Below are 141104 nucleotides of genomic sequence, written 5' to 3'. Positions count from 1 at the left end.
TAAGACCCAACAATGCAAAGTATGATTTTTTGCCATTTTCCAAGTGGTCTTAAAATTTTGATCAGGACTGTATATCTCAGGAAAGGGTTTAAAACGTATTTGTAATTCTTGGGGACTCCACTGAACCACTGGAAAAACAGAGAAAGCTTCCCAGGATTGACTGGCCTACAAATATAACTCCAATAGTGCATCAACAACTTATCCTCAAAAGAACCCAAAGCAACATCTAAAGAACCGCAGGCCTCACCTGCCTCAAAGTTCATGATTCAAAAATAAGAAGGAGACTGGGCAAAAATGGCATCCATGGGACGGTTCCAAGGTAAAAAACACTGCTGACCACATCACATTTACCCCAAAACATACTGATAATACCCAAGAGAAACTATTCTAATAACAGATACAGAAAATCTGTATCTGTTATTAATTAATGTTACGCCTCAATAAACATACAGAGAGAAAAGAATAAAAAACAGCGTCACTATCAAAAAATTTCAGGCGATAGCTGGATTTCCTGAAATGTCCGATGTAGCACAAACATTTTATCCCACGTAAACAGGAAATACAAAGCACAAGGGTACATAAATAAAAGAACATTACAGAAACAAACGTTGATATCTCACAGGGGAACAGGGAACAACATAAAACAAGGAAACTGCTTTAGTGTACCTTTTGTATAACTTCCCAGCAGCCCAAAGTCTGTGCCAGTGTCGGTCTCTGGGGAGGCTGTTCCTACAGCATCTCCAGCAGCACTTGATGTGCTAGTAGTGGTAGTGATGGAGGAGCGAAGGCCTCCATATCCGCTAGAAAGGAAATCTTCTTCCCGCTCTGCTTCCCACAGCTCTTTATCTAAAGGACCCACCTGTATAGCAAATATCACATTAGTCCTTGTTTTGTTGCTTTTCCTGAATCTGTAAGTTCAGTTAAATGATTAAGTTTATGGTAACCACCCAGCTTAATAACCAGTCTGAGTTACATTCACACAGATAAATAGGTTAATTTCTCTATCCTCACCTTTAGAACGGGGGATGCGCGATGCTCCTCTGGCCCAGAATCAGGTCCCTCTGCTGGGATGGAGATGCTGGACTGCTCGGAGGAGGAGGGGTTGAAAGATGGACTGTAGCCTGTGTGACACATTGAGACATGTCACAAACATATGTTGTTTCTTTGAGTCCACTGTCTGTAGTGCTGAGGATTTGGCAGCTTATCAAAGACACAAAGTCACAGGAGATACGGAACCAGTTAAAGGAACAAAATTAATTACGCCGGTTGTTAAATGTTTATATATATATATATATAAAAAACACCCAGCACGCCCCTGCGGGCGGTTTATCCTTCAAGCTCGGGTCCTCTACCAGAGGCCTGAGAGCTTGAGGGTCCTGCGCAGTATCTTAACTGTTCCCAGGACTGCGCTCTTCTGGACAGAGATCTCCGATGTTGTTCCCGGGATCTGCTGGAGCCACTCACCTAGCTTGGGAGTCACCGCACCTAGTGCTCCGATTACCTCTCACAGATAGAGATTGACGAGGTACAACACAAATATATATATATATATATATATATGTAAGAACTGTGCAAATTTGACTTTGAATATGAGGAAGAAATTATTAGTCCTCAAATCCTTTGTGAAATACCTGAAGTAAACCTGAAAAAAAAATCTCTTTCAGACCCAGAAAATATGCCCATCTTTTACATACAGGCTATGCCTTTATCTCTTCTTCTCCAGCAGTTGGTTGTATCTTCAGGTGCTTTCCCACATTTCTATATACCCAGACTGAATTTTTACCCTTGGCAAAAATCAATATTTAAGAACCAGTATCATAACTCGCTTCCCACAACAGCTTGAGATGCAGACATAATGTTTGCCCACCAAAGTGGAGCAGCACAGTCTGTAAAAATGTTGATTTAAAATTGTTTTTTCCCAGGCAAACATTTGGTCCCAGACATCTGTGGAATAACAATAAAGTCTCTGAAGATGCAACTTCCTGCTGAATGACAGCGGGCTTTGGTAGAGAACTAAATCCCAAACACAAAGAAGCTGCATGAGGATGTGTTTTTAATAAGGGAAACGATTTTTACTAACCAATCAGAGCATCGAGATCTGGTGTTGTGTGGTTGACCTCAAAGGCATCCAAAACATGTTGATCGTCTCTCGCTCTTCCCTTCTCGTCTTCCTTTTTCCCCTTGCTCTCGTTTTCCTCCCCTGCCTCTTTCTCCCACTCGTCTTCTCCTCCTCTTCTCTCTCGGTCCTCTGGGCCCTCTTCTCCTCTGTCTCTGTCCTCCATATCTGTTCCATAGAACCCAGAAGCTTCCTGGGAAGAATCGCCAGCTCCTGGCCCGCTGAGAAGCTCCGCCTCTGGGTCAGCGAAGTCTGGATTTACAGTGTAGCTTTCTGCATCTTGTGGAACTGCCAGATGAACCATACGCTGAAAGCAGACAAATATTTGGTCAGATATACAGACACGCTGAGAGAAACTAATAAATGATCAGCTGCAGAATAACCACATGAGCAGATGAAATTAGACAAACTAGGCAGAAATATTTCTTAAATGAAAGCAAGGATACAACATTGTTTCAGAGCTTTTCAAAACTATTTATCCTTTCAGCCTCTCTTCCTTGATTCCAAAAAAATCCGGTTTAATAATGATGATAAACTGGCATTAAACAAAAAAATAAATAAATAAAAAAGCTGGGCTCAGAATGATCAAAGGAATGACTCATCATTATTTCATGTTGTTATTTACACGATTTCTGCTCCTACAGAGTGTAATTTAAAGGGCAGCAGCGGTGCCTCCATGTTTTTCATGTTGTAACTATTTGTGCAAGACTTAAAAAACATACTGCAAGTAATGAAAAGATGAGATTTTTTTCACATAAGCAAAGACAAAACGGCCAAACTAAATTGCGTGGCTATTTTCCAGTTCGGCTCTCCATAATTCATCTAAAGGATTTCAGTTAATCTGTTACAAAACACAAAAGCAACGTGCCCTCACCTCCATCTCATCTTCCACATCCAGGTTGTCATCCACAGCTGCATGAGCTCTTGCCACCTGACTCGCAGATGGTGGTGCGCTCAACTGAGATGAGTTAGCTGACTCCATCTTGGTCTGTGAGCGTGACGTTTCATGTATCTCTGGCCAACCCATGTCATGAACCAAATGAGGCTGGGCTCGCACTAACTCCTGGACCAAATGACGTTTGGTTCTCACTAACTCCAGGATGAAACTTGACTTGGCTGGACTTTCATCCCTGAAGAGATGAGCTGCCGGAGCATTGAGGGGAATTACACGGTGGGAAGAACCCAGCCTGAAGGCATCACAGCTGGCCAGAAGAGCTACAGGGAAGAAAGCAAAAAAACACTAGAGCTGATACTAGAATGTACCACTGCAGTTAATCACACTGGAGCGGTAGCATAGCCTGAAACTAACTGCCACTGATTAATAGTATACTGAGAAAATGTGTAAAGAAAACAGAATTTAAGGAAACAAATCAAACATAATCTCTACAAAGGGTGGAAAATGGAAATATGTGAATTAAAGCTTTCCTGATAGACACACACACACAAAGTGTGATTTTCACATGTTTGAAGTTCACATTTCTGGCTCAGATGGAATAAAACTTGTTATGAAGGTTTTGCTGCAATTACAGCTTGTCAGCTGTCGATCCTCTGCTCTGAACATCTGGACATCATCTGCTCTTATACGCTGAATTTAAAAAAACTTACAGTGGCTCACAATGAAAAAATAAAGTAAAAACTATAAAAAAAACAATTAGAATTAAATGAACTGACAGATGAAATCCGTTTAACTAATTCCCGATGCAGAATTGCAGCACTCCTTGTTTTGTTACTCAGCACACTTTGAAGAACAGCAGTCCAGGGGCAGAGCAGAGATAGGAGCACTCTATAGACTCTATTGCACATTAAAGAGATTTAATTTACTGTTAAATACAGAACTCTCAAATCAAAGAAGTGTTATATTCACTGCTGAGCTTGGAACATCAGTGACAGCTCTTTCATTTTGTATTTAAATTTCTCTCAGTATCTTATCGGACTCCCATGACATCTTACTGCACTAATTCCTTCATTTGCTAATTGATTCACTATTCATTTGAGTGTTCACTAATTAATGCAGGGCTTAATTACAGTTTATCACTACCTGCATAATAGAATACTGTACTGTTTATAAATGGTATATAAGCTGTCATGAATGGCTTTGGTAAAGCAGTCAGAAAAAAGGCAATTTGACAGATTGTCCTGTTTACAGTCAGCATGACTATAGAAAATCTTCAGAGGAGAACAAAAAGCATCAACAGTTGTGTTTTCTAACCGTAACCGAGTAGTTCTGATGCCTAAACTGTGCAAGGTAGCTTTCAGTGATGGAAAACAATTTTAAAAAACAACTGAAATGGAAAGAGAATGTGTACATGAACACAGATCAGTACATGAGACCAATCGGATGAACATTGATGTCGAGCAACAAGAGCCATTGTTGTAACTATTTCACATTACTGAACCAGTTAATAAGAACACATTTTAGCTGTTTAGTTTGTGTGTCTTTTTATTACAATACTGTCTTGGTTTCTTGTTTTTAATTCACAGTTGGTCATCTGTAGCTGGCTATTAGTAAGTAATTATAGATAAACTCAAGCTTATAGCTGCAACTGCTAATAAGGAGCTCATAAATTAATTTTAGAATGAAGGCACAGCAGTCTCCCAAATGTGTTACACACCCCTATTGTGCCTTTTCATCATTTAGGGTTGCTAGTATCACCTGCTCATCCGTTTGTTGTTTAATTGCTAACTTCTCCAGCTGTCTTTTTTTAATATAAATTGACCAATTTCTGCATCCATCACTTATGCATCCATCACTAATCCCTAATGGAGGGGGAGCACTCACTGTAACCACCCATATGTAGCCGTCTGAGACCACAGATGGCTGTCTGACCTCAAAGGCTAAGTGAGCAGATTACAATATCATAGACAACATATCTCAAACATGTCTGCAGCATGCTAAGCTCTCTAGCCCAACACCACAACCCCACAGTCCCCCACAGATGGGAGGAGGGAGAGATGAGGGATTCATCACCTAGAGGAGAACAGCCCTGTTTCTGTCGCTTTAATTCCTTATTATTAAAGCAATCCAAGTGACTGAAGAAGTCACTTGGGTGAGTGACAAAACGTAGCGTTCTCCTACTGAAAACGTTATGTCCAGATGAACAAATTCAACCTTTTGGGATTTTTCCTTTGTACTTTCCAAATTCCCAAGTCAACACTGTGGTGAATCCATAAGCATCCATACAGGAAACAGTCCTTATTTTATCCTGAGATAATGTGAGTTGCAGTTTATTTAGTTAAAATTAACGCTCTCCAGGAAAACCTAAGACAATCAGCAGAAAAACAACATATATAAAACTGATACTCCCTGATTCATCGCTGATCAATTAATATTTGGCCATAAAGATATAAAACAGTGCTTCGTGAGTTTAAATTTTGCTATGTTGGTACTGATGCAGCGTTCTTTTCAGTCTTACTGAACAGATGCTGCATTATTATGCCACATACCCAAGAGGAATATACATCGTACAAGTGAGCTAATGCAGCAGAAGTGAAAACCTCAGGCCAGAATGACTGAAGCCTCAAACACTGTCAGTATCAGAGTACGTTCTTTCTACTAAACTCTCCTCTAACAACAACAAAGACTTAATGCTGAAATCATAAACTGTGTATAAGTATGGGTACCATGGTATATCCCCAGGTGGCTACATACAGATCATATAAAAACATGGACGTAATCACCTTGAATTCATCTACTAGGCACAAGCTGAATGCTTTGGTTTTTTGTAACTACACGTTGTGACTGAGAGGACTGAGGGATCACACGCCACGCTTTATTGTCCTTTAATAGTCTAATTGGGACTTCACAAAATGGACATTAATTGGCATTTGAAGTTTAAAGGTATCTTTGGTTTTCAAAAAAAGCACAATTTTACATATTTATACCACTCAAAGCTATCAAAGGCCGCTTTTGATGTAAGGAACCATTATTTATAATTGAACACACTTGATCAAGAGCAGTGTTCCAATCCAGTCTTTAAGTCTGACATCACTAGCCGTGTCTGGGCTCAAACTCCGCTGCAAGTCCATAAATCAAGGCATCACTGAGAGTTGAAAAACTGTCTAAAGTCTTTCATCTGTAATAAAATGATCAGTGTTCTGCTCTACCAGATGTAGCAACTGAGATTAACATCCAGGCATCCATGAAAATGGAATTTATGACATTTAACGGAGTTAGAAGTTAGCAGGGAGTTAGCTCGCTAGCTTCTATCTAAATACAATATAGCATGTCCTGACTGAGGGATTTTGGAAACAAATTCAAACGTACAGCTCTGCTATCACTTCCAACATAAATGAAGACAGAAAACTAAACAGCAGTGACGTTTGTAGGGTTACTGAAGTTTGGCTAGCTGGTATATAACGATGTGCTACGTGACCGCTAGCGACACAGCTACGTGAGCATAATATAAACACGCTAACTTTTTTCCACTCGATAAAAGTTAACGGGAGGATTCTCGTTGGTCAGGAACAAATGTAATAGCATGGCAGGATGCTGTAAACGGACCAAACTTCAGCCAGGAGAACAACTGAGATAATCCATCCATAATACGAGGTTAGTCATTAATACACTGCTGCATGGGCTGGGCTGTATTTACATCTTAAGGTTTTAAAAACTAAACTTTAAAATTATTAGGGGTAATAAAAGCCGAGTGAGGTCAACAGTGATCACTGACTGTTTTTAGGAGCTTTTTGAGATTAAATAGAAGAAAATACAAAACATTAAACATGTTAACAACACAAAAGCCATATTAAACGCAGACTACTTTAGGCCCGGAAGCAGGATTCGTCACGTCATCACTTAAAGACCGAATAGATTTCTATGCAATCTGATGTGTTTTTACAATCAAATGCTAAACCACCAAGTAGAATTAAGGACCTTCAGCACCACCTTCACATTTCCAACCCTGAAACACAAACATTTGATCTGGCCTGTTTTCAAAGTAGCTGTTTGCATGTCGAGAAGCTAAGAGCAAGCTCTAAAGCACCAACTCTTTTCTTTCTAAAAGAATGCTCTGACATCAAGGGCTCCTTGCTCATGAATTATAATGAGCTAAGAGATCAATATTTGATCAGTATTTGGTCTTAGGCCTCAGCTTTTGTTTGCAAGTTTTTCGCTTCACACTGGTACTGCATTAGTAATCCATCTACCCAAAGGTATATACAAAGAGTTCAGTCACTGCTCCATCTATTTATCTGAATCCAAGTCACAAGGGTAGCAGACTAAGGAGAGATGTTTAGACGTCACTGTCTCCAGACACTTCCTCATCTCATCTGGAGGCTGAGAGATGTAATCTTTCTAATGTACCCTGGGTCTTCAGAGGCTCCTACCAGCAGGACATGCCGGAAAAACATCCATCTGACCAGGCAGCATCCTGGTCAGATCCCTGCACCACTTCAGTTGGCTCCTTAAAATGTGGAGCAGTACTCCAATCAGTTCATCCCAAATTACATGCAACACGATCAACTTAAATATTTAGACCACAATTAAAGAAATAGAGCAGTGTTATATGTCTAATTAAAGAATAATAAGAAAAAAATATATAGATTATATTACATGTGATCTCATGCATGTAATATTGATGTGAGAAATTACCAACCATCATTCTTGATTAATGTAGCAAACCTAAAGCTAAGAAACCATCCAGGTATTGCTGTGTGTAGTATGTATATCATGATCGCATGTAGCTTGCATGGTACAATATAACAAATAGATAGGATGTGCAATTATTTGTTTAAATCACTCTAGTGTAATAAGAAATGTTGAGAACTGCATTTGTCTTAACAGCTGCATTGTGAGGATAAGATAGCTGTGAGAGCAAAAATAAAAGTTTCTGATGACTCATCCTGTGAATAAATATATGTCCTGTAACTATGCCCACTGTGATTTGAAGACAACAACTGGGCAGGACTTTGTTATCGTGTGAGTTAAAATGCTGTAGCTGCAGAGTGATGGGATGGCTGTGAGCTGGCAAAAACTGTACTAAAGAAGAATTTACAGCTGTGGCCTAATTTATTTTATACAGGCCGGATCTTGATGCAGTGAACACCAGGTCAAACTAACGTTATGTTCATGCCTATTTAGTTTTTATAATATCAACGTTAGCAATAAACTGAAATTCATTTTCAATTACATGATTGTTTATGTGAGTAAATTTGAACAGTTTTTTACATTTTGGAGAATATAGCCAACTGAGATGCTAATGTACCACATTAATTGTAATAACACAACTCATCAAAGCTTAGCATGCTAGTAAGATATATAACTAAAATTCATTTTTCTAATAATAAAAGAAAAATGCTGTGCTCCATGCCAAAATTTTAGGAACTAATTGTTTTACACTATGGTACTAGGCCTTTAGGTTTCTGGGTTGTTGTTTTTGTTTTTAGCTTTATCTATATTGCCATCTCGGAAGCTAATTCTTAGAGTTATCATTCTATGATACACAAAATCTTTATCTATGTTCCCTTCTTCTCACCATGGATCTAACATGACTGGTTTAATAGCATTTAAGCACCTATAACACCCTATGAAAGCATCTTGTCGTTTTCATTTTAACAGTTTTTAATGAGATCTTATTTAAATCTACAAAAATGTAATTGTATATGCCTAGCAACTACCTAGGACTGACCATAAATCATATCTACTAATATCTAACTTTTGTTTGTGTGATTAAGTATTTTGCCAACAATACAAACAGGCCAAGCAGTACTATAGCTCTGGGAATATGTCACTATGAAAACATTAACTTACTATAAGTCAGTTTTCTTAAGATGCATACTATCTTTAACTAATTAGTGTAATTTGATTCAAAATTTGAATAGAGGTTTAGTATTTCACTCCATTAATCCATGTTTATGGATGTTTGAACAGATATAGGCAAATTTTTTCATATTTACTTTTGTTGTTACGCTTTTTTAAAACTGCTGGATGCCATCAGTTTAAGTTGACATGGCAGATAAAATCTAATAGTGGACATTTTTACTCTACAGTCTACATAATGTCCCGGGGAACTGGCCTTAAGCCATCAACCTCCGTGCTTTAAGCTTTAGATCAGCTTATAAGACCTGTGCCCACCCCACAAATCTTTCCAACCCCAAAGAATTCTTTCTTATTTAACAAACTGCCATATAATACCTGTAGTTTTTTAAGCACGGACACAAAGATGAACCTCCACATTTCACAAAAAAAAGCTGCAATGTGTCTTCTGACAAAAATGAATCCAACAAAAGCAAAAATATTGGAAATTCAAACATGGGCAGGTTTTCTCCTGCAGCTGCCACCACAAAATAACAATTCGGGTTTTTATCGTGACTCTAAATTCACATTTATTCTGTTTCTAAATTGAATTTGATCAAAGTCAATTTTTTGTCAAATGACAAATATGATCATGTTAATAACTGAATCAAACATATCTAGGAGATTTTGGTCTGGTGCTGCTGGTTCTGCCTTCTGTGTGTGTGTGTGTGTGTGTGTGTGTGTGTGTGTGTGTGTGTGTGTGTGTGTGTGTGTGTGTGTGTGTGTGTGTCAAACACTGCAGTGTGTGTCCACTGATTTAAGTGCACTGCGCGCCTCCTACACACTGCCAGCCTGCATCCACTTCGCAGGATTTAACCTGAGCGATACATTAAAGGAGATCTCGCCCAGGCTGCTGGTTACACCCTTATTTCATTTATTATTATTATTATTATTATTATTATTATTTCCTGCAGCACTAAATAAAAAACGCACATTTGGCGCTCAGTAGTGAGTTTCGTCTTCGTCTGTGATGTTTTCAAAGTCTCCCAAGAATTCTGTCAGCCTCATATTTTCATTGAGGGTGTTTGTTGTAGGATATCCATCGTTCTCAAAATGCTGTCGCGGTCCGTGATTATAGCTGCATGAAATAAAAAGATCAGACATTATTAAAGAATGAGACTCACCGGTCAGGGTGATGTGGAGCAGGCCCGGCATGTCTGCTGCAGTGCTCCCCTCCTCCGCTTTGAAAGCACAGATCGCTCTGATACAAGCAGCGGCTGCGCTCTGGATGCGGATGGAGGCTGTCAGAAACACGCCGCGTTCATGGCCGCCTCGTGTCCTGTCTGTGTGCGGCTCACCAGCTGACCGTCTGCGGATCCGTGCAGACAGAACGACAGACAGGCAGATTCTGTGTGTGTCTGTATGATCGCGCTGCGGTCAGTCTAACATCTGATCCGCTGCACCAACGACGTTGAGATTATCCGTCTGGCTGTTTAACTGCTGTTCGAACTTCTGACCGCTAGATGCCGCTACAGCAGACGGAGTGGGTTCTGGTTCAGTGCTGCATTCAGGTGCTGCTCAGAAAGTTATTGCAGCTTATTGCGCGTCAAGTTCAGTTTTTAAAGCACTAAAAGAAAACGAAGTTGTGAAAATAGCAGCGTTTTATGCAACAAAGGCTTTCTTGTACAGTTACCCGTTTCTGTGCCTGTGTCTTTATGAATCATGTTTGTATATACAGTTAGGTCCATAAATATTTCAACATATAAATATTTGTTCTGTACAGAGGTGGGTCGAGTATCCAAAAATTGTACTCAAGTAAGAGTAGCATTACTTGAAAATATTATTACTCAAGTAAAAGCGAAAAGTAGTCGTCAAAAAAGTTACTCAAGTAAGAATAAAAAAGTACTTGGCGAAAAGACTACTCAAGTAGCGAGTAACTGTTTGAAATGTCCGATTTATTTTTTAAATAAATGTTATCAGACAAACAAAAATAAATAAATATACAAATTTTAGTATTTTCAAAAGGAATATATGTAAAAACATCAACAAAATAAGGCACAACAATTCTAATTTCCAGATTTCAGTTTTTCACAACATAAAGCTTTTTTCACCAAAACCTACAGTAAATAATATAAATATATAAACAGTGCAAACAATTTCCAGTGACAAGATATGCTGTAAACTTTATATTCATTTTTGCTCCAAATGGCACAGCAGCGTCAGAGAAAACATTAGAACGAGGCATCTTCAACATATGTACAGTAAAACAAGGCAGCTCAGTTTACCCTAAGTTGTATGGGTGTGCATCTATTTCTGCATATTTAGCAAAAATGTGCCATTTCTTCACTCAGTGAGGTGATGGTTAAGCTTCAGCAGCAGTTTGCTCTCAAGGTTCTTTCTGTGAAGCTGTAACTGTTTAGCAGTGAACAGGAGTCCTGCATGACTGAGAAGTCCTTCACAAGCTCCAGATGCAGGAAGAGCTGTACTGACTTTGATTGACAGTGTGAGGAACGCCATGCAATAGATCAACACCTCCAGTGAATGGACATGAAAGGTACCTCTTCAGCTCCCCTGCTTCTGGTTTTCCTGACCCCATGGATCCATCATCTTCGTCGAATAGGCCGCTGTTTGTGCTGGCCTCATCCAGCTCTGTGTCTAGGTGATGTCTGATGAAGTGGAGACCTGTGGAAAGATGTAACGTTTGCAAAAGAATTAGGTCGGGGCTTATTGTGCTGTATACACTGCCAAGCTGCAGATATTTGTTTGGAGCTAGCCTCCAAAAGCTGGCCATACACTGTGCGATTTTTGGCCCATTTTGAGCCAATTTTTCAGTCGCGCAACCGTTTTGGGGATCAGCCCGTGTTTTGCCTTAATCGTGTGTCGTGCATCGTGTAGTATACATGGGGTAACGAAAAGCAGTTAACACCTCACGACCAGCTCCCAATCATCAATCGTATGGTCGCAAGATAATCAAACCTGTTTGAAATCCTGTCGCCCCTCAACGCAGCCTTTCACACTGCTCACGCACAAACAGAAATGAAAGAGAAAATGTGGAGCAGCACAGCAGTGCAGCGTCTGACCTGGACACAAGAGATGGAGGCACAACTTGTAGGATGAGGCAAGCTCATCCGAGTACGTAAGCATAGAGCTTGCCACCCAGGCAAAAGAAAAATAGAGCTATATCACGTTATAACATGAAAAGTTTATTGTTCTAACAATATACTTGTCTTTAATTTGCTGCAGTTGTTGTCATCAGGCTTGTTTAACTAGAATCATGTACACCGCTTGCAAACTTCTGATGTTACTACTGTAGATTAAAGTCACCCGTCAACAGGCTCTGGGTCTTTTCATCCATACAAGGTAGAATTTGGCAATGCATTTATAACAAGTGTAGAAAATTTGCACCTCTCTCAATCTGCAAGTTCAACTAAAATGTTGAGGCGCTCGTTTCACTCAGTGCATTTTAGATGATTTTAAATTACATGGAGAAAAGTCAGAGCAGAGACAAGTAATTGATGAAATACATTTTTGAAATCAAAACAGAGCTGCAATCCATCATGAAGCAAACAGTGACATCATCAAGCACTAGTTTATTTTAACCAGACTTATGAAGCATGGAGGTTTCAGTTCAAGCTACATTAACTTCCTGATGAGAGCACAAACCTCCGAGAAAGAGCAACAAGGTCTGAAATACAAAGTCAGTGAGTTTGGACAATGTAACAACGCATTCAGATAACGTTACGCAAAACAATAAACGGCGCCACATTAACATGTACATTTATTTACAATCAACCCCCCCTGAAGGCAGATGCAGCGACCCCCAGCACAGAATAAACATGTTCCTTTTCTCTTTTTTTTATTTTTATTATTCATGCAGTTTATTTATTGTTGACGAATTGCTTATCTAAAATAATTTACAGTCACCACCGGTATCAATCCATCAGAAACAGTGTGGTCATCAGCTGCTGCCTTCAGAGTCAAATCTTCCTTATCAGATGATCCTTTTTATAACAGTCCTTCAACAGCGGCTGCTCTTCAGTCACCTCCAATCAGTTCAGAGCCAAAATTAAGAGTCCTGAATCCAGTATGACCAAAACCGAAGTAAGAGCTCATAATGTAGGAGGTGTAAGAAGAGGAGTGAGGTTGGAAGGCTTCTTAAAACTGCTGCAGTATCAGTTTCTTCTTGCCGTCGTGGCTGAACTTGTTGGAGTGGAACAGGTCGCTGTCGTAGAAGGCCGACAGGTTGTGGATGTTTATCTGTCTCGCCTGGAGGGGGAGGAGCAGGAGAGTCAGGCAGGTTCAGGATTGTGTTCATTTTCATTAAATATGTGATCAGTTTAAGACCTCCAGGAACCAACACACTTTTGAATGGGTTCACCAGCTTGCTCACATTTTACTATTTGATTTTTTTGAAGTTCAACTGAGCATTACACACTGGAGGTCTGACTGCTCTGATGAAAGGATTTCCCTACACCTACCCTACTACATCCTATTATAATGACCTTAGTGTGAGTTTCTAAGATAAAAGAGTATTTACGACTAGGAGGACAATAAATTTAAAGTGTGTGTAGTTTCACATCCTGTCCAGTCTAGAGTTATAACGTACTGCCGGTGTGTCTCTCAGTACCTTATCCTGAAGATCTTTTTCTGGGATCTCGATGGTGTCGTTCTGGACTCCGTATCTGTTCCTCTGGTAGGCGACCTGCTCGGCCACCAGCTGTTTGAGGATGAAGAGCAGCAGCTCGTTGTTGTCTCTGCGGAAGGCCAGATAGCGGGCGAACGTCTGAGCAGACAAAAATATTAGATGAGGTCAGTAAACACAATCAGGAAGAATCACATACACTTCATACACGCTCCATAGACACTTCATTTTGTTGATTTTTCATAAATTTATAGGGTTTTAAAAGAGAAAGTGGCTGTTTGCATGTATAGTACATGTATAATAAATACATTTACAAAGTTGGTGAAAACCTGCTGCTAAACATCAATAATCTGTTCTTAGTTTAGCCTTAATACATCTGCCCTTTGGCAACCTGGTACCAATAAACTACCTCAAGTTAGCTAAAAAGCTGCCCCTGCTTTCAGACATTACTGGATTTACTTCAAAGCCTTTTCTGCATGTAAAACTGAATTAAACTACAAGTCTTACTGAATCTAAAAATGTGTCCATCGTTCGCCTTTGAGAAGAAACATTTTAATGTTTGAGGCCAACAGAAAACATCCACAAACCTTCCTCATGCTCCTCATCACGCTGAACTTCTGTGTGTCGATGAAGCTCTCCAGCATGACCCTGATGGCCATGTTGACGTCGTCCTCCAGTACATAGTCCCTCAGGTGCATTTTGGCGTGAGCCTCCGCCATGCGGATCATGGACTCAATGTGACGAACCGTGATGGGGATGCTGCCTGTGGCCTGTGACACCAAACCAGAGTGGGTTATTTCCACAGTCACAGATGAATAGTTTGATGACTCTGAGAAACAAATTTGAGTATAGCACATGTTCTCACACGCTTTTCTTTCTTAGTGGTTTGACGAATTCAGTTACTCTCCCTGGATTTCAAAAACATGTTTATGTGTAAATGAGAGATAAAGTGGGAGGAGTTTTTCAGACTCACCATTGACTCTTTACGGAGGTCACTGTAGATGCGAGCCACCTTGTCCTGGTCCATCTGGTTCAGTTTCGGGTGAACCTTCAGACACAAAAAATACAAACTTTACCTTCAATTTTCTTTAGCTTTAATTTGCTGCAATACACCCACCTACCTACAAATTCTTATAATTTATTTACTGTTTGTTAAAATAAATCTTGTTTGGACAAAACTTGTAACACAAAAAAACAAAAACAACGTATAATGTAAAACAACAGCTACCTCATTTCGCAAGCTTTCAGGCTGATTACATAATTATGATATTCCAGCCAGAGAGAAACAAATAAACCTGAGTGAGGATCTGTGTGGCATGTGTTTGTACCCGCTCTTTAGCATAGATGATGTACTTCCTCAGGAGCTCCTGTGGAATCGGTGGCACGTCGGATGAGTTGGGCAGAACCACCTCCTCCAATGCCACTCCCCCCTCCTTGCTGCTAGGGTGATGCTTGATGTGGGAACCGACCACGAAGCGCGCCAGCATCTCATCCTGAAGAACAGAAGAGCCACAGTGAAATTTACATCAGAGAGGAGGTAATCAGTTATTGCAACAATATTGGGAATAAACAAGCATGTTTTCATGTGTTAGAGCCCAGACGTCAGTTCAGGAGATGAGGAGGAAGAGGTGCATGACAAACATAATAAATCCTCTCAGTTAAATATTTGGAAGTACTAGTCAGTTTCACCAGAGCAGGTGAAGACAGATGATTATCCCAGTTCAGTTGTAGTTTGATCTAAAGAAATACAGTGTCCCACAGCAGCTCAGCATCAGGTGTGTTTGCATCTACCTGGACAGGATCGATGGTGTCTCGAACAACACACAACACGTCAAAACGCGACACGATGGGCTCCGTCAGATCCACGTTCTCAGCAAAAGTCAGGGAGGGGTCATATCTGCCACCTGCCAGGAAACAAGAGATATGATGTTGCTCTTGAAAGGCCTCTCTCACACTTCCTTTGGACTAATTACAAAAGGCCTGTTCTCAGACTTCACTGACTTATATCCAACGCTCACTTTTTAATATATTCATAAAAGCTGCATGCACGTGTCCATTTATTTTATGCATCCTTGTAAAGAGTAGCTCAGATTATAACCAACTGCCAAAAATAGCTTAATCAGCATTTAAAATGAATCCATCTCCAACATACTGAGCTAATAAATATGACTGCTACGTACCGATGGGGTTGGCAGCAGCAATGACTGTGCATCTGGCCTGCAGCGAGGTGACGATGCCAGCTTTGGAGATGGAGATGCTCTGCTGCTCCATGGCCTCGTGGATACTCGTTCTGTCTGCATCGTTCATCTGGGAGGACACAAAGTCAGGTACATGCACATTTTTATTTTTATTTTTATTTTTTAAGAGAAGGAGGGGGTGCCCACCAATCTGGATACGTGGATTCAGCTCACCTTATCAAACTCATCGATCAGACAGACTCCACGGTCGGCCAGCACCAGCGCTCCCGCCTCGAGCGTCCACTCACGGCTCACTGGGTGTCTCTGAACATAAGCGGTCAAACCAACGGCGGAGGCCCCCTGACCTGTGGTGAACACCGCACGGCTCGCGACCTTCTCTACGTACCTGCAGATGGAAACACGTTAGCGCATCTTCTGAAACAATCCTTTTACTCCCCCAACAGATTTCTTCATCAACATTTTACCTCTGTTGCACAGTTGCGGTCAAGAGACACAAAATACAGCCCTGCATATGTAAACTTCAGGCCTTTATTTTTTTCCATCAATTAATTAACTTTAGCCACTGACAACATCGACTGTGTGTTGAAACGTACTTGAGGAACTGGGACTTGGCGGTTCCTGGGTCTCCGCACAGCAGCGCGTTGATGTCCCCACGCACCTTATGCTTCCCACCTGGAAAAGAAAGAATTGAGAAGAAGGGGAGAGTTAAAGGGAGGACAAACTGATCCACTGTTATTCTTTCGAATTCAGAGATGAGAGGCTTTACCTGGATTTTTGGGCTCCCCTCCAAACAGCGACAGGGCGAGCGCTCTCTTGATGTCCTCATGCCCGTAGATAGATGGCGCCATGCTGGCAAAGATCTGCAGACAGTAAAAAGGAGTTACCAAAACATTTGCACTGCAGTGGTTGGACCAGTGCAGATCTGCTATCACAGTCAGTTCATCATGTTTTTAATAATAATAATAATAATAATAATAATAATAATAATAATAGAGCAGTTAGCTGGGGAAACCGGCAACACCAGCCACAGTGGTCACACTCCTAAAAACAATTAACAGATAAGTGTCTGTTTTCTAACCCTAACCCTCTGCTCCCTTTAGGGGTCACCAAAGTGGACCATCTGCGTCAATCTTTTTTTTGCCTAACTGGGATTGATTTTCATTCATGACACTGAGCTGTAAGTTAGCATTGAATCATCTAAAACAAATAGGAAGGACTTATTAAATTCAACAGGATTTTTTAAATCTTTGTTTTGGAAGTGAATGGATGGATGGATGTTTTGTTTTAAAAGTTGGTTTTATTTCTAGACTGTTTTCTAAATATTCTTTGCCGTTTAACATTAGAGACTTGAGCTTTCATAAAAATTTAGATTTTTAGAGATTAATCTAGAGATTTCAATTAATAAATCTAGAGATTTCAAATTTCAAACTTCAAATTACAATCAGAAGATCATTTTAAAAGACGACATCATCCATTTACAATTGAATTTTTACTTTTTGGGTGATCTGTTTTATTTCCTTAGAGCCGAAATAACATCCTTTCTCCATTTTTACTATTTGTATCAGATTACTCACCCTCTCTCCGATACGTTCGTCCTTAGACAGAGCAACAATGGCTTTGATGTCTTCGTCAGTCAGCTCGGCCACGGCGACCCCCTCGTCTCTGCGGGTGATGTGGTTAGCCAGGATCACTGTGGCAAACACCGGGAAACCATTCGCCATGTTCAGAGAGCCATCGTAGTTGTTGTGGTAGATCCCAGTCAGCTCCTGATAAGCAGAAAAACATGCATCACTTTAAAACAACAGATTGTGAATATTCTAAGTCCTTAATATACATTGAAAATTACATGTGTATGAAACTGATTTAGTTTTGCAACACAGCATGAACTCTTTCTCGACCCTAATGTTTCTGCAAATGTGACTAAACGTTTATTTCCATCTAGCCTCAAATGTCTTTAATTTCTACTTTTCTGATCAATTTCAACCCTCCCTGCCTCAAATATGACAATTTTATTTTCTTTACACAGACTCACAATCTCATCTCCAGGCTTGCAGCTATCCACAAGGTCGGCCAGGAGGATGGCATCTTTGGAGCGAGGGAGTCGACCTGCAGCCACCTTACCGGGACTTTCCTGGATGGTGATCCTCTGGTAGTTCTGGTACACCGTCTGCAGGAAGGAGGCAGTAATTTTAAATCCTCAGACTGGGCACAGACCCGGCAGACAAACTACAACTTTCACAACCAACCATCAGCCAGCCCGGCCCTCCCCTCACCTCCTCCATGTTGATCTCAAACGGTCCCTGGGATTGACACTCCGGACAGGAACCCGGCTTCACCTCCTGGTTCTGGGACTGGAAGAAGGGCCCTAGCACGAAGTTACACTTGTTACAGTTGTACTTGACCATGCCGAGCTGAGGCAGGACGCCGGTGCAGCTGCTCACCACGCCGCTGGTCCGGATGAGCTGGTTCAGGTGGAGCTGCCTGAAGAGGACAACAGAAGAAGAAAACAGTTGGTAAAGAGCAGAAAGCTTCACCTAAGTAGCGCCTTCATATATATAGACGGCCCTTTTTGGAAGAGCCACAGATGTGCCTCGCCAAGACTAATGTGGAGGTCTCGCCTTAGTTTCATTACTACTGTGAATTATTCCTTCAAGTTGAAAATACCTGTTGGGTAAAAACTGAAGTGTTACCTGAGTGATCGGATCTCCTCGACCAGAGGCAGGTTGCAGATGCGGACATGGATCTCGTAGGCAATGCGATCATATTTTGGGTACATGGCAAGCACAACTTCTTTAGCAGCTTCATCAAAAATCTGGCAAAGAACAATCAGACACGCACCGGAGAAAATAATTGAAGGACACTCACATTTAACTTTCACAGCATTTAATATCCGCTAAAGTTAAATATAAATGCATGAACAAAAGGCACAGTAAAGGACATTAAGCAAGATGACAAGTTCACTAACCTTCAGCATCTCAGCTGGAGCTTCTGGTAGGAAGTAAGCCAGGACGTGCTCCCTGGCTGCGAGGTCCTCGTAGTTTACTACCAGGCTCTCCTTGTTCTCTGGATTACAGGTTCAGATTGATTCATTCAAACATTGCCAAAAATCAGCCAACAATTGTATTTTTCCACACATTAAAGTTTACTGAAAACTGCACTACCTTTACACATGTCGCTGATCTTCTCCTTGAAGACGTTGCGGCCGTTTTCATCCACGTGTGTGCGCAGGAAGTTCTTGAAGCGGTTGTAGATTTCCAGCCGCGGTGCCGCCATGGACACCCACTCCCTCACTGTGTGGCCCTGCAGAGCATGTGAAAACGTTACAAAGACGTCCCAAACAGCCGGACCTGAAAAACCTCTGTGTGCTAGCTCATCTCCAATGTCATCACAAACCTTCATGTCCTCCAGATTCTCAATGCTCTCAATCATTTCCTCTTCCTCGCCATCGCCTTCTGCTGCCCGCTCAGCCAGCCGTCTTCGCCGAGCAGCCGGGCGCTCGTCATCCTCATCTTCGCTGTCTGGAAGCCAACAAAATGAAAGAATTAATCATAGCCTACCCATCACCACCCTGACAAATATCCACACACTCAAGCCTCACCGTAGAGCAATCCTGGCCTCACGCGCCCCCTGGCTCCCTGTTGCCTGTCCCTCCTCCTCATGGCCTCCTCAGCGGCCGCTCGGGCTCCTGGCGACAGCTCTGACAGCTCCTCATCATCGAGGTCCAAACCCTCTGCCTCGTACTGATCCAGCTCCGGAATGGCACGGTAATCCCTGAACAGAGACAGAGTTGTTATGAAGCCCTAAAAAAAAAACAAAAAAAAAAAACCCCCACAGAGTTCATAGCTTTAAGGCCATTTTAAATCCACGCTCACCTCTCCATTCCATCTCCAATCAGTTCCTCTCCATCTTCTTCCTCCTCCCCAGGCAAGGGTCCATCTCCCAGCAGCCCCTCCGACTCATCCTCGAAGGGCGGCAAGTCTCGTCCGGGGCTGGAGGTCAGGTCTCCCCTCCTGGAGGCTCGGCTGGGGCTGGTGGCCATGTGGTATGACTCTGAGGAATCCTGTCAACAACACGAATTCAGAACAAATAAATTATTCTTATTTTTACTGCCAAAAGTAACCTGACATTGTCTACAGCTTCCACTGTTCACATACAGCATTTAATTTTAGTCTGCGTTTTTATTTTATTTTTCTTCTAGCAGATTCAGGTTTTTTTGCATTTTGTTTTCGGTAGACGGCAGCAGCAAGAAAGACAGTAGGTAGAGATGGTGATGAGGGCAGAACATTTTAATACATTTGGTACATTGTGCCACTGCTGTCAAAGGATTATTGTCTTCAAGTAGTTTTGATGTACATCAATTTGAAAAATTTTTTAAATATTTTTTAACTGGTAACTTTTAGTAGTTAGTTTTATCTAAGAAGGGAAGAAAAACTCATAGGGCTGTGTGACTTCTTAAAGACCATAGATCTTTAAAAGTAGGACTGTAAGACATGTTTATTACACTTAAGAATGTGGCGAGCCAACATTAGAAGCAAAATGTAATTTAATAGCTTAAGTATTACAGGACAGTGTATTTTAATGATCTTTTAATGATTCTTTACTTGATTGAAACCAATCATTTAAAGCTCAACATGGCTTGTAAGTAAACTATAATCAATTATTCCAGATGTAAGGACTCATGCAAGGGGTGTAAAGATTCAAAAAAGTTTTATTATTCCTCGGTTGTTACTTGAGACGGTTTACAGATGCAAAAACAAGCTAACTGACCACATGGCAGGTCTCCTTTTTACAGCGAAGGAACAAAAAACAACAACGGGTTTTGGGTCCAGTCTACGAAGGTGAAAAACGGTTCTTAGCAAAACACGCGCAGTTAAAAACTTCATAACGTATATTTTTAATTCTGATATCTGGCAAAGAATGAAGCTCTACATCAACTCTTGATGACGCTCTCTGTCATTGTTGTGACTCGACGAATGAACAAAGTTTATTTTCCCAGAAAAACTAAAGCTGACTGGTAAAAACTGCTTCGTATAGATTAATGCGCCTCTGCCTACAAGCTGAGCCCTCCCATTAGAGCACTGCGCCTGTTTTTAATGACTTTACTCACCGCCATCGCTGCGTTTCTGTCTTGCTGCTGCTTCAAAAGCTACTTATTCTTCTTCCTACCGTGAGTCGCTTTTCGCGCGAAAGGACCATGTGACACTCAAAGCCCGCGAAAAATCATGAATATTCAAGAGAGACGGCTGAGGTTTTGCTTTCTCATTGGTGTATTTGCCTGAAAGAGGAGGGAACTTAAAGCACGGTGTGTTCGCTTTAAGACAAGGAGCAGAACGACCGCTCGTCCTGTTGTGTGATGACCTTAATAAAAACAACTAGGGTCGAGCCGCAGAATAAAGCGAACGCATCTTTTGTCTGAGCGCGATGGAGGGGCAGGGTTTATTACGTCGTATCGTTTCCCGGGAAATTTTTGGCTGCGTTCAAATCCGCTTTATTTCCTCCCTCGTATCCTCACTACAGTAAAAATAAAGTGGCTTTTGCCCTCCTGTGGATGTTTTTGCACTGCAAAAAATATTCACGTGCGTAAGTAACATCAATTAAATCAACACATAAGGGATCAATAAGATAAAATAATAATAATTTGTATGTATAGATGCGAAGAATGTGAGACAAGAATGAAACACAGAAACAAACAAACTTTAGAAACTTAAATAATAACAAAAACACATGCTTTAGTAAAAGTAATTCTATAATGCCAGAAAAAAAGTTAAACATATTCAAGGAAAACATCTGCAGCCTGAAGTGACTTCGTTTAATTAATTCAATTCATTTAGTGAGGGCAGTTCCTGAAATTTTAGTTGATTCTGCAGCTGATCCCAGGAGCAAGGAGCTGCAAAGCTGAATGCTCATTTGATAAATTGAGTTGATGAATGCAAGCCAGTAAGTAAGAAGGCAGCAAATGTGTGCTGTTTTATGTGAATAGCCTTATAAATAACAACAATTCAGTGGCTAGGGCTATAACATGACAAAGAAGACCGCTCAACCTGAGCATACAGCATACAGTGAATAGTACAAGCCTTTATATTGAATCAGTGCTCCATGATAGACAGAATCTAGCATCAGTAAGGATTCTGACAAAGCATCCATATAAATCACATCATCATAATCAATTACAGACATAAAGTGCCTCAAAGGATCTAAACATATCCCTTTAGTACCAAAACAGGTGTGATAATGGCCTATCTGCAATGGCGTTGGGTTTTTAAATTTAAACAAGTGAATGACTTTACTGTCAAAAAGGGTGGGTTACTAACATGTGCAGACTGAAGAGCTCAGACCAGGCCAACATATCAGCTTGATTTGAATGTTAGTTTGCTCATTCAAAGCTGTGTGCTTTAAGCCATAGAAAGAGACAAGAAGGTGTAGCTGCAGAGATAGACTTTTATTTTGTAGCTATTTCTGATAGACACAGATAGCTACAAAATAAAAGCACAAGATGAGAGAGAAAACGATCATCAACAGTCAGAGGGATCGCCAGAACATTTCAGCTATGAAGCCGTTGTTCTGCACTCACAGGACCTTCAACAGCCCGCTAAGACCAATCCTGAAGAAATCAAAGCCATAACAAAAACACGGCCATGCCGTGTTAGTCACCACTAGGCCTCGTCTGGACCTGCAAACCTGAGGTGTGTTGCTCATGCCTTGGTCTAAGCTTTTCTGAGCCACACTGAAAATGCAGAAAAGGAGGAGGAGGAGGAGGAAATTCAGCCATTCCTACTGGCTGAGAAGTTTTACAGGGTGACTCTGATTGGCTGGAGGAGTGTGAGCAGGGACTCCCTCTCAGTCTTTGTCTGAGATTAAAAACACAAACAGTTCAGTCAGGCCTCACTGATCCAGTTAGTCCCAACAGTGTGCTGTTCTGCAGCAGAGAGCAGCTGTGATTAGGGACAATGCAGCTGTGGTTGGAACAGTCAACACTGCAAGTGCCTGCAAAATTTAGCACAGCAGTGTGAATTCCCCACTTAGCAGACTGTAAAACTGGAAGATTAGAAATTTTGCAGGAAAAAACAAACAAAAAACAACCCAGTTTCCCCCCTTGCGTGTTGTAACAAAATCAAGAGGTGAAGAAACCTGCTCAGTTTATGTTGCAGAGGGTGGAGAAGCAGAGCTGGCAACCACACAGATCAGGAGGGAAGAGTGGGGGGAATACGCTGAATGGAAAAGTAAAAGCAGGAGTTTACAGCTGAAGAGGAGAAAGGTCAGTTTTAATCTTGCTGAGTGTAGAGAAGAGAGAAATGTAAAAGCAGAGGACAAAGAAAGGAGGGCTGATGAAGGTGTGGACGGTTAAATTGCTGTGAGCTGTGGAGGGCCGGCGGAGCAGAGTGGCAGCAGAACCGACTGTGGGCGGAGAGTGAGGAAGTGCGGTCAACGGGAGAGGAATTTAAAGTCTCATTGTTCTGGAAGAGCGGCGGCAGACGGAGTCGAGGAGCCAAGGAGACAGCTCGCCGACGGACGTTGGACTACATGGACGTGAACTCAGCCATGGAGAAGGTAAAAACATCTGCATCAGTACAGATTGTTGCTCACAGATATTTCCAGATGTGGAGGTCAGTGGGTCAGAGGGTCACTTGCTGGTGTGGCACATCACATCAGTGTAAGGTCAGAAGGAACTCTGTGATGTGCCTAAGTGAGCTTTCCTGACATTTAGAGGTTTGAAATCTCTGTCAGCTATGAGTGTGGATGTTTTACATTCAAGCCTCAGAAGAATCTCACATTTCTTCAACATTCATTCATCAGTGTTCAAGATCACGAATTTTTGTCTGAGAGAGGTTTTATTTTATTTAGCTATACAGAAAATCAAGTGTCATCTGAGTTGTATGATGTTCATTTAAAGGTAACCTATCCTGCTTTTCTTTCTTTCCTGTGATTATATGCAGTTGCAGTGGTGTATGCTCACATTAAACACAAAGTTTCACATAATGAGGTCAGTGTGCGTGTGAGTAATTCCTGTGAGCAAAAGCCGAGACTTCAGACTGTTTCATTCTAGACTTGGATCTGTATGACATCAGATAAAGACAGGTGTCCTTAATATGGTCATCTCAGGTATACCTGAGGAGCAACCAATCAGAAGAAAGTTGCTTTAAAATAGGGATGTCAAACATGAGGCCCAGGGGCCAAAATCCAGTCAGGAAACATTCCAATTCAGCACATCTTTGGAAAATATAACAGAGGACATAGACTTAGTCTTTTAACTGTATTTTCATACGTTTTACAGCTTTTCCTGCTGATAAAAACCTCCTCCTCTGCCATTCATACTACACCAAGAGTAATTAAGCAATTGATTTTTAAGACGTTTCTTATAATTACAGGACAGTCTGAGCTACCAGAGCTTTCTCTGTAATTTTACACATTTATTTCTTACAATTTACTGCAATTAAATTCTGGCAGATTTCTTTCATTTAATACAGCAGTGTTTCTTTATCATGCAGAAAAACAGAGAAATGAGTTTGATGGTTTAAAAGGAGATGGACAGGTAATGAATAAGAGAGAATAAGATAGTGTGATATAAATAAGGATTATTCTGAGCTCTGTGTCATGCAAAGTGACTCTTGTAGAAGCTGAAAACATTTTAATAATAGTAATCATAGTAATAATAGTAATTGTGATCATAGTAAGCTGGAAAGCAGCATTAGTGACTCTAACACAACCACACTGCACTCAGTTTTGTAATGCTGAACTCAGTGATGGCACCCTCTAACTTTAAATGAATAATGGGCCACGTACACACTTTGAGCTTACACACACTTAACACACTTTACAGCAATTTGATTTCTGATTTCAGATTACATTATTACATCCGATGTCCTGATCTGACCCAATGAGGAAGAACCTCCAAACAAATAAAAACAGAAGTCCAGCTTGAGTCGAGCTTTCTGCAAGCTTTAGTCACTGTGATCAGTTCTGGTCATGTTTATAAGTGCTGTAGGCTAAAGTCAGTTTGGACACATCTCTCTGCAGTCTGAGTCTAACAGCTGGAGGTTTCTATTTCAGTCAGCGAAGGTAATCCATGACCACGAGGTCCTGATCTGCCTGCTGGGTCTGTGCTGGAGGCACTTTGTTTCCCACAGATCCCTCCTGTAATTCGGCCTCTGGCTGTTTGTCCAGAGGTCACATCAGTCCGAGGATGATAACCTGACAGATCAGCGTCACCTGTTTGTGGCGTGAGCCCTGTCTTTATACCCCCGAGCTGGAAAAACCGCCATCACCAGCATTGAAATAACCTGCAGTGTGCCCCCATACATGCACCCCTCTCGTTATTCTTTTGTTACATGTTGTTAACTCCCCCCCCCCCCAAAAAAGCTTCATATTATGAATATTGAGGTTACAAAGAAAAAGAAAGGTTGCCATAAAATGATCACTTTTGTTGCAGTAAAAGTTTAAAAATAAAAATGATGAATCCACAATCTCATGACTGAAAGCAGGAAATGTTGCAAAACTATAAACTAAATAATACAAATCCCCAAAACACAGTCACCAACAGCAACCGATTTAAATATGTATATTACAGGTAAAAATAAAAGTTCCCTGTGGTCTCCACTATCCTATCCAGCCTTTTCCTCCTTCAGGCCACTGTTTACTCTTAAATAGTAACCGGAGACTGTGACACAGCTGGAAATAGCAGCTCACTCGTGGCATTTTTGTCCAATTTTGTCTTAAATGGAGAGCAGCAGGAAATGCAGAGGATGCCATGTGCCAAAGCTCTGATTCAAAGTCAAGATGCTGCCCCTCTGTGACCTCCAGCCTCTTATCTCACAGCATTTCCTGTAGTTTCCACTTCACATAGCCAACGTGTTTGACATTACTCGTGAAGCTCAGCCAAGTGTACCCACCTACAACATACCCGCCTTATCTGACTCCTAAATATAGAACGGCCACACGTTTTCCTCAGAAAAAGGAAGCTTTCTCCTCAGCTTATAACACTGTTCAGTATTTTTTGTTGTCATGAACAGAGGTAAGAATAAAGCTGCCAAAATATGTAGTCAGTATGACTGGTGTCCAAACTAACTGGAGACAAAGGTTAGTATGCTGCATATATGCATGCTTATATGCATATAAGTAAATGAAGACAATTCATAACATGTTCAATAAGCCGGTAATTTAAGGGTTCATGGTAGCTCAAACAAAACAGTTTTGTCTGGTTGCTACAGCTTCCTCCTGTCATCAGCTGTAATAATTGTGAATGTTAGAAATTGTCTGGGTCTGTGTTAACTCTATAATGGATCAGGACTTTTATTATTAGATTCAAATTTGCACTTTGATCCCTTTGCCCTGCAGCAGAGTGAGGTTTGTTAAAAAATAAACTTATTCTAATTACTGTACTGTTTGTTTTGCCGATAAAGACTGTGCTTGTATGTGTTGTGTGTTGTGTTGAGATAGATTTGTTGGTCTGTCTTGTTCTAAGGCACATGAGATTGTTGAAGTGTGTCGTGGCGCCTGATTTTGTTCCCTGCAGCTTTTGGATTTTTGTTTATTATGTTTATTTTCGTTTATCTCTTCGCTGCTGTTCTATTGAAGTTTTTGATGATTTGACCAGTTGAGTTTGAGATTTCCTGTTTTGATTCTTTTATTATTTCAAGTATAGTGTGAATCTTAGTTCCCGTGATACTGGATCTCACTTGGTGTTGTTTTTATGATGATCTTCGGTTTTGTATTATTATCGAGTTTCTTGGTGTTTTTACATGAAACGTGAGACATTAGCCTTCAAGTCCTAATGCCAGACATGTTCTCTAAGTGCAGTTAACATTCTTGAAATTGAATATGGTTCTCCAAGACCTAACAAAACAGCAAATAAAAGCTGAAAAGTAACAATAGATAATGAAAAGAAGAAAGCTTTCTACTACTCACGAGCAGGTATATTCATAGAAACTACTCTCAGTGGATGTGCTGAGAAGCTTCAGTCACTGTGATAAAACAGTGTTGAATCCTGTGCACAGTTCACACATCACTCATCATATTCTGCACAGAAGGACAAACAGAAGTGAGACGAGAAACATGCTTCGAATGTAAAGTGTGTGACTTCTTGTGTTTCATACACTTCAGTTTTTATTTACATCATATTTTTTACATGTTTCTATGATGTAGTGAAAAAAATCATAAGCATTCCACAAGACAAATGTATGCAAAGAGTCTGTATTTTTAAATTCTGATTGATGGCCACCCATTCCTGTCTTACTGGTGCTCCAAGCTGTTCCCAGTTTGTGGGCTTTTGCTTGTCTAGCTGCTTCTTAAAGACTAACAAAACTAAAAACATCCCAAAGACTAAAGTTTTCCAAAGATCCAGGTGCAATCTGAGGGCAAAAGGTGGCTCGGAGATGATCAAATTAACATTTTGCATCTATGGCAAGGAAACTCCCCAAATCCGATCATATACGGTCAATTGTTCCAAAGCACGTGGAGAAAATATCTTAAAAATAAGGTAATAGTCATAAAAAGGCATTTCTGGAAGTACAGAAAAACCTCCATTCAAAAAGAAAAATACTGCATGATCTGCTTGTTTATTTTCTTTTTGAAGGAGCTTTTGAGTAACGTCTGCTCTGACTATGACTCATTAGTAAAAATTCTTCAAACAAACATCTGACAAACTGGCTTTCTACAGGAAGACAGAAATCACACTGCCTTCTTTGGTGAAATTTCCCTTTATTAAAGCTGCGTTCGACTCAAACCTCAAACCTCAGTGAGGTGCTTCACTCTGACCTCCTGGTGACTGATGTTCACTCATTACTCAACAATAAACACAGTGAGCCAGTCAGTGTACTCCAAGGGGATTTAATGAAGTCTTTTTCTTCTTCAGCTGTTTCTATTTCAGCTGTGACCTTTTCAACACGCACCAATCACCAGTCGCTTCACAGTCAAACACACTTAAACACACTCTCCGTCTCTGTCTTTACACCTCGCTGGTGGCATCAGATTCATCACTCTGCCTGAAAAGGAACCCTGTTATTACTAACATGTTTGCCTTCTTTCCTAGAGTTAGATGAACGTTTTAATGCCAAAACTCAGAGCTTCAGAGATTCATGGATGTTCAAAGGTTTTTAAAGACGATAAGTGTCCTTCTACATTTAAACCCAAAGAAACCTCTTTTCTTTTTAATGTCATCATCTTTCACTTTTTAACCCAATTTCATTTTGTTTGGCAAATTCCTTCTTAGCATTTTTTTTTTGTTGGTTGGAAGACGCCTGTATCCTCACTTAAGCTGTGTGGATGGGAGTAAAAACAGAGAAATGACCTTGCTGCAAGGTTAAAAGAAAAGGCTGGAAAACTTGAATGGAGCAGAGGTTTTAGTTTGTATGTCTATATCTTGTTCGAATGTGTGTGTCTCTGCATGTATTCAGCAATGTTACGTGAGCGAATGCCTTTTAGGAGGGATGGGAGAGCTAATGCCTGCTGACAGATGGATAGGTGGACAGTCCAGACAAATAGCAGCAGGTTGTTTCAGCAGCACAGTCTTCAGATTTCCTGCCAAAGCCTTTAGAAACAGTCTGCCATCACTCACATGTTGCTCTTTGTTTAGCTGTCAGTAGTGACATAAAAGCTAGCTGTTTGCTATAACAACTAAATGCCTAACAAGCCAGAAAGCCAAAACAGTTTGCTCTTTTAATACTCTGGCAAGCCAGAATAAAATACTTGCATTAGGCAAAGCCCCGGTGCTGTAACTGTATCCTGGACAGCTGAAGGTCACCACGCATAGTCTAAGGTTGGTCAAAGTGGGCTAAATTTGCCAGTTCTCCACCTAAACTTGCCCCAAATTCCCACACCCTCCCAGCTGCGAATCCAGAAACACTTCAGCTCCGTTTCTCTGTATTCTCGTGAGAACCGAGTTAGTGAGTTGCATCTTGTTTACTCACACTCAGGTGGTTGTTTTAAGTCATGATAGACGCACAAACTTTGTTCTCTTTTAAATTTCTCCAGAAAACTAATCAAGTAACCTTAACAAGTCCAAAAAAATGTGTTTTCATTGTAACTAATGTACGCAATGCTAACAGAGTAAACAGGATAAAGAGCAGCAAAGGGGGGAATCTGCTGTGTTTGTCAGGACAGTGACGATGAAGTCACTGGGTGGTACGATGAGATCATCCATCCTGTGTGTGTGTGTGTGTGTGTGTGTGTGTGTGTGTGTGTGTGTGTGGTGTTCACTCCCTTTTCTTCCTCCCACACCCACTGAGAAATGTTTGGGGAAAAAAACAAAACACGTCTTCTGTCTCGCCCAGTGCTTCCTCACACACCATCATCGTACTCATCATCACCACAGTCAAACTGTCTGGAAATGTTGTCTAATTCCCCGTATCTCGTCTGTCTTCTCTGCGTGACACGAGTCTCTAATGACTTGGACTTTTTGTTTGCATTTCTTTCTTCAGTCAGGACTCACATACTTTCCACATCTAACAGTCCTCATTAGCAGAGGAAGTGGGCTAAACATTACAGAAAAACCTAGTTATGATTATTTTGTCAATCAGGCATTCACTTACATTATTGTAAAAAAAGAGTAAAGAAGAAAATGAAGAATCACATGAGACATGTACTTACAATTGAAAAAAAATGCCATCAGCAAATTAAAATATGTGTATTTGGAAAACTGACTACCTGCAGAGCTGGTTGAGCTATCTGTGTTTCAAGCCAGTTATACTCAGGGCGAATAACACACAATGGCACAATACCAATGCTTTCCAATGGTTTACATTCATTTGTGCAGCTTATTTGTATAGTGATGGCAGCTGTAGAAGTCTTAAAAAGTCTTAATGTGTATAAAGCGAGGCTAATTTCCAAACATACAGGGAGTGCAGAATTATTAGGCAAATGAGTATTTTGTCCACATCATCTTCTTCATGCATGTTGTCTTACTCCAAGCTGTATAGGCTCGAAAGCCTACTACCAATTAAGCATATTAGGTGATGTGCATCTCTGTAATGAGAAGGGGTGTGGTCTAATGACATCAACACCCTATATCAGGTGTGCATAATTATTAGGCAACTTCCTTTCCTTTGGCAAAATGGGTCAAAAGAAGGACTTGACAGGCTCAGAAAAGTCAAAAATAGTGAGATATCTTGCAGAGGGATGCAGCAGTCTCAAAATTGCAAAGCTTCTGAAGCGTGATCATCGAACAATCAAGCGTTTCATTCAAAATAGTCAACAGGGTCGCAAGAAGCGTGTGGAAAAACCAAGGCGCAAAATAACTGCCCATGAACTGAGAAAAGTCAAGCGTGCAGCTGCCAAGATGCCACTTGCCACCAGTTTGGCCATATTTCAGAGCTGCAACATCACTGGAGTGCCCAAAAGCACAAGGTGTGCAATACTCAGAGACATGGCCAAGGTAAGAAAGGCTGAAAGACGACCACCACTGAACAAGACACACAAGCTGAAACGTCAAGACTGGGCCAAGAAATATCTCAAGACTGGTTTTTCTAAGGTTTTATGGACTGATGAAATGAGAGTGAGTCTTGATGGGCCAGATGGATGGGCCCGTGGCTGGATTGGTAAAGGGCAGAGAGCTCCAGTCCGACTCAGACGCCAGCAAGGTGGAGGTGGAGTACTGGTTTGGGCTGGTATCATCAAAGATGAGCTTGTGGGGCCTTTTCGGGTTGAGGATGGAGTCAAGCTCAACTCCCAGTCCTACTGCCAGTTTCTGGAAGACACCTTCTTCAAGCAGTGGTACAGGAAGAAGTCTGCATCCTTCAAGAAAAACATGATTTTCATGCAGGACAATGCTCCATCATGTTGATGGTGAACAGATCAAAACACTGACAGAATCCATGGATGGCAGGCTTTTGAGTGTCCTTGCAAAGAAAGGTGGCTATATTGGTCGCTGATTTGTTTTTGTTTTGTTTTTGAATGTCAGAAATGTATATTTGTGAATGTGGAGATGTTATATTGGTTTCACTGGTAAAGATAAATAATTGAAATGGGTATATATTTGTTTTTTGCTAAGTTGCCTAATAATTATGCACAGTAATAGTCACCTGCACACACAGATATCCCCCTAAAATAGCTAAAACTAAAAACAAACTAAAAACTACTTCCAAAAACATTCAGCTTTGATATTAATGAGTTTTTTGGGTTCATTGAGAACATGGTTGTTGTTCAATAATAAATTTATTCCTCAAAAATACAACTTGCCTAATAATTCTGCACTCCCTATAGTACATAGATGAGCATATCTGTTTAAAGTGAGTGTTACATATTAAAGAAAAAAACAAGGACCTACTGTTATTCAGACAAGTAAACTATTAAAAGTGACTAATAACCAAAATTTGTTCAGCACCAGCTGGAAGATTTTTATTGACTTCTAGTCGTGGTTGAAAAATAGTTCCCCTCGATGTCATTTAGTGTCCGTTAGACTTTAGTGGGAGAAAACTCGTTCATCCATCCTTCCATTTAATTTGTAAACTGTTGTAGAGACCCACCTTTTAGCACATCCCAGCACACCCACTCACTTCACCAGATGCACCTTGTTTAGTTCTCTCACCTTTGATTGGGTGTGGTGCTTGTCCTTGATTGCACTCACCTGTCACACATTATATGTCACACAGTACATAAGGACTGCATTCACTTTTGGCTCACTCTTTCCTCACTTCCACACGGGGCGGCAGCTGAGGTGAGGTTCTGTTTGGGTTTTTATTTTATGTAATGTTAAGGTAATGAGTAACTTGAATCTCTGTTTTCTTTCAGCATTGGCAGTCCATGTGTGTCTTTGTTTCCTTCCTTTTTTGCCTTATTTATTTGAGAATAAAAGGAGTACCCTGAAAATAATTCTGCATTAGATGGCTGCTTTTCTTATTTAACCGGATGAGCCCATGAAGCTGATTGCTTCAGCCCTGAACCTTCCTCCCTTCAAAACATAAACCCTTTTATAGATTGAGTAATCCATCCATCCGTTCTCTTCTGCCTAATGATTTTCCCAAAAACTTAACCCTGTTGAAAATTTGTAGATTATGCTTTTAAAGCCAGGTCCATGCCAAGAAACCAACATATTTAAATGAACTCTGAATGCGGTTATTCCAGGTAAAGTGGTCAACCATAGTTATATTTGATATTTGAGTCTATGTACATACTTTTGACTCAATTGAGATTAGAAAAAAATCTAAATTAACTTCAAACATGTGCATTCAGTTCTTTTTTGTTTTCTTTTTAAGTTATTAAAGGTGTGTGCTGTACAGTCATTCCAGCCTAGAGAAAGAACAGTTCAAAGAAATCATTAAATGTGCATAATTACCATGACATCCATGTCCATGATGAGTATATTTAAATTACAGATATACCTCACGAGATCGTAATGCTATGCTTTGACTAGAAGTGCAGCCTTAATTGTGCAGCCCTTTATCTGTTGTGATGTGTTGTGCTCTCTTTAGATGTCTATAAAGCAGACTGCAGGAGGTGCAGGAGGAGGAGGACGTGCAGCAATCTGTCTCATATGTAAGGAGAGCTGCTCTGGTTTTCAGCCACATACTTGGAGGTACAGTTCCCCCCTTTTTTAATTCATTTTTTTTCCTGTACAGGAAATGTAAAATTTTAGTGGTCTCACCCCTGCTCCCTCACTACTTACACATTCATTCCTTTTGAAGAAAAATATTAAATATGTTTGTGACTGAACACCAGACGGGTGTAGGCTGTCAAACCACATGCCCAGACTCCCAAGTTTTCAGACTACATGGAAGAAATAACCAGGCAAGCTGGAAAAACACAAGTTAAATGTTCTTGTCTTGCATTCAAACGGCTTTTATTTGAGCAAGCCAAAGAGAGTAATATTTGGCCAAAAAACAAAACAAAAACGTAAAATGACAAGAACGGATTTAAATCGTCGCTTATCCTTTTTGGTGTTTCTTCTATCCAGAAAAGCCTGCACAGTGTGTGGCTGCAGCACGGTCGACCACGCTCCTGGAAATGACCTTGAAGACGACCAGCGAATAGGACGCCTGCTCGCAGACTCGCCCTGCTCCCATTTGACAGCGAAGATTAAAGGAGGTGGTGGCCTTCGCATGTACAAGAGAAACCGAATGATTGTCACCAATCCGGTGGTGTCACGCAAAGACCCGACCTTCAACACCACCACATATGACTGGGCTCCTGCCGGCCTCAACCAGAAACTGGTAGGATTCACTGTGGAGTGCAGGAGACTGCTGCTGATTCTCTTTTTCTTTCATTCTTTCATTTAAAAATAGTGGATGGATTTTGGATACCACAGGATATTTTTCAGATAGATACATTAAAATAACCTAACAGGACCAAAACCACAAACACGGTAAAGAGCTCCATTTTAGCGATATTATTTAGCTCAGCTGTTGCATACAGCTATTGCTTCCAGCTACCTGTTCAAGCACAGCTCTGGAATAAATGGACAATGCAAATAGCCAAAGAAATACCCCATCAAACAGCTGTAGTAGTAATATGAACAAACCTGAAACTGGGAATGAGGAAACGGAGACATGGAAACACCACAGATGAAATGTAGGGGATGAAGAACGGGAAGACGTACAGATGAACCAGCAAAGAACAAGGAAGACGCAGAGCTTAAATACACAAGTAGGACAATGAGAGGATCGGGAACACAGCTGGGACGAATCTGACATAACAGGACACAGAGAAGCAAAACTCATAATAATAATAATGTGTATGTCCCCATAGGGACTAATTACTCCTATGGGCTGCCCCATTCACCCAGTGGGCAGACACGAGCGCCTAGGGAGCAGTGTGTAGGGACGGTACCTTGTTCAGGGGTACTTCAGGGTAGCCGTTCAGTGGATTTGAGTCCCCGACTTTCTAATCATGGGGCAACCACTTTACCTACTGAGCCATCCATGCCACTCAACACACTGAACGGGATTATCACAATAAAACAGGAAGCACAAGACATTCATGGTGATGCAGACTAGATACTGAGACATGGAAACACGAGGCAAGGTGCAGAAACAGAACAGAACCCTAGAAACCAGGAACAATGGATATAATACGACAGAAAACCATAATTCAAAGAGTAAAACTTAAATTAAAAACACAAACACTGGGTCACCAATCCAGGACCCTGAAAACTCAAGAAAAATTCATGCATGAAATTACATTTTATTTTCATCATCAAGTTAACAACTCAAACTTCTTCCTTTATTTATTCACTCAGGACACTTTAGTTCAGATTTACCTCAGTTGGTGCTGCTCTTCCTGTATGAAGAATATGAACTGTCCCATTAAAACCTGACTCAAGTATGTTTCAGGCTTCCCAGCCTATAATTATGAAGATGACAGACGTTACTGCGGTTGAACTTGTAGAGGCAGATCCAAATCCAACTGGGGGACTGTTTTCCAGATGTGCCTCTAAAAACCTTGAACATCTCGTTTGGTTCATCCCTCACTTTTTGTTTGTTTGCGTTTTCCAACCCACTACCACACTTTTAGTCACTGCTTCACTCTGGTGAAGTAATCTGACAACCCACAGATGTGTCAGTGACGACATCGGGAGAGTCCGATGACGGCTTAAAATGTGTTAGATAAGCTCAGGTTTCAGCAGTGGGAAAAGATCGAGAGATTGAATTTGTGAAAACTGCATCATCTGTTGAAGGCCATGCAGTACATGGAGCTCCTCCCAGAGAGTCAGAGGCCAGTCTCAGGGACTGTTGGAGCGCTGGAGCGACGCAGGCAGCTCCTCATCCAGCTCCCCGCCTACGATCAGGACCCCATGAAGTGTCAGAGCCTGGCCAGTGAGGAGGAGGTAAATTACTCTGCCGTGACTAGTTCAACACACATGATTATCAATAACCTGAGCAGTATGTAATCATTCCACCTATAATCAAAAGATTAAAAGTTGGCTAATCACTTTCATGATGGAGTCATTCTTCCTGCAGATTTCCTCCATGCTGCTGTTTGTGAAGCAGTACAAACAGGAAGTGCTGGGAGTAGGAGAGGTGGCCTTACCCGGTGAGGGTGAAGCTTTGAGGGAAGCAGCCATTCAGAGGACAGCAAAGGAGGTGAAGGAACACAGCAGCAGCAATAAGAAGGATGCTCCTCAGCATCAGGATCACGGTTCATCTAACAGCAGTGTCGCCTCCCCCACAAATGGGACAGAATACAACAACAAGACTGAATATGTAAGTGGGTGTATGACCCTGGATGCTTTAATCACCAGCTGTTACCAGCTGCAGATCTGTCAATACGAAGGAAAAGAGAGAAAGCTTCGATTAATGATTAGGGTTTTTTTTGTTTCATGATACAACCTTTTAATTGTACATAGGAAATCGAATTCACATCAAACCAATCAAATACAGTCACAACAACAGTAAGAGCAGAAAGTGTTACTGAGCTCACAGACAGACTCTGCACAACAGCCTGCTGAAGTCTCCTTATCCAACTTCTCAGGTCTTATTTCACGATCAGTACCGCTAACATGCTGTCTGCTCATGACATGTAGGGCAAGTTTGTTTGCTTTGTTTCAGTGTGGTGTAACAACAGCACAGGGGCATCACGCCCCCTTTCAATCAAACTCTAACTTCACCGTGTTCCTCCAGCCAGCTCTTCTTTCTTGTAACAACAAAAAACTGCAAAATTGGATGACTAAATGTGGTTTTAGTTTGACTTGAAACACTTAATGTTGCCAACGCTGCCCAGTTATGCCTATTTTTGGGACTCTTTGGTCGACTATTGCTCCCTTTATTTCACTAAAGAAAGATTTGTAGTCTTGTTTGCAATACTGGTTCTAATTAGAGATGGACCGATCCGATATTACGTATCGGTATCGGTCCGATACTGACCTAAATTACTGGATCGGATATCGGAGAAAAATAAAAAATGTAATCCGATCCATTAAATATCACGAAAGCACCTCAGAAAACTTGCAACACGCCGTAACTCACCTCAGAACGTTAGCACGTCGGAGCAGTATGCATCACGTGATAGAGCGGCTGTGGCATGCGGGACCTGTCGGTGGTCTGGATAGCATTTGGAGCTTCGCTAGCTACCCGGCATTTCATCTCCGACAAAGTTATCCCCGAGAGAAGTAAAGCAAGTGTGTAAGTCCATCTCTGAACGTTTGTAAAGCATTCCTGCTTAAGCTTAACAAGCGATATATGGAGCGACTGCCTCTTCTTGCTGCTACTTCAATCATGAAACTGCTTAATGATCAGCTGATCGGCTTTTCTGTCGCGAGTCCGTGTCTCTTGTTTGCTTTTGGCCCACTTTGCACCAGAAAGAGGAAACCAGCAGCTGAACAACAGCAGCACATTTAAGCTTGATCAGCTGTTGTTAGAATGTATTTAATATTACTTTCTACACCAGGATCTTTTTCTACGTAGCTGACGCTGGTAACTGTGCAGGGGCGGATCTAGCAAAGTTTAGCCAGGGGGGCCAATAGGGCATTAACAGGGAAAAGGGGGCACAAAGACATACTTTTCTTTCTTATTCTCATTTAAAATGTCTTGTTTTTAATAATTAATTATCTGACACCCAAAGTTTTAATTTGATGTAAAATGAATAGAAGTCAATTACTGTATATAGTAACTATTAAGTCTAATATACCCTAGTAAGCTATAGTACTTTTTCCTTTGGGAAGGTACCATCTGTGCAGTCTGCAATTTTGTTGAAGAAAGCTGTTGAATCTATTTAATATTTCTTGAAAAATAATTGATTTCTGTGCATTTTTTTTCACACTGCATCAAATTAAGGTTGATTACGTCGATTAAGCATCATGAGGTGGCGCGTGAGGGGTGGTTCCCTATTTTTTATTTATTTATTTTTGTTGTTGCTGGGAGTTGGAACCCTATTAGTTAGGTTGCTTAATATTTATGCTAAGTACTCTTTAAAATACCAGAATAGGGAGGATGGTGTAGGTTTAAGTTTATTAGATTGATCAGTATTGCTGAACTATGAAATATTCTCTTTTGCATACAGGTATAACAGAATAGCTTTAGTGTAGTTGTTGTTTTAAACTTGAGTATGAACTTATACAAAATGCAGCAAGATATTTAAAAAACAGTTTTGTTGATTAAAAAAACACTATATCGGATTCATATCGGTATCGGCAGATATCCAAATTTATGATATCGGTATCGGTATCGGACATAAAAAAGTGGTATCGTGCCATCTCTAGTTCTAATTAAAACCTGTTTCTGTGTTTCTACTGAAAATATTTCTATTTTTCTATCAAATTTCAGTGAGAACAGAACAGCATGCTTGTTTTTTACTTTCACGTGTTGCAACGGCAAAATCGTGCCAAAGTTGCATCTACCATGTGTGCTCAAAGAACTGAGATCAGATGTATATTTACCTGTTCTACCTGGGGAAGTCATGTGATTGGTTGATTAGTGAGGTGGAGATTTATGTCATCTTTTAAACTGATCGGGATCCAGAAATCCTTCTAGATTCCCTGTGGAGGGAATTTTCTGTTTTGATTTAAACCAAAGTTCTTGTGGATCAGGAGACTCTACATTTGTTTCACTAATTTCGTACTTGACCTCTCACACAGTTTTCTGTCCTCTAGCATTGCACCGGCTGCCAAGGTGAAGTTACCAAGGACAGTCCTGCAGTATATGCAGAGCGTGCAGGTTACCACGCTGCCCTGTGGCATCCCAAGTGCTTTGTATGTTCAGAGTGCGGCCAGATGTTGGCTGACCTGGTCTACTTCTGGTCCAATCAGAAGCTGTTCTGCGGACGACACTATTGTCAGACACAGTGGCCACGGTGCTCGGGCTGCGACGAGGTGAGGCTTCACTCCCTGTAGTTATTGCTGATCAGTAAGTGTTGGTGATCTGTTTGCAGTCTGAACTTCATGAAATCAGAAAATCTGAAACAAAACAATACCATATACTACTGTTAAGTCATCACATAGCAATAATTTAGTTTATCACACACTGTAAATAAGGTGTTCATGTGAGAGGAACTACCATAAAATACTAACTGCTGTCACATTTAAACCTCTTTAACTTTGATTTTTGCTTGAGCATGCACTTTATAATCCCTCTTTCTGACTCTGAGAATGAACCAAATTTACAAAATGACTTTATTTTTTTATTCAGTATGACCTAAAGTGAGTTACTGAGCCCACTAGCACATTAGAAGGACTTTCACAGAGGTCAGGACAAAGGCTGTTTTCCTCACAGGTTTCTATCGTACGAGAAGTCTTTTTACAAACACCCCCTGGTGGCCATTACACAGAATGCAAGCTCTTGGCTTTTTCGCTAAGTCCATCTTTTATTATGCCTTTGCATTTGAGTATGAAAAGACAGCTCTATGTGGCAGTGTCATCCATCCACAACCACTGCAAACACTTTCCTGATGGACTGAAGTGCTACTTTAAACTATCATAAAACGTGCATGATATTAATTTAGTAAAGTATGCCGGGCCATTTGTTTAAAATGGTGATGATAAGGAGAATAAAGTAAGACAGGCTTGAGTGCCAGCCTCCCTTGTGACCTGCTAGATGCTAATGCATGAGTCTGCAGCATCTTTGGGGGGGGGGGGGGGTTTCAGTCATGTCATCCGTTTCAAAAAGGTTAGATGTCAACAGTCACAACAGAAGCCTAGACTTTAAAAACAATGGGTGATGTCATAGTTTCAAAATGCATCTTTTTTCAGACAGCCTGTATACAGTTCTTCTGTTTTGTTAATAATAAAAATATGTTTTAGCTCCTTTTTTATTACATTTATTACAAATTATTTAAATGGTAAATAACAATAAAAGGCCCTGTTATAGGTTATAGTAGATAATAATACAAAGCTTTAAAGTATTTTCATATATACATAGCTTATTCTTATGTGGATTTAATAATGAACTAAAAGTTTTAAACCCAGATGAGAATAAATGACTGCATAAAAATGGAAATGAGTCTACCAACTCTACGCAACACCACAGATATAATTTGTTTTATCAGAATAATATTTTTGTTTTTATTTTTTGTGTCCTCTCTCACATCATTCTCATCCCCCCTCCTGTTCCGTTTCTCCAGCTGATTTTCAGCCAGTCTTTTCTCACGGCGAAGGACGGACAAGCATGGCATCCTCATCATTACTGCTGCTGGAAATGCGGGCAAACCCTGGATACACCCTGTCAGCACTGAGTCACCATGTGTAGGAGTCACTACAAAATGTGGTGTTCAATTTTAAGTTTAAAATAAATAAATAAATCAACAAATCTAAAACCAAATCAATAAAATTAGTGCATCTGTTTTCATATAAAAGAAAAAAATGGTATAGTTTAAATACGCACTGGGGCTAAAAGTCTTTAAGTCATATGTTCACTTGATAGTTTAGCAAATCTTCTTTCCTACAAAAACACAGCAGCAGATTTACTATAGTTTGAAATACTTCAGGTGATATTGATGTGAACTGACTTATTCAGATTACTGGTATTCCAAATTTTTAAGGAGTTGTTTGGTTTATACAAAAGTGCTTTAAGTACTTCAGCAAACATTTTGTTGATGTATTGGCACTTATAGCACTGACAGTAACAGGAAACAGATGTTCTGCATTTAGCCTGCAACCTTACAAAAACCCAGAGCTGAATTTCAGCAAAAAAATGAAGAAACTACCCAGTAACTGAAGAATGTTGAAGTTAACATGAGTAAGTAAATAACTAAATAAAATGCCACCTTGTCCTGTTTGAGAAAACTTTGTATTCTCACTCATTTTCATGAGAGACTTGTTGGTGTGTTTTTTGCAGATTTGAGTCATGTGTCTTTAGTTAAACTTCATCTGGTGAGGTCAGTAATTATTTTAAATTGTCTCAAGAAATCATGGATGTTGATTCCTCTGGATTTTTTTCTTAGCACAAACTGTTCTCCTCTGGGTGAAATATTCATAATTTCAAAATATGTGCTTGTGTTGAAAAATACTTTTTTTTGTGTTTTGTGTTGTTGACCTTGTAATTCAGCCGGGGTAAGACTGCTGCAGTCATTAAACTATTGGAGCGTTAAAACAGGGTCAAGGGGCAGAACAGTGTGTGAAAACAGTGTGAAGCAGCCCTACTCGACACTGTTGTAGTTTGTTTTTTGAAGGTTTACACTGAAAAATTATTTTGTTATAAAGTCATTTCTGCCTGTGTTCGAACCCCTTAAAGTTTTATTTTCTCAGAAAAAACGAGTCTGCACCTTTGTGCAAAAAGGATATTTGTTTTTCATACGAAGTAACAAGGAACTGTGTTTTTTTTTTTTTTTGTTTTTTTTAATATATTCTACTTTAACAGTCATCTTTAAATGTGTTGATGCATGCTCAATCAGCCAGGTAAATAAATCCCAGAAGGTTGTTTCTGTTCATCTGGATGTAGCGTTTTCAGTTGGAGAAACTGAAAACGCACTTAGAAGAAGTCACTTGGATGAGTGACAAAATGTTTCTCCCACTGAAGTCCAGATGAACAGAATCAGCCTTTCGGGAGTCAGCTTAAACTTCCTAAACTGACAGTAATTTATAGAAAACTTGGCAGTTGAATGAAAAAAAAAAAAAATGATCAGTTGAAATAATTTGATCTTAACTTTATCTTAATACCAAATTAACAAAGGGTTATCTAACTTACTAACTTATCTAACTAGGTCAGGTTTTAACTTTACCTGTTAGTTTTGGACTGAAGCCTTGTAAAAACTGGACAGGCATAAGGCTGGAAAGAGGTAGCACTGATTAATACAATAAAATGTAAAAAAAACAAAACAAAAAAAAAAACAGCTGGATTTAAAAAAAAAAAAAAATCTACAGCAGATTTTAGTTAAGTTTTTCATAATCACGATTTTAGTATTGATTTAAATATCTGCTAATACTATATATGTAATGTTTTTGTTATTTTTATTCTTTCTCCATGTTGTGTTAAATGTGTTTGATTTCAAGAAACTGCAGACTCAATCATTTAACTTCTTATAAATTTAAGTTTCTGCTGCTGCTAAATGCTGCTTTATGCTGTTCCTAATAATTAGTCCCTCTTTTTCGTATATATTTTGAAAACTTTATAAATGTAAACATTTTTTGTGACAATTTTAGTTTAAACTGAGAGGACACTACTGGAGGTCAATAAAGCTGCAAAGTTAGTTGGCCATGTGTTAAATTCAGCAACTGCATTTTAAGTCCATTCAAGGTTAAAAACAATGAGCGGGAAATAGGATTTTGTGACATTAAAGTCAGAAATATATCAGAAAAATCTCTCTGACATACAGTAGTTTACAGATAAAACCCAAATCCTAAATTTCTCTTTTTTGGGATTTGTTTTTCTCTTTTCATGTAGGCTACAACCAGCTAGCAGAGTAGCACTAGCTAACATTTTGCCTTTATGTATTTTATCATTTAACTGCTAGCAGTATTGCTTGAGTTGATGTAGCATATAAATAATAGATAGTACTGTCAATACTAAATACCAATTCCACTCACTGATTCCAATAGTAGTAGTAGTAGTAGTAGTAGTAGTACTATTGTAATAGCTAATGTGTTTAGCCTAGCATGGTGCAAAAACTGGAAGCTGAGGGAAGCTGTTGGCCCAACTCGGTTAGTCATTACACCTCTGAATTTTGCAGAAAAATAAGATGTTAATCTTTCTCTGGATAAATGAGCAACAAATATTTATATATAAAAAAATTATGCTTTATCAAGTAAATAAAGTTATAAAGATATGATGAAAAAGTGAAAGCCCACTATGTTTAATGCTGTTTTCAGTTAAATAAAATAAATGAATAAGTGTCCTGTTGTGTATTGTGGTTATTAAATTTCAAAAGCAGTATGCTTCTTCCTAGCAGTTGGATTTAAAAAATGAAGCATATTCTATCACTCCCCTGAACAACAATGGGATGACCTTCTGACCGTTGGACTTAAACATTTGGTTTTTATGGTGCACCCATGTTGCTTAATTCTGGTTGAGTAACACGAAATAAAACAGGCTGGGAGTATGAGCTTGATGCTCAAGCAAATCTGATTTCAGTTAAGTGGACTAAAACAACTCAACAGGCTGGTCCAAACCGGTTTCACCTGAGAAACATGGAACACTTTGTCAGCCTTCATGTTGCGAGGAATGGTTAATAGGACAGATACTGGGTTATGAATGGATTGGATTTCAAAGGGGCCAAGGAACCAGGGAGCTAGTTTCTTAGACTCAGTTCTCAAAGGAATTTACCTGGAGAAGAGCCAAACTTTTTGTCTGCTTTGGTAGGCCGCCGCCGACACACAACGGTGATCGTCCAGCCACTTATTTCGCTCCATGGTCTCGAGGAGAACTGCCCTTGCGGTCCGCTACAACCAGCAGGAGCGATGTGCATAGTACTGAATGGAAGGCACAGCCAACTAACCCTCCATGATGGAGTTATGGCTGTATTCGACCCATGCCAGCTGATCACTTCACATGGACTAGTTAGAGAAGGCAACACAACGAAGGATGGCTTCCAGCTCCTGATTTGCCCTCTCCACTTGGCTGTTAGTCTGGGGGTGGAAATCAGAGGACAAACTGATTTGGCCCCTCAGTTCAGAACAAAACTCCTTCCACAACTGGAAAGTGAATTGTAGACCCCTGTCCGAGACGATGTCCTGAGGAACACCATGCAGTTGGAAAAGATGTTGGATGAGTTGTTTGGCGGTTCCCAAGGCAGTAGGCAATCCAGGCAATGCCACAAAATGGGCGGCCTTGGAAAACCAGTCGATTATAGTGAGGATGGTGGTGCTACCAACATGACTTTTAGTTCCGTTACCACCTGGAGGAGTACACTCTACTCTTTGGTGATGTGTTGTAACATCTTTCCATGGCGTTCCACTAAGTTCACCTGTAGCGATATCTCATGGGCTCAAGGTCCATCACTGGCTGGATAGTTCTGTCAGGTTTTAGGTAAGGAAGAGACCCAAACACAGGACACAGCAATCTCCAAACTCCAATTCCAAACTGTGGCTCCACTCCCGTGAAACACACTCCACTCCCAATTCCTAGTAAAGGCAAACACAACGAGTTAGTTAGGCAATCCTTTCCAAAGCAAGATTTTTCAACAATAATCCACTGACGAGGTAAACTCAACAATCCCACGTTACTTGTAACGCGTTACTGTAATCCGATTACTTTTTTCAAGTAACAAGTAAAGTAACGGATTACTATTGCAAAAACGGTAATTAGATTACCGTTACTTTACCGTTACATTACCGCATCTTTCTTGCCCAGGACACTGTTGTAAATAGATTTCTTTTCTCAGGAGTCTTTTCCCCCCTGGCTGAATAAAGGTTAGATGCATGTTTACACAGATAATTTGTTAAAAGCATCTTATTCTTCACTGACTGGCAGTGACTGCTTGTTACAACAGCAAATATTTAATATTCTTCATTGTACTAAAACTATATTTTAATCTATGACACACAGACATTGATTAATCATCAAAAATTAAACATAGCAAATGAAAATTTCACAAGAACAAATCAGGTAGTTTTCTCAAATAAACCAGCTGCAGGCAGAAAAATTAGAATCACTGAGGATTACAAAACTCCACTAATATGTGTGTGTGTGTCTGTGTGTGTGCTGACCTACTACCTGCAGGAATGTGAGGTATTCCTGTGGTTTCTGGACTGACGTTCCCGGGCAGTTACATCACCCAGCTGACCGTCTGACGGCTGCTTCCTGAACCATGAAAGAAAAAACCGATTGGGATATTTTTAGCCCCAAAGTGAGACAATTTATTTGATCTGCAGAGTTTTATGGCCTTTAATAGTGTGCATTGTAAGCAGGGAGAAAAGCTCATCTTTGTGTAATATCAGCCTCTGACTACACAGATTATACAACATGATTATCCCTAATATGGCTGAAAATCAGTTTGTTGAGCATTGAAAGCTTCCTTGAGTTTGTTAGGAATGTAAAAGTTGTTCATTCAGAAGGTTGATGATCTTTTCACACTCACAGTAACCAACAAACTTAAATGACTGACTGAAAGTGCTGGTGTTTGTGTGCTGATTGGTTCAAAAATAGTTAATGCAAGTTAAGTGTTTCTTAATACAAAGTTAAAATGATGATAATAACTGGCTTGAAGACTCTGCGGCTCAGAAGTCGATGTCATCACCACAGCAGGTCTTTTTATTGTAAATAATCACAAGTTTATAACTTTTCCCCTCTTTTCCAGCTATTTTCACATTTCAAACAATATTACAGACTACTTCCTGCTTTATTATAATTCATTATTATTAGCAACTGTCATACTGTTAAAACCCTCTTATTTAGATCCTAAGTATATTCTTTCCTTTTATTATAAAGTGCTTTTCAGTGTATAATTTAGCAAATGCACGAAGACTGGCAGCCTTTAAATTAGGTTTTTGGCCAAAAAAAAAAAACGGCAAAAGTTCAAGGCCCCTTGGATGATCAAAAGAAGAAAGAAGGAGAACGTTTTCTAGCATTTACACACAAGCAGTAACAGATATGTTGCTAAATCCTGACATTGTGTTTTTCCACTTGAGCTCCAATCAGTTCAGACCACTATTTAAATCTTTTTTCAGCTGCTCCTTTCTCACCACAGCAGGATCATCAGCACATTTGGTTGGTCACAGATTTTTAGCCAATGACCTTTCTTATGCAACCCTCCGAGGCTTTTTGTCTCCTCCCAGTCTGAAACTGGGGAGCTGCCAGCCCTCCGAGCCACAAAACACTGGACAGAAATCAACTGAAACATTCATTTGAAGAAAATAAATATATAAATTGCTTTAACTTCGACAGAAATTCTGGAGCATCAGTGCTGTTCTCTAAGAGCTGCCTGTAGATGTTGGCGCCCTCTTGTGGACGTGCTCGCACACATCACACATCCTCTGCTTCTGACGGCACCTGAATGCAGCACAGCATTTTTCTTCTGCAGTATCCCTTTAAGTGCGGATGAAAGGCTGTTATGTAATTTAGGTGAAAGAGGAGGAAGAGCAGCGGACTGAATGGAGGACAGCCGGCACTGACAGCTCGAAGAGGACCCTGACAGGTAGGGCGCCGCTGACCCTGCAGGTGTAGATAAACCGCTATAGTACTCAGCCTGAGGTGTCCGCGTTATGTCCGATGTGACGTTTTCAGCAGGTTAAAAGGACACGAGTTTTTAATGTAACCTTTGCATCTGGTGTTCTACCATCAAACCCTCAGTGAACAAAATATTCAAAAAGAGAAGTTTGTCTCTTTAAGCCTGTGACCGTTACGGTTAAAGGAAACTTCCGCATTTTTTTCTCAATGTAAACTTGTTTTACTCATTTTCCGGTTCTAACCTTTAAAAAAACTCCTAACAAATGCACTTTTTTACTTGGTCTGATTTCTACATCAAAGCAAACCTCCAAATCCCGATTACTGTGTATTACTATGGTATATTACGAGTAGAAGTAGTTTATTTTTTAAGCACATTCCCCCTACAGGTGCTTTCTCCGGAAACTGTGAACTTTGCAGCTGCTTCAAAGGTTCAGTGTCTTTCTGGGTTGGGCTTGCAGCGCTGGACGTTGTTCAGTGGGTTAAGTAATCCTGTTGTATCCTGTTGATTTTGTGGCACTTGCATTAATTGCGATTTCATGTCAAAATCATAGACTGTATATGAAAGATGGAAGTAATACCTCAACGTTAACTATTAACAACTGCTGTGTCAATTTGCTGTTACCATGAGTTGCCATATTTGACCCATCAAGCCTGGTTCAATGCTGCATTTATGACATATTGTGTGGAAGCCACGGACGCAGGTGCCTGATAATTAGAGCTAAGAAACAAGCTAACATATGGTGGTTTAGCTCACTGGGTTGAGCAGGCAACTCCTATTACTGAGTTTTGGGTTCATATTTTACACTCAGCTCTACCTGCTCTCTTTCATCCAGTTTTCTTTTCAAAGCATTTAAGTATAATTAAAATGTATTTAAAGGGAACCTACAAGAAGTTTGTATTATATTTTTAGTGAGTTGAATTTCATTTATTACAAGCTTTTATTATTATAAGCAATGTAATTACACTTAAAATGCTTTCCCACCTTTGCTTTCTGCAGTGGAAAAATGGATCTTTTACACTAAAAGTAAAAAAAAAGTGATGCCATAACTTTGGAAAGCTATGGGAATATTTTTTATTTATCAGCTTAAGTTAGGCTTTGTCTTTTTTTGGAGTAAAGGCATAAATAAACCAGCACATTTCCCTGACTATATGTTTGTTTACAGCTAAATGTTTCATTGACTGAGGCAAGACTGAGTGATTTAACTGGACTTTTGTCACTTCAGTACTCTGGATGCAGTACTCAGCGTCTGTTTCTATTATTATTATACAGTATAACACTAAGATAAGATAAGATAAGATAAGATAAGATAAGATAGAACTTTATTAATCCCTCGGGTGGGTTCCTCTGGGAAATTCGATTTCCAAAAAAAGCACAGCAACGACCGAAGTTACAGTTACTCTTCTAGTAGTTACTCTTCTTACTGTCTTGGAGCAACTGTGAGGACACAGTTTCGTCTGGGACTAATAAATTATTCAGTTTCTGCTTGATTATCTACAGTTAAACTGAGCTGAGAGTGCAGTTTGTGATCTGTTTTTTTTTTTTTAAAGGAGGCTGCAACGATGGAGCTGAATGTGGCCAAAATGATAATGCTGGCAGGAGGTGTCCTGGTTGTGCCCGTGCTCGCTTTCGTCACCTCCTTCCTGTTCTGGCCTGGAGCGCTCCTCAAGGCGTACAACTGGTAAAGGCACATAGAGGACATACACACAGAGAACAAACAGGCGGGTTAGACTTGTATCTGTTTGGTTTAGGCACACCACTGGATTATAGCAGAAGAAATGGAAAAGATTTTCCACCTACAGTACTCTGCAAAAGTCTCAAGTCATTCCTTATTTCTCATGTTTTGCTTCCAAGCAGCCAGACTTTGTTGTGATTTTTTTAAGTGGTCATCATCAGTAGGTGTCCAGCCTTCTGGAGGTCTTCCAAACCTTTTCTTTGGACATTGGCTGCTTTTCATGAGGGAAAAATAAAGAAATTACAGGTCTGAAAAATTACAGCTGATAAACCGTAGCAGTATCTGAGTCATGTCCTTAAGAAATAGGAAAATCCAGCAAAGACCTGACAAAGGACCATAAGAGTCATCTGACCCTTTGGCTGATCCCTTTACTGTTCACTGAAGTATCATTAGAAATGGTGTCAGTGAAGGGTGGCTGCCAAGAAGCCATTCTTAAGATAAGGAAACAGGAAAAAGACTTGGTGGCTCAGGACTTTTGCACTTTTGTACAGTGGTTTTCCATTTTTCTTATTTTTTTATGAAAATAAATCTAATAAATGTTACTCCAAGCAATTTTCTTCAAAGTTACTAAACCCACCAGATAAAGCCTTCAACAGCAACAAGCAGACAAACTGGACACGCGTTACATTTGAATGAAAATAATGTAGTTCCTGTGTTCCAATACAGCTTCAAAAATGCTTTTATTGTGAAAGAGCCAAAGCAGTGACCTTTCCTTCTGAACTTTAGACTAAGCTGTGAAAAAAACTACATGCTGGCTGATTACTGAATTACTGATGTTGCTTCACTCTGTCTTACACACACACACGCACACACACACAAAGTGCTGACTCACTGACATGTAATAGAAGAAGAAAAACATGTGCAAAGAATTAACAGTGAATCTGTGACTGTGTAGAAGATTATTTTTATCTGTCGAGATCATTTTGGTCCCAGATTTCGGGGACCGTTTCTGACCTCTGTTTTTATTTTGTTTGGTTTTTATTTTTTAACCCTGACCGTTGTAAGGGTAGCAGAAATTCACCTTATTATGTTTATGTTGAGTAATGAAGCTGCATTTGTGGTTGATATGAATATCCAAAGTGTTGCACAATAAATTATTAAACAATCACATGAACAAACTATGGAAATGAGTGGCAGAGCATCACTCTTATTTTCATAACAGCCGTTATAAAATGATTTCTACAGGTCATCATCTTTTCATGATAAACCTTTAATTTTCTAGTGTGCTTTTATTTTGTGGGGGGATTTTCCCATTAATGTGATCTCACACCAGTTTTGACTGCACAATGACCCTTTTCATATGAAACCATGTGCAGCTGCAGGATGTTGAACTGAATCCTAAAATAAAGTGATGATCAGAGTCAGAGAAAATTCAGAAACAGTGATCTTGTTTTTAAAGACTACACAATCACATGATTTATTTCATAATGTTAGTGGATGGATCGCCTCATGTTTAATCCTCAGGAATCACTGAACATCCAGAACATGAGACTTTATAACGGCTCACCTGTAAATCTCTGCAGGTATTGGCGCCGCAGGCTCGGATTGGTTGTCCGCTTCTCTCACAGTGGGAATTACCACTTCTGTTATTCCACACGCGGGGCACCAGGAGGCGCAACACCATCACTGCTGCTGCTCCACGGCTTCTCTGCCACCAAGGATATGTGGCTACCTGTTGTCAAGGTTTTTACACAAAAATAAATCAAAACATCAGATGTACATGTTTGTGACAGTGACATTTTCACTGCTAAAAAAGGAACTTCAGCTCAGCTGTGTGTAAATCTGGAAACACAGGGTTGGTGAATTGTGTGTGGAGACGTGGAAGCTGTCCCCTTTGTAAAATCTTACCTTTGAGCAAAAATCTATAACTGTTGAAGCAGATTTTGTCAGATTTGACTGGTGATTCTCCAGCCTTTCTGTCATGAAGTGTATGTAAGTGAGCTTCTGGTGTGTTTGCTAGTGATGTTCGATTCGTGAACGAATCGTTCAATACTCGAGAATCACTTTACTGACTCGTGAATCATGATTCACAAGCCCAACTGACTCACTGACTCATCCCTGTTTCTGTTAGCAAACTAATTCGCTTAGTAGAAATATATCTAGCTTATAAATAAAATTGGGGGGGGAACAACAGCCAGTTTCTTAACAAAAGCATTTCTGCTCTGAACTGGAAGAAAAAGTAGATGTGAGTAGAAGCTCACATCAAGAAAATAGCTCCTCAGTTCACAGTAGCATCACTCTGCTAACATGCTAACAGCACATTTGAGCTACTCACCCCCTCCCTTCCTGTGTTGAATCGTAAGCGTAAGCGAATCACTCAGGACTCACTAACCCCCTCCCTCCTGCGCTGAATCATAGAGCGAGCGAACGAATCACTCACTCACTCACCCCCTCCTGGCTCACAGCTTCTTCTTCTTCTTGGTTGGCAACCAATGTTAAGGCGCATTACCGCCCCAACTCAAACTTAAACAAATTAAGTTTGAGTGAAAATGTACATTTTTTGCACTCTCTGGTCAACTGACTCAGTGAATCAAATGACTCAAAAAATCCGATTCACTTTGGTGAGTGACTCATTAAAACTCGATTCAGTAAAAAGAATCAAATTTACCATCACTAGTGTTTGCTTTCTCCTCCAGTTCCTCCCTAGAAACCAACATGTGGTGTGTGTGGACATGCCGGGACACGAGGGGACAAGTCGCACCGGTCCAGAGGATTACAGCATCCGCGGTCAGGTTGAACGAATCCACCAGGTCTGTACAAATTTGTATGTGTGTGTGACACTTGCACACTTTGTAATAATTATAAGTTTGGAAAAACCACTGGGATATCTTTCAGGGGGAGGTTATTCTTGTAATCAAAGCAAGGCTTCCAGGTTTGGACCACAGCAGAAGCACTGAGCTACTGTCCTGTTTCAAAACTCACCTCTCTGTTTTTCTTCCTGTGTAGTTTGTGCAGAGTATCGGTCTCGATAAAAGACCCTTCCACCTGGTCGGCACGTCAATGGGTGGCAATGTCGCAGGGGTGTACGCTGCCACTTACCCCACCCACCTATCCAGTGTCACCTTGGTTTGCCCGGCAGGTAAACTCAGCAGACGTACCTTACATTTGCTGATGATGATCAGGTTTGCATAATTCCTCTTCCTCATCTTCTCTCCCAAACAGGCCTGGTTTACCCGACGGACTCGGAGTTCATCAGTCGCCTGAGGGAGCTGGAGATGGGTGAGAAGGATGAGTCGATCCCGCTCGTCCCCACCACCATTCAGGAACTCGAGGACATGCTGAGACTCTGTTGTAACACCCCCCCAAAACTCCCCCGACAGGTACAGGGCTGAGCTGCATGGGCACAGTAGAAATGACTTCACAAGTTTCCTTATCCGCATGATTCATTGTATCAGCACGTCATTAAGACAAGGAAAGATGTGAAGGAGAATTTGTAAGGAATTAGGAGAAATCACATTGAAGTATTTAAACAATGTGACTGTGGGTTTTACGGTTTGCTGTGGTGAAGCTAAAATTGACCAAAGTTTAACTACAATACTTCACCCTGTTCTCAGTGGCTGTCTTATTTTTAATAGCTTCCTCTTCCAAATTCATCCTGCAGACTGTCATCTGCTTTATTTTATTCTTTATTCTTTGCACTTTAAGCATTTTATCTACCTCACATCTACAGCCAGTTTAGAATCACTTAACCTCACATGCATATCTTTGGACTGCTAGAGGAAGCTGGAAAAGCAGGACAGGAAAAACATGCAGACTGCACACAGAAAGATCTGCAATGAACTGAGTTATAATGCAACCCTTACTTCACTTTTATCATTGATATGGGAATATCTTTATTTATGGAGCAGTTTCATAAACCCACATTGCAAAGTGCTTCACAAAAGACATCATAACTTTACAAAAGGCGCATATGAATGCAGAGAGTAGCATCCTAGAGAGTATGATATTTTGTTCCTCTGAACCTCCTTTCTTTCCACAAAAGATGTTCCAGCTTGCTTTAGTATTTACAGAATTCAACCATCACACAGACACTTCTGGGTCACTTTGCATTTAAGGCTTGTAACAATATACCTGCTCTCAGTCACACTGCCAGTACTGCTGTTGCTTTTCTTTCTTTCTTTTTATTTATTTGCATTTGTGTGCATGTGTGTTGTTAGGTGCTGAGCGGTCTCCTTGCCAACAGGATCCCAAACAATGATTTCTACAAAGAAGGTCAGTCCGCTCACCATCACCTGCTCTTTTCTTCTCTTTGTCCTGTCCTCCTCCCCTCATCCCCAACCGGTCACAGCAGACGGCCGCACTTCCCTGAGCCTGGTTCTGCTGGCGTTTTTTTTCCTGTTAAAAGGGAGTTTTTCCTTCCCACCATCACCAAGTCGTTGCTCAAAGGTGGTCATATGATTACTGGGTTGCTTGCAGAGATGCTTGCATCTCTGTAATAATGTAGGGTCTCTACCTTACAATATAAAGCACCTTGAAGCGACGGCTGTTGTGATTTGGTGCTATATATATTGAAGTGAATTGAGTTCAAGCAGTGCTCCATCGACAGTCACAGATTACTGAGGGATTTGATCTGACCCTTTGCCTCCTGCCTTTTTTCATTATTTTCTATTTGACATTTCAGATAAATTAATTAGTGAAGGAAAGCACTTTTGATATGACTCACTTGTATAAAGACAGTGAAGCAGGGAGAAAAGCAGATTGTGTCTACTTCTACTCTGCAGTAATCATTTTCCCTTTAGTAACTCATTGCCCCTGTGTGTGTGTGTGTGTGTGTAGTGTTCATGGAGATTGTTGGGGAGAAGTCTCGCCACTCGCTACAAGAAAACATGCATCTGATCACAGTGCCCCTGCAGGTTATCTGGGGGAAGGAAGACCAGGTAAATTCACAACCCCACAGCAGTGATGATCATTAGAAAACGATGTCTCAGCCCCAATTTTCCGCCCTTTGCGGGTATGTACTGCTTCTTTAAAAAAATAAAAATAAAAATTAGGGGTGCCGGTCATCAGAACTGCCAAGTGGCCCTCCTCATCTACTTGTGCTCACTACGTCCTTCATATTTAAATTATTGAATCACTGTTGAGAGAAGTTTAAACTTTAACTGTATCCATATTAATAAGATAGAAAAAAATTAAATTGTACTGTTGAAATAAAAAACAATTTCTACCAGGCTGTAAATGTGCCTTTTAATGCTGTAAAGTTCGAAGTTCATTTTCATTTGGAAGTCTATACGAATTGACAACAGAGCATGAATATCTGTAAATCTGTAAATCTCCGTCATGTGGTGTTGGGATATTTCAGTGTGTCAGTAAAGCCGTGCTGCAGCGTCACACAGAGCTGTAACACACTTGTCTGAACTCTCAGGTGCTGGACGTTTCGGGCGCCGCTGTGCTGCAGGGGGCGCTGCCTCACTGCCAGGTGACGGTGTTGGACAGCTGTGGTCACTCTGTGGCTCTTGAGCGACCGAGAAAAGCCGCCAAACTCATCACGGACTTCCTGTCTGAGCAGGCAGTCAGCGATGGCAACGTAAAGAAAGTTTCTTGAAGAAAAACCTTTGAACTGTACGCCGACCCCTGACCTCATGATGATGAAGGAGAGGAGAAGTATGATGAGATTTCTACATCAACGTTTATGTCTGTAAAAAAAACTGAACAAACGCACAAAAGTATTACTTTACTTTAAGATATTCCTGATGTTTTCATCTGTATGACTTGTACTCACTGCCCTGCAGGCGGCTGATATCCATAATCTTTAGAGTTTAATGTCATGGTATCAATCCTCGTTTTCATGTTTCACTTTCAGAAAACTGCATTGTAGTCTTCTGTTTACAGCTGTTTGTGAACTATGCAGTGGACTGACTGCATAATTAACATCACAAAAACACATCAGACTGAATTTACAATGAAACATTTACTGTTGATTAATATGTGATTTGTATCCTTTAGCTATTAACTTTAATATATAAAGTTTAAAAAAATGGTGGAATTAAAAGATTTTGTGTGTTTAAGATTGTTGGTTGAAAAATCCTGTCATTTTGGAAGACATAACACATCAAGTAATTTATTCAAGATGCACAGGAAGTAGTCACTGCTCACGAGGCCCTGCAATTCAGATTTATTTGTCACATGTTGTTAGTACTGGGTCAGCATTACAATGAAATGTGTTTGAAGCGATGAAACATGATTAAAATACTAAAAGTAACATGATTAAAAAGAAAATAAGATGAAAAAAGTAGAGAGAACTACTTTGCGCAATGTATTGCAGTAAAGTAGCAGTTCAGCTGGGACTGAATATGTAGTTAAACTTCTTTTTACACTGACAGCAAGAGGAGTTTCACTGGTCTGGCCCACTCAAGATCAAAGCAGGATGTGTGTCGAAGAAGATGAATGATGTAAGCTCAAGCTGTGAAGTTTAATATGCTATATGCTATTTAATAGCACCACTGAAAGGTTAGGGTTAGGGTTACACAAGTTGTAAATGTTATTTTGACATTGTGAGGGCGACGAATCAAGTCCTGTCAAATACAACCTGAAATTAAAAAAATAAAATAAATGAATAATTAATTTTTATTTCCATAGAGAAAAATGTCATCCATTAGAAAAAACATTTGGATTATTACCTCAAAATGTTGATTCAGTAACTCAAAAACTCACAAATTAATTTTAAATTATTTTGTCAGAGTTAGTACTGTTGTTTGTTTTTTGTGGCAGTGGCAGAAACAAGCTTCCATATCCGGTTTTCAACGTACAAGACAAAATAAGCCGTCTCGTGGCGAAGAGTGATCCATCTTGCAGTTTTACGCGTCTTTGCAAAAGCTGGTTGCGCATGCGCTGCTGGGGTCCCCTTCCCCCTTGGTGAAAGACGTTTCTCTGGGATTGCGGACTTCTCGGCACGCTGTGTGTCCTCCACGTTTTAGCAGCTGGTGAGTGAAGTGCTTCTGCTTTTATTAAACTTCAGAACAAATTAAAAACTTTCATTTCTGTGTGCGGAGTCGATAACAGAGAATCAGCTAGCAGCTACAATAACTTAGCTGAAGCTAACGGGTTCACCTTGTCCAGGGTTAGCCGCTTTCAGCTTCGGGTTTTAAAGGCTGTACGGAGTTTTCCTCGTGTTTTTATTGACGTTTCACTGTCAGATCTCTGGGCTTCCCAAAACGTAATATTTTAGAGCTTATCAGGTTTCCTCTGAGGTGTTCCTGTTTGTCTTTGTTGTTTGCTTTTGTGTAAATGCAGCAGCTTTGTTACCCAAAGCTGCTGTCCAAAGGTCCAGCCCGTAACTAAAATGCTTTAAACACCTGCTGCTACAAGTCTTTGATAGTGCACACTGACAGGCCCTCACAAGCTTGTGGAAAATAAAGTGTAACGCACACAGTTCCTGCTTTAGTACAGGTATTTATTGGCTAACGATAAAATGCAGACATGACGAAGAGACTCTCTGTAAGCGCCACTGTTTTGATTTTTTTTTTTATAGTCAGCTGATCCACCTGCTGCTCTTCATCAGACAGAGGCTGAGCCACTGATGCTCTGATAGAATGAAACAGGTGGAGGAGAAGGAAGAAGCGTCTGTCTACCAACGGGTCGTGTTGAAAAACGCCTCACCGTACCACTACCTGAAGGTCCGCCTGTAAGTTCCTCATCGTATTTTTAGAGTTTGATGTTGTGCTGATATTTGTACACACACGCACACTTTATTTTTTCCTCTGTGTCTTTAGTGTGCTGGAGGATGAGTCAACCAGACTAAGTGCCGTTGAACTGAAGTACTTCATCATCACAGGCCTGAAGTCTCTGTATGGAGAGGTGAGACCATGAAGACCGGTGAGGAGTTAAGGAGCTTCTGTGTTTGTTTTACTTGTTTTATTCTCCTGAGTTTCAGAACCTTTGTATAATGTGAGGATTAATTTGCATTAAATACACTATATTGCCAAAAGTATTCACTCGCCCATTCAAATCAATGAATTCAGTTGTTCCAGTAACTGTCTTGGCCACAGGTGTATACAATCAAGGACCCAGGCATACAGACTGCTTCTACAAACATTTGTGAAAGAATGGGTCGCTCTCAGGAGCTCAGTGAATTCCAGTGTGATGCCGTAATATGATGCCACCCGTGCAACGAGTCCACTTGTAAAATTTCTTCTCTAAGGAATATTCCACAGTCGACTGTTAGAGGTATTAACAAAGTGGAAGCGAGCGTGAACAACGCTAACTCAGCATGAAATGGTATTCTATGTAAAATCACAGAGTGGGGTCAGCAAATGCTGTCTCTATGCCCTAGTGTGCAGAGTTTGCCGACTTTCTGCAGAGTCAATCTCTACACACCTCTAAACTTCATGTGGCCTTCAGATTAGATCAAAGAACAGTCCGTAGAGAGCTTTGTGAAATGGGTGTCCGTAGCCAAGCAGCTGCAGCCAGGCCAAGCAAAGCATCGGGTGGAGTGCTGTAAAGTACACCACTACTTGTAGTGGTGTAGATTGTAGATGCCGTAGAGTCCATCTCACCTGCAGCGGCATCGCAGGCCACACCCCGCCACAAACACATACTTGTAAGCCTTGCGGAAAGCTTTCCCAGAAGAGTTGAAGCTGTTATACCTGCACAGGGTGGGCTGATGTCATATTAAACTCTATGGATCGAGAATGGTATGTCACTCAAGTTCATAAGCGTGTGAAGGCAGGTGAGTGAATACTTCTGGTAATATAGTGTATTCTACCAGATGTGGGGCTCATCCCAGCTTTGAGGTGACTGTTTGTTTGTGGTGATCTGGATCAGTCTTGTTTTTGTTTGTTTTTGGGTTTTTTGTGATAATGTATCTTCACGTAAATGTCAAACTGACAGTTGAGGTCAGCCAGGGGTCTCCATGTACTAAGATGATCACAGATGAAATTGTGATCTCTAGTTAGAGTAGGGAGCAGGTGGAGGTATGTGCTGGAGAGAAGAGGAATGGAAGCAAGACAGAATACATGAAAAGTACATGAGTGAAACTGCACTAATAAAAAAAAAAAAAAAAAAATGAAGGCAGAGCAGAATATGCTTAGATTTTTATTGGGATTGACCAGAATGGGTGGGATTAGAAATGAGTGTAGATCAGAGGGACAGCTCAGGCTCAGTTTAGAGCAAAAGTTAGATACAAGGCTGAGGTGGTTTGGACGTGTGCAGAGGAGGAAGATGCTGAATGTGGAGGGTGAGATTGAAGCAGATGAAAAGGAAAGGGAGATGTTCTGGATAGTCCAAACTATCTGAATCCAGGGTCCTAATTCATGCGTAGCGTGGAGGGATGCAGTTTAGCTTTTCTTACTTTGTTTTCACTCCTCAGGTGGGAGCAGCGTTAAACTTTGACGTCCTGAAGTACGATGAGGACACCCTGACCGCTCTCCTCCGTGTTTACAGCAGGTGACCACCGACCATGAGAGAAAGGGGGCTGGGTGGGGTGGTGGGGACAGCTGAAACTGAAACAGACTAACCACCACTTGTTGGTATCATTTTCTTCTTTTATTGTGTGTGTTTGCAGAAGTTTGGTGAAGCTGTGGAGCTCCCTGACTCTTCTCGGCTCCTACCAGAACAAGGCCTGTGCCTTCAGAGTCCTGCAGGTCAGCAGATTTGATCCCCGCTCTTCTCTCATAATAAGAATTTTCTCAGAGGTGATCCACTCCTAGAGAAGTTAATAGACTAAAGAATCGTGACGCGTGATGACAAATAAATAGTTTACATATTTTGCAGAAAAATAAACTCTACCAAACTTGCTGAAAATCTTAACATTTTTTCCTCCAGATTGTCATCATTAAAGCTGCTAATTTGATGCACATTATCCTCTCTTGTGCTAGTATAACATGCTGTAATATACACATCTGTAGGATAGTCTCTTGTTTGCAAATGAAGGTGAACAAAGTGAAGTTCTTTACTAATTTTCAGCTTCTGAGCCACAAGTCTGTGAACAACCAATCAGTCACCTTCCACAGAGTTTCTGATGGTTGGGTCTCGTGTGTTTTTTGTGCCGAGCATCAAAGCTCTGTGTCGACCTTGAGACTATCAGCTGTGAATACTTTACCGCCGCTCCCGAACCACATGACCTCTGAGGCGATTATGTCTGCCGCCAGGCACAAAAAATTACGTCCGTGTGGAAGCATTACACATATGTTTGTGCAGAACAATGTTCTGTATTCGCACTCCTGAGCTGAAGAGGAAAGTTCCTGTGCATCAGCTTTAATCTCTACAGATGATACGTGAGCTTTTTTTGTTCTTGTTCATTTTGCTTTTCTGGACACTGCTGCTGTGGATTTAAAATGAAGTAATGAAGAAGTTGCTTTAAGTGTGCACTATGAGGTTTAAAGAGGATGAAGCAGTATTTTTTTTACTCTGTTTTAAACAGATTAGTGCCAAAAAATATGTAACTGTTCTTTTTGTAGCTGCTGTTGTTAGATTAAATTAGGATACAATAGATAAGGTGATCAGTAGGGATTCATGTGACGCACAATAGCAAGGCTGCAATCATGCGGCGTTCACCACCATGAGAAAGAGACTGGGAGGGATGCAACATCATCGTTGACTTAAATAGGACGTTGCCCTTTTATATTTCTGTCTCATATACAAGGTGTGCTGAAAAAGTTTCAGAAAGGGACTCATTTAGAGTTGCTGATCTCCCCTTAAGAGCGTCTCGTGGACTGTATCAGCAAGGCCGCTCTTTTTAGATGTCTTGGCACTATAGCCTCTTGTGCTGGTGCTTCTGCAATTGATGCTGGATTATCCTGTGTGGAATTAAGTTTCAGTTGTGAGCAAAGATTGTGTTGGTGTGGCTAAAAGAAACATCCTGTTTCTCAAGGTGCTCTGTAAGGGCTCACAGATGCATGGACCACAGCTCAGATCGCTGTCTCTCCCCTAGAGGCCCATTATGGAAAACGAACATTTTGTTCTTTCTGTAGGTCAAAACTTTGGATTATTATCTCAGAATTTTGACTTACTAACTAAAACTCCTGTAAAAATGAGCCAAACTTCCAGTAAAGTTGAAGTTTTGAGATTAAAACTCCAAAATTTTGACTTATGATTGGCAAAAATTATTTTTGTTTTGTTTTTGTTATAGAAACAAGCTTCCAACCATAAAACAATAACATTTTTGTAATTTAAAGCCTGAAAATCGTGACCAAGCCTCATAAGGATGATTTTTGAGTTGTGCATTTTGCAAAGGTTTCAGTTAGGTCTCCTTTAATTTAAGGAATGTTACAGTAATGTTGCATCATTTGTGTTTGAGGAATATTTAATCCAAGACATTATAAAGACCATCTTTCTGTTGCTCTGTGCTGTGTTCAGGTGTCTCCGTTCCTCTTGGCACTGACGGGAAACAGTCGGGATCTGCAGCTCGACTGAGGCCGGAGGAGCTTTCTTTTTTTCGCAATGAGTTTCCTGTGGAGGCGAGTCTTTAACAAACCGCTGTCTTCCATCGCAGCGGCTCCTCACCTCAGCCGGTCACTCCACATTGGCCAGCGAGCTTCCCTCACCAAAGCGTTCTCTTCCCGTGACGTGGAGGCGTTCGCTGAGCTGACAGGTGACACCAACCCCCTCCACCTGGATCCGGCGTACGCCAGCACCACTTCGTTTGAGACACCTATCGTGCACGGCGTCCTCATCAACGGCCTGATCTCGGCCGTGCTCGGCACCAGGATGCCGGGTCGAGGCTGCATCTTCTTGTACCAGGAGATCCGCTTCCCGGCACCACTCTACGTTGGAGAGGAGGTGCTGGCCGAAGCCGAAGTCCGCAAGATTAAGATGTCATTCGCCTTCATTGCTGTAACGTGCTCTGTTAAGGATAAAGTGGTGATGGAGGGTGAGGTGATGGTGATGTTGCCTGAGGAGCAGCAGCAGAAGGAGTGAGAGGAGGAGGTGGTCACCCCTCACTGTCTCCTCAAAATAGTATTTTGTACACGAGGGACTTTATTATTGTTTGTTGCTCAAAGCAAGAAAAACGTGTTTATAGGCAGAGCATCTAATATTTGTTTCCAGCTCTTCTTTGTTTATTGTTTTGAAATCTTTTGTGTGGAGATAAAATAATAAATGTCTTTGAATTTTTCAAACCTGCTTGTTGTTATACCCACCTGTTCACTCACATCACACACACACAACTTTCTTTCCTTCCACCATACTGTGATCCTTCTATTTTTCTTTTTACTGACTCATTTCCTTCAGCTGATTATAAGGGTGAGTTTTTTTTTAAATTATGTTTACTTAACATAATGACATGTTAATATTTCCATGTTTCATGATTAATCATGTGAAACAACACTTTTTGAGCACTGCAAAGTGAAGCTGGAGAACTGTTCAGTCAAGTGAACCTTATGCGGCCACTTCATTAGGTATACCCTGTTAGCATTGAGAACTGAAGCCTAGAAGAGTCATTGACATGGTCAACAACAACACTCGGCTGGACTGAAATGATGCTCTGTGCTAAATCTGGCCATTCTCCTCTGACTTCAACTAGACATTTTCACCCACTGAGACGCTGCTTGGATGGTTGTACAGAAAGGTCCAAGCAGATCACCAGTTTGTGAGAACACCAGCCTGTCTGGCACTAACAACCATGCCACCTTCAGTCACTTAAATCTTCAACTCATTCTGAGGCTCAGTTTGAACTTCAGCTGGTTGTCTTGTCAATGTCTACATGCCTACCTGGCTTATTAGATAATTATATTAACAACCAGTTGAACGTGTACCTAAAAACTGGCTAGTGAGTGTACACTGGCAGAGCACTGTTTAAAGCATTTCTAAACTAAACTCTAATCAAGTGGTCATAGTTAAATCTGATTAAATAATTTTTCAAAGGCACAAATCTTTTTTTTGTACGTGTCTGACTTCATTTCTTTCATTTATGGTTTAGTTTAAATATTGTTTATTTCACACAGATGGCTGTAGATTTTTATTTTATTTCCATTACTTTATTTATTTGATTTATCTCTATCCTTCAACCTGATATTCATTGTTTATTTTTTGACATTTTAGACTAATTTAAAGGCAAATTAAAAAAAAATTGGTTGAATGAATGTGTATATGACTAATAACAAATAAAAATGCTTAAAGAAGAAATGAAAGAAAAAAACAAACATAATTGTTTAGATAAATTTTGACCAAAATTTTGTTAGTAATTCTAAGTACACAAAATAACAACTATCATTTGGAAATAGTTTGAGAAACCATTCTCCTCCAAACCAGCAGATGGCGACAAAGCTTCTTTACGGGGTTTCTCGATATCCAATTAAAACGGGGAATCTGCGTGACGTTTGCTCCGTGCTGCGCTTCCTGGTTACGGCATATCCAAGCTAGGCTATCAACTCGCTGGTTGTCTTCTCTCGGGTTTCCGCAGTTCGTCTTCCCCGCGTTGACAGACTGACATCAGATAGGACTTCCACCGCTAACCCTCCAGGATGTCTTTCCTGGAGAAGCCGGCCCCCGGCAGCCTGCTACTAGACGATACAGTGCCCCTGACGGCGATGATCGAAGCCAGCCAGAATCTGCAGTCCCACACGGTAAGTGTTAACCGAAAATCCCCGCCGGTTCACCGCTGACAGCCCGCGGCTTCAACCGTAAAATCGTTGTTAATGTTTCCTCAGCATGACTCACTCATTGGTGCTGCTGTGGCGAAAAATATTAGTTTTCGGGATTTTTTTTCTTACAAGGAGGCGTTTTTAAGTCGATGGCTATGTGGCTAGTTCAATTATCGGACACGCTGGACAAGACTAGTTTCGTTTTAGTGTAGTTTCCCAGACTGTTGCTGTCACTGATTTTCGGTAAGCTTTTCTGCTGATTACAGTGGAGCACTGACACTGGTTTCCCCGCAAGGATCGCTTTCAGAGTCCCCGTTTTTCATTATATACCAAAGTCCTTTAAAATATTTTGCGTTTTTAGATTATTGTTGAAACGGCAACACTCGTTGGCTGATGGTTTGTTTTTGTTTTTTGTTCTTAATGGGCTAATTTAATTTTTGGCATGCAGTCACTCTGAGAAAACAACTCAACTATATTCTGTAGTTATTTTCTTCAGCTGCATATTTTTTAGTGCTGAAAAACAAAAATGTGATTTTTGACAAGTTAACTAGAGCAGATCAAAGTGAGCGTTGGTCTGTGTATATGTAAGCTGATAAAATGTATGATTATTATTAAGCAACTGCTGAAATCCACAGAAACTGTAAAATCTGATTTTTCATTGGAGTTCGGGGCGGTGTCTGATGGCGTTAAAGGCCAAAGATTTAGAGGCAAAAAGCAATGCCCATGTTACGTTATAGCAAAATGTGCAGCGTTACAATGAGAAGCGTTGGTGAATAAAGTAAACTTGGTGTCGTTGAACTGTCGCGGTTGTCCGATAATGGGTGCATGGCAGCCTGTTTGTTGTTGACAGTCCGGCTGCGATCAGCTGAGCTAGCCAGTTAGCTTAGCACGCTAATGTCAGCACTGTAAAACAGAATCACGTCTTCCACTGAAGGCACTAATACAGCTGGATGTGAGTATTAATCATTAACGTCCTGTTTCCACGTATTTATTTATATCTGTTCATCCACGGGGCTATTGTTTTCCCTCATTCTTCAGCCCACAGTGAGAATAAACAAAAATAAGCAGCTCTCTGTGCGTTTAAAGCTATGTTTTGCTCTTTGTGTGATGCCAGAACTGTCACAAGACCTTTCCAGAGTTTCCCAACATGTAAGCAGCTCCAGAATTAATGCAGCTCTGAGAGGACAGGCCTCTGGTTACTGCACTGTGCTCAGGCAGTAAAGTACTGCTAGTCATTCTGCTCACCAATTACAAACAGCTGACTACACAGAAACAAACACTGATGGGCTTGAGTCTCTCACGGGGTTTCGTTTACAGTGATGTTTCCAACACTGCATTACAGGAGTGCATGCAATGGGAAGAAGCCATTAGATGCAGGGTTCTGTTTTAATTTAATTATTTAAATCATGTTTATGATGCACATCATAAAGTGTCAGTGTGCACTATGGAGGTTTATGGTCTCATTTGGCAGGTGTTACAGCACCTGACACAATCCAGTCAGTGCAACTGTTGTTGTTTTTTACATCTGCTGTTATAGACTCACTCTCTCCACCTCCATTCACTACTCTGAGTGTAATTCATTAGGGCAAAAAAGAGACAAATCACCTCATAAACAAAGTTTTCACTCTTCTGTGGATATGTGAATAATTTGATTATGGTGAGCTCTTCTGGCAGGTAATGTGCAGGTGAAATTCTAATGTGGTAACAACCTTACCGTAATTCGAAGATTTGGGGAATTTAAAGACTTGCTGTAAAATTTCATAACAGCTGGATAAAATTCTGGGGTGATTAGGCATTATTGGTCTGCGAATACAACAGGCGCAGTGTTGTGTTAACTCCCTTAAAAGGAGTGTATTCATTTTATTGTTATTTTTGGCCATTAGATTAACAAAAATCTAATGGCTAAAAATGCTCATCTGTCATCCCTCTGGATGTCCTCTTTCACTGCATCCACGAATATTCTCCGTGCTCTTCTTTTACTTCAACCTGAGCTGCCCCTCTGGCAGTACCTATTTCTGTCCTTTTTTCTACTCCTGTCCATCCTTGTTCCTCTGTCCCTCTCATTGAAAATCTGAGCATCTTAAACTTTGGTTCCGAAAGCTCTACTTCCTCTCTTTTTCTCAGTGGCTTCATCTCCAAACCACACATCATAGGAGATCTTAAAACCGTCCCTTTCTCTCTTGCTGCTGTCTTTTTGTCACAAATTACCCTTGACACTTATCTTCACCAACTCCACCCTGCTTGCACTCTCTGCTTCACCTGTTGTGTGGATGATAGTAAACTCATCCACCTTCTACTGGCTTTCATTCCTCTTCTCTTTAATGCATACCTCCACCTCTCCAGACTCTCTTTCACCTGCTCCCCCCTCTCACTATAGATCACAGTGTCATCTGCAAACATCATAGCCCGAATAAATCAAGTCAAGGTCGCTACAATGGTTCAGTGCACAAATTATAATTCAGTGCAGCTGTTGAATAATGAGAAATGTCAGTTTTCTTTTAGGGTATTTCCTCCTTTCATCATCTTACTTCTGCTAATGCGAATGACATGTGTTTGTTTGTTCTTCAACAGTGATCTGAAAACTTACTTTCGTCTTATTTTCGCTTTGGACGAAGATTTGTGATATAATTCAACATCACCTTGTTTTGTTATCCAATATGAGCAACAAAAACGAAAGTGAACGGAAACAGTAAAAAAGTAAAAGTTCAGCCTTTTGAAACGTATCCATGTAATATCTCAGAAAACTAGTATAAACACAATATTTGCTAGGCAAGAACAGGAAGTTCACATTCATCCTGACTGGTTTCTAAGATATACACATTTGGAAGCTGTACACGTCACTGAATATAAAACATTTTATAAAGACATCGACTAAGAAAACACATTTGGTTTTGTAGCAGTTGTGTATAAAAGTCATCGGTCTGGCCACCTCAGTGGACCTCATGTGAGTGACTTTACTTTATGAAACGAAAGGTTTTAAGAAAAGATAAAAAGACAGCAGTTCAAAAGGTGAAAGAGGAGCTGAGTTTAGTGGCCTGAAGCTACAAAATGTATTAACAAACATCAGCTGGGCGGCGGTGATTTTAGGCCTTTAGCTGTTTATGAAGCTGCTCGGCTCACATGATTGATTGCACGATTACAGCAGAAATCTGAACCTCTGAAAGCTTGAAATAGACGGTGAGTGGACTGAGAGGATTAAAGAGGGGAAAATGCAGGGTTTACACGCTCGGTCCTGTTTTCATATTCGCGTCCATCGTTTCTGACGGTCGAGAAAATATTTTGCTCAGCAGCTTCATTGCAAAGATCTGTGACAAGGATGGCATGCGCAGGCAGATCCTCTGATGTGGATCATTTATGTGGAAATGAAACAGAAAGGGGATTCACCCAACATGTGTGAACTCCTTTAACGGTGCCTTTCCCGCACAGCTGGCCTCGCTGCAAGAGTTGTTTGTTTTGTTGTTCAATTTGTAGTTCAATTTTGTTTTCTTTAAGTGTTTTTATTAATTTTTATTTACTGTTTACTACATTTGTGCAAGTGAGTGGATTTTAGTAACAGTTTTGATCGTTAAAACATGAAACCTCATTAAAATCATTATCCTGCTTCCAATTTGGCTTTGGTGGAAACTTTTGTTTTTCACATTCACTCTTCACCTGGCCATCCATCTATACTATCCTAACCAATCCCCTCCCTTCCTTCCTTCTTTCCTTCCTTCCAACCAACCTTCACCTTTCCATGCACATCCATCTTTCTTTCCTTATTTTTCCCTTCCTGCCTTCCTCTCTTCCATCTATCCTTCTTTCTTTCAATTGTTATTTGTTTTCCATCCATCCACCTCCCTGCCTTGCTTCTTTCTTTTCCTTCCTTCCTTCCTTCCTTCCTTCCTTCCTTCCTTCCTTCCTTCCTTCCTTCCCTCCCCTTTTCCATCTTTCATTCCTTTCTTCCTCCATCTATCATCTATCCATTAATTTTGAATTCTTGCATCCTTCTTTCTTGCTTGCTTTCTTCTTTTTAGTGACTCTAAAAGGTTAAATTTAATCCAAGTGAAACCTTATTCTCAGCTCGGCTTTTTGTTTTAAATTACACAATTACACTATATAATAAAACAATGGTTCTATTTTCTATTTTTTCTCTGTCTCTCAGGAGTACATCATCCGAGTCCAGAGGGGTGTGTCTTTAGACAACAGCTGGCAGGTAAATCTTCTAATAACAACCTCAAATTGGTCACCTGGAGAATCAGTGGCCCAACATCCACAGTAGGCACATACTGTACTACAGCTGCCCTCACAAACGTGTAGATTGCGTTTGCTGTTTCATCCTGGCTTTTATTTGTTTCTGTGCATTTTTTTTCTCTCTGTTTGCTGATGCATCTGTTTTAGTCTTTAGCAGAAAATTGAAGTAAAACAAATGTGATTTAGAACAGAAGTAATTGTTGCTATACTCCCCTGCCTGTGTGCTGTCTCCTGATAAACATAAAACATATCAGCACAGTAATGCTGTGAGGAACCTCAAGTCATCTTGGGCCGGATATTTACTTTAACCCATGCCTTAAACAAACTTGTAGGACTGCTGTGTCATGTGTACAAAATTGAAAAAAAAAAAAGAAAAACATCCCGTCTCAGAGTGACAAAGAAAACCTCATTTTGCATACGTTTGTTAACTCTAGGCTGAATTGGAAAGCCTCCAGCTGATCCAGAGACTATAAAGAGAGAGCATATTTCTCCCACACTGGCTTCTCTTCTTTGGCTCCCTGTTAAATCTAGATATGAATTTAAAATCCTTCTCACATACGAAGTGTTGACTAATCAGATCCTATATCTCTTAAAGACCTCAAAGTATCTTATTATCCCAGGAGAGCATTTGCATTTGCTCTCAGACTTCTGGTTTGCTTGTGGTTCCTAGAGTATTTAAAAGTAGAATGGGAGGCAGAGCCTTCAGCTAGTAAGGCCCCCTTTCTTTGGAACCCGCTCCTAGTTTTGATTCTTTCTTACTTTCCTTCTGAAAAAGCTGATAGTTTGGCTGGATCAGGTGACCTTGGAGCATCCTATAGGTACGCTGCTATAGGCTCAGACTGCTGGGGGAACTTCATGTGATGCACCGAACACCTCTTTATACTCCTGATTTGGTTCTTTCTGTGCTACTCTTCTGTCTTCTCTTTCCTGCCCAACTGGATCTACTGAAGCTCTCTTCCTGTTAAAAAGGGAGTTCTAAAAACATCCTTTGTGTATCATTAGTTCAGTTTTCTTTTTATGATTTTAATTCAGAGCTTGCTGGAAATATCCACCCAAAATGTTTTTAGTGTTAAGCTGTGCAACTTGGAGGAACTTTAAAGAAGGCAGGATACATATGCTCACCTCACATTTTGCCTTCAAAGTCAACGTTTAAAGAATCTTAATGACCTGTAACGCTGCAGTCCTGACAGGTGTGTGTGTGTGTGTTTGTTGCAGGTGATTCGACGTTACAGTGACTTTGACGTTCTTAACAACAGCCTGATGGTGAGTTCCAGTCATGAACTGCATGACAGCGAATGAAGTATCACTGTGTTTCAGAGACTGACTCGGTATGTAGATCGTTTCATTGACGTTTGAGCAGTTTGAACATTGAATTCGTTATGCTGCTCGCATGAACGTCGTGGAAACGACACACTTGGAGACATCACATAGCTCACAGTAGTCAGCTGTGGAAATGAGCAGCAGTAATATGTGAGAGACTACAAGTGCCTTTAGACACTCATACAGCCACTAAAACAGTGTTGCCCAATCTTCTTCCTGTATGTGAAAGCTCAGAGACGGTTGGTTACGTCCGGTTCAAAACTCTGTTTACATTTTCCTGAAGGCTCGGCTGGTGGTATAAGAGGCCGGCAGTCATCTCTGCACTGATTCATTGTTATTAATGTGCAGCTGAAGTCTTAATTTTAGAAAGTATACAGAGACAAAATGCTACAGGTCTGCAGTCCACAACTACACACAGGGAGGAAATAAAAGCAATGGACAATAGTGGAAGTGCAAACACATACAGTAAGTGGGTTTTATGGATGTAAAATTTACGTTAAATGTTTCTGTAATCTAGTGTTCCTCCATTTTCAGAGAAAGTAGAACAATGCTTAAATCCGGGAAACCACAGTGTGCTCAGTCTGCAAAGCTTCTGCTGATCAGATTATGTTGTGGTTGCTTTTTTGGCTCTGCATATTTCTATGTTGCAATATACAGTGATGCAATACATATAAGAACATGAGCAGCAAATATTGGCATATAGAGGAAGTTTGCATTTCAAAGCTTTCTACCTGACAGGAACATAGACTGAGGAAAAGATCATTTCTATCTAATAATAACACTAAACACTTTATCAGTCAGTTATCATGTCTTCCTGAATGTAACAGTCAGTGGAGCTGGGTTGTATCTGACTGCTAAAGATATGATTGTTACTTGTCTCAGAGTAAAAACATATAATTCCTGGATAACAGGAAGTTAAACGTTTTTCTGCTGAGGCTCTGCATGCTCGTTTCCTCTCCATCGGTCTCACTCTGACCTTGACGTCCCATCAGCCCCCAGTCTTCAGTCAGCATGCAGAAGAACTGTGGAAAACACAGTGACTGTGATTTTCTTTCATGTAGTGTTCCAATATACAGAAAAAACATCTGTTTAAGCCTGTTGATAAAAATATGAATCCTTTTCTCTGTCCTCCTCTTCAGGTGTGCGGCATCACCCTCCCTCTCCCTCCTAAGAAGCTCATTGGAAACATGGACCGGGAGTTCATTGCAGAAAGGCAGAGAGGACTGCAAACTTATCTGGACACAATTACCCAGCATCCTCTGCTTTGCAGCTCCCTCCCAGTCAAGAAGTTTCTGGACCCCAACAACTACTCTGCCAACTACACAGGTTTGCTTGCTCTCCGTTTACTGGATTTCACACACGTCCGTAAGCTTGGCGATTCAGTGGATGTTTGGGACACATTCCTAAATGATCCTGTTAGCCCCCTCCTCTCGAATAAAACGTGAAACGGTTTCAGCTGATTTGATGCCAGAAGATGATTCATGTTTAGCTGTAGACAGAAAACAGCTCGCAAAAGCTCTTTGGCCACCAACAACAAACATGCTACACAGCCTTTATCTCACCTGTTTGATGGTGTTTAGCTGCATATGGTCCCATTAGGACCCAGGGTTAAGCAACAGAACAAACAGAAAATAGGACAGTATATAAAAAAAATGACTATTTTATTATTTTGTTTTCATATGCAGGAATGAACTACAAAAGTAATGTTGGTTTCTAAAATGTGACTGATGGGACTTAAAGGTGCAATCATGTCGGTTTGGTTTGGAGATGCATGAAAGGGTCTTGTGACAGATACATTTTTGTAGTTTTTAACATATTCTGACTTTGGTGCGACAGAGTGACTCAAAAGAGACGAAATATGAGACATGTTGCTGTTTTTTTTTGTTGTTTTTTTTAAACTTTAGTCATCATGCGGTTAATGTGATAAGATCAGCAACACACAGTGAGTGAAGCAACATCCGTTACTTTACAATACAGCCGTTCATGATTCATAACGATTGGTTATTTATTGCATATGAAACAATTTTCTGTCATTGTTGATTTCTTTTGAAGATTCAGAAATCATCAGATTCTCTGAGTTCTCCCGCCCAGCGACCACCAGAAAAGCCAGAAACACAAAAACGATAAACCCAAGATGATGTAACGCGTCAGTATCAGCTTAGGGGTCATGCACGTAAAAAACAAATACAAATAATAAAACACATTTAAAGCTTTATGAGCTCCAGTGGGCAGGGTTCATATCAGATTTGTCTTAGTTGTGAGAGCTGTCGTGTCATCTGCTCATCATTCCCACTTCCTGATATACCAGGAAGCAGATGACATTAAACGGACTGTTAGGAGCAACTGTCATGTACAGTATTTGGGCAGCTGTGTCGATGTGGCTGGTGTTTTCACAGTGTGTGTGTATGATCACTACAGTATGAGGTTCTGGAAACACTGCAGCAGGAACTAAACACTGAATGGCACATCTAGATTGCAATCCTGCAAGATGCAGAACTTTACACAGCTGTAGTTGACATCAAAATTATATATGAGTTCAGAAGTAAAAGGAAGCAAATTTGTCATGGGTCTCTTCCCAGTTTATTTTCTGACTCCTCATATGAAGATTTGTTTGTTTTGGTATATTTCCCACAACGGCTGTAGTCTGAGAACTCATACTTGCAGCTGCCGTGAGCCCATACTCAGAGAGAATGTAATTTAAGGAGACTTTAGTTTCATTAAAGTGTACTGTGTGGCTCTCTTTCTCTCAGAAATTGCCCTGCAGCAGGTCTCCATGTTCTTCAGGTCAGACCCAAAATGGGAGGTCCTGGAGCCTCTCAGAGACATGGGTAAGTTTAAGTCACATGACATGTTAAAAAGAAATCGGACTGATTCAGTTATAAAACATTAGTGAACAGAGTGCTGTGACTGCAGTTTTTAGAGCGTTGTTTTCCTTTCTAATTAAGATGATCATGGAGGGGTTGGTGGTGTTTGTTCAGACCTTCCATCCAGCTGCTGACATCTGTTATTGTCAATTTATGTTAATCCTCCTACACTTTTTCTTTTAGATTAAAATGCAGTGACTATGGGTTTGTGTCAGCCATTATTTGAATAAATTGAAGTCATTAATTTAATTTATTTTTTGATAAATGGGGAGTAAGCTCAGTGTAATTGAGGACTGACATGTTTCTTTTGTATTTTTTTTTCTTGTTTTGTTTTTCTGTATTTTCACCTGTTTTATTCATTTTTGATTGTACAGCACTACGGTGCACCCTTGTTGTTTTTTAAATTGACTTGATCGCTTTAGCCTTTACAGCTGCAAATGTAATTATGAGAAAATGCTAACTGCTAAGAAGCTGGAGGAATTTTAGGGGGTGGCACAGAAGCTAAAAGCGTTGTTCTGCTAACGGTGACCGGCCAAACCAGTCAGTTAAGACTGAAGCAACAAAATCTGTGCAGCCTATGAGAGCGTAAAGCTGGATATGAATTCAGTGTTTTATTCGTGAGAGGAAGCCCGTGAAGGTGCCTGCAGTATATTAGACTAAATGTTTGACTCTTATTGGCTGAGTTACAGTTAAACTGAGGCGCTGTTTTCTGTTTGTGGTTTTTTTTTGTTTTTTTTTTCTCCAGGCTGGAGGATCAGAAAGAAATATTTTTTAGTCAAAAACAAAGAGCAGACCAAAGAGAGGTACCTGCTGAGCTGGGTGAGTAAAACAGAAAGAATTCCTGTGACAATGAAAAATGATGAGTTAAAAAATATTGATTAAATATAAATGGTGGCTAAATATCATCTTTTGCCAAAAGCCTCTTCACTGCAGACAACTTGAAAGGCTTTGGAGCTCTTGCGGGCTCTTGTTTGATGAGTTATATTGTAGAAGCACTTATCAAAAATATTTATTTTAATGGTTAACTGCATGTAAAGCTGCATGTATAGAATTGCCAATCAAATCATATGAAAACTGGTTTAAAAGTTTGCTAACTTTACCATAAATTACATTTTAAAAGCTTTTTGGAGAGATGAAGATTGTCACATCTCTCTGTGTTTGTAAGTCTGCTAAGGTGACTTTACAGCTCTTGACTTCTGGAAACTCTGATTTATGACTCGTGAGTTAAATCCTTCATATTTCAGTGTCTCAGCCTCCAAACTGATGGCAAGAATGTCAGAAATGCATTATTCAAATAATCTACATTAGATAGCACATGCTGTAATCACCAAAATATTTTGTTTTATAAGATACTGGCAGAGTTCAGAAGACAGTGCACAGAAACAGTTTTCAAGAGTTTAGCAAAAATATGTGGAAACAAGAAAAACTTTGCTCTTTTACATAAGACTTTTTTGGTAAAAATGTGACTATTAAGTGACATTTCTTCCCTCAAAAGCTCAGAAGACATCAAATGATTCAATAAAATTAGGTGATGTTATAGTATCACCCAGCAGGGTGGGGTAACACATGTTTTTGTGTGTGTGTGTGTGTGTGTGTGTGTAGGTGGACCTGGGTCCTGATAAGTTCCTGTCAGACAAAGACCTGCAGTCAGCCATAAAGCTGTTGACCAGCCTGTCTGTACGTACGCACCACATATTTGTCCAAGAATTAGACAAAGCAATCTGTGACATCAGAGCTAGCTAGTGACGTGATCATGTACCTTAATTTGTTAGATCAATTTAGAAACTGTTCATTCTGATGAATTGTCAACTGACAATCCAGCTAAAGCTAGCCAGCTTTGCACATAAATGGCAAAGTTGACTTCACTATAAATGGTATAACAGACAAACACCTGATCAGAGTTGCATATGTTTCCATTTATAGCCTGTAAGTGATTAGACTCCTCTTCCTCGACAGATCCCATATCTCTGTCCACTGTTGTTCTCTAGCACCAGTGAGTCTTCAGCGCTGCTCATCCGGCCGTTCAGTGAGAAGGGCTCTCTGAGAGACCACATCTGTAAGGTAAACAGTCTGTGTGCTCCAGTCAAACTTTCAGATAGTCAAACAGCATCTGAACCAAAGAGAGGCGCCCTGAAATTTCAGCCTAATTTCATGAGTCACAGTTGATGGAACCACTTATTTCTATATGCACATGGTTTATAGTTTTTTTGCACTATTCATATTTTCCCAGTAAGTCAAACTACAATGTGTAAAACCAACAAAAGACAAAGCACTGCTAGCAGTTATTAAATATTAACAATTATTAACCATAATCCCTCTACCAAAGTCAAAAAATGCAGTTTTGTCAGATTCTGCCTGCATTAAAATTGTGCCGGGAATAACACCTGACTTGCCTCCGCCCTACTCAAGACAACTCCTGTCAGTTGTGCTTAAAGTAGCGTTGGGTCTACTTTTTGCAGAAGCTGTGTCAAGCTCCACGCAACAGGTGAGGGAGGCAGGAAGTCAGACGTAGGAACGACATGGAGAAACTGATTTAAACACCCTGAGTAGACTAAACACTCCTAAATGTCTCCCTGTGTGATATGAAGCCATAGCTGAGCAGCATCAGTTGTTAAATTTAAAATAAAACATCGCTGGTGTGCTTTTTACAGAATAGCATTCATCATATTGGAACACATGGGTTGCATTATGGGACTTTTATTGCATGAGGAAGGATTCCTGTATGCGTTGCATTGGTGTGTTTCCTTAAAATAGGCTTGATCAAGCTGTGTTTGTCAAGTTGGTCAAAAGTAGTTCAAACAAAAATCTTCCTTTGTCCAGGTGAAGCCCAGGGAGAGTTACCTGAAGAAGTACTGCAATCCAAAGAAGAGTCAGGGCCTCGAGCTCCCACACATAAAGCTGTACGGCCGACAGATTTTGGAGGTACAGACACACATATACACACAGAGTCACATATACACACACACATGTATGCACACATACATATATATACATACACTGTGTGACTATCTCTGTGTTTATATCCAGGGACTAAAGCTCCTCCATGACGCTGGTATATTTTTTGGTCACCTGCACACGTCTAACGTTCTTGTCGATGACGGCGTGTGTCGACTGATGGACGTGGAGAACGGCATGCTGGGAGTTCCCTCTGCACTGCGACCTGCCTTCACCCAGTTCAGAAAAATTAACGTATGTGCGCACACTGACTCAGTTTGGATTAGCCTGATTAGTTGAGGCTAAAATAAGACCTAAACCTAAACACAGAGATTCTTTTTATCATTGATGTAGTTAGTGTGACCTCTGAAATGATTTATTAAGAACTGAGAGACTAAATAAACCAAGTGTGCCAGATGATCCACAAACTGTTGTTTGAAGGTTTGAGAGACAGAAACTGTTTGTGTGTTTACGGCAGACCACAGAGAGCATTGATGTCTTCTGCTTTGGACATTTACTGTACGAGATGACGTACGGCCGACCGCCAGACAGCGTGCCCATCGAGCAGTACCCCCCTGCCCCCTCCACAGCTGTGGGTCTGTAAATACACACACACACACACGCATCCTGTATTTTAATATGTAGAGACCGAATGTCTAAATGGAGCAATTGCAGTTTTATTGTTGCTGATCTTTGATGGTTTATTTTTCAGGGTCGGTGCTGCAGTCCATTCTGTCCACAGAAGCCTGTAAAAGTGGGATGCCAACAGTGTCGGCACTCATGCAGACGCCGTGAGTTCACCTCTTTTTATTTTTTAAAGTAAAACACAGCTTGAAAGCCCTCGGGGAGTCTTTGTTATCCCACAAGTGCACATAGGAGCTTTTTTATTTATTTTTTAAAGTTATGTCTACACAAACCCAAAAAAGGACTGTAAATGCATGTTCTCTCCATCATAGCTGCAGAAATCTGCCAAATGTAAAGATTCACATAAATCAGCAGTTTGTCTGCGGACAGATGACCTTGTTTCAGTTTCTGTAAAATGAGGTTGTCTTACAGTCTTGTTTCCCCACCATCAGCCCAGAGAACCAGGGCCTTCCTTCATCTGGCTTCTTGTCTCTGACTTGTTGACATTGTTAAACTTGTCAAGGGCCAAAGCTGGTATAGTTCTCAGGGTCCTCAAAAGCATGCAAGCCTGCCCTCTTTGGCACTGTGACATTTGCACATGAGTGGGAGAGGACTTCCCAGCTAAATTACTCCTAATTCAGTTATGCTTTTTCTGTGTGAAACAAACCTACAGTGGAGAGGATGAAAAGAACACTTTATAAGGCTCTTATACAGATTGTGTGATACATGGCTTTTAATGCCTTTTATTTATTTATTTTTAGATAATGAGGTAAGCATATGTTCAAATAATCCCTGTGAGACAAAGGTTCAGATGTCAGGCTGCTATAAACACTCAGTTTAAGACTGTTTTTACCTTGACTGCCTGAAGGACTGATGAGCTCATGTAATGGCCACTGTCTGTTTGTCCCGCTTACAACATTTGGATGAGATTAATTTGTGCTGACTGTTTCACCCTCTTTTACTTCTCAGTAGATTTTAATATCATTAGTTTTTGCAATACAGCCAACTAGTGACAACAAAGTGTTGTGCTGTGTTTTTGTACTTCACACATTACAATAGCCTTTGAATAGTCAGGGATTGTGAACTGGGTGAGCTACTGCATCACTGACATTCCGGTTCTGCTCCTGGCTCTGTATGATGTCAGTGAGAGGAGGACATCCTCATGTGGCTGCATCGGGTACACAGCTTTGTCTGTGAGAGCTAAAGCCTCAGCCACTGCCTGTTCAATTTTGTGTTTATGAGCGGCAGACAGTCACATAGAAGCTGAATAAAGAGAAGTGTAAGGTTTATTTTTCTGAGCCAAAGTTTTTGTTTTCCAGGCTTTTCAGCGATGTCCAGCTTCAACGTTCAGAAAAGCTCCAGATTAAGGTGAGAGGTTTAGTTTGACGTTATTGCCGTGAGTTTGTTCAACAACAAAGATGAAGAATAAAAACAAATAATATCTTAAATATCCTCCTCCAGGTCCCCGGCAGGCTGAAGGAAGCACTGAAAGCAGCAAAGGAGAGCCTAGAGAAAAGGCTGCTAGAGGAGCAGAGACTGGTGGGTCAACATTCTTCTGTCCTCCCACAGTACTTGAGCAATAATTTTTCTGCATTGCTGTTTGTTTCTTTTTCTTTCTTTTTTTTTACTTTTGCGGTTTAGCTCAGGCTTAATGCTCCACAGATCACTGTATTTCCCATAATCTTTGATAATGTAGGTAGAATATTTCCAAGTCTGTCCACTCTGTCGGTAAACACAAAAAGAGGAAGTTTTAAGCTTAAGACAGCAACTTTGTAGAAACTTGCCTTGATTTGATTAACACAGACGGTTACGGGAACAAAGACTCTGTATTTTCCCCCACTTGCATTAAAAGCACACAGGAAAGTATGACCAGTATGAGTAAGAGGAAAGATTTAAGAGAGACCTGAAAAAGTGCGAATCTGTTCTTGATCAGTTTGGTCACAGTCATCCAGGCTGGATTTCACCAGAAGAGAAGAACATGGGGTAAAAAGCTGTGTGAGCAGCATTGTTAGTAAAGTTCAGCTAGTAGGCTGACATGTTGTGACATGAATCATACACCTGGTGTCTCTTAAATCACTGTAAACATTTTGGACTTTCTGTGTGAAACAAATAAGGTGAAATCAGTTTATGGCTATAGACTGTATATTAAAGATGGATGCGGCTTACAGATGCTTTAATGTCTCAAACCTGCACTATTTCTAACAGACAGCAGGGGGGGATCTTTTTTTTTCCTGATGAGTTTATAGAGTCGCTAGCTTCAAGTCTAAATGAACACAAGTTGATGTTCAAATGCTTGAGGCTTCTAAGGTTTTGCCAGTGGATGATGTAATGTTGGCTATGTCCATCTATTATATACAGTCAAGACTCAAAACTCTCGGGTGACCCAGAAAAACAAATTTATTCTGGTGTTATTTGCTTAATTTGTTCAAGAATATTCAGCGTCAGAAATACAGGATACACAGATCTACGAGCACGTCTAAGTGCAGTGTTACAGGGTGGCCAGTTTTTATGAGAAATTTCCTGATGTTGAAAATAACTTTCTGTATGACTGTCTGATTGCAGCTGCACCAACACAGGAGGTTGACCAGAGCTCAGTCTCATCACTGCTCAGAGGAGGAGAAGAAGAAGAGAAAGATCCTGGCGAGGAAGGTCAGCACGCACGAGCAGCTCTAATTAAAGTTTAACACCTCCTCTGTGATGAAAACGGGTTGTTGTTTTCTGTCTGAAGTGAAATACATTTGATATACACAGCCTACAGATCGTTCCAGAATTAAACACACAGCTATGTTTTTATCTTTGCAGAAGTCCAGACATTCAGCTTATGAAAATGAAGAAGATGTCTCGGTCCGAAATAACAATAACTCTGGTAGGTCGCTGCTGTTAGAGGCATTTCTTGGCACACGAGCGCCGCCGCCATCTGTCAATGAGATCAGGAATTTAGGACAGAGTATGTGAGGCTGGCTGTGATGGCACATGCAGCTTTCATCTGTTACTGTTAAAGAGACCATCTAACCTCTAACATGCCAGGAGATGTTAAAGTTTAAGGGTCACTCTCAAGTTAAAGATGATTAAAGGGGTTTCTTTGTCCCGTCTTCAGGTTCTGGAGCTAGTTCCCCGCCCACATGCCCCTCCTCCCCCACTCCCCCATCAACCACAGGTACGTCGGTCAGACTGTCTTTACAGCTGTCACTTTAACTGCCTGCTTTTCTCCCGCCTGTCTCTTTGTTTTGGACATTGTCAGACAGACTGTGTCGGGCCCCCCTGTGACGAGAACCTGCCAGGGCTGTGCTGTGACTCGCATCAATAACAGTTTTCATCTGAAATTTGCGTGTTTGATTATAAAGACTAATCATTAACTTGAAATGTCTGTCTCTGTCTCTTCACCTCTTCTCTCATCGTGTGGTTTTCAGGCAGGTATCTGTCTCTGCAGTAGTAGTACATCTTATTGACTTTGTTTTGTCTCTAGGTAGGTGAATGCAGGGTGGGAAACCTGGATGTTTCATTTCATATTTTAAACTTTAAATCTGCCAAAATTTTGTATTTTTCTTACTGTTTAAAAAAAGAAAAATCTACGTGCTGTGTGTCGGTCCATCCCCAGTGGTATGAAACATTGATGTAGCCACAGTTTCATCATCTGAAAACTGAACCACAAGCTTCTGGGATGGTCTGTTTCACACAAACGGCACCAGCAACACACACAATGAAGAGGGTTAGTTTATAATGACTTGAAATAAGTTCAGCAGAAGCTGATCTGCTATAACTTCCTGTGTCAGAGCACCTGTCAGTCAACACAGCCACGCCTAAAACTCTGTTATCAAGGTGGTTAAGCTTTTCATCCATCCATTCTCTTGCGCTTTTTGTTTTAGTATTTTACTGTAGTTTTAATACTTCAGCCTCGTTTGAAAGAAAATGGGATGGACAGGCAGACAAAAGAAAACCATAATACCTTCAAACACTTTGAGGAAGTTTCTTTAATTTTGGTACAAACCATAGACTGTATTCAGAAGATGGACATAGCCTTTGGTATTCTCCATTTCTAAACTTGGCACACAGATTGTGCTTTTTTTTAATTTTTTTTATTTTTTGTACTTAATACCAAAGCGCTGGTGCTTTATGCCATCTAGATTTCTCTGCAATATATTTAATCTAAACTTGGTTCAAGACATACATCTGTAAACTGTACATCATATAGAGCAGCAAGAAAAATATAAAATGTCACCAACTTACAAAACCTGCTGACACAAAGTCAACACCAGCTTCCTTCCCTACTGTTAGTGTCTCCTCTCTGCTTTCCTCTCCCTTCTCCTCGTCCTGGTGATACTGTGTAAATGCTGATTGGTCCACTGAACAGATAACTGTCATCTCCTTCTCTCTCTCCTTCCTGTGCTGTCTCCACTGTAGAGCATGCTCCATTCTGACCGTGTCTTTGGGTAAAGTAAAAGATTCTGATGTCAATGATGATGAAGGTCTCCAGTGGGTTTTTTTTTTTTTTTAAAGCTGTTGTATACCCCAGTTCCTCGTTATAAGACCTGGTCACATTTATGAAGGCCGCTAATGAAGGAAAGAGATTGATTTAAACTGTTTGGTCTATTTGTAATCAGACTTTTATACTCATGTCCATTAATCCTTTATCTTTTTTTTTTTTTTTACGCTGTCAAATAGTCTTTGATTCAGAAACATCAGTAGCGTTTGATCATTTCAAACCAAACTGCCAAACTGAGTTTATGTAATCACTGTGTCTTATTGGCTAATCTCGCTCTCATAGGTTTGAGTCCTGAAATGAAAAATGAAAGAACTTGTTAATGGGGGTGTACGCACATCTTTAAAAAAAAAAAAACTCACAATCTGCAATGATTTCCAAACATCACAGGCGGTCAAACTCCTTCTTGACTTAGACCGGCTGTTTTCATTGGAGATTGTGATTGGTCAGCTTTGCCTGGTCAGTCTGTTAGAGCACGTCTGTCTGTCTGTTTGTTTTGTCTGATGGTTATTTGGTTAGGGTGAGGTGACACTTTTTTTTCTTTTTTCCATCATCATCATTCCAACACTTTGTGAGGTGGTATTAGTTGAATTTTCTCTGTGCCATTAGCTGTGAAATGTCTTTTCATTTTACCCCCATAGCTTTTCCTCCCTGCCTTACACAGCTCTTCTGCAGATCACAAAAAACTCATTTTATTTAAGGTTTTTCTGTATCTTTTGTTTTTATTTTTTATTTTTATTACATATTCAGATAATTCTTCGTCCACAGCAATCTTAAAGAAACTAACTTTTGGATTAAATGGGTGTTTTTAATATGCATATATAACTGGCCAAAACCTCTTTCTTTAGGCCCAGCAATAAAAACATCTCATCAGTTTTATTTAAACCAAGTAAATAACTGTTCAGAGGGGCTTGAGGTTTCTCCAAACCACAGATGGTCTGAAAGGTCAAGTCAGTGCTGAAGACCCTTAAACCTGTCAAGGCCAGCAGGCGGCGATTTGTGTGGTTGCAAAAAAAAAGGGCAGCTGTATGGATGTATACGGGGAAAATGGCTCTTTCCTGAGGAGTTAATGGGTTCAATTGGTAGTCTCGGGTCATGCTGAATAAAACATGAAGTCCATTTTGTAAATTGTGATGATCATAATAGTCAGAAAGAACCATCATCTTCCTTTACTTGTCACCTCTGGCTTCTAAACACCAAAATGAATGAGAATCAGCTCAAGCCTTCGTAACCAGACTAAAACAATGGGTGCCACTGTGGCAGCATGGTTTTAATTATTAATTTTTTAAATTTTTTTTAGTATTATTATTGTTGTTGTTGTTTTGTTTTTTTTAATTTATTTTTTTATAATACTGTTTATTGTACAAACTTGTTGTCAGTTGGTCAGACGCAGTCTGTAGGAGGTGGCATTGTCAGTGATGACAGGTGTCATTGAAACTGATGTAAACTGTATGATTTTGTGATCAATTTTAAAAAACAAACAAACAACTTAACTTTAAACATTCCAGCTCATTACAGTAGCAAACCTTTACAAAACCTAATAACTGAAACAATGTGACACTTAAATCGGGTGCACAACATGTGGTCACAGATTTCAGTTCAAATTTGTCGATTTAACCGTAAAATGTGGTCTCACTGAGAGTGTAGCTGTGGACGTTAACAGAAGAGTCATCTGAATATTACATGAAAAATCCCTGAAGGTCACTGTGGTTGCCAAACGTAATGAAAGTGATCTTGTCACACAGCTATCCTGGAGAAAAATCAGTCGCCACAAAAGGTTCTGCACTCGCTAAATTATTACAGTTGGATTTTTATGTTTAAAAAATCATCAATCATCCCCAAACACCCTGAGTGCACAGAACGGTTTCTCCAGGTCGGCTGCCATCTGTCAGACTGATGGATGTCCTTTCATTATGTCACGGATTATTCACTGTGGAGTTGGCGAACTCCAGTCGTGGCTATTGGCCTCCGCTTTACCCACATGTTAACGCTTCCCAGCATTTTGCTTCTTTGCCTGTAATCCCTGACTTTCACGGAGCTTGGGGATGCAGAATGGCGCAGCTGTAAGAGGCGTAACGGGTTTGAGTTCAATTCACCATCAGTTCAATGTTCAGGAAACAAAGGAATATGAGGCCAAAAAGTCCCAGAATGCACTGCTGTAAGAGTCATCCAATCAGAGAGAGCTTGGAATTCTGTTGCTGTGGATGAAGTTGGAGGTTCTGGAACTTCAGCTGAACATTCTAGAACTCTGATTTCATTCTGATAGAAGCTGGTACTGAAGTTCGTGAGTGCTGCTCTAACTGGAGCCGTTTGTATAGAGAAAAGGACAAAAGAGACCTCACTAACTACATGTGTATTAATTTTAAGAACCACTAGACTGTGTTTCTCACAAGTATTTGGAGAAAACATGTCCGAGTAGTGTCAGGAATTGAGAGTTGTTCCATTGAAATTGATGATGGATTGAGTTCAGCCTGGTCATAGTGATATTTGAGATTGCTGCTTTCACAAAGATAAAGTCTCTCTGGAAACAGCGCCCATCTTTTCTTTAGACACATAAAATATCATCAAGACAATATCTAAATAAAGTACATAAAATGCATTTATGTGATAGAAGTTATGTATTAACGGGTATAAATTAGAGCTGTGAGGCATGTGTTCCATTTGTGACACATAGGTATGTATATTTTAGATTCAGTGCAGAGATTAATTCTTCCTAGTGATGTCTTTTGTAATCACACACTTAGAAAGACCTAAATTATGCTTCAAAGGTGGCAACGATTATAAAAGGTTTCCTTAAGTATCAAACTAATCCAATGATTCATGGATAAACTTTAAAGAGAAACTAATAACCAAAATGTGAACAGATACAGGCCAGTTAAGTGACCATAAATATCAAAAATCCCTTTGGTACTAAACATTTGTCCCAGTTTACAAAAAAAATAAATACATTTGTACCTCCAGATGACTCAATTGAAAATTTTCTTTTGCTTATTAGAAATTAGCAAAATGACTATAAATTATCAAATGAGTACAAAGTCGTGGATACCCAAACTTCAGTCTTACTGTGTTTCTTTGTGGAACTGGTTTACTTTCTGCCAGTGTTAAGTGTCTCCATTAAAACTGACAGTGGGCAGGTTAGTGTTCATGTGGAAATAATTAGGTGAAACATGATCATCCTTGTTTAGCGTTACAAGTTCTTTTAGATCCATAAAGTTTTCCAGGTTACTTCAGATCAGAACCAGATTCCAGAGCATCTTTGTGCAATCAGCTGCAGAGGAATATTCCCTGAAACCTTTGTTTTTCCTCTAACACTTCCTCCTGTTTATGCTTGTCTCGTACCCAGGATCCCACACTGCTCCTGCCCCTCCACCTCCTCCACCGCCACCTCCTCCCCCCTTACAGGACTCATCCTCCTGTCCTCCTCCTCCTCTGTCCTCCTCTAATGGAGCGGGAGGAGGCCGTGCCGCCTTGCTGAGCTCCATCCAGACCTTCAGTAAGGGCAAACTGAAGAAAGCCGATACCATCGACCACAGCAAACCCATCGTCTGACCACGTCCACTGACACAATCTGTCCTCAATATGGCAACATGACCGACACACCAGTTCTGCACTGTGGTGAAGGCCCTCCCCCAAGATGTGAAAAAATCACTAACAAAAGATCCAAGTACAATTTTTTTTGTTTTTATTGCTGTTTCTGCTCCCCCCCCCCCCCCCCCCCCCCCCCCCCCCTCCTGCTTTTTTTTTTAACTTTTAATGTATTGCTGTGGTTGGAGAGACTCGAGGACAGGTGGGGTAAAGTGGCGACCCCTGTTTGCTCTTTGAAACATGCTGGACAATCTTAGGCACCTTAAGGTTTTGTCTTTTCTGGTTACTTTGTCCTTAAAAGACAGACAACGGATAAAAACCGGGAAACTGAATCGGGTGAGCTTTTCTTCTGGCTGATCTGCGGACAGCCAGCTGGCTTAATTTTTGTTCTTTGTGCTTGTAAAAGTAGCACTTAAAAATGTGTGAGAAGAAATTGTGGAGCAACCATGGATTCCTGCCCCCTGCTCGATGGTGAAGTTGCATTTTGTGGATATAGGACTCTTAATTTCAGTACTTCGATGGTGTCAGAGTGCTTCACCAGTCCTGAGTATGGAGTAGACCAAACTTTCCTTTTAAATCATCTCTGAACAGATGATTCAGGCTGAGGCTGAGCACAGGTTGTGCTCAGCCAGTTTCCTCACAACTGAGCTGCAAAACACACCTACAGGTCGTCTCTGTCTGTAATTAACTCATCGTCATGCCGTGTATTGAATTAAAACAAAATACCAATGCAGTGCATTGTTCAAGAAAAAGTCAACTTCCTGGTTTGAGAGTTTGAAAGCAGAAAAAAAGTTTATTTGCTTCTTATTGATCTGCAGATATTTTTCAGTTGAGTATCAAACATCACATTGAAATTACAGACAGAAATGACTGGAGAGCAAAAGTGTTTGTTGCAGCACAAAACAGTGGAGGTTTAACCGGCGCTCTGCTCATTGGTCTGTTTCTCTGCATTGCATTTCCCCCAGTTGTCTCCACAGTTCTTCAGACTGTACCCTCTCTCTCACGAGCTCTTTAAGCATGAAACAATCCCAGTTTAGATTGATTCTGAACATCTTTATCTCCTTTTTTTCCCCTTCTTTTGGACCAAACTGGCGCAATATTTTGCACGAGGCAGAGCACAAAACGAAGAGCAGCTAAATGAATAGGAAGCTACAAACTACACTACGTGTGTTTTCATCCAGCTGTTTGTTTGTGCACACTTATTTGATGATGGTATGAGGGGGCAATGGGAGGTTTAGGAGAAATAACCCCCCCAGAAATAAGAGGTGGGAAAAGTATAATGGAGGGAGATGTGATGTACAGTGTTTAATAAATTTATTAGACCACCTGTTATAAAAGAAAAACCATTAGATCAGAGCTATATCATTATTTATGAGGCAAACTGAATTCATCTTTTTACAGCCAAATGTGAGCCGGCACTCTGGAGTGCTGTGAGTGGAAGTCAGAAATAAATCAATCAACATTCAACCACAAGCTTTTCTGTTCAGAAATACATGTAAATGACTCTAATTTGGCATCTTAATCAAAATATATCATGCTTTAATTTTGTTCTTGTAAAACAGTAAATTTCCAAATTCATGGATAACAAAAACAAGTATTTTTTTTTTTTTATTATTAGAAATATTTTGATTCAAAAACTTGCACATTCTGCTACAGAAATGAATAAAAGAACAAATTTGTTAATTACCAATACTGATTACTTATGCAGCTGGGGCATAAACCTTATGCTGGGAGGTGGACTAATAAATTTAGGCGCTGTGCGTGAAGCAAGTAACATCTGTGTGAGGAAATAAGGTGTGATTGTGTGCATCCCAGCTCCTTTCACTCACAGTTGATGAAAACAGTTTCCCAGAATTCTCCTTAGCTCTGCGCTACAGTTGGATTAAAGGGAAATGAACAATAACATTAATGCTCTCACCTGGTATCCTCACAGTCTCTCATTTTAGTGCAGCATGAATTTAAAATTAGCCGCCTGCTGTTGAGGTTTATCGTACATCATTGCGTCTGTACTGCCCCGCATCAGAGCAACTTGGATGCACAGCGACGAGCAGCTCGGCTTCTGATTGTGTGCAGGGTCTTAAATTAATCTCACATCACATTTTCTCCTGACCTAAAGTAAATCCTCAATTTTTTTTTTTTTTTTACCTAATTTTATTTTGGTCCATCAGTCTCTTCACGTCACTGACCAGAGTCCAGATCATTTCTAATCATCCTTCCATTCACAAGTAAACTACAGATAATGCGTTGACATCAACATTACAACATTACATGTACTTCTGGGAATAGTTAACCTAATGCCACAAACTATGGAAGTTTGAACCAAGGCTTTAGATATGTAACCGGTTCATTATTGACCTGAGTGTATTTGGGAAGATTATTCTTGCTCATATAACTGTTTCTTTCCAAGCATGCAGTGCTGTGTAACATTAAACACAAATAACATTCAGCACTAAAGTTTTGTGGATGAAGTGCAGCCCCATAGCTCGCCTTCAGGATTAACTTCAGACCCTGATATCTGATTTTGATTCTTTAACATTTGTTTTTTTCCTCTGTTTTAATGTTTGTGTCCAGACTTTTGTTTGTTTTTATTGTGCCATACCCATTTGGGTGATAGTGCCTAAAGAAATCTGAATGTTTTTTTGTTATTGTACATGACAGTATGTCACATGGATCTCATCGGTTTGTGGATGGTAGTATGCCAACGCTTCAGCATGTGGCTTAGACTGGTTAGCAATTAACAATAGTCCACGTGTCTGTATAATTATTAAGCATTACTGAGTCATGATGTTATCAGATTATTTGTTCTTTCTGACAGCAGAAAACCCAAAAATATTCAGTCTGCAGTGAAAGAAAGCATTTCAGAGCAGATAATGCTGACTCACTACTTTTCAAAATTCTTGGCCGATAAGTTCTGTGCTTTAGATCCATTTCTGTCCAATCATCATGAAGGTCATCAGCTTTTTTTAAGTCTAAGTCTGCTGATGATACAAAACAAAAAATTTTGCATATTTGATTCAAAAGAGGCAGACTGACTGGCCCTGTGCTGAGTTAAACTAACAGGGCTACAACCTGATTTCAATTTACTGGACAGATTTGTGGTAAAACCTTGTAAATCTGCAACAGAAAACACAACAGGTGAATAATTATGCCTTTAAATTACGTGCAACGTTTACAGCTGTCACCACAGGGCAGACAGGACCCACTGTGTGCGACAAACTGTGGCCACCTGTGGTGATTTATTCCTGATCACCCAACTTGTGTGCTGAAGCGTTGGTGGCTGAATCTGGAGCTCAGGTGAATCCTGTAACCTAAGGACTCTTTAAAAACCAAGTTTTTAGCCCTTCGATGACAGCTCAATGCTCAAATAATTTACTTTCATCATTCAGTGCAATCAGCCCAGTGTGAATGCTCATTATGTTTAACCAGAATGTGTCTCTGCAGCACTTTAGAGGGGTGGAAGCCCGGTCCATAGGGATGTTTGTTAATAAAAATAATCCAAGGCAGCAAATTCTCTCTAATCTCCTGAGGAGTGTATTAATGCAGCTGCAAGAGGACCCCCTCATCATCAGCAAACATGAAATGGATTTGGCATCCCTGCTGTGATAAATAATACTTGTATCAAATGAATAAACATTTGGGGAAAAAAAACAGTTTCCTGTTTATTTCCACATGTTTGTTACAGTTGTGATGAACAGTTGAAGATGGAAAAGGCATGATGTGACATCTTATATGGAAGCTTATCAACAAGTTGAAAGGTTTGCTCAGGGAGGGATTCTTACAGGAAACTAAAAGATAAGTGATGAGGTTGCAAAGGTGGAAGCATAAAGAGTAGTGATGTAGCCAGAGCTGCCTGACAAAGAAGAGTTCCCTGAACACAGAGGAAGGGTAGGTTTTATAGAGGATCAACTGAGCGCACGTGTCTCCAACTGACCTGAATGTTTGGCCCTTCCCATCTGCTTCTGTTTGGAAATAAACTGATGAGGTAGGTAAGCAGACCATAACATTGCTAAAAACCCAATATTGGCCCTGCATATAAAACGTATGAATATATAATATTTTTCTTGTTTGAGTCCAAGAAAGTAATATGACTCCCTCTTTGGTGTCCAGAGCCTTTACTCAGGGGCTCTACCCACATCATGAAAAATGGCAAGAGTGAGACAAGAAGAATAAAGAAGCATTGGCAACAGGCATAGACCAAAATGAGGCATCCATCCCTCCGTGACACTGACACAGCTACATCATCAACTGTTTTGTTACAGCTATGTTATAACTATTAACTATTTTGTGGTCTCAGGTGTAACAGTGTTAATTGCATCTTTTATATTTATGGTCACTTTTAATTTAATTCACATCGTGACACAATGTTCAAGGTGAAATGAACTCAAGGTTGGATTATTTTAATGTTTGAATTAAAAGTTGTTTAAAGCATCTTCCTCCTACCTTTATTTGTATATCCCAGGTTTTAGGGCTGAACGATTATGGAAAATAATCTAATTGCGATTTTTTGCCCCAATATTGCGATTGCGATGCGATATGCGATTATTTTTTAAGGTCTTTGTCTTCTGTATTATTAAACAAAGACAAGCAATACATCATATAGTATGGCCAATACTATATTACATTAATTTTAAACTGTTCTTTCCTGGAAGACAGACCTCTGTTATGATGACATGAGGTGATGCATGAATTGATGACTGACATTTTTATTTAACTTCTTCAATCACAACAGTATATTTGAACATACACAATAGTTTATTTTTAGCTTACAAACATCTGAGCATAAAGTGCTGACAAGGAACCCTGGTGTAAACATTAAAATGAAAGTCAGTACAATGTGCAGATTGCAGAAACATAAACAAAATCAGTGGCTTTACCACACTCAGTTTTTCGACATCTGTGAACTACTAGACAGTCATTCAATTAAAAAATAATATTAAATAAATAAAACTAATAAATAAAAAATACACACATCTTACTGATCTCTGCAGTCAGTAAAATTACACATAAAGTGCAAACATAATAGCAATTGTATAAACACACACACAAACACGCCTTTAAAATTTAAAGGCGTGAAATTGGACGGTCTAGTTCTGATTAGCGTCACCGCTGTCTCGGTGGAGTTTAATAAACTCGGCCGTCTGCTTCTTGCTATCTAAAATATAACCAGACACTGGTGTAAATTCTCGACTGTCTCATACTTCTGTTTAATAAGTTTTCTGTTTGACGTTTAGTCAGCTGTGTGAAAACCAAGGAGGAACCCACCCGGGGGATTAATAAAGTTTTATTTTATCTAATCTAATAACTTTAATCTCAGCCAAACCGATTTACTCACGAACAAACAAAACACTGAAAAAAGCCCAACAATAACATTTTTAGGTTGTCTAAGTGACTTATATATTACGTTTAACCCGAGCAGCGAAACTCCGCGGTGATCTGAAAATGACGTGCCGGGAGTTGTGCCGTTCTCGGCCGCATCAGTAACCCTCGAGCTCCCGGCTAGCTGTCGAGCTGGTGGGTAGCAGACGCCTCTGAAAACGTCGAAGCACTTTTGCAAATATGGGATATCTTGATAAACCGAGCAGATATTTGATGTTTACACAACTACTTTCTCGCCTGAAAATATGTTAAAAGTTTATTTTGTGACCCAGAAAGATTAGTATGAGTAATTTTAAAACTTAGTAGCGGCCGCCATTGTTGGAAACTGGAGTTTGGCTGGGCCGCGCTATGAATTCTGGGATATGGTAGTAATTTGGACAGCCTTCGGCGCGTCGCTGTGACGTAATCGGTCTACAAATGCGGCCTCAGGAGGATGCAGCCCATGAATTTGGACATGTCCAGAGTATAATCGCAGCCTTTGCGGTTAGAAAATTGCACTTGATCATGTCGCGATATTATCGCAAATGCGATATATTGTTCAGCCCTACCAGGTTTGGCCACACCTCTTCTATATATGAAGCTAAAAAGACTTGTGCAAAGCATACACCTTTGCATCTCTTAGTTATAGCCTCCTGTCTCCTCTCAGCACAGAAATTAGCACTGAGACTGATTTTGATGTTTGAGGACCGGCAACATCAAATAAATATGCACGTATATATGACTTCTATTTGCTATTACGTGATATGTGTGTGACAAATAAACGGATCTTGAATCTTAAAACAAGCACTAATTTGATAAATACCAGTAAAGTTAACCTTCAATATATAATCATATATGTCATACATAATCGTACAATCATACATAATGTGTGTGTGTGTTATAAATGTTCAACTCATGTTTTCACTCATTTTCTATGATGATATCTGGTAAACTGACAGTACCGTTAGAGCTTGATCAGAATGAGGATTGGAAACATATTTCTTAATGGATATGAAAAAGTTTGGAAATTAAACTTGCAGTCAAACATAATACAAAAACAAAAATTCTATTGTGGCATACTAGAAAAATACCCCCCCCCCCCCCCCCCCCCCCACACACACACACACACACAAAGTGCCATTTTCCATTGCCAACTTGAATATGTGTTGCATATGAAATAATGTCAAAGTGCACAGATTAAATAAAAAAAATGAATGAAAAAGTAGTGAATCACACTATTTATGTATTTATTTATCTATGTATGTTTTGCCGTATTGGTCTTCCATATTGACGCCTGCGCGGCTCCGTGTCCTTGGATATTTCTACCCCCATTTTCTACTCTCCCGCCTCCTTATTTGTTTGACCACTGTGATTGGCTGTTCGAAATGACACGTTCCAATCAACCTATGAGGTGCCGTCTTGATTGGTTAAGATCCACCAGCTTCCACTACGTCACTCCAGTTCGACAGAGGACAGGTTCAAGATGGCAGCGTCCCTGAGGTTCTTTCTCCGCTCCGGAAAGGTATGGATTAAATCGATGTTTTTGAAGCTCTGTTTGGTCTTTCTGGGAGTGTAATGTTCGTGCGTCCTTTCTTTTCTCCTGCAGAATACCGTGTCAGCTCTGCAGCGGCGGGAATTTCACAGGAGCGTTCCGGCCGCAGTACAGGTCAGTGTTAGCAACTAGCAGGCTAGCTGTTTCTACAGCGAATGATGTCGGTATGTGTAGTTTTAATTGCACAAACAACAATAACAGGCTGAAAACTGGGTGGAGACTTGTTTTAGTCAGTAGCTGCCTGTTTTAAATACGTGTGTTAAGGGTTTAGGGGTCGTGCTGTTGTGCGGTCACTGAGCAGAGGGATGCGGGTTTACATCACATCAGCCCTCATCGCGCTGACAGCTGTCTCACATTAACATAAGTCACTGTCAGAAGTTTAAGGGGAAAACTATTGAAACAAAGCTTAAGCTCTGAAACAGTGCAGGCAACAAAATGCACACTTAAGTAGAACCGCAAGAAAAATCCTGAAATTTGAGGTATTTTAAACTGCAAAACGAGAAGTGCTGCTGAAATGCTCATGTCAGTGTCTTTAAATATTGTAGCTGTATCTGGGCTTGCTCGTGTATCAGGTCTGTCTTTCAAGCAGTTCCTTCATAATTGGCGGGAGGTCCAAGGGATCGCTCAGGGAGTTTGTGTTCGCTCAGACACATGACAAATTAGAGGGACCATTGGCTGTAACATTGACATCAGACTGTGCACTCTAGGGCAGAGTAACGGACAAGTTTAAGGTCAGAGCTGTGATTTTAAGTGGTCATTAAATCAGTGACAAAATTAAGCAGATTTAAACAATTTCTACTTGTGTTGGATACAAATAACTACCAAGAGTGACTTTCAGCTTTTGGGTTCTGAACTAAAGCCTCCAGTCTTCTGATTGCCACTTGAGACTAAAGTCTCCTGAATGTTTACAGCCTTATGTGAAACAGGTTTTGGATGGAGAATTGCTATTGTGGCGTCCATTAGTTACATTTTAACTTCAGTTTGTGGAAAGCAGCGTTCTGACCTGTACTGATGGTTTTGTTGCCACTGTTAGATGACAGTCCGTGATGCCCTGAACCAGGCAATGGATGAGGAGTTGGAGAGGGACGAGCGAGTGTTCCTGCTGGGTGAGGAAGTCGCCCAGTATGACGGTGCCTACAAGGTAAGTTTAAAGCTTAGACTGCAAGTGAAGTTCCTGGAGGCAGTTTGTGTTCTGTCCCAATGAGGGCAGTCAGACTAATGGTGGTTACTGGTGCAGGTGAGCAGAGGACTGTGGAAGAAGTATGGAGACAAACGAATTATTGACACTCCAATCTCAGAGGTGAGATACAAACTGCCTGCCCAACAGATGTTTTCCACAAATCTAAGTATCCCCACTGGTGGTGTTGGACTCATTTTAGCAACTTTTTGTTTTTGGTGCAGATGGGGTTTACTGGTATTGCAGTTGGAGCTGCTATGGTAAGTCTGACATGTTCCTGATGGGATATACTAAACACTGACTTTTGTAACATTTTCACTTGAGTTTGTTTAAAACGTCATTCTAAACACTGAATAATAACTTTTAGTCAAGAATTACCTGAGATAATGGGCGTAAGTTCAACATCTTCATAATTACACTTGAATTCTAAGCAGTAATTCAGTTCTGTGCACACTTCGCTCTCTACAGACCTGAATTATGGCTCCATTGCCCCCCCAAATTAGCTTTACACCTCAATAAAGCAGTACACAGTCAACTCCCAAGCCACCTTGACTTGTATAATAAAGCACTTTTCCTACCTTGAAGCCATAAATGCCAAAATAAGAGTTCCTTTAGACTAGAATGCTTCAAAGTACAGATTATGAAAGCTCTTCAGATTCACAAACTACCTGATACTTAAAACTTGCAAGTGACAAATTCCCTAACAAGATCAATGTCCTCTTGCAGGCTGGTCTGAGGCCCATCTGTGAATTCATGACCTTTAACTTCTCCATGCAAGCCATTGACCAGATCATAAATTCTGCAGCAAAGACCTACTACATGTCAGCTGGGCTACAGTCAGTCCCAATTGTTTTCAGAGGCCCTAATGGAGCATCAGCAGGTGTCGCTGCACAGCATTCACAGTGCTTTGCTGCATGGTGCGTTCAAGATGTCACTTTACTGTTTGCAGTAACTCTAGCTGATGTTTGGCAGCTCTGACATCAGTGTTGTCATTTGTCTCCAGGTATGGTCACTGTCCAGGACTGAAGGTTGTAAGTCCATGGAACTCAGAAGATGCTAAAGGCCTCTTGAAATCAGCCATCAGAGATGAAAATCCTGGTGAGATGCCACACTGAAACGCTTAAAACTTGGACAGTCACCCTGCATATCAATGTTCAGGCACTGCTAGCTCAGTTGATTACAAAGTTTTTAATTAAACAAGCCAGCTGGTCCCTATTTGTCTCAGCCAAAAGTCAAACAGTAACTCAAGCATTGTTGGACTGCAACGGACTAGTCCTTGTTCTGCTCTGGAGGGTAACTTTAACGCAACAAACACTTCTCCCAGCTACCAATCAAGGCACTTGTCCCTCATTCACAGGATGAGGTGCTACCAGGAGAAGCAGAAATTATTCCCCTAATAGTTTGAAAGTATTTAAAATGGCATAAACATCAGCTGAAAATGCAGCTTGAGTGAGTTTGTAGCAGCCTGGCTGTTCAAACAGACATGTGAACTGAATCTGTCTGCAGTGGTGGTCCTGGAGAACGAGCTGCTGTATGGCGTTCCCTTTGAGATGTCAGAGGAAGCGCAGTCCAAAGACTTCACCATTCCCATTGGAAAAGCAAAGATTGAGAGACAAGGTGAGTGACAGAACACCAGGATCTGGATCCCAAGTTTTTAACACTGAGGCTTCAAAAGTCATTTCTGAACATGTCCTTTTCAGGCAATAGCATCACCCTCGTTGCTCACTCTCGGTATGTTGGTCACTGCCTGGATGCCGCAGCTGTCCTTGCCAAAGAGGGAATAGAGTGTGAGGTAATGCAACACCTATTGACTGGCTGAGCTAGACTGCTCAGAAGCGTCTTAACCATTTCTTGTCTGTCAGGTGATCAACCTTCGGACCATCCGACCCATGGATGTGGAGTCTATTGAGACCAGTGTGATGAAGACCAATCACCTGGTGACTGTTGAGGGTGGCTGGCCTCAGTTTGGGGTTGGAGCAGAGATCTGTGCCAGGATCATGGAAGGTAATCTAAGCTCAAACTAATTTAAAAAAAATAAAATAAAATTTGCACGCATAACTGGTTCCCTTAAACTCTTAGATCTGGATCTTCAGGAGCCAAAGCATAGATGACACATATTGGGATTGACACTGTAATGATTGCTCGTGTATTTACTAATAGCTGTTCAGTCTGAAGTCACAACCTCTAATTATTTCAGGCCTCGAGATTAACATGCCTTTAATTTCTCAGGTCCTGCCTTCAACTACCTGGATTCTCCTGTTACCAGAGTAACTGGCGTGGACATCCCCATGCCATACGCTAAAATCTTGGAGGACCACAGTCTGCCGCAAGTCAAAGACATCATTTTCTCTGTGAAAAAGACCCTCAACATCTGAGACCCTCATCCACCGGAGTTCTTGTTTACAGATGGTGGCAAAATATCTAATGTGTAAATACCGCCAAGCGCTCCAGATGTTGAACAATGCACACAGCTGTGTAGCTCAGAGCAGTGGACACTGTTTCAGTCATCCCAGCACCTATGTGTTAACTCTGTTACTAACTTGACTTAACTGTCTGTGGCTCTGGCTGCTCTCTTGCACTTTTCCCAATTTTAAAAAGAGAAGAGGAAAAAATGTATCGTACAATCTGTTGGCTGTAATTTATTGTCAAATTAAATTTTTGACTCTTCCCAAAGTTTACCAATTAGTCTGGACTCTAAAGTATCTGTTAACTGTTCTCGGCTATTTGCTTTCAATTACCCTTCTCAAGAGGTTTTTCAGATTTGGATAATCATTTTTATTTTTCCACTCTTTATTCATCTGAACTGGGACGAAAGTCATCCTGCTGCTGCCTTTAAAACGCACACTTCACTTAACTCAGACTTGGGGTTTGTCTTTAAAAATGGGGAAAATGGCACCGCTGTGAGCTGGAAACATTTAATGTAGCGGCTCATTTCTGTTGACTGTTGCAGAAATAAACTTTGATCCTCAGTTTTGTTTGATTTACTACATCTACACCATCCTGCCCACAGTTGAATTGTTTGACCAGATTTGCACTAAAGACCTCATCTTGAGAGAAACCCATGGAAACTGAAGTTTCTGAAGACACTAGACTAATCTGAACTAAAAGATTGAAATATGCTGGCTGAGAAACTGCAGGTGGACTGCTACTGTGACAGATTAAAATTGTTGGAAAGAGGTCTGAGTGATGGGAAAAGACTTGAAGAAAACTCTTCCCAACCCAGAATGGGAGCTGTTTTATCCAGAGGATAAAACAGCTCACATTCCAGTAGGTCAAATGAAAACTGAAACATTTGGATTTCCAGAGTAATAATTTGTTGCAGACGCCTGGACCAAACTCCATAAAGGTCTAACTTCAGATTTTATTAACCCCGTGAGGCCTGAAGTGACGTGCTCTAACATTCACACATCAGGGGGAGCTTAGAGTTCAGTATCTTGCCCAAAGACACGTTGGCATGCAGACAGCAGCCGCCGGGGATCACACCACTGACCTTCCAATGAGCACATGATCGGTCTCCTAAGGAAGCGCCACCTTGGGCTCAGAGTCATGACTGGGACCTTACAAGGTTAATGAAGTGCAGTTACTCATTGTATTATGACAACAAAGTGTGTTGTTAGTTTAAATTGATGGAGTTCAACAGCTCTGAAAGAAGAATACTTTCAACTGTTTGTTATCCAGTGGTTTTACTGGTTGAGATTAAAACTGGTTCATGCAATAGAATCAGTCACACAGTGTCAGCCAGTTTTCCCGACTAATCCTTGTCCTGGACTAAAAGCAAATTTAGAAGATTAAGATTTTTTTTTTATTCTAGGGTTAGGTTTCATCCACACCTGAGAAACAGAGCCTCAGTGAATTTGTACATTTTGGTTTTGAGGACACTCAGTCAGCAGGAGAACCCACAGGCCCAGGGTGCACCTTATACTGGTGCCCAGTTCAGATAAAAAGAGGAGAGTTGTGTTGGGAAGGGCATTTGGTGCATGATTCATGATCTTTATGCAGATTAAAATAATTCTGGTCAAAGTCCTGGATGGAGGCAGATGATGTGCTGTCACAACCCAGCGACTGTTTATGTGATGTGGATTAAAAAGATGCATAGTGCTAATTTCCAGGTCTGTACTTTTGAGCCTTTATCAGCACCTCAGTACATCCTGTCTAAACAGTTTCCTCATTGGCTGTCCCTCATCTGGCTCCCACAAAGAGAATTTGGTGCCTATTAGCTATGCCTCTTTATATACAGACTTCATTATTTATAAATTGTTTAAACATATACACTGGTATATTGTGTTCATATGTGACAGAAAATAGGGAAAAACATCACGGATACCCTTTAAGAGCAGCAATAAACAAGAGTCAATGTAGCCTTAAACATTTTTATTGGTTAACTTTTTGCAGTAAGAATCTCAGTTTCAGACTCGCTGTGCTTCCCCTGTCTGAGCGTCAGATCTGAGATCAGTCGGAAAACACAGCGATCTACAACTTAAACATAAAAATAAAAACCATCTCTGAGACTCTGAGAAACCCCAACGGACCAAACCTCGTTACAAATCAGAGCGAGTTACAGAGTGTCCTGCTTCAGGAAGCTCTCAGACTGAACTGAGCAAACAGATCATTTTTAAACTCTTAAATGTTACAGGTCTTTGACTTTGTAATAATCCCATGAAAAGAACATCACACTCTGGTTCAAATTACAGTTACAAACCCCCCCCCCCCCCAAACCTATCTAACATTCATTTCCACTGTAATCAGGACCGAAGTGCAAAAAATTATCTTTTCTGAAACTTATTAGTAAACTTCACTGAAATTACAGTCTAAGGAACTTTTTTTGGTATTTATCACATCTTTAAAGGCTTTTTACACATTTCCCACTGTGTTCGTGTCATGCCAAAAAAGTTCCTCTAAAAGCTCTGATACATTAAACAATCTCCTGAAAACCAAACATAAGAACACTAACTACCACTGAAAGTCTGTTTTAATGGTTACTCAGTGGCTATGATGTCTGCAGGCGCCCGAATCTGCAATCCTGCCATCGGTCCAGCATGACACGAAGAAACGATGCATAAAAGCTTCGCTGTGCATCAAACAAGCACACCAAAGCCTTCGATCGCTTCAGTTTGGTTCATCAAAGCTAACAAAAAGTCCAGGTCCTTTTCTCGGGTGTGGATCTACTCAGCTCCCAGCCTCAGTCCTTTGAGACGTCACAGTGTTCAGAATCAAACTCGCACAATCTTCTCCTGCCAGTTTGTAAAAATAAAGATGGCGTAACAGCAGCAGGATTAGAAAATTTTCACCTCCTGATAGCTCTGACAGTCCAATGAACACGGAGTCCACGACGGTCACTGATGGCTTTAGTCAAAGTGTTTGAGGATATCCAGTCTCTCTGAAGCTAAAAGTGCAGCTTGTACCCCCCTCTCATGCATTTTACATGGCATCACAAGCAGTTTAATTTTTTTTGTAAGAGTAACTGTGTAATTACAGGGAAGTGCTTTGAGATTCAATCGATATCCAGAATTTAAGAAAAACTCCATGGAGGGAACTGCTCGGACTTTACTGAAAGTTAGGGTGTGTTTAAGTGTAAATCTTATGAGCAGAAAAAGATTCAGTGTTATGAGAATCAAGCCATAATGTAATGAGAATAGAAATGTGCTGGCCACTTGAGGCTGTCTCCAAACACGAGCCAATCCCCATAGAGTCATATGGTTAAATGGATGACTTTACAACAAATAAAAACATGTTTTGGTCTGTAATGGATAGTTTTCCACTTTGTATCGACTTTATAAGCAGTGGGTTTTGATAGAACTGATAGTTTTGGAGATTGTTAGGCATACAGTTAGAGTGGGAAGGTACGGAAACAAAGCCAGGTGTAACCAATCGCTGCCTGCTAGGCCTCACTTGTGCTAATCTGAGACTCTGAAGTGGCCCTAGCCGCTCTATATACAGCTTTTGGATGACTAACATTAAAGTTTTGGTGAATGGAATTTGGCAGTAAATCAATGAACTAGCTTAACAGAGTTTCCTGACAGAGAGCGCTGTTCAATGTTTAGCAGCATCTCATCTTCTGCTACTAAAAGTTCAAAATACTATAAAGAGAATATTTTGGTTTTAATGTGAAAACTTGTGACCGAGTGCAAAACCTTAAAGCACGATCAACTAACAAATAATCAAAACAAAATGACTTTATTCTCATAACGTTTATTTTCTGTTGCTATATTTGACTTTACTAACATAATATTTTAATATCATGTGAAATAATTACTTTAATCTTCAAACTAAAAGAGCAAAAGGCCCAGTGTTTTTACTCTTTTATTCTCTAGGTCATTGTACTTCATCCTGTTGCTGTTCTTGTGATTTGAGCCAAATTTGTTATTTTCCTTTTTAAATCTGAATTTTCTTTAATTTGCTATGAGTTACAATGAAAGGAAGAATTTGTTGATTTTCAGTCATAATTAATCAGCTGTGGGTGTTTTGCTGTTAGTCACATTGGAGCAGTTTTTGTGTTCTTGGGCTCAAACTGAAACATAACATTTATAGTAAAGCTCTTATTACTTTCCCTCTACAGTTACTAACCATGCCAGGGAAGAGGGCGGGGACTCTGTGCTGCTCTCTGATTGGAGGAGGGGCCTGCAGTCTTAAGGAGCTGACAGATCTGATCGTCCGACCTCCGAGTGTCCCTTCAGCAATCCGAGCCTCACAACCACCACCCTCTTCTTTTTCTGCTCCGAGTCCTCATCATCATCATCGTCGTCGTCATCCTCCTCCTGCTGCTCCTTCGCCTTTCGTTTCACTCTCTCCTTCCTCTTCTCCTCCTTCCTCTGCTTTTTCGCCCTCTTCTTTCTCTTCTTTTCTTCTTTTTCCTCCTCTGCACGATCCTCCTCAACCTCTTCCTCCTCTTGCATCCCGTCCTGCACTTCCTCTTCAACTACCTCCTCTTCTACTGCCATCACCATTTCCTCCTCTTCCTCCTCCTCTTCATTGTCATCATCTTCCTCCTCCTCATCTTTCTCTTCTTCATCTTCCTCCTCATCTGTCATCACTTCTCCCATCTGTTCTTTCAGTTGCTCTTCTTTAGCGTTCATCCCGGCGTCTCCATCCTGTGTCGATCGATAGAAATAGTCAAAAACAGCGCCCGTGTGGTCAAAAATATCACTTTAAGAGTTTAAAGTATGTTTACAGCTAGCTGGTTGAATTTCATGTTAAATGACCAATCTAACATTTTTCTAAATGTAAACAAATCACATATAAAGCTTGGATTCCCTCGCCCCCACACAGCAATCATCATGAAGTCCATTCATTTGTGCTGAGCAAAGATCTTTGACTGTTTTGTTTAATCTTCCCCACAGCCACTGAATAGTCATGGCAAGAATCGTGGTCTTAAAATAAAAAGGGAAAAACAAAATGAAACTATATTGTATAGAAGTTGAGACGAGCATTAGCACCTCCAAGTGTCGGAGCAGAAAAGGGTGAAAAGTTGCTACGCCAAGTGGTGGAGTTCAAGTATCTCAGGGTGTGTCTCATGAATGAGGGGAGCAGGGGATTTGTGCACGGGTTTGTTTTTGTGACAAGTTTAAAAACCAAGCTGTAAATTTTCTGGTGGAGCCACATTCCTACCCTCACTTACGTCTACAAGCTGTGGGTACTAACCAAAAGGGTGAGATCCCACATACATGCAGCAGACGTGTCTGCGCTTTCCCTTAGAGATGTGGGAGGGGCTCAAAGTAGAGCCAGCTGAAGGTGTTCAGCATCTGACCAGGATGCCTCCTGGTTCAGAGGTTATGTTATACTGGGAGGAGACCCTGAGGCTGAGCCACGACACATTGGCTTGGGAATGCCTCACTGGTTGTGGTGGCTGGGGAGTGAGAAGTCTAGCCCCCAAGAGCTGGACCAACTAAATGACAAAAAAAAATAATAATTGTTTTTTTAAATGCAAGAATGGATGGATGATTTTATACAAGGATGTAGATTAGTCCAGGCCTTTATAATCAAGGACATGTTTATTTTACAGATTCATTAACGCATGTGAACTAACTCATTCACTGCCAGCCATTTTCAAATGGCTGGCAGTGAAACACAACAAGACTTGCACCACATTTTTGTCTCACTGCGCAATCCCTTACGTGCGCAAACCCTGCACCTCCTTGCAGGTCTACTTTTACTGCTGGTGGGCTTCAGTTCAACTTACGTTGACTGCCATTGACGTCTATAGACGTCAATGGCAGTGAATGAGTTAAACACATGTCTGGTTAAAAAAAATAAAGCACAGCCCAGAGGACTTCAAACATCCCCGACGTCCTCACAGTACCCGACCCCACAGAGCACCTGCAGGGGTCACATAATCACTGTCTTGAAGTATTTTGGTGGCATGAAGAGTTTCATTTTTAAAACTTGCTTGATTCTATAGTTCACACATTAGTTCAATCTCAGCCACATCGACACAGATTGCATATTTATCTTGTTTTCAGTCCAGCCCTACCGGTGGTGACACTCACCATGTCTTTGCCATTTCGCAGTCTGTGCAGCAGCAACCTGACGGTGTCTTTGTTCTGGCACAGGCCCATAGTGTTGAGGATTTCAAGGGCGGACCCGGAGCAGCCCTGCAGGCGGAGCTCAGCCCCCAGAGCGGCCTGCAGGAAGTTGTTCTTCCAGATGTTCCTGGTGAAGAGAGGGATGGAGAGCGCCACCACAGTCCGTCGCTCCAGCAGCATGAAAGCCTGCTCCTCTGTCAGCTGGCTGCCGAACAAATAAAGAAAATTCAAACTGTTGACCCACGTTTGCTTGGATGAGATGAAGTCTTAGTACTGATGTAAAAACATTCCGAGTCAGACTTACCTGTTGCTCTTGTAGAGGGCATTGATGTCTGGGAACAGTGAGCGGAGGCACGTGGTGACAAGCGGAGCCTTTTCCTGAACCCAGTTCAGACATCGCCGCCAGGGGAAGGACGACAGCGGTTTTTTCCCAGATACCTTCTGATGGAAGGGACTGTCTGACAGTCGCGACAGCGTCTTCATCTAAAACATCACCAGGAAACACAAGAATGCAGGCAGTCACGATTACATAACAAAAACAGCTACCAGTTAAGAAGACATCAAATACGAGATGTCAGGAAGCTTCTTTCCTCACCTCATTTTTCAGCTGTTTGCTCCAGAACTCCATCATGGGTTTCCGGGCACCTTTAGAGGACCAGAGCATTTGGAAAGCAGCTTTGTAGCTGGACTTGCTCACAAGCAGCGCTGCTTTGCTCTTTTTCCCCATCCTGCAACCTGCCGCCTTCTTATCATTCACCTGCGACTACACACACACACACACACACACACACACACACACACACACACACACACACACACACACACACACACACAGTAAGAGTGTTTTTAAAACACCAACACACCAATGACAACTTCAAAAAAAATGTGCTTACAAAAGCATTTCAGTACAAGATTTGTGATTCGGCTTGGAAAATCTGAAGTGGATTTTTTCCACAGTTTTAACAGACAACATTTATCAAGGAAGTAACTGACAGAGAAAAACTGCAGATGGCAGAAATGCAGAAAAAATAAGATGAAATTGCATATTTTGATGGCAGACAGAGACTGTATATAAAGAACAGAAGACATGATGTCACCAACTGGTCAGTGAAGGTTATGAAACCTGCACATATGGTAACAAGTTACCAATTAGAGAGCAAAGCCACCATAAACCATAATCTTATTGTCCTTTTTCCTCACAATGATGAGAAGACTCCAATTTATAAATAAATATCATGATGAATTAAGTAAGAATTGAAACTAACTGAAAAAGCAAAAACTTCTGTGAAGTTTTTATTGAGATCAAACATTACATAAAACAAAGAGTCATTTTCCCCTAGTTTTCCATACACTTTAAATTTTTTATTTATTCATTTATTTTTTTTAAAATCAGAGGAGGTGCCCCATGTGGTCCAAGAAAAACAATGTTTTCTTGGACCGCATACCCGGAAGTTGCATCCCTCTACTTGCAGCTTTACCTTTTTATCTAAGGCCCTTCCAACAGATGAACATATGCTTCATATGTCTAAAAATAAACCGAAGCTGACTTCTGTCTGTACAAAGGATTCAAACCACTTTTGATAAACTACCAAAACAGTACTCTGAGCCAGGACTCTAGTCTATGGGACAGAAAAGTAGCTATGAAAAGAATATAAAGAAACAACTGCTATGTCCAAAAATGCAAGTGTTTTGCTTTGAAGCACTATTAGCTGCAGCTCAACTAAGGTTAGGCCATACTTTTTGTTTTATGAATTTATACCGCAACACAGTACATTGGGTCAACCAGGTAAGTCGTTTGGGACACAATGGTAATGATAACCTAAGGAAAAAGTAGAGCTCCTTCAGAAGATGGGGGTGAGACTAAAAGGAAACAACTACAAACTCAGGAGCTCATGTTCAAAAACATCAGCAGATTTCACTGTGAAATGCTGCCCACTGGTGGGAGGGGGGGGTAATTGCAAGCGATACCTGTAACCAAAGGGGAAATACCTGCTGCCCTACACGTGCTTATATACACAATAGAGAAGCTGAACTTTCACACCATCTGTCACACACACACACACACACCGGTTTAGTCGGAGGCGGCTTCAGCCACAGATTCCGTTTCCCGCTCTGTTTGCGTTTGCATTTGCTCCGGATCACCTGCGCGCACGTCTCGCACAGGAAGGACTTTTCGTGGACCACGCAGCCCGGGAAGGCCCACTGCACAGTTTCCGGGGAGGTGAACGTGTACACCGCCCTCCGGTTGAAGGACCGACCGTGCCGCTCGAACTCGAGCCTGCAGCAGGAGCAGTTTTTGTCCTCCGGCCGCCTCACTCGCCGCGGACCTCCGCGATGGACCGCCTGAGCAGCCAACTGAGAGTCTTCAGTCTTTTGGGGGTGTACTCCGGTCTGTGCCTCCACTTCATTCCCAACAGGGCAGTCTACCTCTGCACCCACAGTGGGTTCTGGAAGCTCCATTTGCAGGGACTCAGAGGGCTGCACCAGGACGCTCTGCACGGGCTCTCCCGGAGGATTGGTGGAAGAGCTCGCCAAGTTTGTGTCTGCAGTGTGGGCATAGTCGTGCTCGTTAGATTCGGCTGAGGGACCCGTTTCCTCATCGTTCCCCGCGTTGGCGTCAGCATTTTCACTCGCCATCATAACTTCAGTCTTCTGTTTGTGGTGAGATACGCAGAGAGAAAAACTCTGTCCGGATCCGGTTCACAGCAGAGGGCTAACGGTGTGAGCTAACGTCAAATCCCGCCAGCGTTATCCTGGAATCGCTGCCCGGCGGAACTCCTCTAGGGGCCTTCACAGATATGTGCGAGAGAAAATCTGGTTGATATTCGGTGCAGTGCAGTGAAAATAAAGGCAGACTTCCAGCTGCAAAAACTCGGCAACAAATGGAAAACAGACGAGCTGAGAGCTACAGGATGTAGTCTCTGATAAATAAAACAGATCGTGTCCCTATTGGGTGACCGGTTGTTCTGTGCGCCCCCTGTGGTGGGAGGTAATTGCTACACTCCCAAGCTCATTATAATCAGAACTGAAAAAATAAATCAGCCACGCTTCCAGTTTAGGGGTCACACCTCCTAACCCACCCAGCCACTTGGGTGTGGCTCTCAGTGTACTGTCCCAGCTTTCATCTTACATCCTGGAAAGTCTCCAGGGCACTTTTGCACAGTCTGCAATGTGAATCCTATTGGCCATGGTAGACTCCTGCCTCTGTGGATCTGCTATTTAAGGCAGATCTGCTATGTGCTGTCTTTTTAAGCTGGCCTTTTCTAGCCACTGATAGGATTTCTTGATATCACCCACTTCCTTTATGTGTCCTCATACCTTTGTCTTCATGCCTTTGTCTTCTGCTGCCTAAGGCATTTTTGAGCAGCTCTTTTCCGGGATGTAGCTTCCTGATGTATTTGTGGACACACTGTGTTTAATTCTAGATTGTGGTTCCAAAATTCACGAATCCTTGCCCTCCCTCTTTCCATTGATTATAGAGACAGAGGGATTCTGGGCTTTGGGTGGAGACCTCTGTGCATTGTGAAGATTTTTCATATTGATATCAGTGGCATCAATCTCCTCCTCCCATGGTCAGCTTAATTATTCTTTCTTTCTTTCTTTCTTTCTTTCTTTCTTTCTTTCTTTCTTTCTTTCAATCATTTAAATATACTTATTTGATTATTTTCTTGACTGGCTTTCACATATCTTGTGTAATTCATATTTAGACTTTGATAGCTCATTTGTTTTCATATCTATCAAGTTCCTTTTTTTATTTCCTGATTCATTCGAGCTGCACACTGTAGGTTTATTGGTTTATTTACATTCTCCACTTTTATTTTGGCAGATCTTACCGGAAGTCTTTAGTATTAATTATGACGGACATACAGGTTAGCTAGCAATAGCTCTAACCTCCATCTGTGTTTGTGGTTGAAGCGGTGGTTGGTAGTGATGAAGCCGTTATAGGTAAGACCCGACTGACTTTTTAAATATATGTTTTTATGAAAGTATCGGTGTGATGCTTTTTTCCCCTTACAGCTATGATGCTAACGAGCTAGCAGGCGTTAGCCGCAGCACACTGGTCAGCTTCAGTGAGATAGATACCAGCCTTCAACTGAACTATGATCACTCATCAGGCCTTTACCTGATTGTTTTCATATCTCAACAAGGTTACATTTAGGTTAGATTTTCGAGGAATATTTGGTCTGGGGAATATCTAAACTTTACCTCTCTAAGTAATTCAGAAATTCTTCAAAAATCTAAATAAATTAAGTAGTAATTATTAAAAACAGACCCAGAATAGGAAATTAGTCAGTGGAATTGCCTGTGTGTTTATCTGCCAAGCACAAAGACTAAAGTGACATTTACAAATCGTTTTTTCACATTGATATGAAATGGAGATATGCAGTTAGTAACTTTTATTCCTGTGCTAATACAGTTAATAGTATTTAAGTATATTTTTATATTTTCCTTTATTAGAGTAAATGTGAGAAATTCACGTTTCTGTCGTCTGTACTTAAGACGTTATTAGGGCTCAAATTTGAGCTTTGGTGAATTTAAAAACCAAATTTTACTCAGTTCGAAATGTTTTAACTTGGTTTGTGGTACAAGGATCAAATTTTGCATGGCTTCATGAAATATAATAACGTTTTTGAACCTGCAAGCTGTAGTTTGTGGTAACTATTGTGATTTGCATACATAAAAATCTGTTTGTCAATCATGAATATGTACATATGAAAAGAAGATGTACAAAGTGTAGCAGAGACTTATGAGACTGAAGACTGCCAGTTTTAATAACCCAAGCATTTGGGAGTCTATGGAGTTGTTTTATTATTAATATTGTTAAATGAATGAGTGGAAAGGCAGTTGGTCTGATAACATACCGGAAGAGGTTTGGAGACATCTAGGGGAGATGGCCGTGTACTTTTTACCAGAGTGTTTAACAGAATCCTGGAGAGTGAGTGGGTGTCTGTGGAATAGAGAAGAAGCCTACTGGTGCATATTTTCAAGAATAAGGGTGATATACAGAGCTGTAATAACTACAGAGGGATTAAGTTGATGAGCCATACCAAGAAGCTAGGTGATGATCAGTGAGCTGCAGTACAGCTTTATGCTGAGAGAGAGCGCTACAGAAGCAATGCTTGCTTTGAGAGTGATGATGAAGAAGTGTAGAGGCGGTCAGAAGGAGTTGCACTGTGTCATTTTGAATATAGAAAAGGAATACGATAGGATGCAAAGAGAGGAATTGCGGTACTGCACAAGGAAGCCAGGAGTGGCAATGAAGAGTGTGAGGGTTGTGCAACACATGTATGTGGACAGCGATACAGTGGTGAGGTGTGTAGTAGGAGTGACAGATGGGTTCAAGGTTGGGGTTGGATTACATCAGGGAAATCTGTGGACTGCGATGTTTGCAGGGACATTGGGATCTTTTCTGAGAGTAGGGTAGCAAGAGAACCTGGAGTGATGGAAGTACAGACAAGTACAGAATTATGAGCCCCTCTATGAAAATTTCATTTTAAGGAGGAGACAAGTGTAACATTGAAGCTGCAATGAGTAGAGATAAAAAGGTGGATGAGTTTACCATCCAAAGCAACAAAGAGTGCACAAGAGGTGAAGACGAGAGTGCTGTCAGGGTGGAGAGGACAGTGAGTGTCAGGGGGGATTTTTCACATTAGGATAGCAGCAAGGGTAAAAGGAAAGTTTACAAGTTGGTAGTGAGACCTGCAATGATGTATGGTTTGGAAGGGGCAGAGTTACAATGCTATTTGTTGAGAGTGGTGTGGATGAACAAGATTAGAAATAAGTACATAATAGGGACAGCTGAGGTTGGAGCAATTTGGTGACAAATTAGAGCAGCAAGGCTGAGATGGTTTGGACATGTGCAGAGGAGAGATACTGGATATACTGCACAAAGGATGGTGATTATGGAGCTGCCAAGCAGGAGAAAAAGTAGAAGACCAGAGAAAAGACTCATGGGCGTAGTTAGGACATATAGAAGGTTGGTGTGAGAGAAGAGGAGGATGCTAGAGATGGTGTGAAATGTAGGCAGATCCCCCGTGGCGACGCCTAAAGGGAGCTGCCGAAAGAAGAAGAACAAGAAGAAGATGATTTTAAATGACTGAGTTTATGCCACCTCTGTTTGCTCATCAAGGCTACATTAGCCACTACCACGTCAAGCAAACTATCAGCTGTTGAGTAGCATTGTAGGTAATGTGGGTGCCTGAATATGACAGGAAGGAAGAATGAGTGGACTAAGAAAACCTCTGCAGTGCTGCTGCAGTCATTTTGAACCAAATTAAAATTAAACATAGGAGAAGCAGTGTTTGGAGATTTTCAGCCTTTCAGCCACAGCTGGGTCTGATTTGTGATTTTAAAACATAATCACGGCTCATTAAGATGCTGTTTGAGTTCCATTAATCAGTCGCCGTGTGAGCTTCATTCATCTGATTTAAGAAACGCATCTCTTCCCCTTTCTTACCGGCTGGCCGTGTGCATAGGACATGTCGGCAAACTCGAGACTAATCAGCCTCGATTAGTCTTCCTGATCGTGACGGCCGCTGCATCAGCTTGTTGCTCGTCTCCATGGCAACCATCTCACAAGCTGTTCGCCCTCTTGTTGCAGGTGTTTGTGGAAACTGAGAAATGATCTTCTCGACCACCTGAACTAAGAAGAAACATTGACTGCAGATGGAGAATGGAGACCTGGGTCACATGGTGGGTAGTAACCGGTTTTAATTTTATAACACAATATGATTTCTTTTATAATATCCAGTATTTAAAAGCATTGCCATCACATTAGCCAAAAATTACCATAAGAGAAAAGTAATGCTGTCAGTGATGAGGTGCATGACCAAAAGCTCAGGATATTATTTTTATTAGTATTTTTCATAAGAAGGCGTTTACTGGTTTATTGTGGCTCATTTTTCTGTCAGGACTATATAGAATATGAAACTGTTAACTGTTATCTGAATAAATAAATAACTAAAACTACAATAAAGTAAGATCATGAAAATAATAAGTTAATCCACACAAACTCCATTTAGACTTTGTCTTTCAAACTTTGTAGTGCAAATTATTCTGTCATGAAGGAAAAACACCAGTTAAGAGGCACTTTGGCTTGCTGTGCACAGGCTTGTCATTACTTACTGTTATTTTAATGACAAATCAGTGCAGCAGCTAAGAGGTTCCTAGACTATAGGAAGACTCGCTAATCAGCAGTTTAGAATGATGACACTCTGGAGAAAATTCAATTCATTTTTGTTTTATATAGGGCCAAATCACAACAGTTCCCTTGATGAGAGGCGAAGAAAATATCTGTTTTCATCTCTCTTTCTAAAAAAACCCCAAAAACTAAACAAAGTACAAAAAACCTTTTGTTCATCAGTTACACATGAAGATCAGATCATCCTCTGTACCGCTGGAGTGGTGAGAGATTTGTTTTGACAAGTTGTAAAACAACCTGGTGCTGAATGCCCAGAAGACAGTGGAGATTATTGTGGACTTCAGGAAGCACACAGCCCGACTCCCCCCCCCCAATCATCCTGACTGACACCCCCATCACCTCTGTGGACTCATTCCGCTTCCTGGGTACCACCATTACCCAGGACCTGAAGTGGGAGCCCACCATCACCTCTGTCATCAAGAAAGCCCAGCAGAGGATGTACTTCCTGAGGCAGCTGAAGAAATTCAACCTGCCAACACGGACGATGATGCAATTCTACACTGCAATCATCGAGTCCATCCTCACCTCCTCCATCACCGTGTGGTACGCTGGAGCCACTATCAGGGACAAACAGAGACTGCAGCGTGTTGTGCGCTCTGCTGAGAAGGTGATTGGCTGCAGACTCCCATCTCTGCAGGACCTGTACACCTCCAGGACACTGGGGCGTGCAGCTCGGATCTCAGCTGACCCTTCTCACCCTGGACACAGTCTGTTTGACCTGCTCCCCTCAGGCAGGAGGCTCCGGTCCATTCGCACCAGAACCTCTCGCCATAAGAACAGTTTCTTCCCCTCTGCTGTTGGACACATGAACAATAACCGTATGACTGTTCCCACCACTAACACATGACCCTACGCTGTGTTCACTGCATCATTCCATGTTTGGCACTGATCACCACCTGCACTCATGTATATATCTTTCTACGTAGCACTTTTAATTCTTATTCTTATTTTTATTTATTTATTTATTTTTTCATGTCTATTTAAGCGTAATTTATGACAGTATGTTTGCACTGAAGCACCGCAGCAATTTCCTAATGTTGTAAACCTGCTCAACATTTTGGCAATAAAACCCTTTCTGATTCTGATTCTGATTCTAAAACGCAAGTTTTCAAATGGAGAAAACGATCAAAAATCAATGTTAAATTTATGAGAAAATATCTGATGAGGCATATTTCAAGAGTGAAGCTGAAGTATTTTGAGAAGCTTAGAATAAAGTCATCATTTTGGAGGAACAGACTCATTTTAAGAAGAGGAGCGGTGATGTTTTGAAAATATAAAGTCACAGAACAGTGTTTCACAAATAGTTTATTATTTGTGTGTGGGTATTGTTATGTAAAGCAGTTTCACCCCAGTTCTTTTTTATTCCTTGGGCCTCCAGAGACTACACCGGACTCAGTAGTCATTTCACAAAACCTTTATTCATCTTCAGTTACGCACGCATCTTCTAGAAGGGGAGATGTGCAAGGCCGGTGTCCCTCTGCAGATCATCACTTCTTTGTTTGTTACAACCAGTTTTATAGAAGCGACCCTATCATGTGTTGTAAACTCTTTGTTTGTGTATGTATGCGCGAGCACGTGAGTGCCTGTGTATGCGCATACCTGTGTGTGTATGTGAGTGCACGTGAGAGACTGTGCGTCTCTGTATATGTGACGTCCTGTAGGTCATAAAAGTCCATCTCCCCTCACCCAAACTACACCAAATTCCTCTACAAAACATACAAAGCATAGCTGACAGATTACAAGCACTGAGACCCCCACTCTGCATCCACTGGGCCATTGGCCTCTTGTTGTCTTACTTTTACAGCTAAGCATGTGAAGGGTCTCCTGCAAACCTACTTCTAAGTTGTGACAATTATAAGCTTTTATTACATTCAGGGACAATGGGTAACAGACTTCTCCTCTCTATACTATCTGTTCCATACAGTCCTAGCATCCCCCAACTGTAGTTTCCTGTTTCCTTTTATGGCAGGCAGACCCCCAGTGTCAATAAATTCCTCTCCCTCTACACAATTACACACACTCAGGCCTATAGCTAAATCAAACTGAAACACACTTCCCTATTTCTCTGATCTACTGCTGGACCCTCTCATCTAAGCAAATTTAACACATTATATTCTAATAATAGTTATCTTGTACTCACAGTATGCACACAATGAATTTTTAATATTATGTGCATAAGATATGAATGTAAATGAACAGCACATCAGGAGGATAGAAAAAGTGTCAGGAAGTGGACACCCCAAGAAAGAGAAAGCAAAATTTAAAAAAAAAATCAACATAGATTTCTTTGCTTCCTGTTTCCACTTCTACTTCTTCTATACCTGGTTCCCTGTCTCTGTGTGTCAGCGGAGCTTCTTCTTCTAGTTATCAACTAATTGTTTTTTTTATATAATATCTTATAGTATTTTAAAAAATGACCGTTTCTGGGTCTGAAAAGTGAAGCCAACAGGGAAATACCTATTGTTTATAATGGCCACCATGCCCTGACTCATCATGCCCTGACTCATTTCAGGTCTGATTGAACAATGAGTCCATTTTGTAAATTTTGGTCATTCAAAGTTTCAGAAAGGAGGATTATCCAGGCTGTGTTCAAGCTATGTGTCAGTGTGTGGTTTCTACTACTAGTGGCTACTATAAATACATCATAATAAAACCCCCCAGTGGCTGTGTCTTTGTTCATTGATCTAGTAGGATTTAAAGAAGTCCTATCATGTGTGAAATTGAGGCCAGTATACAGCTATATTAAGTATACCATCCAGTACTAAATGGGCAGAGACTGAGATGAAGCATAGACATGATTTTATATGATTCCGTATTCAGTTTATTCAGTTTCACATTTGTTTGCTCAGTTGTAGATGATCAGTGCATTTGAACCTACCACTGTGCTTATATTTCCTCCCGAGGGAGCTGTTTGTGTAGCACATGGTCTGGACTTGACCAGTTTTTCTGGACAAGCAACAAGTCCTCATAAGGAAATTATTGTAAATCAGATCTGTTTGTCTGTCTTTTTTTTTTTTTGGTATGCAGCCATTTTGCTGTCCAACCTGTCCTTCTCTCTGCTAGCCTTTCACCAGCCAAACATGTCTGGCATTTGAATGATGGCACCTCTGTCCTTTTCTCTTTGTGTGATCTTTTTCTTGTCTTTTTTTGTGTAGATATTTTGGGGTTTCCTCACTCTGGTCATGACCTTCAGAAAACTATCCGAGGATAAGAACAAGGGAGATATGTTAAGCTGATGAAAATTGGTGCTTTCAAACCTTTTACTGCAAAATTCAGACACTTTAGTGTTTTAGAAATGATTTAATATTACAGATTATTGTAGTGTTGTGTCAAAAAACTAAAATCAAAGACCAAATTTAGTCAATCCAAACTCTCAAGCTGGTGCTAATATATTTGAAAAACATTGGAGTTGTAGCTTCAAATTCCAGTTTATTGAAAATCACTTTCAAAAAAAACTCTGAGAATATAGACAGAAATTGTCAAAAAGGTCCCCTGGGGTATTAAACTGTAGACACATGGACCCCTCCAGACCCACAGGGGCTTTTGCTTCAATTCAGAGAATGGTTTATTAGGCTTAACCTTTTCCACTCCCCCTTAAAATTCCAGTCCTGATGTCATCTCTGGCATGTGTTCAGCTCAGAAAATCCAGTATTTTCCAGTTCTGTGTTTACCACCATTAGCGGGTCACAACGACCTGAAACACTCCAGTACCTCACTCCTCTGCCGAACTATCACCTATCAAAGCAGCACATGTGCTCTCCATCCTCCACTATGTTCAAAGCCAATTAAATGGCATAAAGGAAAATCCAGATAAAGTACACAAAATACACACATAAAATTCGACTTTGGTAGACCTCCAAAACTTAAAATACTGATTACCTGTGCTCAGAAAACCACGTGTGTTGTGAGATAAAATGCAACACTCCCACAATTTGTAAGGCAATACATGAGGACTATAATAAAGTGTTGAGTAGTGCCAATCCATGTGACGCTTCATTGTTTAATGTTGATCTCAACCTCAAACTTGTTAAACAGTGTTTCCTACTTTTCCAGTACTTTTCTTTAGTAGAAGGGTCAAAGGTCAAAGTTATAATTATGTAATGCTCAACCGCAGGTTATATCATTCTAGTTCAGGGGTGGGTCACATGATAAACTGGTACTCTTGGGAAAGGCCTCATCAATAAGTTAAACTCAGTTCTGCTCAAATACAGTTTTATCTCTTTATAAACTACTACTGATAGGTGTAGAGCTGGCTTGGCCCTGACTTATCAAAGAATTAAGAAAGCGGAACCGGCTGTTCAAACCCCCACAAGGCTGCCCGCTGGGATTGAAACGATGGGAAGAGGCGCGAGTTTCTCAAAATGGGCTCATTGAGTGCAGCACGTATAAGATCTTGGAAAGGCTACGGCTGCTGTGAATACTCAGAATAAGATCTCTGACTGCAGACTGGATACATCTTGGAAGGGCTAGCTCGGAATAACATCTCTGAGCGCAAATTGGATGACATCTCGGGGAGGCACACTGTCGTGAGTTCTCAGAATCGGCTCCTTGAGCACAAGAAATGACAACATCACAGAACGTAAGTATGGCAAAGCTCGCGGCTCTGCAACGGGAGATTGAGGGACCAGTGTTGGACTGTAGAACTGCTTTGAAATTCATATGAGCTGTTCGCACTAAAGTAAAAGGCACCATCACTTCATGCGGATACCCTCTCGGCGCCAGCTGCGGTCGCAAGGTTGGAGCTGAACAACAACACCCTGATAACGACTGTGTTTAGATTGTTCCTTCCCATTCCATGCAAAGCCACCTGGGTTGGCTGGAAGACTGTTTACTTAGCCTAGCAGGGCGAAGGACACTGTCTCAGCTGAACTCTGGACACGGACACACATACATATACACTGATATGCACACACTCATCCCCCCTCCCTTTCCAAACGCCTTCGACGCTTATTCCTTTCCGATGCTGACGGTGGATCAAGGAGACCAGAGCACGCGACGAATCCTACTTCCGGGTCTAAAGTAGTCTGCGTTTAATATGGCTTTTGTGTTGTTAACATGTTTAATGTTATGTATTTTCTTCTATTTGATCTCAAAAAGCTCCTAAAACAGTCAAATTCAAATTCAAATTTTATTTGTCACGTACACAGTCATACACAGTACGATATGTAGTGAAATGCTTGGACAACTGCTCGTGACCTAAAGAAAACAAAAAAGGAAAGGCTATGAATAAGATAGGAAATAAATATGAAAAATTAAAAAGGGTAAATTTAACTAGGAAGGAATAAAATATAAATTAAGGTTAAAAATGAAATAACTGTACAACACAAATTAGAATGAAGGGTAAATTTAACTGGGAAGAATAAGATAAAATATATAAATTAAAGTTGAAAATAAAATAACTGTACAACAAAATACACAATACACAATATAGAACTATATAAGAATGTATGAAGAAATCTAAATATAAATAAATATATACACAATAACAGCAGCTGTACAAGTATTAACTGGAAATGAAGAATATAGTGACCAGTGTTGTGCAAAAACAATGTCCAGAAAGTCCAGTGTGTGTGTAAGAACCATATGTGTGGGTCAGTACTGTGTGGTGGTGTGATTGAGAGACCGTATCGCCTGCGGGAAGAAGCTCCTCCTCAGTCTCTCTGTGTTGGTCTTCAGGGAGCGGAATCGCTTTCCTGACCTCAACAGAGAGAACAGTCTGTTGTTGGGATGGCTGAGGTCCTTCACGATCTTCCTGGCCTTAGTCCAGCACCGCCTGCTGTAGATTGAGTGCAGGTCAGGGAGCTCGGAGCGGATGGTGCGACCACTGTTGACCTCCCTCGGCTTTTATTACCGCTAATCATTTATTTAAGCTCAGTTTTTAAAACCTTAGGATGTAACTACAGCCCATCCCATGCAGCAGTATATGAATGACTAACCTCGTATTGTGGATGGATTATCTCAGTTGTTCTCCTGGCTGAAGTTTGTGTCAAGTTTCGTAGATCGGACTCACGCGCAGACCACTAGTGTCTTCAAAAGGTGCATTTATTTACAGTGTCTCCTACAGTGGAATTCATATATACACATAATAGTGTCAAAGGAAAAAGGGGCCGGGGTTCCAGGGTCCAGGAGTGAAAGAGGCAGGAGTCCAGGAAGGGAAAGTTTCCATTCAGTCCTAGCACATCTCCTCTCCTTTATCTCTCTTGCTCCCGTTCAGTCGCCAGGCACAGGGGAAGAACAAGTCCAGAGGCAATCTATGCACAGGCAGAAAAAAACCATTAGTCTCCTGGTTCAGACATGCTCATAAACTGACTTTACAAAATACAGGACGACTGACGCTGATGACTCAACGATCCAGTGACGAGTAGAGCAGACTCGCCCTCTTAAGAAGGGTTCCAATCTTTCATGATCAGCGACAGATGTGCTGATCACCTCCAGGTGCGTAGGCCAGGGGCAGGAGCCCATACTGAGCTCCGCCCCGGCAGGAGAAAGAGAGAATGGAAGAGGGCGAGAGAGAAAGGGAGAGCAGAGGTGAGAGAGAAAGGTAAACAAAAACAAAACACCTGACGGCTGTCAGCTGACGAGGAGCGGAGACCATGACAGTACCCCCCCCTCAACGGGAGCCCCCCGGCGACCCACCAGGCTTGTCCGGATGCAGGCGGTGAAACTCCCGGAGCATGGGCACATCCAGAACGGCCGCCCGAGGGACCCAGGAGCGCTCCTCCACGCCATAACCCTCCCAGTCAACCAGATACTGACAGCCACGCCCACGGCGCCGAGAGTCCATGATGCGAGTGATGGAGTAGGCGGGAGGAGGGGGCCTGGAAGGAGGGCACAGAGGACTAGACCGGACAGGTTTGAGTTGTGAAACATGGAAAACATCATGGATTCTCATATTGCGAGGGAGTTTTAACTTCACAGAGACAGGATTGACCAAGGCGGAGATTTCAAAAGGGCCAATGAAGGTGGGTGTAAGTTTCTTAGATTCAGTCCTGACCGGAACAAAGCGGGTAGAAAGCCATACCTTCTGGCCGACAGAGTATTCGGGTGCTGGAGTCCGGTGCCGGTCTGCGATGCGTTTGTTGTTCTCCTTCGTGCGCAGTAGGGCCGCTTGAGTTGCCCGCCAAACTCTGCGACACCTGCGCAGATGAGCCTGGACGGAGGGTACAAAGTGCTCACCTTCCACAGCAGGAAAAAGAGGAGGCTGATATCCCAAGGAAGCTTCGAATGGAGACCGGCCGGTGGCAGAGGCAGTCAAGCTGTTATGGGCGTACTCGATCCACGGCAACTCCTCACTCCAGATGGTTTGATTGGTGGAGGCGACGCAGCGCAGGGCGGTCTCCAGTTCTTGGTTGGCCCGCTCGGATTGGCCGTTGCTCTGAGGATGATAACCCGAGGATAGACTGACCTTTGCGCCCAGGGAGTTGCAGAACTCTTTCCAGACCCGAGAAGTAAATTGAGGCCCTCTGTTGGACACTATGTCTTCCGGGATCCCATGCAGGCGGAAGACGTGAGTGGCGAGTAGGCGTGCAGTCTCTAGAGCTGTGGGAAGCTTAGGCAGAGCAATGAAATGAGCCACTTTAGAGAAACGATCGATTATGGTGAGAATGACAGTGTTACCTGCTGATGGAGGTAACCCGGTGATGAAGTCCAGTGCTATGTGAGACCATGGCCTGGAAGGAGTGGATAACGGATGGAGCTGACCCGCCGGGGGTTGGTTCGATGGTTTGTTTCGGGCACAGACCGTACAAGCAGTGATGTATTCCCGAGTATCTTGGGTGAGTGAGGGCCACCAGAAGTACCGCTGGAGAAACTTGACGGTGCGATGTATCCCTGGGTGGCATGAGAACCGGGCCGTGTGAGCCCATTGCAGAACCTGGGATCTGACAGAGCGCGGAACATAGAGTCGGTGGACGGGCCCCCCTCCCGGATCCGGTTCGGCTATCTGAGCCGCCCGGATGGCCGCCTCGATCTCCCAGGTGATGACCCCAATAGTACAGGTTGCCGGCAGAATGGACTCCGGATCCGCCTTTTCGTCAGCAGCGGAAAACTGACGGGAGAGAGCGTCCGGCTTGACATTTCGGGAACCGGGTCTGTAGGTGATTGAGAAGTGAAAACGGGTGAAAAACAGGGCCCATCTGGCCTGTCGAGCGTTGAGACGTTTCGCCGTTTGAAGGTAGGCCAGATTTTTGTGATCGGTCCAGACCACGAAGGGTTGAGTGGTGCCCTCCAGCCAATGCCGCCATTCTTCCAGGGCGAGCTTAATCGCCAAGAGCTCCCGATCGCCCACGTCGTAGTTACGTTCTGCAGGGGTGAGACGACGGGAAAAATAGGCACAAGGGTGCATCTTACCTTCCCTCTGTTGGGAAAGGACGGCCCCCACCCCTGAGTCGGATGCGTCGACCTCTACCACGAACTGAAGAGTGGTATCAGGTTGGACCAGGATGGGCGCTGAAGCAAACAGTTTCTTGAGCTCCTGAAAGGCTGATTGGACAGCGTCACTCCACTGAAAAGCAAGCTTGGGAGAGGTTAACTGAGTTAATGGTAAGGCAATCCTGCTAAAGTCCCGTATGAATCTCCTGTAGAAGTTAGCGAAGCCAAGGAAGCGTTGCAACTGGCGACGGTTGTTTGGTTCTGGCCAGTTCACAACAGCCTTGACTTTCACAGGGTCGGGTCGAAGATCTCCCCGCTCGATTATGTACCCTAGGAAGGCAACCGAGGGCACATGAAACTCACATTTCTCGCTTTTGACGAACAGCCGGTTCTCCAGAAGGCGTTGCAGCACCAGCCGGACCTGGGTCTCGTGTTCCGCCTGGGAGGAAGAGAAGATCAGAATGTCGTCTAGATAGACAAACACAAATCGGTTAATAAAGTCCCTTAGAACATCATTGACCAGAGCCTGGAATACTGCAGGTGCGTTAGTGAGGCCGAACGGCATGACCAGATACTCAAAATGTCCAAGGTGGGTATTAAACGCCGTCTTCCATTCATCACCATCCCGAATCCGGACCAGGTGGTAAGCGTTTCTCAAGTTCAGCTTGCTGAAAATGACGGCACCGTGGAGAAGTTCGAAAGCGGAGGTGAGCAGGGGCAGTGGATATTTATTCTTGACCGTAATGTTATTGAGTCCCCGAAAGTCAATACAGGGTCGGAGGGTCTTATCCTTCTTTTCCACAAAGAAGAAACCTGCTGCGACGGGTGAGGAAGAGGCCCGGATAATGCCGGCAGCGAGAGATTCAGTTATGTATTTCTCCATAGCCTCCCGTTCCGGCAGCGAGAGGCTATAGAGGCGGCTGGTTGGTAAGGGAGCTCCCGGCAGCAGGTCTATGGCGCAGTCATAGGGCCGATGGGGTGGCAGCGACTGGGCTCGGTCCTTCCGAAACACCTCAGCGAGATCGTGGTAAGCAGACGGCACATCTGCTAAGTCGGAAGACCGCGGTGGCTCTGGGCCGGTGACAGATTTGTTAGGAGGTACGGCAGCCTTAAGGCAAGTCATATGACACTCCTCTCCCCAGCCCGTAATGCCTCCTTTCTGCCAATTAATCGTGGGGTTGTGTTGCTGGAGCCAGGGATGACCGAGAACTAACGGCGTCTGAGTGGAGTGAAAAACAAAAAAAACTAATCTCCTCCGAATGATTGCCAGACAGTGTGAGGGTGAGCGGTTCAGTGATGTGTGTGATGTCGGGGAGGCGCTGCCCTGATAAAGCCGTGACGCGTAAGGCGTGGGGTAGTGACTCCACAGTCACACAGAGTCGTTTAGCTAGTTCAGAGTCAATGAAATTTTGTTCTGCTCCAGAATCAATAAGCACAGAAAGTGAATGACACTCGGAATGGACCAGAAGCTTAGCCGGCAGGGCTAAACGTGGAGGAGATTTATCCTGATTCAAACCGCCCACCAGTACTCCTACCATCACTGGCGGGCGCGGCCTTTTGCTCGCGACGGACAGGAGGCAATCATGTGTCCCTTATTACCACAATACAGACACTCACCGGCCGTGATGCGTCGCTGACGTTCTGCAGCAGTTAGGTGAGAGCTGCCGATTTGCATGGGCTGTACCTCTCCGTCGGCGCCCCCTGATGTCCGGGAGGACCGGTAATCGGCCGAAGCCTCCGCCCATCGCGGCCCTGCGGCCTCCTGGGAACTGGAGTTCCGTGCTTGCCGACGAGCTCGTAGCCGCTCATCCACCTTAATACATAACGACATCAATTCGTCAAAAGCAGTGGGTAGGTCCCGCATAATCAATTCATCTTTCAGATCTTCCCGGATGTTATTTAACAATGTGCTCCTGAGCGCATCCGGTCCCCAGCCGGTTTCTTCTGCCAAAATCCAAAAATCGATTGAATAATCTGCCATACTCCGCTTACCTTGCTTAAAGTTAAGGAGGCGGAGCGCCGCAGCCTCGACTCCAGAGCCCTGATTAAACACAGTCTTAAAGTTAATCACAAACCTCTCAAAAGAGATCTCCGGGTTGGAGTTTAACACGACCTGGGCCCATTTCAAAGCCCGGTCACGAAGCATCTGTACCAAGAACGCAATCTTTGCCCCGTCATTGTTATGAAAACGCCGCTGTTCGCGGAAAATCAATGAACACTGGGCCAGAAAGCCAGAGCACTTCTCTGTCTCCCCTGAAAAGGGCTCAGGCGAAGGCAGAGGACCGTCAGAGGATGGGGTGGCTGCCGATGAGGGACCGGCCGTAGCTGCCGCGAGTGTCTCCTGCTGGGCAGGGCGAGCCGGCTGGGAGGTCCCTGGCTGTACTCCCTCTGGCGTAGTCAAACCGGAAACAGCTTGAGTTAGTGCAGCGATCTCACCTCGCACCTGATGTAACATTTGTTCGTGGCGAGTCAGCGCCGCTTCTTGGGCAGCCAGTGCCTGACCGATGGTATTCTGATCTGCTGAGTCCATGTTGTGGCTGGATCGTTCTGTCAAGTTTCGTAGATCGGACTCACGCGCAGACCACTAGTGTCTTCAAAAGGTGCATTTATTTACAGTGTCTCCTACCGTGGAATTCATATATACACATAATAGTGTCAAAGGAAAAAGGGGCCGGGGTTCCAGGGTCCAGGAGTGAAAGAGGCAGGAGTCCAGGAAGGGAAAGTTTCCATTCAGTCCTAGCACATCTCCTCTCCTTTATCTCTCTTGCTCCCGTTCAGTCGCCAGGCACAGGGGAAGAACAAGTCCAGAGGCAATCTATGCACAGGCAGAAAAAAACCATTAGTCTCCTGGTTCAGACATGCTCATAAACTGACTTTACAAAATACAGGACGACTGACGCTGATGACTCAACGATCCAGCGACGAGTAGAGCAGACTCGCCCTCTTAAGAAGGGTTCCAATCTTTCATGATCAGCGACAGATGTGCTGATCACCTCCAGGTGCGTAGGCCAGGGGCAGGAGCCTATACTGAGCTCCGCCCCGGCAGGAGAAAGAGAGAATGGAAGAGGGCGAGAGAGAAAGGGAGAGCAGAGGTGAGAGAGAAAGGTAAACAAAAACAAAACACCTGACGGCTGTCAGCTGACGAGGAGCGGAGACCATGACAGTTTGGTCCTTTTACAGCATCCTGCCATGCGATTACATTTGTTCCTGACCACCGAGAACACTCACGTTAACTTTTATCGAGTGGAAAAAAAGTTAGCTTGTTTATATTATGCTAACATAGCTGTGTCGCTAGCGGTCACGTAGCAAATCATTATATACCAGCTAGCCCAACTTCAGTAACCCTACAAACGTCACTGCTGTTTAGTTTTCTGTCTTCATTTATGCTGGAAGTGATAGCAGAGCTGTACGTTTTAATTTGTTTCCAAAACCCTGCAGTCAGGACATGCTATATTGTATTTAGATAGAAGCTAGCGAGCTAACTCCCTGCTAACTTCTAACTCCGTTAAATGTCATAAATTCCGTTTTCATGGATGCCTGGATGTTAAACTCAATTGTTACACCTGGTAGAGCAGAACGCTGATCATTTTATTAAAGATGAAAGACTTTAGACAGTTTTTCAACTCTCAGTAATGCCATAGTGATCGTTTGATATATGGACCTGCAGCGGAGTTTAGACCCAGACACGGCTAGTGACGTCAGACTGAACAACCGGATTCCTTTCCGATGCTGACGGTGGATCAAGGAGACCAGAGCACGCAGGCCCGGATGTACTGTCTAACTCGGCTGTCTCTCACCCTTTACCCACCCCTGTTGCTTGTCATGTGTTTCTTTGGTGTATTAAGGTTTTTTTTCATGTGCTATGTGCAGAGGTGTTTTTTTTTTTCTGTTCTCAAACTGATCTCCCTGTTCGAGCTCAGTCTGGGGGGAGTTATTTTTTCCTCCTTATCTTTCCTCATGTGGTGCATTTTTCATTGTTATACTGTTATATTGTTTTGTGTAATGTATGTATGGTCGGAGGGTAAGATGGCGCCGCCATTGCGTGCAATAGGTTGGCAGCCTTATGAAACTTCCCCTTGTGGGATTAATAAAGGTATATAAAATCAGACATTACAATTAGGTGATTAAAAATGTGATCAACATTCTAAAAAAGAGCTGTGAATAAATTGCGCTGAAGTTTTGTTTTTGATTTTTTTTTCTTCTTTTTTTTTTGTTCTTGTTCAGTGAAAGAAATCTAGTCTGTTTTGGGCTTGAACAAGTAGATATAAGCCAGGTTCAATATTTGATGTCAAAATATAAAGGATAGACACATCACCAGCAAATGTGAGACCAGTCTTCAAGTCTGCATCTGAGAGTTGAGCAATGTCCGTGTCTGTCTTCTGTTTTGTCTCATACTCTTTATAGCACTTTGCCCAGGCTGAAACAGCTCGCAGCTGTGTGGTAGCCTAGGTCATCATGTTCAGTCTCATGCTCATGTTCTCCTGATTTTCATGCATATTAGGCCTGTTTTCACTGTTTAACCCCTTGAGTCTGCATGGGACTGAAAATCTAGGTACAATTAGGGCTGTGCGATATGACCAAAATCTCATATCCCGATACAAAACATCTATCATCCCGATAACGATATAAATCACAAAAATTTTACATTTTATGTACATTCTGAGAATCGCGGGCAGCTCGACTTGCGTAAAGTGTTTCCAGCTGGGCGTCGTGTACCTGGAGTCGAGTGTTTTAACCGAAGCATGAAACTATACATTTTTAGACATAAGTTGTAACAGCCGCCGTTTTCTTTGTGAGTATTTATTACACGGCGTGCTGCGGGGAAAAGCCTGTTCTAACATTTTAGTCTAAGGTTTATTTTTTTAGCACCTGGCGGCTCTTTTTTGCTTCTCATCCGTAAGTAGGGATGGGTATCGTTTAGGTTTTATCCGATACCGGTACCAAACCGGTACTTTTGAAACGGTGCCGGTGCTTAAACGGTGCTCGAACCGGTACTTAAAGAATGGAGAACACACACTTTATCCAAAAACCTCTCATGTTTAGCTGTTTCCCTCTTTTTCTTTGGTCATTTTAGCCTTTTTGGCCAGGGTGAAGGGAGCATCTGCCATCAAACAAGAAGACAGCCACATGTAACTATGACGTGTTTGCTAGTTCACCTTACCTGCATTAATGTAATAACGTGGTTAGCCTACTCAACGTAAATTACACACCAACAACATAAAGCTACTCACGCAGAGAAGAACGGCTGCTGCTGCCATCATCATCCGTCATCATTTCTGCTACACTGGCAGGGCTAGGAGCCAGGACTCTACTCTTCGGGTTTTTGGGGGATGTTGCTAACTCCGGGTCCAATAACAGGCACCACACCCGCAGTAGATGTGCTCGGTGTGAGCTCTTGCAGCAAGCTATCAAATACGGCGCATTTCTCGGCTTTAAAAGCCCCCGCTATGCGTCGCCAGTTGTTTCATCAGATTCGAGGTGTTACCTCCTTTGCACAGTATCACCTTAAAGCACTTGTTGCAGGCTGTTGAGTTTGCATCTTTTGCTGTGAAGTACAGCCAGACTTTGACCGCTTCGCTTTGGGCATTTTTAATCTGTAGCTCTGCTCTAAAAGAACGTACGTACCTGGGCCCGCCTACTACGCTCGCAAATGTAAAACGATTGGCTAGAATCCAAAGTGTATGACATCTCAGGGGAAAAAAGCACCGAAATGTGCGCTGCTTTTCGGTCTGGTTACTACCGTTTATGTCAGAACCGGTGCCATGATGGCACCGGATACCGGTACCCATCCCTATCCGTAAGTACTCTGCGTACTCTTTTATGTGATTAAGTTTATTTTGAAAAGTCAACAGGATCTTGAGCTTTATTCCAAAAGTTTTATGTGGAAGATAAACAAGCGGACACGCGATGGTTTTACCGTCGTTGTTGCTAACGACAACGCATAAAAACGCTTGTCCGTCCGTAGTGTGGTTATATTAAATATAAGAGAAAGAGAGAACTTTAAGAAATTAGTATAGCCACTACAGTGACCATCAAAACGGTGAAAACATATTACTGTAAAGAGTTTATTTTGCGACACCACGAAACAAACGATAGCGTAAAATGAAATGATAGACGTTTTTATATCGTTATCCGATATATATCGTTATATCGAACAGCCCTAGGTACAACCCTAGTGAGAAGTCACAATGTCTGCTGTGGAAAAAAACTGCCATTGACAAAAGCCTTGAGTGTTATCTCTGCCTACCTACTTTGTCCAGATGGGGGAGCCAGTTACTCTGAATGTGGGCGGCTGTGTGTATAGCACATCCCTGTCTACGCTACAGCGCTACCCAGACTCTATGCTGGGAGCCATGTTCAGAGGTGACCTCCCCACTGTCAGGGATGCGCACGGGAACTACTTCATTGACCGTGACGGCCCACTGTTTCGGTGAGTGAGATGGGTTTTTTATTTTAACTTCTGCAGTTGATTGATGAGATGCAATGCAGTGCTGTTGAGGACCTGGCCAAGTTTCAAGAGGTTTGATAATAGACCCTGTGCATGAGAAAATGCTAACTTCCTGGTTTGAGACCAGATGTGGGGTTGTACATTTCCGGTAGCTTTACTTTGTGGTCAATCGCTACTGCGAAGATATACTCCAAAATCATGTCCAAAACTCGAAAACGGAAAGATCGCGTTAAGTTACAAAGAGCAGAAGGTGGGAACACTCACCACTGTTGTGTCATAAAAAATCTAATGATCAATTTTGACGTTTAAAGAGTTTAGATCGATCAGTTGTTTACATCACTCAACACAAGCAGAACTGCATTACAAAATCAGAAGACACATCGTCCACATTCAGAAGCACATCTGTATAGTGACTGGTCTTATGATTTAAACAGGCAAATGTTCAGCATTCAAACTACAGGTGAACAATAGTCAAACCAGATGTTTCCCCATTATGTCGATATCAGCTAGTCAAGTACACACCTACACAGCATGTTAACAAACCGTGAAAAAAAGCCACACAAAAAATGAATTATTGCTGGTAAGGGTTTCTATACATTAGTATTTACGAAGGGTATGTTGTGACTTACCTTCAAAATTACAGTGGTCCCTCGCTATAACGCGGTTCACCTTTCACCTCGGTGTTTCGCAGATTTTTTAGTGCAGGTTTGCATGTTTTTTTTACATCACATTGTCCTGCATCCTGATCGCTGCAGACGATCTCCTCCGTGACGTCTCTCCTGTACAGTACAGAATCGCTGCATCGATCGCTAGCAGTGTGACTCTGAAGTGCAGTACTGTATGTTGATGAAAAAAATAAAATTGGCTACTTGATTTCACCTATCGCTGGTTACTTTTAGAACATAACACCCGTGATAAATGAGGGACTGCTGTTTACAGATACTGAGAAATATAAAATTTGAATCCCTTTTCTGTTTTGCTCTGAGGCGCGGGGGGGAAAATATCGACAAGTCGATGAACATCATTTACAGATATATTGGGTAAATGCCCAAGACATCTATAGAAATGTAAATCGCCGCTTGGTTCATTCATTTGCTTAACTTGTTTTGGACCGTAAACAAGGCACGAATAGGACACCGGAAACAAAGCTCCCCACAGGAGTTTCCGCACCTGAAGTAGCATATGCTAACGTGCACATAGTCTATTGATTCTCAAGTAGTATCACTATCAGGAGTTGAGGTAATTTCCATGGGAACGCAGTCATTGTTAACAGAATCTGTGGCCTGTTAATCATTAAATTCCTGTGGTATTCTCTACCATAGCTATTTGCATCTGTGGTTCGAACTTTGGCCCCAGAAGTTATGTGAAGTCATACTTTTCGGCACTGGCACCAGTGTATCCTTGGTGGAAACTGCTTCTAGATTGGGCAGCAGCACTATATGAGTGGAAAAAGGGACATTAAGGCTGTGTCAGCTGAGATTAAATGGATAACATGGCAAGTGGTAGTCTGCTGGAAAGTCACCATTCAAATGAATGTCCAAGCTATCCTGTTATAAGTACAGGAAATTTCAAGACACTGAAGCGCTAATGAATTAATACAGGCTAGGTATTGAGTGAAATATCAGGTTATTATTAATCAGAAGATTTAGGAATGCTACTGGAGCTGATAGGCAGTAATTAATAAATACACACAACACAAAATGCTTTTGCAGGTACCATGTATTTAACCGAAACCAAAGAAAAATAACAAGAAAAGAAAAGGAAAACTTAAATAATCACTCCTGCTGCAGCTATTCAATTAATCAAAAACCCAGTGGGGGTGCACAAAGACAAGCAAATTCTTATTCTTATTCTTATACCAGGCAATATAGATTCTCAAAAAAGTTCCCCATAAATAACACATGTTAACATCAAAAACACTGATCCACACTGAAGAGGAGGAAGTCCATGAGTTTTATCTGAATGTCCATGAGAGATGTCAAAGCGCTATTGTCCATAAACGGGGGAATGGTGTGTATGATTGCGGAAATCAGTGTATTCGGAAAATGGGCACAGAGCATCGTCTTTGATAACTTCCTACCAGTCCAGTGGAAGCTTCAATGCAGAATGATTCCTGCTCCTAGCCGTTCATTGGCTCGCCATCCTTTTTCATACCCAAAAAGGTTCACCTGGCCTGCACTAAATAAACAAGGCCAATAAGAAATGACAAGAATAATACAAAAATGTCAGCCAAATAAGCTACATACATTAAGTTATTCTTGTTCCTGTGTACACGATTTATAAATGAATAAACAGTATATTTAGCCAATCAGGATTTAACTGAAACATTCCAACTGCTATATACATATTGTGGCGAGCTCAGACAAGGAGGAGACGGAGGTATCGTTTGGTCTTGCTTCCCGTGAGCTAGCCAGGGAGCACAGCCATTTATTAACATCTGCAGAAAAACACTGCCGCTAGCTAACTGCTCAGCACGGCAACAGCACAGCAACAACAACAACAACACACAGGGCGCCCTCTGACCCCGGAAGGACACACCGTCGCAGCGAGAGGGCGTCACCTGTCACTATGGCAACATAAACAAAACATAACTGTACAAACAGAACCCTGAACAGCCCTGACCCGCTACATAGCCCCCACCTAAGGGGTCAGTCGTCCCCGACGACCCCATTACCCCACACAAAGTTCTGCAAATGTCCAGGTGCCTTCTTTTGGCGCACCGGCCGGTCACGACCGGCGGGGGAAAAGTCCCTCGGGTCAGAACATGGGGTGCCACCATCATCCCCTGCCCCGGCATCTGTCAGAGCAAGCAGTCGGTACGGTGAGAGCCTGTCCCGGTGCAACACCACCATGCGCCCCGGGCCCGGCATGCGGATACGGTACACCACGTCTGTTAGCCGCTCCACGACCTCCGCCGGCCCTTGCCAGTGACTGCAGAGTTTGGGGGACACTCCTCTCTTGCGAACCGGGCAGTACACCCAAACCTTGTCGCCAGGCGTGAAAACCCCCCCTCGGCACTTGGTGTCGTAGGCTCTTTTCTGTCGTACTCCGGCGCTGGCCTGGGCCTGGCGGGTGTAGTCATGAACCACCTGCAGCCGCTCCCTCAGCCTCCTGTAGTAGTCCATCTCTGGCCTACCATCAATCTCCGGCTCGGCGGGGGGGGACCGAACACCAGATCCACAGGCGTCCGGAGCTCCCGTCCAAACATCAGAGCAGCAGGTGTGCACTGGCTGGACTCCTGCACCGCAATCCGATACGACCAAAGGACCAGGGGCAGATGTCGGTCCCAATCCCGCTGGTGGCGGCTGGTGAGAATGGCGAGCTGGGTGGCCAGCGTGCGGTGAAGCGCTCAACCAAGCCATCGCTTTGTGGGTGGAGCGGTGTGGTTCTCGTCTTCTCCACCCCCAGTCGCCGGCAGATCTCCCCGAAGACCTTCGATTCGAAGTTACGCCCCTGGTCACTGTGGAGCTCAGCCAGGACCCCAAAATGGGGGAACATCTCCTCCACCAGCTTCTCGGCCGTTGTCGTTGCGCTCTGGTCTGGCACCGCGTAGGCCTCTGGCCACTTCGTGAAATAGTCCATAGCCACCAACACATACCGGTTCCCTGACTCTGTGACGGGGAAAGGCCCTAGGACGTCCACTCCCACTCTTTCCATTGGGGCCCCCACCAGGTACTGCTGAAGGGGGGCAGTTCCACATCCCGTCGACAGCCAGGCCATTAAAACAGTCCCCTGAGGCGGCGGAGAGTTTTGGCGTTCCCATAGTGCCCTGCCCCCACCGAGCCATGGACCAGCTCAAGCACCTGCGACCGCAGCGACCGAGGCACCAACGGCTGCAGGAGATCTCTGCCCTGACCGGGGGCCCGCCATCTCCGGTACAGGAGGCCGTCGTGGGTCTCCAGATTGTTGTGCTGGGAGTAGTAGGCCTTCACCTCGGGCTCCTGTCCCGACACCACCGTCCAGGCGGGGCATTGCGCCGCCTCCAGCCAGGCCCCCACCTGAACCAACGTCGCGTCGGCCTCCTGTTCCCGCTTCAGCTGCTGCGTTGTCAATGGGAGCCACCCCCCTCCGCTGGCTGTGGCCTGAGCAGTAGCCACCCCCAGCACCTCCTGGGCCCGCTCCTCCTGTCGCAGGCAGTAGCGGCAGTAGCGGCAGCCGGTGTGGGCGCAGACGGATGGGCTGAGCAGAGCCGGTGTCGATGGTGTGCTGGACCAGACTCGTCTGCCTACAGTCTTTGTCACTGGCGGCAAAGATGCCCACATTCTCGTCCAGGAGGCACCTCAACCGCTGGCGCTGGTCGACGTTGAGGCCTACGCTGCTGCGCTGCCAAAGGTCATCAACAGCCTCGATGGTCTCAGTTGAAGGAGGTTTGTCGGGCTGAGAGGCTGAGGCGAGTGGAGATGACCCGGAGCCACCGGCATCCGAAATCTGCTGAGCGGCAGCTGCCCGACGCCTCTCTCGTCTGGTCCCCGCTCCCTGCTTTTGGCCACGCTGGAGGGCAAAAGTCTCTGCGCCAAGAGTGATAGCCAGCTTCACGGTGTCGACGCAGGCCCCCCAGCGGCTCAGCAGATCCAGGCCAATGATGCACTGGTCTTGAATGTCGGCGAGCCAGAAGTTGTGCACCAGCTCTAGATCCTTCACTCGGATCCACAACGGTTTCTTCCCCCGCATAACAGTTTTCTCCCCCATCACGGTCATCAGCTGGGTGTCTGTGGGCAACCAACCCTTCACCAGTGGCCCGGATGTTTCAGGGAGCACGCCAGGTCGTATCAGGGAAATGGTAGACCCCGTGTCCACCAGGGCCTGGCATGGCTGGTCCTCAACACAGCAGCTCGGGCACCTCAAGGGACTCTACCTAACTCGGCCCACCACTGTGCATCGTCCTTGGAGGGGGGCAGGAAGCTGGAGCGATGGTCCCCTCGCTACACCGCTCCCTCCTCGTTTCCCTGAGGCTGCGTAGTTCTGGTCTTCGGGGCTGGTGCTGGGCAGTCACGCGCCACGTGGCCAGGCTCATCGCACCGGTAGCAGCGGTCGGTCAGTCGACAAGGACGCCTCCGGGGCACCGAGGGTTGCAGCTGGGACATCTCGGCGACCTCCCCCTCCCCGTCACAGTCTGTGGCTCTGATTTGGGGGTAGTTTGGGGGGGGCACCTGCTGGTTAGGTCGCGAGGTGAGCACCGGCTCGGCCCTTTCAGCCTCAAGGAGCGCCTCACGGAGGGTCTGAGGCATGGCCATGCGGACGTGTTGACGTAGCTCTGGGAAAAGTCCTTGCAGAAAAGCATGCAGGCTAAGCTCCTCACAGGCTGCTGCTGGAAACTCCGGGTAGCCACGACGAGCATACAGCAACACGTCTGCTGCAAAGGTGCCCAGGCTCTCCCCCGGTCGACGGCTCCGGTTGGTCAGCTGCTCTCTGCTCTGATCAGTGGAGTGCCGCTGCCCGAATCCCCTCTCGAGTGCCGCGGTGAGGGCCTGGAGCTCATGCTGCTCTGCCGGGGCTAGGTCAAGGAGTATCTGCAGTGCATCTCCCTCTAATGCTAGCGCTAGGTGTGTAGCAGTCTCCTCTTCACTCCAGCCACTATGTCTGGCGGCCAGCCGCACTTGTGAGAGGTAGGGCTCTAGCGGGGTTAGCCCATTGTATTTCGATACCTTAACTGGCGTGGTAGGCATAACTGCTCGCGGTTGGCGGCTCGGCGTGTGGGTACTGTACAAACAGAACCTCGAACAGCCCTGACCCGCTACAATATTATATAGCTTCACAACATTTGTTATTCAACAAATATCGGTCAAATCAAAATCAAAATGTTTGGACCGGCAGCCGCCAATTAGCGTCAGCTGGTAGCAATACAAACAGTCAATTAAAAGTTCAAACTCACCAATTCCGTTCCGTTCAGTGCACAACAACACTACGGCTCTGGCTCACAGTAATCAGCATCTAAGTCGCATAAGTTAGTTGGTGTTAAAAAAATGCATTAAAAACGGGAAAAGCAAGTGTTTGCCAATACAAACCTGCAACAGCTCTGTCACCTGGCTTGCCTCCACACATCTGACGGGAGGAAGCCGGGACAGGCTTACTATGACCTACATGCCATCCGATTGGCTGAGCAAAGTCATGGATTGCGCTTTTTGGGGCCCTCAAAGCGCTTTACAATTCCACTATTCATTCACTCTCACATTCATACACTGGTGGAGGCAAGCTACAGTTGTAGCCACAGCTGCCCTGGGGCAGACTGACAGAAGCGAGGCTGCCATATCGCGCCATCGGCCCCTCTGGCCATCACCAGTAGGCAATTAGGAAATTACTAAAATCTAGTAAAACAGATTTTACTCTGGCTTAAACTTATTATTACAATAGTATGATAAGACATCTTAACTAATTACTATTTATATTTGGGCTACACTCAACTTAGTACCTGTTTGTTTTGTTTGTTTGTTTTTGTTTGTTTGGGGTTTTTTGCTATGTTTTGTGTAGATGGCTGAAACAAAGAGGCTCATTATCCGCTGCCGAAAGTCTCCCCTGCTGGCCAACCACAAGAATACCTGTGAAAACTCTTTGGTTAACATAAGCTCTCTTTGCTATGTAACAGTTAACGTTAATACACAGTCTAGCCCAACCAACAAAAGCCTTTGACTAAAGGACTTTAAAGAAACCTTTGTATTAAACATAGTATGTCTGTTTAATACATCCAGAACCTAATGGCAGTAATCATCAATTTTTTTTTCAACAGCTGCAAATACAGTAAACCAGGGGTAGGCAACCATTCTGATAGCGAGTGCCATTTAAAATTTCCTCAGAGGTCAGTGTGCCACATGACTGCATTAGCAATAAATTTAATAACGCTCTATATTAACAGTTACACACTATATAGAACCACTTTATAGAATAATATTTGTTCGCAGATGTTGGCAGCTATCAGCGAATAGTTATCAGCTATTTTGAAACAAAAAAAGACACTTTTTATCCATAACAAGAACTCCATAACAGCAAATGAACTGTACAACGGAAAATACAAATGCTATTTATGGTCTCCTCACAACAATGATAAGAAAAATAAACGAAGCCGATATGGCATGTTTGTTAATACAGAGACACACATGCTAATATGATCTCTGGTCTCCCACTCAGAGACACAGGTCTCGGCGTGTCCAGCATTCAGACGGCTACCTGAGGACACTCATGTGAGAGAAAATCTGCTCACACAGATATGTAGAGCCAAATACTGTCAATAAGGCCTCTGCAATGTTCTGAAGACAGTTAAACTTGTCAGGTAGTGATGTCCAGCCGGTGAAAATGCAGCTCCATGAACACGCACAGCTGTGGATTCCAGCTGCTTCGATGTTGCATTAACTGGCATTAACTCAGCCAGTTAATGCGAGACAAATCTAGCAGCTCATTAAAGATTTCTGGTTTGATCAGAAAATAAAACATTGGTCCATACACCTGAAAGTCCCAAAAATGCATTGTGTCTCAAGTCTACAGATGTATCCGTGTATTTCCGTGGTGCTGATGCTGTGCTGAGCGGAAAGCTGCTGAAGCTTTTGAAGTGTCGGAATGTGGAAAGCTAACAACGTCCGTCTTACCAGTAGGCTAAGTTATTTTTAGTCTGGTAGTTGGGGTGGTTAGTTAAGATACCGTCATTAAGAAGAGGACAGTTACCAGCTGTCAGCTACTTAGAAAATGATATTGGTGTTATTTGTCTGTCAGAAACAGTTCATAACTTCCCTTCAACTCATTCATGTCACCTAAAAGGTAAACCTGTTTCTCCATCACCTGTTCAGCTGTGATGATTCAGTAAGGACATCTCCTGGTTTCATCTTCATGTTTCCCTCTCACCAGATATACAAACCGATATCATGACCAGCAGCTTTTACAGCTGTGGCTCCAGCAAACCTCAGCTGATACTAGAAATTAATATTAAATAAATTCTAACAACAGCTGATCAAGCTTAAACATGCTGCTGTTGTTTAGCGCGACATCCGCCGGTTTCTTCTTTCTGGCGCAAAGTGGGCGATAAACAAACGAGAGAAAAGCCGATCAGCTGATCATTGATCAGTTTCGTGATTGAAGTAACAACAGGAGAGGGAAGGGAGAGAATGATAGAAGAAGAGGCAGCTGTGCAGCAAAGACAAAGAATAACTCAACCTTTGTGTCCTTTTTCATTCTAGCTGAAGCCCAGGACAAACTGCGTCCCCTCTCAGCTCAACACAAAACGCGTAATAATTTCTCTGAATGCGGGAGGATTACGTCTTTTTATGGGACGGTTGGTAACTCTACTAACTAACCTTATGAATTAAAGTTCAACATCAGTAACATCAAAGCACCCACCCAGCTGTATAGAAACTCCGTCATGCTAGCTAGTACGCAGTACGAGTTATTGTAACTGACTGTAAAAAGTCAGCACAACGAAAATAAACTCCACCTAAACTTGGTTTATATCTGACCCAGATAGACTGCAGGTCATAACTTCTTACCTGAAGTTCAGTTCACCTGACGCTCGGACCAGCGGCCGCCTCGGGTCTCTCCTCGTCCTGCCTCCGATCTCCCTCATCCACATGCTGGCCTCCACCACTTGTTAATGTTACTGAATCTGTGGAAGCTCCGCAATGCCACCACCAAACAGCTGAGTTATTTTTACACACCGGCCAGCATTTGGCCAATCCAACACCTTTCATTGTTTATACCGTTACAAAAATAATAATAAAAAAAAAATCATCGGGCCACCGAGCAAATGCCCGGTATGCCCGATGATCAGTCCAGCTATGGCCGTGCCATCAGTTAACCCTTCGCGTACCAACTGTGGCACACGTGCCTAGGGTTGCCGACCCCTGCAGTTAACTAATGGAAAAAAGAATCAACATTTTATTCAGTCTGACCCTGAACTATGTTATTCTGTTCTTCTCAAAACCTCCTGGGATTCTGTGAAGCATGGCTGAATGAAAAATGAGTCCAAAAATCTCATGATGAAAGAGAGGCTGGGCTCAGGGGACTCGAGTTGCTGAGGCCTTCGCAAACCTCCAGAACAAAAACAAAAACAAAAATGAAACACATTGAAATAAAAAGAATAATTTGCTAGTAGCTGGTTTGGGCATCTGACAAGAATGTGGTGGTTGCTGGGGGACCAAGGGAAATTCTGCAGCCTGTTAATTCTTTCATAAGAATTTATGAGTTTTCCTTTCATAACACAACATTTTAGGAGGACATTATTTAAATAAATCACACAGACCTGATATAGGTATGTGGCATTAGACTGTGCTCGATTTAATACCAAAAAAGCATCGTAGTTTGTGACTGATATGTATGTGTTGCCACTAGGAGTGTTCTTTCATGTGTGATGATGGAGGGAAAGTTTATCAGAATAAGTGTGTAATTGGCAAAGCTGTCAGCACAATGCAAAACATTGTCTCTCTCTTAAAGCTTTGCGTCCTTAACCTGAATGTTTGTCTGTCTAGTCCTCAGTAATGCTAAAATTTCAGTGAAACAGAGCAGAAATTAATGTGGTGTGTCTGAGGGATACAAGAATACAGATTCATCCAGAATTTACACACCTTTATCCACACACAGTCTCTAGCTATTTCTTTTTTTAACAGATGAGTTAGCCCTTACGATAGAACCATTGATTTTTCCTTTAGCTTCCTCTCACTGATCTAAATTGCCTTGCTCTTTGAAGAAAGAAACAAATTGATAAACTCTGCATTTACACTGTAATTTTTTTTTATCAGTATTTTACTCGTTTCCTCATTGGCTCTGTTTGTTTATGACCTGCTAATTTGTGCTGCTCTTGGCAGAATGCCAGTCATTACTGAAATAAAGTGGCTGCGTCTTGGTATAGCCATCCATCCATCTGTTTTTTTCCCCCCACTTATCTAATTCAGGGTTGTGGGGAATGGAGCCTGTCTTGCCATGGCACAAGAAATGGGGTACACCCGGGACAGGTTGCCAGTGTGTTCTAGGACATACACAGAGAAACAGACAACCATTTATACTCCCATTCACACAAACTAGAATACAACCAAATTAGAATCAACTCCAATAATTGGGTGAGTCCCACTCGGGGATGTCCTTCTATATAAACAAGCAAATTGTTGGCAGATCACCTGGAAAACTTTCCATTCCCATTGGTTCATTTGCAACCTTAGACTAATTTGTCCCGCTTAGTACATCTCCCTCTGTGCTTTTTTGGCTGACTTGGGAATGCCTCGCTGAAGAGCTAGACAAGTTAGCTTGGGAGAGGAAGATCTGGGCATCTCTGCTTAGATAGCATCCTCCAGGACCTGGACCAGTGGTAGACGATGGATGCACTGGATGGACAGATTATTAAAATAACATATAAATCTACTAAATGGTGCTTTTTCACATATTAGACTCCACTGTAGTATATAAATAAATCAAAGTCAGTGGGGAAAACCTTTTGTTGGACAATGATTAGGAATATGCTCTCTTTAATGGACTGATTCTTATATAGCGCTTTTCTGCTCTCCTGGAGTACTCAAAGCACTGTATACAACATGTTTCATTCACCCCATTCATACAAGCGCTTCTAAACTCAAGTTCAGTCTAACCAACATTCACATTCCGATGAGCGCATCGGAGAGCAACTAGGCCAAGGATACTTGGCATGGGGAAGCCAAGGATTGAACCACCTACCTTCCAATCAGTAGCTGATATGCTTTACCACCTGAGCCACAGCCACCCCAATCTATATAACATCTCTTTAATGTCATATAGAGTGAACATTAGGAAAAAAAATGTATGAAACATGATTATTTAGCTTACTTGCACATCATTTAGCAGCTCTCCTGCCCCAACTTTAACTGACAGCTCAGAATTGTTGGCTCAGCAGTCTTGACTAATCCTGTCTCTGGTTCTGCTATTTCAGCTACATCCTCAACTTCCTGCGGACGTCAGAGCTCACATTGCCATGTGACTTCAAGGAGACGGAGCTGCTAAGAAAGGAGGCTGACTTCTATCAGATTGAGCCCCTTATCCAGTGCCTGGGAGACCCCAAGCCGCATCTGCCCTACCCCACAGACAGCTACGAAGAGGTGGTTGAGTTGTCCAGCACCAGAAAGCTCTCCAAGTACTCCAATCCTGTTGCAGTCATCATCACCCAGCTCACCATCACCACCAAGGTCAGTGGGAAAAGGCCTGGTCAGGCTGTATTGATCTATCACAGCAGATTTTACAGTATATCTATTTATTTATTTTTCCTTTAGACTGCTTCTGAGTCTGCTTCTAGAAAAAAACAAACAATTTTAAATAAAATTGATTCGTTTTTTTATGCTTAATGCCTGATTCATAAATTTTAAGTTCTGCTACTGCTTTTGCATTTTCCATTGAGTGTCTATACATGCTGACTGGAAATATTACTTTTTAAAAAATAATATTAATTATTACAGTTTTACCATAACTAATTTGGGACTCCTATAATAAGTTATTTCTTTTAACTAGTTTAACCACTACAAAATAAGTGATGTGACGTGCTTTTTGGAAAAAGTACACTGTGTGAAGTTAACATTTACAGTATTGCAATTGTTCCCCTTATATATTATTAATTCCGGAATCTTAAATTGTTGAATATCTTTCTACGTTCACTGAAGTTTAAAACAGACTCTGAAGAGTGTGATGACTCTGCAGTATTTGTTTTTTTCTCTCTTCACTGTCCTCACACCTGGAAGTGGTGAAGAAACAATAAAAACAGTAGCTTTGGGTGCGTTGTTTTCTCTTCATTTTGGCCTCCCGTCCACACCGAGATGGCGTTTTCACTCTCGAAAACGCATACATTTGAAAACGTGCAAAACTGCTCTTGCGTCGCAGTGTGGACAGTGAAAATGCAAACTTTCTAAAATGATGACGCATGTTAGTCATATGATGCAGTCATGTGACCAATTAAAGTAAGACAGCAGTTGTTTTGTTTGCTCTCAATTTTAACAGCCTTATTAAAGATTAATATCAGTCTGTACATGCTCCAGATAGCTTTTCTTCAAATTCTTTAACTATCTTTTGCAACTTTGTACTTTTGTGTTACTGGCAGCAAAAACTCCACCTCATAGTTAGTCCATTTAAAAAACTCGGTGCTTTTCCTCAACATTTTGCCACGACGTTTCAAAGAGCCGGAAAGTAAATAAGCAGCAGACAGAAATGAGGCAGGTCAAATCTTCTTGCGTTTCACGCACGCGCAGTACTGGAACGTAAGTGTTTTCGGCCATTTCAATGTGGACGCGCAGCCTAAACAGGGAAACCCAGGCCTCCCTTTTCCCAGCCACCTCCTCCAGCTTATCTGGGGAAACACCAAGGTGTTCCCAGGCCAGCCAAGAGATATAATCTTTCCAGCCTGTCCTGGGTCTACCCGGGGCCTCCTCTCGGTGGGACATGCCCTCTCCCCTCACAGGAGTCTGAGATACTTAAACTCTTTCACTTATAATAATAACAATAATGGATTGCATTTATATAGCGCTTTTTGGGACCCTCAAAGCGCTTTACAATTCCACTATTCATTCACTCTCACATTCACACTGGTGGAGGCAAGCTACAGTTGTAGCCACAGCTACCCTGGGGCAGACTGACAGAAGCGAGGCTGCCATATCGCGCCATCAGCCCCTCTGGCCATCACCAGTAGTCGACCACTTGGGGTAGTAATTCGTTCCTGGCCTGGCATGGGTACTCCAACCTTTTCCAGCTGAGGATCATGGCTTCAGACTTCAGTGCTGATTCTCATTCCTGCTGCTTCACACTCAGCTGCAAACTGTTCCAGTGCAAGCTGGAGGCCACATCTGATGAAGAAGCCTGACCCATAATCATAAGTGAATTGATGGCGTATTTTCATGACCCAACTGGGCAGGTAGACAGCGTGGACACCCAAGGTTGTGAATGCAATAACTTGAGAGTGAGATGACATAGGATTTTGAAATTCATACCATAGACACAACTACTAAAAACCTTGGATGAGTTTGAATCTCAGTGACCTTGACCTCAAGTTCTAAACAATCTAAACACTCTAAACAACTTGTCCGGAACTGTTTTTATCATCTAAGAAACATTTCTAAACTCAGGCTACTGGTGTCAAAGGCAGAACTTGAGATGATTATTCATGCATTTATCTCTTCTCGTTTGGATTATTGTAACGGTCTTTTTACGTGTCTCAACAAATCAGCTCTGGATCGCCTTCAGTCTGTACAGAATGCAGCGGCAAGACTTTTAACTGGTACAAACAAGAGGTCACACATTACTCCAGTTTTGGCTTCTCTTCATTGGTTGCCTGTAAATTTTAGGGTTCATTTTAAAATTTTAGTTGTAACTTTTAGAGCTCTGCACGGTGAAGCTCCCCAGTATATCTTTGACCTGCTGAAACCTCATGCTTCATCCCGAGCACTTAGGTCTTCAAGTCAGAGGCTACTGGTGGTCCCACGTACTAGGTTTAAAACACGTGGGGATCGGGCTTTTCAGGCGCTGGCACCTAGGCTGTGGAACTCTCTGCCGTTGTCTTTACGCTGTCTAGACTCTACTGACTCCTTTAAAAAGCAGGTGAAGACATTTTTATACAAATGGGCTTTTAATTAATTTTAACTTGTATGTCTGATCTTATTGTAAAGCACTTTGTGATTTTTATCTGTGAAATGTGCTATATAAATAAATTTTACTTACTTTTACTTACCGTATTTCCCGGACTACAAAGCACACCTGAATATTAGCCGCACAAGCTAAAATCAGGGGAAAATCCTGTTTTGTACATACATTAGCCGCACCTGACTAAAAGCCGCAGGTGTTTCAATGTTGACTTATCATATGTAAGAGAATATGCACAAAGCGAAATGTCAGGAAAGAGATGGCTGTTTGGAGACACATCCCTTTTATTAATATTTTTGAAAAACAAGTTATGGGTACATATTTGCACATTAACTGCGCTTCATAAATGAGTAACAAATGTAGTACATAACAATAACCTACAGCACACCAGAAAAATAGATTGGACTACCTTTTAGGCTCAGGTGCTGTGACACGGCTTTAACAAGAAGAAAAGTCAGTCATTCACCACCATCTTCCTGCGCACTAAAACCACCAAAGTCCTCTCCTCCAGTGTCGGAAACGAACAGGCTCAGGGTGGCTTCGTCATCCACTCTCAGCTTCTTTACTTCGTTGTCAGTGTCGGAGTCGAACACCCTCTGAAGGGCCGTGGCGGTGTCCTCCTCTCCATCATGCAGCAGTCCAGCCCTTCGAAATCCGTTGGTGATCGTGGATGTTTTCACACTTTTCCACGCTGTCAGATTCCACCGGTGGAGTTGGGCATAACTTGCTTTTCGCAAGTTTATCGCCGCACATCATCCACGCCTCCCGCTGAACGCGTAGCGCTACTTTGAAGTTTGTTTTTCGCGCTTCTTGTATGGCACTATGTTGCCTGGCGGATGGACATGTGACCAACATACCACCCTTGAACCCCGATACTGTGTGTCTGATCACATTCCCTTCCGCCAGGCAACGTAGTGCCGTACAGCAGCGGAACAAACAAAACAAATCGTCTTACGATATGACAAAAATCATGGACAATCCATAGAAAAGCCGCACCTGACTAAAAGCCGCAGGGTTCAAAGCTTGTGCAAAAAGTAGCGGCTTATAGCCCGACAATTACGGTAAGTTCAAAGTCAGAGGTCAACTTTTCTGCAAATGACCTAGGACAGCGGTCCCCAACCTTTTTTGCGCCACGGACCGGTTTATGCCTGACAATATTTTCACGGACCGGCCTTTAAGGTGTCGCGGATAAATACAACAAAATAAAACTAGTACCGGTACCGAAAAAAAGAAGATTTATTCATAACACACGTGAAAAGACCCAGGAAAACCAAGTTCACGATAAAAATGATAACAAAATAACGCTGAAAACCGATAAAAACCCTGAAAACCATACATTTCACACCTGAGCCTCAACTCTCGCAGCCCGGTACCAAACGACTCACGGACCGGTACCGGTCCGAGGCCCGGGGGTTGGGGACCGCTGACCTAGGACTTTCAAATATAAAGCTGAGGTACATCTACTAGGAGACTGAGGAGAAGCAGCTACCAGTATTTTTTGCTTTTTCCTACAAAATTTTAAATACATGTTTTAAATTTATACATTAATCCTAATTTTCTGTGATCTGTAGCGTGTTGTAGCCCAGAAGCTGGACGGCTAACAGGCTGCACAAGCAACATCTTCTCTATTCTGTGAGGGATTTTCATAACTTCATTTGATTGGATCCTGTTAGAAAAGTTAATCATTTCCCAACTCCACAATCCACAATTCAGTTTGGCAACAAATTGCACCATCATGTTCAAAGTGAATAAGAGGTGAGAGAGTGCTGAAACCTGAACTGCAAAGGTTTGAAACCTCTATATTGGGATCCACACAGTGTTCATAACACATCTACGCTTTGTTTATGTACATTTCTCAAGGACTGTTAGCACATTTGTTGTGTATATTTTATTTTAATGCAAACCCTTTCAAGGAAGGGTTTTCCTCCTGTGGTCTCAATACAAACTCAACATGTGTTGTGTAATTTTGGTAATTCAGACTTATAAAATTAGCTTGGCTAGGTGCCTTTTTGTATGCCATGATACTGATGGCAAACTTCAAATCCACAGGATCTCCCAAGCTGTGCTGCAGTTGCACTTTACTCAGCACAGCACCAGACCATCGTTGCAAGGTGGAAACCACTGAAAATAACATGTTTCAAATCACAGCCCATGTGAAAGCACCTTACAGATGGGTGAACTGACGATACCTTAAGTGTGCAGTAAAAGCTTTCCAAGAAGTGTTAAACTTCTTTACCCTGACTCCTAGAACAGCACTCTTTCTTCTATTTGTGACCTCCTGATTTTCACACTTTGCTTCAGGTTTTTCCTTGCCTGCATAATGAAAGGCACACTTCAGCAGTGTAGACTGGCACTGGGTCTCCCTTCATGTGGCTTGAAACTTGTGAGAGGGGCTCACAGAAGCAGAGGAAAGCTCTGGAGGTGGGGAAGGAAGCAAAGGAGTCGGTGGCTGATGTTATATTCATAGATTCATGAATACTAAAAGAGCCAGAAGTGTTGAGTTACTTGTGTAAATGAGGACAAAAACTCTAAATATGTAATTCTGATGAACAGAAATTAGTTTTAAGAGATTAATCAATGTCAAGAGAGGGAGTTTTAACTCGAGTGTCCAAGCTGTTTTATCAAACATGTACATTATAGCCTGCTAAAAGTCTATAATTCAAATTTTGTAGATATAAATGAGATGTTGTTGAAATTATACAAAAAAAAAGGAAAAAACAAAATGTTTTTGTGAGCTGTTGTAGATGCATAAAGGCAATAAGAAGGCAGTTGCTGGGTGATTACCAGGCAATGTGATTGCATCATAATATACCATGCATAATTCAGCTTTTGTTAATTAAAAATTAGGTTTCCTCAGCAGGAAATGGATAGGTGTCCACTCCAGGTCAGGGATGAGCTGCTCCCCCAAGCAAAGGAGTTTAAATATCTAAGGGTCTTGTTCAAGAGGGGAGAGGGAAACTGGAGCTTTACAGACAGATTGATGTTTCAGGAGTGTCACCAGGAGGGGACAGCTGAGGACAAGTGAAGCTGTAGATTTAGATGGATGGAGGGTGTTATTGTCATAAGATAAACTTTCTTTATAAGGCATTATAGATGTATAAAAGGTAAACACAGGTCATTTTAATCCATTGCTAGATTGTTGCTAGGCAATACGATGACATAATATCTGATATAGATTAGAACCTTCAGGGGACTAAAATGTACTTGTGTGACAAGTTTTGTTGCTCAACTCCTCAAAAAAGCATCATTGTTATTTTGAGGATTACATTTTTCCTTCAAGGCTTCCACAGCAATAAATCTTCACTCTCTCAGCAAACATGGGTGAAACATCGACATTATCTCCCCAGTGGGTGTGGTGTGACAGCAGAAAGTGCTCTGTAGTAGGACAGATGGCTGCACAAAGCTTCAGTCAGACTGGCTCCTCAAAGAGAAAACTATCTGTTGGATTAATGAAGTGGAGAAATTAAATGCATGCCTTTCTTTTCTTTTTGTTTCAATATGATATTTGATTGACAAGTTATTTGAATATTAAATGGCTATGATCAGACATTGAAGCTATGTCTAGCTTCATGTTAATCCTTTCGTATTTGTTGCATTGCTTCTCTGCTCATAAATCTGATCATTAAAAACCTGTTATGTTGTTCCGTGTTTAAGATGAGAAATGGACTTCAGAGCAGGAGATTGTAGTTTGAAGTCTAAAGCTTTTTTTATATATATATATATATATGTTCTTAATCCTATCACAGTTAAGAATATTTCATTTGACTCCATAATTTTATTGTATTTCACATGACTGCATAATTTTTTTTTCAGAGCCAGTGTTCTTCCCAGTCTTCCCAGAAGCAAACTCCTCAGTCTTGTATCATTAATGAGAATTCGGCAGCTAGGTTTTCAGCTCTTCTTTCCAATCTGCCCATATCAACACCTAATTTTATTTTATTTTTTTAATTTAGTGATTTAGTTCATTGGTTTGTTAGTGTATGTTCATCAGTTCTCAATAGCATAGTTCTGATAAAAGCCCAACAGATTAGATTCATTGCCGTAGAAGACAATGGAAAAGTCTTGATCCTTTTCATCTGATCAACTGTCTCATCAAGTTTTATTTTCCAAGTTTTATCTGATTTCCAAGATCTCCTTAAAATATAGTCTCCCACATAGGTACTTCTTCCTTCCAAGCTGACGTCCCTCCTAAATTTATTAATGATGTTCTGCCAGTCATCTTTCCTCGTCTAAAATAAATCATTTCCTTTCATCTGGCTGCATTCTATATTACTGCAAAACATTGTCTTCCCTCAGCTTAAAAACACTCTCTAGATCCCAATTACAGAACCATTTCTAAACTTGCATTCAATTAAAAAATTCTTGATAGACCTGTCAGGGAAACAATATCTTTGATAAATTCAAGTCTGGTTACTAATGAAACCACAGCACTGAAACAGTATTATTAAAAAATTGCTAATGATATTCTTTTGAACCCAGATAAGTGTGAATATTCCATTTTAGTCCTCTAGGACTTATCTTCAGTTTTAGACACCACTGACAGATCTAGACAGATTAACAGCGGGTTTGGTATCTCTGGAACTGCTCTCAAATGGGTTTATACTCAGAGATGTTGAATAGAGAGTCGCATCTTCTCCGTTCATAAAAATGGACCAATTTTTTAAAAAAAAATCTTTTTAAGGGCAATGGTGTATCATAGTGTCTCGCAATTGTTCCTGAAAGTTAGCAACATACACTAGCTGGGGATGCACTTTTAAGAAAGTAAGAAGTTAAAAAACTAGACAGTAAGGTATTACCATGCAGCAATCACTTTCAGCTGTGGAGTAAGTCAGCTGTTAGTTTATTTTTTTTTCATAGAGTGTTATTAATCCCGAAGGAAATTCATACCGTGGTTATGTGATCGGCTGCTCCCACAGATGATCACTCTATAAAAACATGAATTTGAAGATGAATTAATTTGTAGATTTTGGACATATGACCAGTTGACAATAAGGCATCAAACACATAATATTAACCAGGAACAAAAAAAATGTATAATTTTATCCTAATGTTATGAAATTAGAAAAGCAACTTTTGCTGGTTGAATGAAATATAACATTACGACCTGTAGCTTTGTGGCCCGTTTAAACATATTTATCCACTGCTGTAATAAAATGATAAGTGCACAACAATAAGGTAAATGGCTAGCTGTTTTTGTGATTAAGATTCAAAGAGCATATTTGTGAATTTTTGTAACTTGTGTTTTTTTTTTGTGTGTGTGTGAATATTTCATGTTTAAACTGTTAAGTGAGAAATGTGTTTTCTAAACAAACCTCATGCTGGTCCACCGAATCATTCTGACGTCAGCTAACAGTACCGAGAGTCACATGACAATCGCATCCTTTCTTTTGAAAGTCTTAAATTCATTTGTCATTAAGATTATTTTCAGTCTGAGTTATTGTGGAATTACTGACAACACAATGAAGAAAATCTGACAGATAAACAAAAATTATAATAATTTAAAAATCTATATTCCATTAGTAATAACAAAAAATACTAAGTTGCGACTGGGGTTGGTTAGCATACAATGTTGAAAAATTAACAACAGCAGCTTTGACTGTGATACACAAACTTAAATACAGTACCTGATGGTAAATCACACACTTCTGGAATGTGGGTATAAATTTAGTCACTTGGAAGCAAATGGTTACAGAGGCTGACAGCCTTTAGGTGTGTTCTTTAAGGTTTTAATTACTAGGTGCCGATAAAAGCGACATAATTTGTGTTACTTCCACTGTATACCTACAAAAGAAGCCCAAACAGTATTTTGAATTATCGTGATAATTATTTTGAATTTTAAATCTTATTCTTCTATTTTATCTACCTAACAAAGAAAGAAGGACAAAAGACAAATTGTAGAAGAGAATTGGAGATGAATAATAACTACGTATGTCACGAAGGCAGGCACTGTAAGGTTTTCTGTTACCACTTTGTATAATTATATTATGTATACATTTTTACTTTGAAGTCTATATGAACAACATGTCGAGCCCGCATTCTGGGTCCCCACTGATCCCCACTATGATCGCTCTGATCATACTCAGTTAAAAGATCCATCAGAATTCTTATTAATAACTACATTGTCCTCATCTGTGCCCCCCATGTGAGGGGTACCTCAGGGCTCAATTCTTGATCCAGTTCTGTTTTCTTTATACATATTACCCTGGATCATCTACTAAACTGCTTCAAGGGCTTCTCCTATTGCTATGCTGACGATGCACAGCTGTACTTTTGTACATATGTAACAACCTCAACACCTTCTCCTACCTTGGTGAAAGCTTTATCGCTATTGATGAGTCAATATCTTCATATTTGCTCCAGAAAATCTCATAATTGGTGGAGATGGTGTTAAAGTTTAACCACTCACACAGTTCTCTCTTTCTCCAGATCCATGCAATGCTGGAGTCAATCTCCTGCAGTTTCACAAAATGGAACAAACACATGATGGACACCAGAGATTACCAGGTGTCCTTCACCTTCGGGCCATGTGACCACCAACAGGAGGTCAGCCTGCGTGTCCACCTCCTCGACTTCATCTCCAAATCTGTGAGTCCATTTTATTTTAGCTCACCGCTAGCATTGTGTGTAGAAATAAATTATCTTAAAAACCAAATATAGTCAATAATATAATTGGATTTAATGTGGTGCTATGACTTTGTGTCCATCTTCATGTTTCAGGGGTTTACGATACGCAACACACGTGTTCATCACATGAGCGAACGGGCTAATGAGAACACAGTGGAACATCACTGGACATTCTGCCGCCGAGCTCGCAAAGTCGATGAGTGATGGATGAAACAAAGGATTGATTTACATTACAGATATTTAATGTGCCATCAGGCACTGACAGAAACTTCTTTGTGTTTGTTGTTTTGTGAAAACATTGTATGTTTTGTGTTTTTGAGTTAATCCACTCAAAGTTAAAGTACAAAGTGAGGCCACTGACATCATGAGAACTTCAACAAATACTACTACTGCTTTAAAACAAACACCCAATGGACAAACGTTTACAGACAGACTTCAAGCATGTGGAATCTGTCTGTGTTTGACCCTCAAGCACCTTTTGAGATGAGCTGGATCTATGAATGTCTGCTTATCACGTCACTTCCTCAGTGTTGGACTTCACTAATCTGGAGTAAACCAACAGATTGAAAATGATTATAGTTGATTGATTTTAATATTCATGGTTTTAAATGCAGGTGTTCAGTTATCAAATACCTTGAATGCTTCATCATACCTTTCAGTACATTGTGAGTGTTGGATACAGTTTTGGCACGTCAGTGGGGTCGAAAATTGGTTGTCTGCCAGTTTTTGTTCACTACAAATAAAAAATTTTTTTTTAAAAAAGGTTAGTTTTGTGTTATTAAAATTGGTCAGAATTGGGTTTTAGGGGTGTTTTTTTTGGGGGGGGGGGGGGGGGGTCTAAACTTTGAATTTGAACAAAATGACAACTAAAAGAGTTTAAAATGACACAAGCCAATATTTTATCCACAACAGAACATAAATTCTATAACAAATGTTTAAACTGAGAAGTTTTACAATCTTATGCACAGAATTACCTCATTTCAAATTTGATGCTTGCTACTGGTCTCAAAATTGGGGCAGGGGCATGTTTACCATGGTGTAGCATCTCCTCTTCTATTCAAAACTTCTTGAAGACGTCTGGGCATAGAGGTTATAAGTCTGGAGATTTGGTGTTGGAATTCCCATTCTTGCCTGATATAGGTTTCCAGCTGCTGAAGAGTTTGTGGTTGTCTTTAACGTATTTTTCGTTTAATGATGTGCCATATTTTCTCTATAGGGAAACCTTTATATACTTTTCAGCATTCATAGTTCCTTCCAAAAAATGCAAGCTGCCCATACTGTATGCACTTATGTACCCCAATATCATCAGAGAATCTACCTTTTGAACTGAATGCTGGTAACATGCTGGAAGGTCTCCCTCTTTAACCCAGAGGACACAGTGCTGGTGATTAATTTAATTTTCTACTTAGTTCAAATTCTTTTTTTTCTTTTTTTTTTTTTAATATATCGTGCAACAGTGGTTGCCTCCAGGTGCTTTACAATAATACAAAGAGAACAGGAAAGACCACAGCAATCATATAAACAACCCTATGAGCAAGTGCTTTGGTACCATGCAAAGGAAAAACTCCCTTTTAACAGAAAGAAACCTCCAGCAGAACCAGGTTCAGGGAGGGGCACCCATCTCCCATGACTGGTTTGGGGTGAGGGGAGGAAGAAAGGACAAACACGTGATGTGGATGAGAGCCAGAGATTAATAACAACTAATGATTAAATGCAGAGAGGTATAAACACATTGTGAGTGAAAAAGGTGACTGAAGAAGAAACAGTCAGTGCAGCATAAGGGAGGATTAAAGGTCACCTGATCCAACCCTAAGTATATGCTTTATCAAAAACAAACATTTAAGCCTGATCTTAAAAGTAGGGAAGTAGGGTTGGACCTTAAAAGCAGGGGCCTTATTATTCAAGACCTCATATATGAGGAGCAGGATTTTAAAATCGATTTTGGATTTAATAGGGAGCCAATGAAGGGCAGCGAATACGGGGTGAGATGTGCGCTCTCTTTCTAGTCCTGGTCATTACTCTGGTTGCAGTATTTTAGATCAACTGAAGGCTTTTCAGGGAGTAATAGGACATCCTGATAATAATGAATTACAGTTTTCCAACCATGACGCACCAGAGGCCCCCATGCGCTAGGGGTGGGCCCCCAGGCATGCACCTACCCACAACCCTGGCGACACACCAACCAGGACCCAAGCCACCAAGGCCCAGCCAGAACCCCAGCCCGGAGGCGGAGCATCCCCAGAACCCCAAGTCACCAAACCCGTCCCGGACCCACGGCCGGTAACCTACGTCCGCCGACACAGACCCTCCCCCAGCCGCCAGAAAAATACCACCCAAGAGCGACCAGAGCCCCATCCAGGTCATGAC

General features: G+C 41.7%; 9 protein-coding genes across 18 annotated transcripts in view; 6 read left to right on the top strand and 3 right to left on the bottom strand.

Annotated features, from left to right (window-relative positions):
• The window catches only part of podxl2 (podocalyxin-like 2), a 23390-nt gene extending 13231 nt beyond the window's left edge, over positions 1–10159 (bottom strand). For both annotated transcript variants that reach the window (XM_082534427.1, XM_082534426.1), the window contains exons 1-5: positions 10034–10159; positions 2991–3331; positions 2081–2423; positions 1012–1121; positions 667–859 (exon numbers count right to left, since the gene is read on the bottom strand). In XM_082534427.1, coding sequence (XP_082390553.1) covers positions 667–859; positions 1012–1121; positions 2081–2423; positions 2991–3331; positions 10034–10064 — 1018 coding nt within the window. In that variant the 5' untranslated portion in view covers positions 10065–10159. The remainder of the gene's footprint in view (positions 1–666; positions 860–1011; positions 1122–2080; positions 2424–2990; positions 3332–10033) is intronic.
• Positions 10160–12419: 2260 nt separating this feature from the next.
• mcm2 (minichromosome maintenance complex component 2) lies at positions 12420–20909 on the bottom strand. Its single transcript, XM_082534425.1, has 20 exons — positions 20797–20909; positions 19562–19749; positions 19288–19460; positions 19083–19207; positions 18851–18989; positions 18655–18752; positions 18380–18501; positions 17963–18170; positions 17722–17856; positions 17264–17455; positions 16456–16549; positions 16283–16361; positions 15903–16074; positions 15672–15798; positions 15283–15395; positions 14820–14984; positions 14465–14539; positions 14079–14261; positions 13477–13632; positions 12420–13115 (listed from the first exon to the last, which is right to left on the bottom strand). The coding sequence occupies exons 1-20, from the start codon at positions 20800–20802 to the stop codon at positions 13005–13007; spliced, it is 2661 nt and encodes an 886-aa protein (XP_082390551.1). The 5' UTR covers positions 20803–20909; the 3' UTR covers positions 12420–13004.
• A 1882-nt stretch (positions 20910–22791) lies between these two features.
• On the top strand, positions 22792–39026 carry lmcd1 (LIM and cysteine-rich domains 1). Of its 2 annotated transcripts, none has more exons than XM_082534430.1 (7): positions 22792–23237; positions 32090–32193; positions 32572–32827; positions 34291–34440; positions 34574–34816; positions 37201–37419; positions 38667–39026. In XM_082534430.1, exons 1-7 carry the CDS (start codon positions 23211–23213, stop codon positions 38775–38777), a joined length of 1110 nt encoding a protein of 369 aa, XP_082390556.1. In that variant the 5' UTR covers positions 22792–23210; the 3' UTR covers positions 38778–39026. The 2 variants fall into 2 exon arrangements, with proteins under 2 accessions (XP_082390556.1, XP_082390557.1); XM_082534431.1 differs by lacking the exon at positions 22792–23237 and adding an exon at positions 31261–31335.
• Positions 39027–43611: 4585 nt separating this feature from the next.
• Positions 43612–52382, top strand: LOC309707236 (monoacylglycerol lipase abhd6-A-like). Of its 2 annotated transcripts, XM_082534433.1 has the most exons (10): positions 43612–44612; positions 45031–45118; positions 46193–46323; positions 47901–48060; positions 49014–49127; positions 49324–49456; positions 49540–49697; positions 50535–50589; positions 51154–51254; positions 51740–52382. In XM_082534433.1, the coding sequence occupies exons 3-10, from the start codon at positions 46205–46207 to the stop codon at positions 51917–51919; spliced, it is 1020 nt and encodes a 339-aa protein (XP_082390559.1). In that variant the 5' UTR covers positions 43612–44612; positions 45031–45118; positions 46193–46204; the 3' UTR covers positions 51920–52382. The 2 variants fall into 2 exon arrangements, with proteins under 2 accessions (XP_082390559.1, XP_082390558.1); XM_082534432.1 differs by lacking the exon at positions 45031–45118 and having other exon boundaries at positions 43974–44612.
• A 767-nt stretch (positions 52383–53149) lies between these two features.
• Positions 53150–58430, top strand: rpp14 (ribonuclease P/MRP 14 subunit). 3 transcript variants are annotated; one of them, XM_082534446.1, is made up of 6 exons: positions 53150–53297; positions 53876–53998; positions 54087–54171; positions 55682–55758; positions 55877–55955; positions 57670–57835. In XM_082534446.1, the coding sequence occupies exons 2-6, from the start codon at positions 53907–53909 to the stop codon at positions 57724–57726; spliced, it is 390 nt and encodes a 129-aa protein (XP_082390572.1). In that variant the 5' UTR covers positions 53150–53297; positions 53876–53906; the 3' UTR covers positions 57727–57835. The 3 variants fall into 3 exon arrangements, with proteins under 3 accessions (XP_082390572.1, XP_082390571.1, XP_082390570.1); XM_082534445.1 differs by having other exon boundaries at positions 53153–53297; positions 53846–53998; XM_082534444.1 differs by lacking the exons at positions 53150–53297; positions 53876–53998; positions 54087–54171; positions 55682–55758 and having other exon boundaries at positions 57670–58430.
• Positions 58431–59621: 1191 nt separating this feature from the next.
• On the top strand, positions 59622–83593 carry pxk (PX domain containing serine/threonine kinase). Of its 2 annotated transcripts, XM_082533872.1 has the most exons (19): positions 59624–59876; positions 64036–64086; positions 65340–65387; positions 66584–66770; positions 68195–68272; positions 69054–69127; positions 69911–69985; positions 70265–70369; positions 71129–71230; positions 71336–71497; positions 71721–71838; positions 71955–72033; positions 73186–73234; positions 73328–73405; positions 74429–74515; positions 74669–74732; positions 74964–75023; positions 76268–76296; positions 79690–79781. In XM_082533872.1, the coding sequence occupies exons 1-18, from the start codon at positions 59775–59777 to the stop codon at positions 76282–76284; spliced, it is 1536 nt and encodes a 511-aa protein (XP_082389998.1). In that variant the 5' UTR covers positions 59624–59774; the 3' UTR covers positions 76285–76296; positions 79690–79781. The 2 variants fall into 2 exon arrangements, with proteins under 2 accessions (XP_082389997.1, XP_082389998.1); XM_082533871.1 differs by lacking the exon at positions 76268–76296 and having other exon boundaries at positions 59622–59876; positions 79690–83593.
• A 3122-nt stretch (positions 83594–86715) lies between these two features.
• On the top strand, positions 86716–90984 carry pdhb (pyruvate dehydrogenase E1 subunit beta). Its single transcript, XM_082534309.1, has 11 exons — positions 86716–86808; positions 86893–86952; positions 87872–87979; positions 88076–88138; positions 88240–88275; positions 88742–88932; positions 89019–89113; positions 89522–89632; positions 89716–89807; positions 89878–90019; positions 90245–90984. Exons 1-11 carry the CDS (start codon positions 86770–86772, stop codon positions 90388–90390), a joined length of 1083 nt encoding a protein of 360 aa, XP_082390435.1. The 5' UTR covers positions 86716–86769; the 3' UTR covers positions 90391–90984.
• Positions 90985–92371: 1387 nt separating this feature from the next.
• Positions 92372–99442, bottom strand: LOC309707234 (uncharacterized protein). The gene is made up of 5 exons (XM_082534429.1): positions 98602–99442; positions 97130–97297; positions 96839–97017; positions 96499–96739; positions 92372–95103 (listed from the first exon to the last, which is right to left on the bottom strand). The coding sequence occupies exons 1-5, from the start codon at positions 99172–99174 to the stop codon at positions 94642–94644; spliced, it is 1623 nt and encodes a 540-aa protein (XP_082390555.1). The 5' UTR covers positions 99175–99442; the 3' UTR covers positions 92372–94641.
• Positions 99443–99626: 184 nt separating this feature from the next.
• Positions 99627–139523, top strand: kctd6a (potassium channel tetramerization domain containing 6a). 4 transcript variants are annotated; one of them, XM_082534441.1, is made up of 7 exons: positions 99627–100106; positions 100361–100479; positions 103136–103227; positions 118366–118535; positions 129427–129679; positions 138540–138698; positions 138831–139522. In XM_082534441.1, the coding sequence occupies exons 3-7, from the start codon at positions 103201–103203 to the stop codon at positions 138939–138941; spliced, it is 720 nt and encodes a 239-aa protein (XP_082390567.1). In that variant the 5' UTR covers positions 99627–100106; positions 100361–100479; positions 103136–103200; the 3' UTR covers positions 138942–139522. The 4 variants fall into 4 exon arrangements, with proteins under 4 accessions (XP_082390567.1, XP_082390566.1, XP_082390569.1 ...); XM_082534440.1 differs by having other exon boundaries at positions 99627–100479; XM_082534442.1 differs by lacking the exons at positions 99627–100106; positions 100361–100479 and adding an exon at positions 101106–101847 and having other exon boundaries at positions 138831–139523.
• Positions 139524–141104: the final 1581 nt, after the last annotated feature.

Source organism: Aulonocara stuartgranti (assembly GCF_965226115.1).
Source record: "Aulonocara stuartgranti genome assembly, chromosome: 5".
Classification (NCBI taxonomy): domain Eukaryota; kingdom Metazoa; phylum Chordata; class Actinopteri; order Cichliformes; family Cichlidae; genus Aulonocara; species Aulonocara stuartgranti.
This window is presented reverse-complemented; position numbering and strand designations above follow the sequence as displayed.

Excerpts from the sequence above, each read along its gene's own strand:
- LOC309707234 (XM_082534429.1), bottom strand. The coding sequence starts at position 99,174 with ATGATGGCGAGTGAAAATGCTGACGCCAACGCGGGGAACGATGAGGAA. Across the intron at positions 97,298-98,601 it reads AGCCGCCTCCGACTAAACCG|TCGCAGGTGAATGATAAGAA; the intron begins GTGTGTGTGTGT and ends GTGTGTGTGTAG. Across the intron at positions 95,104-96,498 it reads TGCGAAATGGCAAAGACATG|GATGGAGACGCCGGGATGAA; the intron begins GTGAGTGTCACC and ends CGATCGACACAG.
- kctd6a (XM_082534442.1), top strand. The coding sequence starts at position 103,201 with ATGGAGAATGGAGACCTGGGTCACATG. Across the intron at positions 129,680-138,539 it reads AGCTCACCATCACCACCAAG|ATCCATGCAATGCTGGAGTC; the intron begins GTCAGTGGGAAA and ends CTCTTTCTCCAG. Across the intron at positions 138,699-138,830 it reads TCGACTTCATCTCCAAATCT|GGGTTTACGATACGCAACAC; the intron begins GTGAGTCCATTT and ends TTCATGTTTCAG.
- pdhb (XM_082534309.1), top strand. The coding sequence starts at position 86,770 with ATGGCAGCGTCCCTGAGGTTCTTTCTCCGCTCCGGAAAG. Across the intron at positions 86,809-86,892 it reads TCTTTCTCCGCTCCGGAAAG|AATACCGTGTCAGCTCTGCA; the intron begins GTATGGATTAAA and ends TTTCTCCTGCAG. Across the intron at positions 89,114-89,521 it reads CATCAGAGATGAAAATCCTG|TGGTGGTCCTGGAGAACGAG; the intron begins GTGAGATGCCAC and ends ATCTGTCTGCAG.
- mcm2 (XM_082534425.1), bottom strand. Across the intron at positions 18,502-18,654 it reads CTCCAGCTGAGATGCTGAAG|ATTTTTGATGAAGCTGCTAA; the intron begins GTTAGTGAACTT and ends GTTCTTTGCCAG. Across the intron at positions 17,456-17,721 it reads GCAAGCCTGGAGATGAGATT|GAGCTGACTGGGATCTACCA; the intron begins GTGAGTCTGTGT and ends TCTGCTTATCAG.
- LOC309707236 (XM_082534433.1), top strand. The coding sequence starts at position 46,205 with ATGGAGCTGAATGTGGCCAAAATGATAATGCTGGCAGGAGGTGTCCTG. Across the intron at positions 46,324-47,900 it reads CTCCTCAAGGCGTACAACTG|GTATTGGCGCCGCAGGCTCG; the intron begins GTAAAGGCACAT and ends AAATCTCTGCAG. Across the intron at positions 49,698-50,534 it reads CCCCAAAACTCCCCCGACAG|GTGCTGAGCGGTCTCCTTGC; the intron begins GTACAGGGCTGA and ends GTGTGTTGTTAG.
- lmcd1 (XM_082534430.1), top strand. The coding sequence starts at position 23,211 with ATGGACGTGAACTCAGCCATGGAGAAG. Across the intron at positions 34,441-34,573 it reads GCCTGGCCAGTGAGGAGGAG|ATTTCCTCCATGCTGCTGTT; the intron begins GTAAATTACTCT and ends TTCTTCCTGCAG. Across the intron at positions 37,420-38,666 it reads GGTGCTCGGGCTGCGACGAG|CTGATTTTCAGCCAGTCTTT; the intron begins GTGAGGCTTCAC and ends CCGTTTCTCCAG.
- rpp14 (XM_082534444.1), top strand. The coding sequence starts at position 57,754 with ATGAGTTTCCTGTGGAGGCGAGTCTTTAACAAACCGCTGTCTTCCATC.
- pxk (XM_082533871.1), top strand. The coding sequence starts at position 59,775 with ATGTCTTTCCTGGAGAAGCCGGCCCCCGGCAGCCTGCTACTAGACGAT. Across the intron at positions 68,273-69,053 it reads GGAGCCTCTCAGAGACATGG|GCTGGAGGATCAGAAAGAAA; the intron begins GTAAGTTTAAGT and ends TTTTTTCTCCAG. Across the intron at positions 71,231-71,335 it reads ACGGCCGACAGATTTTGGAG|GGACTAAAGCTCCTCCATGA; the intron begins GTACAGACACAC and ends GTTTATATCCAG.